This window comes from Xyrauchen texanus, chromosome 30 (assembly GCF_025860055.1).
Source record: "Xyrauchen texanus isolate HMW12.3.18 chromosome 30, RBS_HiC_50CHRs, whole genome shotgun sequence".
In the NCBI taxonomy this organism is placed as follows: Eukaryota; Metazoa; Chordata; class Actinopteri; order Cypriniformes; family Catostomidae; genus Xyrauchen; species Xyrauchen texanus.
In genome coordinates, this window is record NC_068305.1 from 16978645 (window position 1) to 17122823 (window position 144179).

General features: G+C 39.4%; 1 protein-coding gene and 1 long non-coding RNA gene across 2 annotated transcripts; one reads left to right on the forward strand and one right to left on the reverse strand.

Annotated features, from left to right (window-relative positions):
• The first annotated feature begins 43173 nt into the window (after positions 1 to 43173).
• On the forward strand, positions 43174 to 108088 carry LOC127624382 (cadherin-2-like). Its single transcript, XM_052099183.1, has 16 exons — positions 43174 to 43412; positions 46636 to 46744; positions 72350 to 72558; positions 77812 to 77952; positions 78038 to 78193; positions 81231 to 81375; positions 81872 to 82044; positions 82515 to 82652; positions 82749 to 82934; positions 84190 to 84443; positions 85093 to 85235; positions 87325 to 87558; positions 87892 to 88125; positions 88621 to 88760; positions 93037 to 93201; positions 106099 to 108088. The coding sequence occupies exons 1-16, from the start codon at positions 43365 to 43367 to the stop codon at positions 106303 to 106305; spliced, it is 2682 nt and encodes an 893-aa protein (XP_051955143.1). The 5' UTR covers positions 43174 to 43364; the 3' UTR covers positions 106306 to 108088.
• On the reverse strand, positions 82506 to 84168 carry LOC127624389 (uncharacterized). Its single transcript, XR_007968149.1, has 3 exons — positions 83058 to 84168; positions 82802 to 82899; positions 82506 to 82650 (listed from the first exon to the last, which is right to left on the reverse strand). It is a non-coding gene; the product is annotated as an uncharacterized LOC127624389 (long non-coding RNA).
• Positions 108089 to 144179: the final 36091 nt, after the last annotated feature.

A 144179-nucleotide genomic window follows, 5' to 3' on the forward strand; every position in this document is an offset into this window, starting at 1 on the left:
CATTCTCTCGTGAGAAAAGAAAGCCGCGACCGCAATGTTGCCATGGCTATGTTCTCGCACTGAGAACATGAACCATTCATAAAATGCTGCCTGCGTGTGATCGCAGCCCATGCTCGTGAGGCAGCTTTTATGCTCGTTAGAAGTGGAGAGAAATCAACCGCATCCAGGAACTACACAGAGGCGGAAAGACATCTTTAAAAAGACGCGTCCTGAAAAGGACGTTCAATGCCCGCTGTGTATTGCTCTTTTAGAGGAAATAAACTCTTTTTAGGAGGAGAAACACTCTTTCAGGCAATGAAAACACTGTCGAAGTGCCCAGGTGCGTGGACTGCACAGCGTGCAGAGAGAGAGAATGCCAGCTGGAAACATGCCGTAGATCCAACAGCAGTGCTTATTGCTGTAGAGGTGAGTGGAACAGTGGTGAACTCAGCTTGCTGTTGCACAACCGTTCGGCTCCGAAGAAAAATTCTGACTGGCACTCGCTGCCCCGCTTCCCTTTATACCCTTATGTCCGGGGCGGGGCATGCAAATTCTGTATGCCAACTTGACATTGACCTTTTCTCAGGTTCAGAGGTACGTTTGGCATCCCAGGAAGACCCCTTGTGTCACTTCATTCGACACAACGTTGAGTGAGTGACAGAAGGGGAACACTTTTAGTTACAATGCTAACTTCATAAAATATAGAAATGTCTAATGGGATGTAGCTAAAAGACTAAAAGCTGTACTAAATGTTTTAAAGAGCCCATATTATGCTCATTTACAGCTTCATAATTTTATTTTGGGGGTCTACAAGAATAGGTTTACATGCTTTAATTTTCAAAAACACATTATTTTTGTCATAATGTACATTGCTGCAGCACCTCTTTTCATCTCTGTCTGAAATGCTCTGTTGTAGCTCCTGTTTCTTTAAATCCCCCCTCTCCAAAAAGCCCAATCAGCTCTGATTTGTCAGCTGGCCCAGTCTGTTGTGATTGGTCAACCGCATAGAGCGTGTGTTGGAAATGTAACGATCCTTACCATAACCAAGTTTCAGCTCCAGAGTGTTACTAAGCAGTGTATTCCTGAGGCGGGAATTATGCAACTGTTATTCATAGTGACGTAGCTATGTCATGGATATAATGCCTGGACTGCAAACAAGGCATTTCAGGCAGTTCAGGAGCAGCGTTTTCTGTGGGAGAGTGTAACTCCTTTTGGCGTGGACTTGGTGCTTTGTAACTTTGCAGATGGTATACAACAGGGGTGTCAAACTCAGTTCCTGGAGGGCCACAGCCCTGCAGAGTTTAGTTCCAGCCCTGCTCCAAAATGCCTCCTTGTGATCTTCAAGCACTCCTGAAGACCTTGATTAGCTGGTTCAGGTGTGTTTAATTAGGGTTGAAGCTAAACTCTGCTGGACTGTGGCCCTCCAGGAACTGAGTTTGACACCCATGGTGTACAAGCACAAACAGCTATATTACACACTAAAGGAAAGGTAAAATCCCAAAAAGTATAACAGGGCCCCTTTAAGGGGATAATTCCCCTAATGGTGCAGTAATGACTGAAGAGGTTGGCATATTGTGAATGTTACACCCCCATATAATAGCATAAGTTGTATTTAAATGCTTAAATATTTTCACTTTTAGCAGTTATGTAAATATAAAGTGCAAATTATGGTGACTCCAGCACTTCTGGCGCATCAACAATTATGCTAGAAATGTCCCACCCCTTGTAAAATATAATTGGTTAGTAAATATCCAATTGTGGCTAAAACAAATGTTCTTATGGGTTGTGTCTTGTCCATGCCTCTAGTTCAGCACTCCCGCCTCCAGCTGCTTTAAAATAAAAATCACAATTAATTAAACGGTGCTGCAGCATCCCCTCAGTAGACTGAAAAAGTTATGGGTCAAAAGTCTATTCATTGTTCTGACAGATATTCGTATTTTTTTAGATGAGCATATGCAAAATCCTTTGAAAGACAGGTGGGCATACTGCAAAAGCTTGCATATACGCTAGACTACACTACTGAGTTCATCCAAAAAATGAAAATACTCTCATCATTTACTCACCCTCATGCCATCCCAGATGTCAGATTTTTTTTTTCTGTAAAACACGAACAAAGATTTTTAGAAGAACAGCTCTGTAGGTCCTCACAAGGCAAGTGAATGGTTACCAGAACTTTGAAGGTCCAAATGCACAAAAAGGCAGCATAAAAGTAATCTATATGACTTCAGTGATTAAATCCATGTCTTCTGAAGCGATATGAGTTGTGTGGGTGAGAAACAGGTCAATATTACATCCTTTATAAAAAATGAAAACATATATATTGTAGCATCACAGTTTAACTGTTGCTAGTTCTGATTGGCTGCTCTTGTTGCAATGCATTATGGGTACTTTTTATTTTCTCTCACCCTCAGTTGATTAGCACCATTAGTTAGGTGCTTGGGTGAGGTGTGTGTTTCCAAGCTTGTTCTGTGTTATTTGCAGACTCATTTGGGATCTGGGAGGCCTTGTTGAGGAGCTATAACGTGACATCAGACAATGAGAATCAGCCACTACTTCCATCTTTAGGGTAAAAACAACAGATGAAGAAGACATCAGCACGCAGAGCCAGAGGTAAGTGGCTGGTGCCAGCGCAAGGTGCATCCACTTTCCAGAGGATGACACCCGCCACACCAGCTCGACCGCCTCTTTTGAGGTGGCTGCCTCTATTGAGGTGGGAGTTCAGGACTCACATGGGTGAAAACCAGACCAGGAGGAGGATCTCTTGTCAAGATCTACCCACACTGGCATTTTGTTGCAATGGGAAACCTCATCAGCAGATATCCTAAAGGCTGTCCACAAACTGTGGCAGCACAGCAGGGGAGGACTCACCACTAATCAAGGTCAGCAGGTCTGGGAACTGCTAGACAAAAACCAGGACATCTTCGCATGCAAGATGAGGAGTGTTGGCGGACGGGGCTGGTAAACCACGAAATTGACACTGGCACTGTTCAACCAATACACCTGTGGCCCCACCATCTGGCTCTGACCAACCAGTCGGCGGTGGAGCAGAAGATCCTGGAGATGGTAAAGGTGGGAGTCATTGAGCCGTCAAACAGTCTGTGGGCAGCTCTCACTTTGCTTGTAAGGAAAAAGGACCCTTCCTGGCCATTCTGTGTTGACTACAAAATCCTCAATGCAGTCACAAGGAATAACTTGTGTCTGCTGCCCCACATTGACGACACCCTGGATTACATTGCCGGGTCTAGTTTGTTCAGATCATTTGACCTCTGAAGAGAGTTTTGGCAGGTGGAACTGGCCCTGGAAGCAAAGTCCAAAACTGCTTTTACCATTGGTCAAGGGTTTTGTCAGTTCCAGGTGATGCCATTTGGAATTTGCTACGGCACTATTGAGCAATTGATAGAGCGGGTGGTGAAGGGTGTCTCTCGTCACTGTTGTGTGGTATACTTGGATGGTCTGCTAGTACATGCCCCAGACATTGGAAGGGATCTTCAACACCTCCTGGAAGTTTTTCATCGGGACCGACCCACCCCGTACCAAACCTTGGCAGTGGAACATTCAGGTGAGAGCAGGGTGGGTTACTCTCAACGGGTAATTGGGGAAGCCGGGGATACCTCAAGACTACCAGTAACCTTCCTGCCTGCCACTCAACAGCCTGATGCCCATGAGGGACATCCTCAGTAGAGGCGTCCAGAGGCCCTCCAGGACTATGTTTGTGATACCATTGGTATTGAATTGATAACCTCAGTTTGAAACTGTTTAATGTATGTTATTCTGTATGCAATAGGGTTTGTAGAAGCCGGACTGCTGTCTGTTAGGAGGGAACAGTCTAGATTTACAGTCTAACTATTGCTAGTTCTGATTAGGCTGCTCATGTTGCAGTGCATTATGGCTACTTGTCAGTTTCTCTCAACCTCTGGCAGAAGTGTAGGACCATTAGTTTGGTGGGTGAGCTGTGTGTTTCGAAGCTTATTCTGTTTTGTGAGCTGGAATAAAAGCTCTTGTGTGTGATTAAACCATCACACTTGTCTTAACTGAGACATTTCAATATTTTAAGAGTTTCTGTTTCAGCCAACTACTGGTTGGAAATTTCCAAAGATGGAGATTGATAGTAAAAAAAAACAACTGAAATATTGATCTGTTTCTCACCCACAATCATCATATTGCTTAATTTCTGGTTGAACTATCCTTTAAGACTTAATGTAGTATTCCTCTGTAGTGATATCAGATTAATTAACCAATATCCATTGTATTGTTTTCATTTTATTCCCTTGAATCAAATTGAATGTACTGTGCTTGTTGATATACCTTTAAATACTCATCTGTAGCAAACTGATCTCAAACTGTGATGGATACAATGTTATTGTTTATTTTATGTGTTCTATTTCTTGGCTTGCTAGGTCATAGTGTAGTGCATAGCTAGCATGAATTCTTAACTACCTATCCAATTGTGTTGTGTATGCTTTCATTTAAGGGTAGCTTTGGAAGGAAAGTGTTTGCTAAAAACATAAACGTACATGATATAGGATTACTTCACCCAAAAATGAATTTCATAATTCAAAAATGAAACAATTCCCAATGCACTCCAAGTCCTCGTGGTGGCATAATGACTCGCCTCAATCCGGGTGGCAGAGGACAAATCTCAGTTACCACTAGAGTATGTGCGTGGAGCGGAGTGGGAGCGGAGCGAGGAGTGGAGTGGCACGATTTTGCCTGGAGCAAGGAGTGTGTTTTGAAAAAAATCGGAACATAGTTGTTTTCTCTCCCTCCAAGAGCACTCCACTAATGCTCCATCAAGGGCAAAACACCTGTTAACAGACCTTAATGCAATTAATTAATGCCACATGTTAAGCAGTGTTAAACACTATTGGAATGAAGGAAAGATAGATTTTTTTATAAAACTAGAAAGAATATACTAATTTAAAATCTAGCAGCACTTGGTAATGTTGGATCTCCAGTGCGAAGGTTACTTTCACTTTCTGTTTTCACGCTTCCTATTATTGAGATAAGCTTGCGGTAAAGCTTGACTTAACTACATGCTTGTCTTCCATCTCTTTATTCTTAAGTCAACTGGCATACAGTGAAAATTAATGACAGGACGGCGAAGGAAAATACGAGTAGGGAGGTGATTGCCAAGATCAAATGTTTGTTGTGAAATCCTAAAAGACGTGTCCAAAAAACATGATTATAATCCTTTCACATGTGGAGAGAAAAGAACTGCAATAATAGAAAATAATAGGCAATAATACATAGGCCTAATAATGTTTTTTTTTTTTTTTGGTAATTTATAAATTGTATTTAATTTAATGTTTTGTTTTTGTTCTGGTAATTTATTATTATTTTTCGTTTTGTAAGTTATATTTTTAATTTAATGGGTTTTTTGGGGGGTGGGGGGGAGGGGTTATTTATTAATTTGATGTAATTTAAGGTTTTGTTTTTGTTCTGGTAATTTATACACATTTTTAGTTTGGTAATTAAAATTTTAAATTGAATGTTTTTTTGTTTTTTTTTTGTTTGTTTGTTTGTTTGCGTCTACCAATTTATTTAATTGATCAAACCCAGAGAATGCTGCCGATGTGTTTCAAAATTAAGCTATAAAAATTATATAATTTAGCTTTGGGCTAATGTTAGTGTTCTAATAATCTTTTTTTATTTAATACACCTTTTTCATGGAAGGTTGTGATATTAAAAAGCATACTGATATGACTTTACAGTGGAGAGATAGTGAGGCGCTATTTTTGCCATGGAGCGAACACAGAGCGGGGTTTCTCTAATCCAGGAGTGCGGAGTGAGTGAGGAGCGGGAAATGGAGCTGGAGCGGAGTGATTAAAGAATGCTTTGAGTGCGGAGGGGAAATTGTTGCCGCTCCACTCCACTCACATACCCTGGTTGCCACCGTGTCTGAGTCAATCCGCGCATCTTATCACATGGCTTGTTGAGCGCAATACCGTGGAGACCTAGCGTGTGTGGAGGTGTGTCATGTGATTCACATCCACACACAACTCACCACACGCCCCACGGAGAGTGAGAACCACAATATAGCTACCACAAGGAGGTTAATCCAACTTGACAGTACTCACCCTAGCAATCGGGACAATTGGTTGCTTAGGAAGCCTGACTAGATTCACACAGAACGCCCTTGATTCGAACTTCATTCCATCAGAATTACATATACTTTCAAAAATGTTATTCAAAAACGTTATTCAAAAACATTATTCAAAATGTTTGAGCTCTCATGAGCTCTCATGAGAGTTATAGTAGATGACAAGATTTTCAGTGTAATGACACTTTTTTTTCTGTTTCTCACAAATCACAAGTCATTTGTGCCACTTATATGACACATTTTGGAGCACTTTACTTTCATTATATGGCAAAGCGTGACCAGGACATTCTATAATAAATAAATAAATAATTGTGTTTATTTAAGAGTTACATTACATAAAAGTTACATTAAGCATGTGTTAAATGCATAGAATCTTTGAGTGTACATAGGGTGTTGTGAGTAATATAAGCATGTATTAAGTACAGTATGTGTTGAGGCATGTGAGTAGGCTAATGCCCTGTTTGTGTTTTAATGTAACATTAGCCTCTACCATATTTAGTTGCACCTATATATATATATATATATATATATATATATATATATATATATTTATTTCATAGACATTATTTCATTGTGCCATATTTCTTTTTTCTGAGTTTCATATTGCTTAAATTCACTGAATCATTTTTGTAATTTCAGAATTTTCTTAACAATTTTTTTATCATTTGGAACATTGTTCTTTTTGAGTCACATTTACAAATTGTCAGAAAACTCCTGGAGTTTAATCAAATTTGTCATTAATAAAATAAGTACAAAATCACAGTTTATGAATTTTTATAAACAAAATGTCAATACCGCTGTCCTTTTTATGAGACAGCAGTCAGAATAAAACCCCAAAAGATATTTTAGTATCCATGTTTTTTCTTTGCATCCTACTGGCTACATAAAATAATAAGAAAATGCTTTATTTATAGTTTAAAAACACATAATATTCCTAATAATGTTGCTTATAATAATATTGAAGATTGCTGAGCCTTTGATGGTATCCTGCGAACTAAGGTGAGAACATCAGTGCGGTACCATAGTAATACTTTTATGACTTTTAATTTCATGGGAACTGATTATAAACAAAATTATCAATACTAGCTAAAATGCTTTAAAAGTCCTCCTTGACTATTTTTACATTATTGCTTAGACCCCTTTGTGTAAAACATGAATAAATGCAATTAATTTTCACAAGCCATAATTCTCTGACTGGCACTCACACTGTGCAAGTCCATATATTATTTGTTTGTTTTTTTTTTTGTTTTCAATTATATACAGTATGCTTTTGCTGAGGCTGAATTGATAGCAATCACATTTCTGGAAAAGTCCATTCCTACTTTATAGTAAAACAGAGCACTACGGCTTCAATAGTATCGCTCCTCTGGGTTTTAATTAAGTCTGAAGAAAGTATTAAAGGGGTCATATCATGAAAAATCAAATTTTCCTTGAACTTTTGAGATAAAAAGAGCTTGATGAATATGTCACTTTCAAAATTCAAAACTTACTCAACAGTCCAAAAATACTATTTATTGATTGTTCTGAAATCCTTAAAGGTTTCATATTATACAAGGAATCAAATTCTCATTGATCATTTGCGATAAAGGCCTCAATGTATTACAAAAACATACTGTAACTTTCAGATAACTTTCAGAACAAAGCTGCAAAAATGACTTGTTCCATACTTACAAGACTTTCTAACATCTGACGTCTCCGACTTTCTAACACATGAATATCTATGTTTATGCATCAATAATACCAACTGGGAGATCAGAAACTTGATTTATCCTGTCATGTTGTTGTATTAAGAATCAGATTAGATGATTGTAACAGTACACGGACGGGCAAGGAGGAGGCTGGATCCGGCTGAACAGTCAGCGTAAAGTTTAATGATGTAAATGAACTTAAAACCAACATAAACAAAAATGCAAAGCGGCTGTGTGCATATCTCACTCTCTCTCAAACCGGCGTCTCCAGCCACCCCTTATCTCGCTCTCCCGCTAATCACCCGCTAATAAGCCGATTTAGTGCCAGCCATACTCCGTCACGGCACGGCCATGCCCTCCTCCTCGTCGCAACGCTATTATTCTTAATCATCAGAAGAAATAGATTAAGAGTTTACAAACTGTGTGCTTATAATGGTTTTGTGTAGCACCTGCAACTCTGCATATTCTTCTGAAGGATCCCAACTATAGGAAATAGTGTCTGAAGTTTATTTTAACCTGCTGAAGCACATGATCATTTAATTGGACTTGAACCATTTGTGCAGCACATTTCAGCACTGTTTGTTTTATTAATCATGTCATTTTATTAAATGTCATTTAAGTCCCCATTACAAGTGTGTGTGGTATTCATATTGTTTAATTTCATCCAATTACAATTTTGATAGGCTTGTTAAAAAGAACAAAGACTTTTTATAATGTTTTAATAATTTAATAATTCTTTGGGCTCAAAATTTAATTTTTATATAATTGGAATAATTTTCTTTTGCAATGTATCACTTCCTCAAGTCCCAAAAACTGCACGTCAAACATCTTTGACTAAAATAAATGCTTAATCGTTGGATTACTGTTTTTCCTCCACATACGTACAGTTAAGAGTTTAGTGTTACATTCTCTCACTAACATGTATTCATTTGTGGTAAATCCAGAATTTTAACACTGATAGTGGAGGTTTTTTGTGTATCCCTTGATTTATTGTGCACACTTTTGTGGCATGATACCATGACCTTTCATTGAATATATATGTTAGAAAATAACATCACAATTGCTGGAGTTGGACATCAGCCATTCTGCAAAATTACTTTAAGATATTTGAAGGTATTGTTTTATTTATGTTTTTACAAATATGTTTCCTAGATATCAACCACAGACCATGGAGTGGCTCATTTATCCTCTGAATGTCCATCCTGGTATTGTCCACCCTGATTCTACCCATTTAACTGGATGGACATTTTCTTGTGATTTAGCATGACCAGTAAGACTAATACAATCTTTAATATGTCCCTGTAATGATGAAACATGAAGAAACTTTTAAAAGTATGTTTTATTTTTCAAAAGTTTCAAAGACGTAAGTTCACCGAATTGTAGGAATGACCCATTTGCGATATGTACAGAGTTGCAGTTTCACAGCTCTCTATACGCAGATTATGCAGTCTACAGTAACAGACACCCAAGGTCAGATGGACAGGGACTGAGCAATAGTAAACCCCTTTTTTAGTAGGACTACACCGCTGGTATGAATGTGCACAAACCCAAAACATCCCTGGAAATACATACGGTATAAAAACAGCTACAAACACAGTGTTCTTCTGACTGTTGGCAAGGTCAGCAGCATCTGGTCCAGAGTGAAGACAGAAGAGATAAATCACCACTGCCAGATTAAAGCCACTAAAATGGAGAGAGAAAGAGAGAGAATAGAGAAAAGGTGGGGGGCCTTCAAAGAAATATAGCAAATGGTCTACAGCAGAGAAAAGGGCATGCAGGAAACAAATGGTGAGCTAAGGGTTAGTGTTGCAGGATATAAAGACTAATGGGAGTCTGGTAAGGTTGTTAGGGCTTCAAGGTTGTTGTAAAGAGAATGGAAGCTACAATCATGACTCACAAATGAGAGCGTACAAGTTCATCTGGACAGTGCAGTAGACAATCGAAACTTCTTGTGAACTACCTAACTAGACAGCACTTAGGGGCTCCCCAGAGGTGAAGCCTGTCCCACAGGGTAAGCAGAAAATGTTGCTATTTAAAGTCCAAAGGGTACTCCTGTTTTTACGTGAAAGCTATGGCCATGGCACATGACGTAAATTATGTCATCAGTAGGGTACATGAGCACTGTACATGTGCAGTACAACTTTTCTAACATGGTGTCCTCTGTATGCATAGTCACTGAGACACAGGCCTTATCCAGCTGGAACAAACATGACAATAGAACAATAGGTCCAAACGCAACAGAGCAAAGTTAGTCAGAAATATACTTTTAGTGATGAATGAAAGAATGTGTTTGTGTCAGTAATGAATGACCTAAAACTTAAACACAAAAAAACTCTTACTTTGATCAATTATCAATGAAATAGTTACAACATATTAGCTCCAGTGAGAAAACAGTGAGAAAGCACTGTTTCTGCATTCCTAATAGAAATCAGACCCTCAGTTACACCTCAGAGGACAAATACACAAATTACCTGTAACATTCATTATTAAAACATGTATAAATGCACATTTTAATTATCTTTTGATTATAACTATTGCTAGTGAATGTATTCAACTCATCAATTGGACGAAAAGGCAGGGGTGAACAAGTCCATTCAATGGCATTTATAAATATGCATGCCATACAATACCAAAAAAGTGATAATAGTTAAAAGACTGAAAATAGTAAAAAAAAAGGCTTTTTTCACACAAAATTTGTCTAAGTTGTATAAAGTATCCAGTTGTCATACTTAAGTAAAAGTAAAGATACCTTCATAGAAAATTGAGTTAGCTCATGGGAAAAATACTTAATGAACTGTATTAAAGTAACTGATATAAAATTTACTTAAGTATCAAAATTACAAATAAATCACATAAATGATGGAATAGCTAATTAAACCCATGTCAACATATTTGATTGGCAGTGACATACTGGAGTTTTCTGTATGTTAGGAGGAGTTAACTCAAAAATCGCTCTACAATCAGACAGTGAGTAAATACACTTATCTGGTGCAAAATAACAAAGTAAACAACATGAACAACATGCAATAATCAAGCAAATTGGCAACTATACAGTTTAGATATAATGTATTTCATGCTATTAATGAAAAATAAAGCTTGCCAGAAAATAAAAGTAATTTAGCTAGTGTATATGAGGTGTCAGGCTTGTGCAACAAAATAACATTTCCCATCAGTACAGTATATGGCCATTGACGTTATCGACAACTGTCGACAAATATTTTCATTGGTGAATAGTCATACGAATAGTGGCAGGATGTTCCGGTTCTGTGTAGACTATCGTAAAGTGAATGCGGTGTCCAAATTTGACGCGTACCCGATGCCTCAAAATGAGGTTGGGCGTGACCCAATTTTATTCAACACTAGACTTAAAATAGGGTTATTGGCAGATCGCTTTAAATCCAATCTCCTGAGAAAAAACTGCTTTTTCCACACCATTCCACAAACACCAATTTTTGACCCATCCATTCGGTTTGTTCGGTGCCCCCGCCACGTTCTAGGGTCTCATGAACAAAGTTCTCAGACCACATACAGCGTACGCCACCATGTATTTCGATTATATTATTAGTTATACCTTGAAAGTACGAACTTCACAGAAGGACTTAAAAGCAGTTTAAACCACAACATAACTGAAACCTTATATTGGCTTTGTGTTAAACATATGTGGATAAGCGATATGATTGAAAAAAGTTATTTTTATATGATTTTCATATGAACTCCTGGAAAGGTAGGAGAATGATAGCACATTATTTCACAGCTTTCATAATTTTTTAGACTAAATGTGTCAAAATTATTCTTCAAAAAACAGATTTAATCTTACATGAGCAGTTTCTTGTCTTCCCCAGTGGATACAGATGGAGCACGTTGTCCAGCACGTGCTTCCTTTTGTGATTTTGATTCAGATTCATGATTTAAGAAATGAATCATTCAGACTGCTCTTTTAAATCGTTTTGATCAGTTCAGTTGAATCATATTTAAAAGATTCAACTCAAATTATACTTTCATGGATCAGACATCACTAATGCATGCAATTTACAAGTACATCTAAGTTATTTTGTTTTGCGGTGTTTAGTCGCAAACGTAATGAAAGGGTCTGGATACATTGATTTGAGTAAAAGTAACAATTTTCTCCTCAAAATGTAGTGAAGTAAAAGTCTAAAGAAATATGTATACTCAAGTAAAGTACACATATTAAAAAAATGCACTTAAGTACAGTAGTGCTGTCAATAGGGCTTAGACACTAAATTCAAATTTTTCACTTAAATATTTCCATTATTCAAAGTATAATCGAATTTAAAAGACATTATTCCAGGTAGGGGTAAAAATCCACAAGAGAGCACAACAAATCAATATAAACCACTCAGCACCGAAATAGCAATTGTGTATTGCAAAGAACATATTTGGCTGTATATAATTATAAAGTTAAAAGATTTAGCCAGTTTCTATTCTCAAATCAAATGTAAAACAAGAAAAGAAACGTGTCAAAAGACGCTTCTATGTTAGTGTTGCGCGCGGTATACTATACCATTGCCAAAGTACTACCACAGAATCAAGCTTAATGAAACTTGCGGTACCACAGTATTTTTCATTAAATACAGTTGAATGTATGAACAGTGACACATTCTCATGGCCAGCAAAGCCTTCTCTGCTGGCCTATCATGTCAAATAAATAAATGTTTTTCTCAATCACCATTTTGCCTTTGTATTTTTAATCGCTTTCCACTCTTAATTAATCTACAAACAAATAGAGAAAGAAAGTTTATCCAGTCAGAATTTATTCCTTTATTCTTACAATCAAAGTGTGACAACTGTTTCACAAATCGCATGCCCGAAGCAGCACTTGAATCTGAGCTCCACCCCTTCAGGCCTTCAGAATTTCTACAGAATCCCTCAACAGTGCAATGAATGAGCAACTAAAGTCAGAGTGTTAGATTCATCAGCCAATCAGATCGATTTATTTGTTCTTTTTGGTTGTGATCTTTAGGATATGTCACGGTGGAGGCCTTCTAGCTGGCCTTGAGTGACACAATCATGCTTTAAGTGATGTACGTAATTTAAAAGCGAAGAGTGGGAGATCGTCATCACTGCCGCTATCGCCATTGAGGAAGAGATTCTTATGGATTTAAAAACACGAGATGTTCTACATGACCGTGTGATTGCTTAATTTATTAAAAAGGAAGACTGATTTTCACCTCAAGTAAATTGGTAAGTGCTTTTTTAAAATTTGGCTGCTTGAGCATTCAGTGTCGGATCAAGTTTTGAAAAGTAGTGCTGCGTTCAACTGTACTTGGAAAGTCGGATTTTACAACTTCCTACTAGGAAAACTGCAATGGAATGCATGTTGAATTCAGAATTACAACTTGTAGGCTCCTGCAGAAATTCTTGACTCTGATTTCGCTGAGATGCAGGGGTATGATGTCACACAAACATGTCCACACTCAGGGAGATCTACAAAGTAAGTGATAAACATTCACTTTATTAAGGAATATCGATAAATGAGTTTCTTTCCACATTACATGATATTAAAGCTTGTTCATAAAACTTTATAATCTCTTTTGATAATTGTACACCTGAAGCACAAATGCTGGCACTGCAGCATTGTTTATCAGTTGGGATTATCATTGCTAGGAGACATCTCTAATGAGAGTCAAACCCCTGCTAAGATATCGGTAGTGTTGTAGTTCCACATATCGGGGAATTGAATGCTTTTATGGTCGGAGATATCAAGTAGGATTATACCACATACAACTTGAATGGAACGCAGCATAACCGTGTACTCTGATGAAACTAAATTTATTGCAAGCAACATTTTTAAAACAATGTATTTTCTTAATGGCGTGAATCGCACTAAATGCCTAGATTTAAAATGCACAGCCCGCAGCTGGTACATAATGCTTATGCAGTGAGACGCTGATGAGAGACCAAGGCATAATCAACACACAATCGTCAAAGACCTCCATCTCAGAAGACGTCTGTTTTTTCTTTGTAAGAAGCATGCGGTAGATGTATGTCTTTGACAGTTGCACCGTGTCTCACTGTTTTTTTAGCATCTCATGAAGAAACGATGCATTTTTTCAGACACTCAATTTAAAATGAAATTCAGCATTTAAAGTCATTGTCAGTGCTTGGCACACATCCAGTATTCAAATGTTAATTTTCGCATTCGAATGTGCATTTTTATCTTAAATTCGACGAGTATTTGAATTCGAATTTTTATTTGACAGCCCTAAAGTACAGTAATGAAGTATATGTACATTGTTACTATACACCTCTGATGCTTACTAAAGTATCTCATGCTATCTTAGCAACATGATAATGTCAGACTCTGGTGGAGTCAATTATGAAGTTTCATTCTGGTTAGGATGATGCCTTAAAAGCAAATGCATTTGTTAGTTCATTTTGTAAGAAGTAAGAATACATAAATGTGAATGGCAACTTAATAATTGACCAAAATCTCAGAAATAAAACTGATATATAATATATTCTATGTTAAACAATCAATTAGAGAACAAAAATAAACATTCAAGATTTAAGATCTACATTTTTTCTTTAAAATAGTTAAGCTAGCATTTGTGTTCACCACCATGGGATCAGTGTAGGATCCACTCTTCTACAGTTTGCGCTTCACAAAATATTAATCTCCATTCATCACTCATTAAATGCCTCCAGATGCATTTTTAGAAATAAACAGAGGACAAAGGCTTCTTGTGGTGTTGTCAGATTGTTAAAGGATGCACCCATCTCCTAGCAACTGTTTAGTAGCCCACTCTGATAACGCACTGCTGAGATGAAAGTCAAACAAAGCTACATCTGATTAAGCTGCCAAAATGAGAATAGTGCTGTCTTTGGAAATATCAGGCAAACATCAGCTTACAATACTGTTTATTTCATAAACATGCTATACTGTAACTGGAAAAAATTGTAGAAGCTGCACGTGGGATGTGAGGTTGTAGGTGGGAGCCTGGGAGGGACAGAGTGATGTTTGTATTTATCTAGTTTTTTCATAAACACATTGTGGCATTGTTGTATTATGCTGCATGGTTTTGAAGGTTTTGAGGTCTGACATGTTGTAACTGTATTTCAACAAGTTTTACCAAAAATAGTAAAAAATACTGTCTGTAACCCCTATTTATTGTTGTTTTATGTTAAAATATGTTTGATTACACAATGAACACAGCTTAAATAAAATATTTTAGTTTTAAAGTATATATATATATATACTTAACAAAAGTAATTAAAATATTTCACATACAACTGAAAATCAATTAATTAATCATTATTGTGCATGAATAGGCACACAGCTGGGAAAGGAAAAAGTGTGCTTTGTTTGCGTAGGGGAGGAGAAACAAACTACAGCAATTAATAATGCAATTATGTAGTGACTTTTCACACTTTATTTTGCTATGGGGCCATGCACCAAAATATAAAAAAGGGTTCTGAAAATCCTATAGTATTTGCAGTATATGTGACTTTTATATATATAAATATATATATATATATATATATATATATATATATATATATATATATATATATATATATATATATAGATAAACGTCACTTATAATTATCAGATAAGGAAACCTATGTGTGTGGAGGCAGTGAAAGAAGATCAGGATGAGTATTGATGTCATTATCGTATTGAATGCATCTCTGCTCAAGGTTGCCCAGCTTAGAAGCTACACACATACACACAGGTGTAAACGATGAACAAAAGCTGATGATCTTACTGAGAAGAGGTCAAAGACCTGTTGTCTTGTCCATGTCAAATTGTCCATTGTGTCTCATGCAAGTGATCAACTCAGTCTAGTTCAGCTCATGCCTAATTTGCATCTTATAACTGCATGTTAATCAGAATGAGGTAGCAATGTGAAAATGTCTACATTTGGTAATTTGGGTCTCCAAGTCAATACTTTAAAGGAGTTTATTGTCAGAGACAAGCTGCACAGATGTGATTGACAGGTTGGGAGTCAGTGAGGTACGAGGCAGGTCACAATATTTCTGCTGGCTGTCAAATATTAGCACTAACTTCCTGCCACAAAGACAGTCTGGGTCAGGAGTACTAGTCACACAATCACACACACACACACACACACATACACACACACACACAAAGATAGATTCCTCAGAGTGACACTTGGGGTACTCAATGTGTCGCCATGGCAACAGGGGTCAGAGGTGAAAGGAGTAAGGAGATGATGATGAGGCTGTACAGAAAGATGAGAGTGAGAAAGTCAGTGTATCACTAAAACAGGAATAAAATGGGCAAGATAAATTTTGACTCTGTTCCGAAACCTAGTGAGCTGCCTTGCCTACATAGGCAGCACTGACGTGCGGTCTGGGTAGGCAAACTAGGCACTGCCTACCCTGCCAAAATTCAAAAATAAAATGTTTATTAAATAATAAACTTGTATTTATATTTTTACTTTTTATTCTTGTGATTTTTATATATGCAATATGTGTGTTATTCCAATTGTTTAGACGTTATGATGACAAATGTAGCAGTTACGCATAATCAACTAAAAACAAATGGTAGAATAAGCAGTGCTTTTACGGTCCATTCATTGCAGACGACAAGAGGAAAACCCATGTTGCGCATGCGCACTTCGATCCTGTATTCTTTAACATGTACGGCAAAAAGCACAAATCTGCTGTGCCTTTTGAAGTAAATATGTTCATTACGTATCTCCATCATCTCCATTACGTATCAGACATGGACCAATTAAAATCGAGATATTCCTGGACATTTGCGTAGCTAACGTCATTACGCCACAGCTAGCGTACATGCCTAATCCCCGCCAAATTAAAAATCAAAATGACAGCACCGGCCGTAATCATGGAATTAAGAAATTTTTCCAAGCTCGATTTTAATTCCAAATATGAGTTAATTGCAAGAGGGAGGTCTACGCCAGCCTTAGATTGACTAGTACAGCAAAAGGGCACAAAAGTTATCCGATCATTTCAAACTGATTGGTATGTAAGAAAAGATTGGCTATGTGGCTGTGCTAACAATCAGCGGCTGTACTGCTATCCCTGCCTGCTTTTTTCAACCAGTCAGACTGTTTGGAGTTCAGCAGGATATTGTGATTTGAACAACCTGCCAGCAGCTTTAACCAAGCATGAAAAGTCGTCAGCTCACATCCAGTGTCAAATTACACTGAAAACCTTTGGAAAATCTCGGATCGACCTTGCACTTGACGAGCAAAGAAGCTGAATATAACCTGCACCACCACGCAATGACTGTTTTTAAGGTGACAATCTGTTACACATTTGAAGATTTACTGTATATTGAAGATTGTTGTATTGTATCTTCTGTTATAAAGATGAAGATTGCACATACAAAAATAAGCACATAATGTTATATAAAATAAACAACTTATGTTCTATGTTCTGTGTTTTGACTACTGAATTTTGTATAATAATATCTAATGAAGATATATTAACAAAATCGTATATATTATATAAAACATATATAAAATACATATACATTTCTTGATATGCCGCGCTTGTGCGTAACGTTCACTGTTTACGCGCTTGTGTGTGTGTGTGTGTGTGCGTGAGAGAGAGAGAGAGAGAGTACACGATATACATCCTGATTTGTACATTTCTTGATATGTCGTGCTTGTGCGTAACATTCACTGTTATTACGTATTATTAGCTTAAACAATAAATCAGCTAATCTGGCTTTCATAACTCAGTGCCTAGCCTCTTTAAGACATCACCGCACGTCACTGATAGGCAGCTGCCTTCAAATGCATCATCCTTACAGAAAATGGTTAATGACTGATTTGGAACATTTTTCATAGATGGCAAATGTGTGTCATCTAAAAACTCGAATCACCTTTGACTTCAATATAGACTGGCATTAGCATGTTGCTAAGCTAACAATACAGGACACTAATACGCTTTTAAATCAAAGCACACAAATATTGGGGGAAATATAACATTTTTAGTTAGACTACTTTTACAACATTGAATGAAAAATATTTATAATTGACATTTCTCTTGCTTTGTCCAACACATTGGAATTTTTCCTTGAGCTCATCGCAATGTCTTAATTTCCAACTGCCTGCTAGGAAAAGTGCAATGTAATGCCGTAAGATAAACTTCCAGTTTGGAAATTCATGTGGAAAAACAGTGAGATGCAGATACCTGAGGTCACGCAAACATTTGGCTCCCAGGGAGTCAATGATACATTTTCACTTTTTAAAAATAATATCCATCAATAAGTCAAAGTTCCAGTGTAAACAGCAAGACTTGAATAGTCACAATATAAAATTAATTCTATAAAAACGAATTCAAAATTTCGCAATTCCACTTAAAAGTGGCGTAAACAGTTACATTTCAACAGGCCCAAGTTCAACAATAATGAAACAGTTATTAACAATTTTGTTGTCAATATCAAAATGCCATTGTGACATACTGACAACCAGTAAAAACCATGAAAGCATCACACACACTGCAGAGATACATTCAAAAACAAGGAAAATATATTCATAACAAGCTCTAAAACTGCTCCAGTGAGAAATCATTAATATATATGGTCTGTATATTGTCTTTGAGTTTTGCTGTAACACAAATCACTAATTATTAGGCAAATGCATGAAGAAGCGGTGTCGTTATTGAAGGTTATATTTATTAGTGGTATTGTGACCAACATTAATCTGATTTAAATTGGGATGAGTGACTAATGATGAGATATTGAGAGCATCTGAAGGGTGCAGGTCTTTTATTGACACAGAGAGCGCTCATGTTAAGCTCAAAGCTAAAAGCGCTCATGATTGCTCAAACAGTCTCTATCACTCAACACAACGTTTGATTGTCACAATTCACATCATGTATCATGTATTTGCATGTTTATTTGTTGTTTAATTTATTTGTAAACCTGTTAGCAGCCTCTATTTCCTCTTCCTGTTCACTGAGCAACGAGTCAGAATAACTACCATAACGACTCTACAAAATGGGCAAATTATTATTCATACACATGTAATTCTTACACAGAATTGGCGTATTCATCTGAATTACATCATGTCTGAAAGTTTAAATTCGTAAATGCTTAGAATTGCCAACAACTCACCCTCCATAGGCCATTCTGTCATGCTTCAAGGGCTGAGAAAGCACTCATTCATTAGAGGAGCAGTGTATGTGTGATTGCCTGCATGCTGCAAAAAAGATTGGCCCTAAATCTAGGTACGATCGGCCGATCACAGATTTAAGATGAATAACGTCCTGTTTTGATCGGCGGAGTTCAAAAAAGTACGTTTTCTCAACATAAAATAATGGTTTTCTCGATCATGATATAATTGGTGTCATTGTTCTCGGCATGAACCACAGAATATATAAGGACCAGTCTCATGACAGTAGGCAAAAGGAGTCAATAGCTATTAAAATTTTTAGAAATAGCATTATAACTTTTGACCAGATGGCACTGTCCCGAAACTTTTTTTAGCCCCTTCAGAGCATGGTGCCAAACAAACATACTGTGTTTCATAATGATACACCAAGTAATTTGTGTATCATTGTGTATCATCAAAATGGCAGAAATCCAAAATGGCCGACGTCGTTGAACTCGCTATACCCCACTGAATTTAATGAGACCAATTTGATGAGTTTATGACAAACTGTTCAGAAGTTATAAGCAAAAATGAGCTTTTTTCATATCCCATGACCACTAGGTGGCACTGTTCCAAAACTATATATAAGACATACCCTCACGTCCATTTTGGCATGCTCTTCATCAAATTAATTAAAGCGTCATTCGATAATGGTATGGTTTATCAAATTTCTGTCAATACCTTTTTGTCGTGACTGCCTCTAGATGATGTAGGCCAATTTTCATGCAAATCAGACAAATGGCCTAGGACGAGTTATAAAAAAGTAGGTTTTTCCAAAAATTCTAAATGGCTGACGTCCAAAATGGATAATAATCATACCATTGGACTCGATACACCCCACTGAATCTAATGAGACCATTCGATTATTAGATATATAGAGACCATGATGATTTTATGACAAACTGTTCAGAAGTTTTAAGCAAAAATTTGCTTTTTTCATATCTTGTGAACAATAGGAGACAGTGGACCAAAATGCTGCCTCAGGGCCTAATGATGATGACACATACCAAGTTTTGTCCCAGTCGCTCAAAGCATTGCCTAGATACCGCCTTGAGTTCAATTTTACGTGTTCTTCATCAAATTTGTTGAAGCGCCTTTCGAATATGGTATGGTTTATCAAAATTCTGTGAATAACTTTTTGTTGTGAGTGCCTCTAGGTCAGTGTTCCCCAAACTTTTTTCTTCCACGGCATACTTTTTACAACTAAAAATCCTACGGCACACCACTTTCCCTCATAGGCTAACCATCGTCAATATTTTTCCTTTTCAAGAACTTGTCCATGTTTTCTGTCCGCCTTAGTAGCGTGTTTACTATTTTACTTACGAAATTCGGCTATGCAAAAAAAACAAGTCATACAGTGCTTGGGTTAGACTTTCTCATCGTCCATCATTTTGACTGACAGAGTCGTAAAAATTCTGTCATAATCTATTATTATTCGTCATTTAAATTTTGTTTTATTATTTTAATGATAATAAGACATTTAATAGCTTTTATTTTCATTCACATTTTCATTTTTAATCCTGAAATTATAAGATGAGCATATAACAAACTATGCACTTATTTATTTTTGAAGAGAACAGATGAACAACAGAGACACCACACAAAGCAGATAAATGTTTTTTTCCCCCACCAGTGACAGCGGAGGCAACTAAAACACAACATATGAACAACACAATATTACAAAAAACAAATACGATTAAAATATGAACAAAACACATAAAAATAACTGAACAGAACTCAATCGATAACTCAAACCTTCCTCCTGGTCCGCATCAATGTTAACTGGGTCCTTGTCTGTGCGTAATCAAATGCATCAAGGGAGACTGATGCCGAGATAATTGTCATTAAATTTTGCGTCTTTGCCTCTGACAGATGACTTCACATGGCAGTTTTAATTTGGTCCTGGTGGCTGAACCCAGCGTCAAGTGCCGCATTGCTCTCCATATGACAAAAGTTGCAGAAAGTATCACAGAGGGGCGATTTTATGTGGTGTGCACAATAAACATTGAAAACCTGTATTTAGAAGAGAGAAAAAAGCTTGCAGTTGCTTTGATAGCAGAAAGTAATAAAAGGTTTATGTTTATGTGAATTTAAATTAGTTCAGTAACTGGTGTCTCTGATATTTGTAAACGATAAGGTAATATTTAATTAAAAGTAATTATGAGACATTTAATGTCTCTTCACAAATGTGGACAGTTTTTACATATTTCTTGTTGCTTAGTACTTTCAAAGACATTGCTTATGAAGAAAAAATGTGTGTGTGTGTGTGTGAAAAACACTTTGGTGCAGAGTGCCGTCACTTCATAGACTTCAATGTATTCTGCAGCGCTGACGCGAGACATGTGAAAGACCCTTAACGTGTATAAATATCACTCACTTTTTTTTTTCATTTTTACTTCCGTGTAGTAAACAACTCGTAGAATATCATTTCAGATTATATACTTTGAAATTGCATACACTAGATGACCGAGTCCATAATGTGTAGTGTACAGTATAAAGTTTGTCATTTGAGACACAACAATGGACTAAATGTCCAAATGTGTAAAAATATGTGGCAGTGGGGGCGTGGTCGAGCGTCCATCTGGAGAGAGAGAAAGCTGTAAGGGTGCTTACACCTGAGGTAGATTATGTCTAACACATGTCTCTAATTCCAGTGAGCATGGGCAGAGCGGCATATAAACGTCCATGCCACCAACAGAGAGCCAGAGAGAGTCTGGCACAAGGGAGCCTACAGTGCTTGTGGAAGCTGATGTGTTTATGTTTGTGAAGCTAATTTGTTTACATTCGTGAAGCTAATGAGTTTGAGTGCCAACGTGCCTCTGAGACTATAAAGTTTGTGAAGCTGTAAAGCATTGAAGCGCCCGATAAAATGCCTCCCCCTGTGTGTTCCCCGCTCTGCACCGCCGTCTGCATCTACAGTGCCCCACGCTCTCCCCCTCAGGTGGAAGTGTCTGCTGATGCTGTGGCACCTGGGCCAGTCTGTTGAAGTTGCGGGGATCCGGGACACTTCCGGGATCAATGCCCTGTGATAGAGCTGGGGACGGTAGTCTGGATCCCTGACACTTCTCAGGCTTCCCCCAACTGGGCCGGAGCATACCAGATTCCGGTAAGAATCAAGGGGGGTACTCCCCAAGCATTGGTTTACACGGATTGTAATAAAACCACTATCCACCAAGGCTTGGTTCAACACGAGGCTTTGGGCACAGCTAAAACGGTGAGGTTGAATTGTGCATGGGGATATTCACAACTACCCTGTGATGACCCTTCCGGGGATTTCCGGGGAACAAAACATAGAGTGTAGGCCATGGTTTATTCCCGCCTCACCCATCCACTGATTTTGGGGACTAATTGGCCTGAATTTAGAAATTTATTAAAGGGAATATGCGCGGATTGGTCCTGCACAAAAGCAACGAGATGTGAAATATGCGATACTCTGACATTGCAGGTGGAGCCTTCGTCAGCTCCACGTCAGGATGACGTGAGGGGGGAGAGGTTGCGGCCCCTCTCTTCAGGGGATTTTCCAAAGGGGATTTCCCTTTGGAGCAGTCGTGAGACGAAACCCTCTGGCTGGGTGTCACACTTTCATATCCCTATTTCAGTTATAAACGAGCCTTTTTATATAGTGATGCAGGACGTTCAAACAAAGGAAGATACAACCCAGATCTTAATATAATGGCGACAAATCCAGGCTGATTTTGTTCGCAGGTGGTGTGTGGCATGACACGAATTTCAGCTGGTGAAACCACACACCAAAAGCACCATTGCGCCCCCTTCCACTGATTGAGTTTCCTTTCAAGAGAATTCAGCATAGACCTCATCAGGCCATTAGAGGGGTCAGCATGCGGACATCGCTTTGTGTTAGTCCTAATGGACTATGCAACGCAATATCCAGAAGCAGTGCCTCTATACAGCATCTTGGCATGTAGTATTGCGGAGGCACTCTTCAAAATAATCTCCCGGGTGGGGATTCCAAAAGAAATCCTCACCGATCAGGGCACAACCTTTATGTCATGGACACTACGTGATTATTGGGCATTAAGTCAATTCGCACCAGCATTTGCTGCCGACAAACAGATGGCCTGGTGGAGCGATTGAATAAAACCCTTAAGAACATGATTCGTAATTTCAGGCATGAGGATGCTAGAAATTGGGACAAATGGCTCGATCCTCTGTTATTCGCAGTATGAGAGATCCCGCAAGCCTACACTTGGATTTCCCGTTCTAACTGCAGTATTGGCGGCGCCCGCGAGGCATGATTGATGTCATTCATGAAGCTTGGGAGGAGGGACCTTCAGCCGGTAAGAATGAAATTCAATACATTATTGATCTTAGAGCAAAACTCCACACCTTGGGGCAACAAACACAGGAGAATTTGCTCCAAGCTCAAGAATGACAGAGCTGGCTGTATAACAGGGGAACTCTGCTGCAGGGATTTGCACCGGGAGATAAGGTACTCGTATTACTCCCCACATTGAGCTCTGAATTACTCGCCAAGTGGCAAGGACCCTTTGAGGTCATACAATGAGTGGGGAATCTTGAATATGAGGTAAAGCAAACCGATAGAGGGGGCACACGTCAAATATATCACCTCAACCTCCTGAAATTGTGGAGGGAGGCGGTCCCTGTGATGTTTGCTACAGTAGTTCTGGAGAAGGTAGGAGCTTGGGCCGGAGGTGAATATAAAACCTAATCATTTCATCCCGGTCACTTGCGGAGACCACCTCTCACCGTATTAAGTTGCAGAGGTTTCCAAGTAGCAACAGGAATTTGCAGACGTGTTTTCTCCTCTTCCTGGTCATACAAACCACATCCAGCACTACATCGAGACTGATATGTAGCCATCCCTACCGTTTTCCCGAGTACAAAAAGAAAATAGCTGGGGAAGAATTGGATGCAATGATAGATATGGGGGTAATAGGGAATCCCACAGTGATTGGTCCAGCCTGGTTGTTCAAGTTCCTAAGAGCGATGGGTCTGTGTTGATTATGGAAAAGTAATTTGTCTAAATTTGACGCAAATCAATGGCGATCGGTTAGGCGCTGCTCGATTTTATTCGACATTGGATTTGACAAAGAGTTATTGGCAGATCCCCTTGAAACCAATTTCCCATGAAACAGCCTTCTCCACACGGTTTAGATTACACCAATTTGTGACGCTTCCGTTCTGCTTGTTTGGGGCTCTTGCCACGTTTCAGCGCCTCATGGACCGAATCCTCAGACAGCATTCGGCTTGCGTCGCTCACATGCAGCATCTGAGGGTGGTTCTGAGGTTGTTGCGATGGGCGGGGCTCAAAGTAAACCCCAAGAAGTGCACATTTGGGCCGGGGTGGTACAGTATCTGTGGTTCCACTTGGACCACAGCCAGGTGCATACCCAAATTGGCAAGACTTTTGCGACCTCCCCGAGACCCAAGACCAAAAAGGGGATGAGACATTTCCTGGTGCTGGCTGGCTATTACAGAAGGTTTGTGCCTAATTATTTGGACGTCACCAACCCACTGACTGATCTCACCAAAAAGGGGGCTCCAGACCCGGTCCAGTGGATGGAGCAGTGCCAAAAGGCATTAATGCAGATTAAAGCCTCACTTACATTTACATTTACATTTATGCATTTGGCAGACGCTTTTATCCAAAGTGACTTACAGTGCACTTATTAAAGGGACAATCCCCCCGGAACAACCTGGAGTTAAGTGCCTTGCTCAAGGGCACAATGGTGGTGGCCGTGGGGTTTGAACCACCGACCTTCTGATTAACAGCCCTGTGCATTAGCCACTACGCCACCACCCTCCACTTAGTGGATGCTTCAGACAGAGGGCTGGTGGCCATACTCTCGCAGGGGGAGGAGCGCCCAGTGCTGTACATCAGCCGCAAGCTCTCCTTGAAGGAAACAAAGTAGAGCACCGTGGAAAAGTCTGGCCATCAAGTGGGCGGTCCTCACTCTCCGTTACTACCTGCTGAGGCGGACCTTCGCCCTCTGCTTGGCTCACGCCCTGTTCCAATGGCTCCACCGCATGAAGGTATCAATGCGTGGATCATCCAGTGGCATCTGGCTCTCCAGACCTTTAAATTCAAGGTTGTCTACAGACCGGGAGCACAGAAGGCTGTCGCCGACTCCTTTCCAGAATTGGGTTTGGGGGTGGTGGGGTTGGTAGACAGGCCGGATGTTTCCCTGGCCTGAGTGGGCGGTGGGGATATGTGGCAGCGGGGGCATGGTCGAGTGTCCGCCAAGAGACAGAGAAAGCAGTAAGGGCGCTTATACCTGAGCTAGATTATGTCTAACACCTGTTTCTAGTTCCAGTGAGCATGGGGAGTGCGGCATATAAAATAGCTACACCACCAGCAGAGTGGCAGAGAGAGTCTGGCACAAGGCAGCCTACAGTGCTCCTGGAAACTGATGTGTTTATGTTTGTGATGTGAATGTGTTTATGTTCATAAAGCTAATGAGATTGAGTGCCTACATGCCTCTGAGATGGTTGAGTTTGTGAAGCTGTAAATCATTGAAGTGGCAATTAAAAACCTTACCTGAGTCTGGAAAAACACACTTTCCTGTGTCCTCCTTCCTTTCTGTTTGTGGAGTCCTTTACAAAGGCTTATTTTGATTTCATGTAAAATGCATTTTCAGTTCATCCGAAATAATAGCTATACATCACATCTTTGAGGAGATTTGTATAGACCACATTCTGAGGATCTGACAACAGTATGAACTTGGTCTTGAACTAGGCATAACAAAAAATACAATTGCTCCGCTCTGTTGATTTGATGGGCAAGTGAAATTTATTAATATCAAAGGGAATATATATATATATATATACACGTTTAGTCTGACCTATATTTTCCTTAAGAGAGAATTCTGCATTACTTAGATTAAACTGGTTCTGGGAAATATGCTCTTAAATAGAAAGGAAGGCAAACCAAACATTCTAATAAGAGTAGAGCACTAACCATTTCAAGTTAAATTTTAAAGCATGTTGAAAATATATTTAAGATTTTGGAAAAAGCTCAAACATATCTCAGCAATCTATTTAAGTGTAACAGAAACAGAAGAGGATGTAAATGCTTTTCCCACAGCACAATAATATAAAATTGCATACAGGTATAGGAGTGCAGATATAATTTTTTTTTTACTTGTCATTTCTCTCCATCTCTTTAATTGAAGTGGTACCCTGGTAAATTATCCCTCATAGCTGTACCTCTTTTCCCCTGCTCCCAAAAAGCCTCAGCTGGTTAACAACCAACACGACTGATATGTGTTTAAAAAACATCAAAGTACATTATTTAACAAACATGCTGGAGAGGCAGACTGAGCAAGCAAGAGAGATGGAGAGTCAGTTTATATTCTGAAATTGCAACAGAACACTGAAAATTCAAAAGAACCTTTTTTTGAAGCAAGAATAAATATTTCACTGCACAAAAACTTTTAAAACTTAATCTGGAGTGTATTTTTCATTTATTTATTACTTCTCACACAGGCTCAATAATACAACAGGTTTTGTTGTCTGTTGAGTTCACTGAATCAGTATGAAGTTAGACCAGAAAGAAGAAGAAAAAACCTTATGCAAACGCAGTACGTAAATACAGATGTGAATTCTTGGCCAGTGCATTGCAAATGTGCAGTCCCGATGTACATACAGTATCTTTTTATATTAAGAATATTAAATACATTTAAGGACTTAAAGCTGAAGTGTGTAATTTCTGCACCACTTGTGCCACCGAATGGAATAAAAAAATTAAATGTTGTTTTCAAACAGCCGAGATCGAACAAAAGGTAGTCCCGCCCCAACATCCACCACTGGTTATTAGGCCTTTATCACAGTCTGCATGTCGTCACATCCGACTCTGAATAGTAGTGTAATCTGCGGAGGTTGAATGGGCCTTTTGGGTCTTCCTTGAGACTTGTCACAAGTTCCCGGCCACACCCGCATCCCCGGTCAGTTGGTTGTGACGAGCCTTGATAACGGCTCAAAAGGCCTTTCTCTTCAGTCTCTGACCCACCCTATGCAGGGTACGTGGAGGGAGGTAAGTGCTTCAAGGTTCCCCTCAGCGGAGGCACCTCAGGACAAAGTGAGGCTCCTCGACATGGCGTTTCCTGCCCCCCATCACGAGGCCCCAACCCCAGGTACATCAGATGTGATTGTTCCCTTAGTGCCCCTCGCCAGGAGCTTGGACGCATGGTTATTGCTTTTCAACTCTTTGAGGTAGCTGGCCAGGACCATCCGACTCGGATAAGCGATTCAGTTTGCCAGGCGCCCGCCCCAGTTCAGCAGCATCCGCTTCACCTAGGTGTATGGCGAGAACGCCACCACCCTGCGTGCGGAGATCGCAACCCTTCTGCACAAGGGCACGATAGAGTCTGTCCCTAAAGCCGAGATGAGGAAAGAGTTCTACAACAAGAAAGGTGGTGGATTGCGGCCAATCTTGGACGTGCACGTTCTGTACAGGGCCTCACACAGACTCCCGTTCACTGAATGATGCGTACTTTCACATCTCTGTTTTACCTCAACACAGAACCTTCATACGGTTTAATTCGATGGCTGGGCATATCAGTACAAGGTCCCTGTCCCCTCACATCTTCACAAAGGTCGCAGAGGCAGCTATTGCCCTGTTAAGGGAAGTGGGCATCCGCATACTCAACTACCTCAACGACTGGCTAATTCTAGCATGCACTTGAGAGTTGCTGTGTGCACACAGGGACCTGGTGCTCACGCACCTCAGCCGTCTAGGGCTTCAGGTCAACTGGGAAAAGAGCAAGCTCTCCCTGTTTCAGAGCATCTCATTTCTTGGCATGGAGTTAGACTCGATTTCGATGATAGAGTGTCTCACAAGCGAGCGCACACAGTCTGTGCTGGACTACCTGACAGGTTATGACATGGTTACTCCGGTAACGCCTTCTGATGTATTTTCTATGGTACGGTCTCTCTGTTGGCAGACCCGTATCTCCGGTACGGTCACTGTGTATGTAGAGCTCCTCCCCTTCGAGGCAAGACCTACCACCGCGCCTCTTCCATGTGCGGCTGGTGAGCCCAAGTGACGTATTGCAACATGTTACCTCCCCTTCGGGTAGGATGTGGTCTTTACGGGGTCTTTTCCCCCTGAAAGAATAGGAAAGGAAAATAAAACCTTTCACGCAATGAATAATAGCGTTAGATGGTCCCAGCTGAATCTAATACAATGTGGAGAGAAAACATAGAAAGAAAAGGCCACAGCTGGCGTTCCCTGCTCCCATGCTAGTAATTTTTTTTTATTTTGTTCTTTTCACTATTGTAAATATAGTACAGTTGTAGACACTGGGACATTTTCATCTTTATGTTTAATTTACTTTGCATTCAGTCGTGAGTCGCGAGTGTACGCTTCCCCGATCATCATAACTCAAACCATGAGGATAAAACTCCACGTTTACAAGGATTAAACCAGTTATTTTCTGTAATCAGACTCTGGGATGAAATGGTATATTTTTTTTAACATTTTTAAATGGATCTTATGTCATACATGGAGATTATAATAAGTATGTACATGAAAGCAATGTGATCATTATCATCGCAAATATTCTGTATAATCTTTACACAGAATATTATTTTGTATTTTTGTGACTTAATGTATACCCCTGTCTTGTTCTAATTCTCTTTAATGTGTAAAGGTACTCTTTTTTTGTTTATATTCTTGCATTCATCTAATAAAAAAACATACTTATACTTTGTGAAGTGTTCCCTGCTCACATACATCATGTATAAAATAATAAAACATCATGACACCATTTTTCTTTACTTCATAGATTATTGATTGTATGGTGAGGTAGGTCTGTTTAGATTAAGTATTTGAGATGAATTATACATAAAATAGTCCATAATAATTCCATGCTTTAGGCGCTGTCGTTGAAACAGCCTGCAGCGGAAGTTGTTTTACTCTACTAAGCGAAGCGGAAGTGTGATAAAGGCATATGTTGTTGTGTCAGGCTGGACAGGTCACTCAAAACAAACAGAGGAATTTTTATAGTGACACAGACACAATTGGCAATTTTTTAGAAGATTATCCTACCAATAGCTTAGTTACAATTGTCTGTGCATATTAAGCTTGGATAGGAGTAGGGCTGGGTATCGTTCAAAAAATTCCTATACTGATACCTTGACTTCTATACCGGATCCTAAACGATATTTTTTTCTGTACCAATTTTAAGATTACAAACATTACACATTACATCAAAAAAACTTTATTATTTATAAACTTAATTTTTCCAGTTTGCTGAAATTTTTTACAGACTCAAAGACTCATCTCCTGAGCCTTCTTGTCTCCTCAAGCCTTTGTAAGGCAGAGGCTATAACATTAATGTGAAGAGGGAAAAAAAAAACAAGAAAGCTAAACTGTTAATTCAGCCAAACCTAAGGATAAGTACGGTTTAACAAGATAACTTGTTTAATGTAAGTTAAACTTGATCAGTTACTGTCAAAATTAAAGCATTTTAGCATCGATTTAGCTAGCTATCTATAGCCATACATCCAAACAATATTAAACGTTACGTAGGTCCCAGTTTATAGGACTATGTCACCGCACACAGAAACGTTAATTTAACATGTACACAAGCATGTACCACTACAAGTTAGACGATTTTGTTTGTTTGTTTGCTAAAAGTTAACCTTACCTGTAGTTGTCCCAGTCATAGCGCCACTGCATTCATCATTTTGGAGGAAGCTCTGTGGCAGGAGGACGCTGAGAGGATGACTGTACAGGGTTGGTCTTCTTGCAATCGAAGATGGAGCAACTTTATTCTCTTAAGTTTATTCTGTGCACTGTCAAGTGTTTCATCAGATTTGTCGTGTTGCCGGTCTTGGCAGCAATTATCTTGTCAAAAATATTGCATCCCATGCTGTTGGCATCGAGCCTGGTGAAATGTAGCCACACTTTTGATCTTTTCCATATATCTTTTACATCTATGGGGCTTGAGACGCATACTGGGCATAACCGGCATAAACTAGTGTTTTTCCTTGATGCCTAAACACAGCCAATCACTGGCACTTTTAGATTTGGGCACATCTAGCGTGCTACATGCTTATCACTGACGTTGACGAGATTAACCACTTAGGTATCGAAATTTGGTACCGAACTACAAGACAATTTTCAATACTCGATTGTTTAGAGGCAATTCGGTCTGTGCCAAAAATTTATCTAACTCAATACCCAGCTCTAAATTTTGGTCTGTTTCTCACCCAAATCAATCGTATTGCTTCAGAAGACATGGATTTTAGAACGACTGGTGACAGGGCGTCTGATAAGGCTGATAACAATAGTGCATTATTGATATTATGGTTATTACTAGTGGGGTATTAGTGGTGGTAGTATTGATATTTATATTACCACTGAACAACTTGTCCTCCTTCCTTCTCCCCTCCCTTATAAAATTCCAAATACATTATGGTGACAGGGCGGAGGGCGGTGGCCAGGTAAATAATAGTTTTAATGATTTTTTTATTTATTAATTTATTTGTCAGGGACAATGCAGCGCACATTATTACATACATAATTATCATAGGCAAAGCCATAACAAAATGTGTAAATGTGTTGCATAAAAGGTTTCTAGCCAATAGGCTAATTTGCAACCCCAGTCCCTGGTCAGGCCTTTCTAAAAAACATATACCTAAACATGGCGTAGATTACACAATCATGCATCAAATACATTATAAACACTAACATTGACATTTTACACAATTCCAACCACATTACACAAAACAACACATCACATCCAGCACAGACAAAAATGACTCAATGTCCACATGATAAACTTAAACAAAAGACACAAACACACACGACGGTCAGCTACCCGTAAACGATCTCTCTCTCGTCGCACCACCATACGCAGTTGGCCTTTATCCCTCTCGGAGGCTTAATTAGCCTGATAAGGGACTGGGTGTGTATAATCACGACCCGGCCCGCCTTCCGCCCTGTCACAATTATAAATAAACACTTATAATTGATATACTTTATTAACTGTCGGGATCTGGCAGCTGTTCTAGTGCTGTCGGTGGATGCGATTGGCACATCTTGTCGGCATGGACATTACCGGTTTGGTTTTTGGTTTGCTTGGCCCCTCCCTATGCCAGCAGTCCCTTCTCTCATTTAAACGAGACTGTCAAAGTGCTATCATGGTTTAATGTGGTGACTCTGGCTGGGGAGCTAACTGGTTCACACCACAGCTCCAGCCACAGATTGCAATATAAAAAGAACAATCAAACAATGATTTTTGGTCATCTGTTCAGGTCACAACAGCAGTAGTGGAGCGGCTCCCAGACCTAGAGAATTGTGTATATCTGCAATCATATAATTTACTGGTCTAAAATCTTATAAAACTTTAAAACTAAAAAAGGGGCGGCTGTGGCTTAGATGGTAGAGCGGGTCGGCTACCAATCGCAGGGTTGATGGTTCGAATTCTGGCCCACACGGCTCCACATGCCGAAGTGTCCTTGGGCAAGACACTGAACCCCGAGTTGCTCCCAATGGCAGGCTAGTGCCTTGCATGGCAGCTCTGCCGCCATTGGTGTGTGAATGTGAGTGTGGATGGGTGATTGGGACACAGTGTAAAGCGCTTTGGTAACCTCTAAGGTTAATAAAAAAGCGCTATATAAGTGCAGACCATGCAGACCAAAACTGAGATGATATTATTATTATTATTATCTACTACTACTAGTTTCATAGCTTAGCTCACCGAAGCTTCCTGAGATAATTTCCAAAGCTCTCAAATCACAGAGAAACCTTTCACATGAACAATATCAACCTTAAATAAATACACATACATGTTGTTGAGTCTTTCACAGGTTGTCTTTTCTCTGTTTAGAGTTGTTTCATATCTCAGAGGTTGACAGACAGAATAAAAAGCTTAGAAAGGGAGAATCCTTCATCTAACCTGAGAGCAGTGCTAATAATTAGCCAGAAGAGTGTGTAAAGTAAAGAGAAGAACAAGAGGGATTTATTCCTTTTCTTCTCAGCCCCTTTCTTTCCTGCTCCGAATGTAATTATCTGCACAAAACCCCATGCACCAACCTAAACCTTGTGTGAGATGAAGAGAGTATGTGTGTGTGCCTCACACACTTCGGTGTGAGTGCTCACCAATTTCCAATACCAAAAACAAGTCACCTCAATACAGTGAGCTGAACCCCCTTGCACAAGGGTAATTAGGCTCATCGAGAGAGAGTAAAGAGAAAGATGTGGGCGGGTGTAGAACGAATGGGATGCCTGAAGACATTAGAGGGGACAGCAGAGGAGGAAGTGTGTATTATGGCCAATATTCTAGGGTTAAGAATAACATGATGCTTGTATGAATATGACACGATTTGAATAGCAATGTCCCATACATTTATAATTCATTCCAGAATTGAGTTAAGGTATTTGGAAATAGAAACAGAACCTTAAAAAGTGCTTTGCACACATTCAGCAGGCTTGAAAGTACAACATGTATTTGCTAAATAGTTCTAAACTGAAACTGAAAAATAATGTAAAATATCTGAAGGTTCTTCAATGCAGTGGTTCCCAGATATTCTGATATGGTGGACACCTGGTTTGCTAAATGTAAAAATTAAAATGTAACTAACCATATGTTTGTGCATAGGTAGGATAGAACCAACCTGATTTTAAGAAAATTGCATGGCTGTGACAACATTTTTGTCAAATGAAATATTTTGGTTCATTACACAGATTGCAGCAGTTCCAAGGCGAGTTGTCCACTAAAAGTTAGTTAACTGTTCTCCCAAACAGATTATCTTAATAAACATTTTAATCAAATGTATGCATGTATTTATTTATTTATTTGAGTTTTTTTTTATGTAAATGCTCTAAAAGGGGTGTGCAGCAAAGCCATTATCTTATTTGTATCTGTTACTATGACAACATTATCTGTATCTGTTTTTATATTCAGATAGAACTGGATGTGGGTGTGGCTTAAGCCGGAAGTGTCTCAAAACTAATTTTAAAATGTAACTCTCTTACATTTATAGTTTCTGTATATAAAATATGCCTCGGATAGGCCTATTTAATTATTATTATTGTGATTATTATTATTTAATTATATTATTGATATATTCTTTATTTTTTCTCACCAAATGAAGCTGGATATATAGGCTACATAAACTGTGGAATATGTTGTTAACTGTGGTTTCTCCTGGTATTTTTGACAACAGAATTTTGTTTTATGTCTGCAATGTGCAAGTAGCCTATATGTTTTATGTTTATGTGCAGTTTGCAGGGGCGTAGCACCAAATTTTGGGCCCTGGGTACAAACCATCTTGCTGGGCCCCCGTACCAAATATGTATGTATAGAAAACTGACTTCTAAGGGGCCCCCCCCTGCCTCGGGCCCTGGGTACTCGGTACCCTTTACCCCCCCAGTCCGACGCCCCTGGCAGTTTGCAAGTGTAACAATGTTATTCTGGAGGCATGAGGTGTCAAGCAATTGTTAAAATGTCAAGCACACATTATGCAGTGAATATTAATTACAAATACAAACATAAAAAAGAGAGAAAATAATTAAGCCTAAAAATAAGTGAAAGCACTGTAAATTTATATCAGAAACTTTTATGATAGGCTACGCTTGAGGCTTATTTTGTGAGCACATATTTTAACATAATGTGTAGGACATAATTATTTAGTTAAATTACATGTGCAGAATTAGCTAAATACTGTGGAATAAACAGCAAGTGCGAGCCTCTATACATTTCTAGAAGAGAAAAGCGTTTTATTTGCAGGTTTTGTTTTCTCTGCAATCCTCTGTGCATGTGCAGGAATATTCTGAATAGATTTATAAGTATTTAAACCTCTATGGATCATTCAATCTGTATAGGGAATAAAGGCTAAACCATGCAATGACCTTAATTGGTGATGTGGATATAAATGTGGTCAGCTTTAAGAGATGGACAGATAAGCTCCGTTATAAAATCATGAAGTCAGGATTTCAACATTGTGCTCAGGTTGGTTTATGGATCCTTACATGTGAATTGTGTGCAACAGCTGGTGTTAATGTGTTAACATACATTTAAGAACTGAAAATGTGTATGATATAGTATCTATTGAATCCTGAGGCGTGCACAATTAACGGAGACTGAAACGGAGTCAAGAACATGGCCATCAAATGAACTTGAAATGATGCGCATTTTCATTCATAAAGTTTACACTGTTGTAATATTGACTTCTCAGACTCATCATTGCTTTGTAATTTTGTAAATGTTTATTTAAAATATCGCTTAAAACCTGTGCTCATTGGATGATCAGTCTTATATTTTTGGTATTATTCTGAGTAATTCGTTTTTTGTTTTGAAGTTATTATTCCTGCCTTTCCGAATAAGGTATTCGGCTTCGGGCACATCCCTATGCTCTAATGATCTTGTTTTAAATCAACAAAACCCACCTCCCTACCTTAAACCTAAACCTAACCGATACTGCCATAAAAAGTAATGTGAGGTGTAAAATGCAATTGCTGAAGCACATGTCATTTTGTGGTGCCTCTATGACTCTTTTGACTCACGTGTCGATTCGCGGGCTCTATTGGAAATGTTACGGGGTCCTCTGAGTTGCATGCGCATCTTTTGAGCCACCACACAATTTGATCATACTAGAATAAGATTAAATGCAGTTGATTATGTAATGCAAATGTTAGCATGTATTGCCTTTTAAGTCACACACTGTATTAAAAATGTTTTAATGTCAATCTTTAGCATTGTGTGTGGAACAGAGCGAAAAGTAAATGTTCTTTAATTGATAATCAGCCATTTTACTCTGGATTTGTTTAAAAGTGATTAAAATTGACTGTTGTTTTTGAGCTTCTAGTATTGTAATACAACAGGAAACTGACGTGTTATGTACAACAAGCCACGTTAAAATAATTTCACAAAAATGTAGGTAATGTGGTTCTATGAAACCAGTTTGCATAGCACGATTAATAGGCTTATCCGATTTAAAAGGGATGGAGAAAATACTTAACGATTGTTATACCCATATATTATGTTGTTGAGATCAGAAATGCTGCATCCAATCAAATGATATTTCGCAGCAAATTCATCTGTTCCTTGGTAGAAGCTTGCCAAATTAGGTATACAGTGTGTCAACATGGACTCCCCTCATCCTTGAAAACCATGAACAAGTTAAAATAAACTTACAAACCAGAATCCATTAAATATAGGTTCACTTGGTAAACATGGTTTGTGCTGACCACAGTTTATTTTGTGTGGTGAGTTACTGGCTGCAGAGAATTTGAAACCATCAAAATTCTATTTAATGCTAATAACTTTGCATATTGTTTATACAGCTTATGGTAATATTAATACATTTCAATGTTTGATATTATGGGCATTTTTGTTTAATTTTGTTCAATATGCATGTTTGCGGTTACTGTGTTGGGTTGCCATTTTAAAGGGTTAGTTCACCCAAAAATGAAAATCATCCCATAATTTACTCACCCTCAAGCCATCCTAGTTGAATATGACTTTCTTCTTTTAGCCAAACTCAATCAGACTTATATAAAAAAAATATCCTGGCTCTTCCAAGCTTTATAATTGGACTGAATGGTACCTTAGATTTTGAAGCCCAAAAAAGCACATCCATCCATCCATCCATCATAAACGGCTCCAGGGGGTTAATAAAGGACATCTAAAGTGAAGCATTTTTGTAAGAAAAATATTCATATTTATAACTTTATAATCACTGGCTTCCGGTAAAGGCCGTCTGCATGTTCACTGGCTTCCTCTATCCTCTGCGCTTCCGCTTTCGTCAATTCTTACGAGCTTACACTATGCCAACGTCATATGCCAAATATATGGCAAATATGCACTCTAAAAAATGCTGGGCTATTTTTTCAACCCAAACACTGGGTTAAGCCGTTTGGGTCATTTAATTGGGTTATTTTCTCAGTGTTGGGTAGTTTTATGTGAAACCCAGTCGTTGGGTCATTTTCACTGACAGTTGAAACAGTGCACCCCTCCCCCACCCCGACGTATCAGCCCAACTCCTGTCTCAAATCAACTCAGTGCTTTAGTTATCTGACACGTGGGCTTTTGAATCGCCTCAGGAGGGAGCGGTTTTCAGCGAGAACAGTTTGTTGATTTATTTGGAGAAACAAGGTTTGTATTGATGATTTGTATCTATAAAACTATTACTTTACACTAGCAAATGAAAAAGTATGCAAAATAGGACAGTTCACATGACATTAACTGCTATTAAATGTAATGCTTGCTTCATCAGCTGTGGTTTGCTGTAATACTCACTGGATCGTTATTACGTTTGTTATTCTGTTTTTTCTTCTTTTTGAATGATTCAAAAGTCTCATTTGGTCATATTTCGACGTTTTAGTGTGAAATATGTGACTTCTGTAACGGAGTCATTAAGCTCAAAGCCGATTAATACCTGACGCTAGCGTCGTGTCAAAAGTATATATATATACGCTCCTGCTCTTCATGATTGTTCGTACCGCTGTCAGTCCCAGTATCCAACCGCCGCTCGACTTCCATAGGAATAAATTGAAAACACCCGCTCACCTCCGTTAAAAACGCACCAGTGGAAGAGTAGTTTTTTAATGTCGGCGCTACGGATGCTTCTATCAGTAAAGATGTCTGCCGCCACTGGAAGCATCCATAGCGCCAACATTAAAAAACTACTCTTCCACTGGTGCGTTTTTAACAGAGGTGAGCGGGTGTTTTCAATTAATTCCTATGGAAGTCGAGCGGTACGAACAATCATGAAGAGCAGGAGCGTTGCGAGCAACGATGAGCGGATTTCTTCCGCTACAGTGGAAATGTACAATAAGCCCCGTTCACATTGTCAGATATTTGTCGCTTTGTTTGAACCCTTTAAAATAAAGATCTGTAAAATGATTTGGATTTTTACAAAATTATGTTTAAAATACAGTGCCCTGAAAAAGGGAGTGGCTTTTTACTGCATGTTAGGTGGAAGTGGCAGGATCTGAAATGACAGAGGGAGTTAATAGCATGAAGAGACTGGGTATATGGAATGATGGACAAGGTGATGGAAAAAAGACTGTTTATGCAAATTAAAGTAGAAGGTAATTTGAGTCAGCTGATGATTGATTTTGTATAATAATGCTGCATCAATCATGTATAGTGTGTAGTATGTTCTCATGCATTCTACGTTTTTATTCTGTTTTTAACAGGTTGGAACCAACATGGTTGAATACTTGGGGGAGGCTGAGATTGCTAAACCCTTCCCCTTTGTCCTTGGCCTCGGAGACAACAGTCAGTGCCATCAAGCCTTTGTTGTTGTTGGCAGACAGGCACTACAGCAAAACACTCTCCTTGGTGCTGTGAACATATGCTTTAAACTTTTTTATGTTTTGGACATTCATTTCCCAAAGCAGTGTGCACCAGTGTGGGAGTTTCTGCATGCCGTTGTCTACAAACTCCCAGGAACAGAATCACCTTCAATAAGACTGCTGCGTGGTTATTTGTCTTGCTAAGCAGTACCACAACATTTGTTAGCTGATAATGCGTTTCTTATGCTTGTTCCACTGTGTTCTTGTGCCACTCTTGTTAACCTTATTGTTGTAATGTTTATGTACTTTTGAAATAAAACCATTTATGACATTTTAAGGATTTGTGTACAGAAATTGGATGAATTGAAATTGTTTATATGCTGTTTTATTGTTCATTGAGAATGAAAATATACTTATGCTTTCTCTATGAAGTATGCTTTCTATTTTTTGTCTGTATTTAGTTACAATAAGTGAAGGTAGTGAAATATAAAACTATGACATACTCTCTGCAGAAATGCAATGTACACCCGAGTTATAAATTCACAAAAACTGCAGAAAATACTGATATGGTCCTTTTCATAAACAGATTGAAACACATTACCTACACATTGGGTTGTTGTAACACGGAAAAAAATTATCACTACCCATAAGATGGGTTAGACAATCAACCCATAGAGTTGGGTTGGTTGTACAACCCAACATCCATCCATCCATCGTCAACCGCTTATCCTGTGTACAGGGTCGCGGGGGGCTGGAGCCTATCCCAGCTAACATTGGGCGAAAGGCGGGGGACACCCTGGACAGGTCGCCAGTCCATCGCAGACAACCCAACATGTTAGGTTAAAATAATCACGGTTGGGTTTGTCCATATTTGACCCAGCCATGGGTTGCAAAACAACACAAACTGAGTTATTTTCAACCCAACATTTTTTAGTGTGTAGACTCTTTCATGAAAACGTGGACAGCCATTACCAGAAGCCAGTGATTATAGTTTATAAAGTTATAAATATGGATATTTTTCTTTAAAAAATGCATAGCTTCACATCAGAAAGCCTTTATTAACCCCCTGGAGCCATATGGATTACTTTTTCCATGCATGTATGCGCTTTTTCGGGGTTCAAAATCTAAGGTACCATTCACTCCCATTATAAAGCTTGGAAGAGCCAGGATATTTTTTTATATAACTCAGATTTTGTTTGGCTGAAAGAAGAAAGTCATACACACCTAGGATGGCTTGAGGATGAGATTTTTCATTTTTGGGTGAAATAACCCTTTAAGTACAATGTAAAATCTGTGTCCTCATGCAAAATCAGTTGAGAACCACTGCTTAGGTTTAGCAAGAACCCTGTTCTTACCATTTTTGTTGTATTATGTTCTTGAGTTGGCTGAACAGTCCTTTACTTGAAATGACATTATAGGTTATTCAGATATACTGTACACATCTTAAGTGTATGTGTTGTAGTTATCATCTGTTAACAGAGGAAAAGTACAGCTGGGTTCTTTGAAGTACCAATAGATTGATGGTTTTCTAAAGATCCATATCAAAATAATATGTTTCTCAAATAGTGTCTGTAAAACAGTATTTGGAACTTTTTTTTTTCTAAAGAGAGTGAGGGTGTTGTTGTTACTGTCTTAAAGATGATATTTCTAGTCACTGTTATGTGAGATTCCCTTTTACAACATGGATGTGGCAGGCCAATATTGCAACAACAAAATGTGTCAGTGATGATAAGCAAATTCCACTTTGTTTTTAAAATATAAAGACAATATGCTTCAAGGCATTAAACGATTTGCAGGATGATGTTTTACAAATGGTAATGAAGATTGGCATGTTGAATGAGTTTTAGCATTGTAAGCACATTTATGCTGCTCACACATACTGTACATATAAAGCCTGCTGAAACAGTTGACATATAGATCAGAGCTGTTTGCAGTGCTCTGCTGTTGTATTTTTAGTGTATATGGTTTGATACTTTGTTTTGACTATGACTTTTAGAAGATTGTCATAAAGCCTTTCAAAGTGGATTGTCTTTTCCTGTTTTCTTAGTGCTTCAAGGCCTTGGGTGAAACTCAGAAGAAAACTGAAGGAAAGCAGAACAGCAAGAGAAAGAGATCATTTAATGGAACAAAATTTAAGAAATGGACTGAGACTATTAGACACATTGTAGTTAGGTGTGCGAGAATGTGACCCCTCTTAACTCGGTATACACCCACACACACAGCATGAAGAACATCTCAAAACTCACTATAAAACACACAGTGGCATGATAATGAGATAAGTAGGAGATAGAATCTGGGCTTATACTCAAATATAAGTCCCTCGGGGAACAATCACTACAGAAAGAGAAAGAGAGAGAGAAAGATAATAGAGAGAAATAAGAACAAACCTGTTGTCGTAGATTAACCAAACTTGACCTGTGTCACTGCCCTTTGGACCTAAATATGTGAAATATACATTTTATACAAGCTCTTATACTGATAACATTTTCTGCAGCAATGGGTGCTTGATGCATAAAGCCAGAGCTGGGTAGAGTAGCCAAAAACTATACTCAAGTAAGAGTACAATTACTTAAAAATATTATTACTCAAGTAAAAGTACTAACATAAATAATTTCTTGATTAAGAGTAAGAAAGTCTCCAATTAAAGGTGTACTCACGTAGTAACTCGTTACTTTCACAAATGACATAATAGATGTCAACTCCCCTATATTCATTACATAATACACATTTAACATGTATTATTATTAATGGAAATTCTGTTATCATTCACCATCATGTTGTTCCAAACCTGTATGACTATCTTCCATGCAACACAACAAGGAGATTTTATACAGAATGTTGGTCACCATTTACTTTCTGTGAATGTGTTTTATATATATACAGTGCATCCGTAAAGTTTGTTTGTAGAATTTTGAGGAAAATAATAAATGTAATCCATTTTGAAATATGGCACATTAGCGTATTAGGGAAATTATGCCAGAATATTAAATTATGGCTGAGCTATCACTTTAAAGGGATAGTTCACCCAAAACTTTATATTTTCTCATCAATTACTCACCCTCATGCCATTCCAGATGTGGATGACTTCCACAAATTATGATTTTTAGAAGAATATTTCAGCTCTCTAGGTCAGTAAAATACTATTAGGAAACATAAAAGTTATACATACGACTCCATATATTCAGAAGTGATATGATAGGTGTGGGTGAGACACAAATCAATATTTAATAATTTTTTTGCTAGAAATTCTCAGGAGGCAATATGCAGAGAAGAATGTGAATCACCAAAAACAAAAGAAGAAGAATGTGAAGGTAATCTTTTTATTGCAAAGACACATGGCGAGCTTCTTTACTTTTTGTGTTCAGCATAATATAGAAAATGTATGTGTTTGGAGGGTAAGTCCATTATGAATTGTCATTTTTGAATTGAATTTTTTAAACTAGTCCTTTAATCACCTTTTTGCCTTCACCAGTTAATTTTTGTGTAGTTTTAAAAGTACAAATAAATCATGTCGTCTCTCAATTAGCATGAGAACATAAAAGCTTCATGCAAAGTAACGATCAATAAATAAACAAAATGCTGCTTTAGATGGAGCATAGCATGTCAAACCACAGGACATATCAACTTCCCAAAGGTATTTCATGTCAACTACCCATTTATATGCATGCATACACCAAAAACAAACATTCTTGGTGTAACCCTTAACCCCAGTAACGGTTAAAGTACTCTAATACAACCATATATATTGTTCTCTCAGCAGACCGATGAGATTCCTTTCACCTTTTTAAAGCCAATCACCATAAAGTAAATTAATAATGAGCCACAGTTTCTTCCATGCTCATTAGGTTGCTATTATTCATGTGTGTGATAATAAATATTTCTGCCTTATATGAAGACCACCTAATAAATCTAAATATTTCCTTGTGGGACAGTTACATTTGCAAAGGGTAGCCAGGGCATTATTAACATAGTCCAGGGCATGGAAAATGTAGTCTGCAAGAAAACAAATTATTCTGTCCATAGGAAGTTTAAAGTGAAAGAAGGGCCTCCCATGAGGAGAGATGTCTAGTTAGCTGGCCATAATGTTCTGTTCTGACCATAATGCTTTTAGCATTGTAGGAGTAGTGGACTGTGCCTACTTATAGATTTTCAGCAGATCTGAGAGGACCTCTCTGGTCATTTCCTCCCAAATTATTCATTAAGCAGCTAAATATGTGTGACTATTGAGTAGTTGCCAGAATTAGTTATATATAATGGACCAATCACAATTTCAACCTCAATGAATTGGTGTTGTTGTGAAGATAAAGCAAGGCACAAGGTAGCACTTCTTAAAGGAATATTTCACCTAAAAATGAAATCTCTCTCATAATTTACACATCCACATGCAATACCAGATATGTATGACTTTCAACAAAGATTTTTAGAAGAATATCTATGTTTGTCCATTCAATGCAAGTGAATGGTGACCAGAAATTTGAAGCTCCAAAAAGCACATAAATGTAATCCACAAGACGCCAGTGCTTAAATCCATATCTTCTGAATCGGTATTGCAGTCTCTAGGCACTCACGCTCAATTACACAGCCCAGTGACATCTAGCACTCTGCGCATGTGTCAAGCACTAGGAAGTGTAATTAAGCTTGAAATCATGATCATCAAGGAGACTGCAGAAGCAAAGCTTTATAGTGTAAAAGGAGTTATATTTGGTCTGTCTTCACCCAAACCCATTGGATCACTTCAGAAGAAATGGATTAACCCACTAGAGTCATATTGATTTATTTTATACTGCCTTTGTGAGCTTATTGGAGCTTCAAATTTCAGGTCACCATACATCCATTGTATGGACCTACAGAGCTGAGATATTCTTCAAAAAAATCAATGTTTGTGATCATCAGAATAAAGACATACACCTCTGGGATGGCATGAGGGGCGTAAATGATGAGAGAATTGTCATGTATTTTTAGGTGAACTATCCCTTTAATGATTTTGGTAATGAGCTGATACAATATTATAGGGGTGTAATGAAATATCTCACCATAAAGCTTCAGTTTCAGTACTTAAGACAGATGGATGATAATATTAAGGTTCATTTTCAGTTTGATGTCAAGTTTGGCAACTATGAAAACCTTGAAAGAAGCAGTTGCATTTGGCTGCCATTTTAAACACAATGTTGTGGATACACTTTCTACCATTAAGTACCATTAGGACTATCAATGGTATGTTAAGGTAGATTATGTCTTTTTTCCTCTTTTCCCCTCTCTTTATCTTTTATATCTCTGTCTCTCAAGGCCAACCTCTGACGTCACTTAGACAGACCGGCGGCTCCATGGTTTGTGTGTGTTTGTGTGTTCCGGCCGGCCGGTAATGATGAGCAGATGGTGGTGCGCGCTGATGACTGGAGACTCTCTCAGAGCGCGCAGGGCATCTGCTCCGTAGACATTCGCTGCTGTCACAGGAACTCCAAGTGCCAGTTTCCCTGTCCCTCCCTGCCATGACTAGAGACACAGTCGTGCCCACAAGTCAACAGTGGAATAAGACATCACCCGAGCAAATTCCCTAATCACGTTTCAGCACTGTCATAAAAATCAATTTACATTGTGATTTCACACTATTTAAGATTCACTGCATATGAGGGGCATCTTTTCCCTCCCACCTGATGTACTCATGAGATTTTGTAATAAATAAAGCCAAATTGGACTTTTATTGAATTGGCTTATTTGGATTTAATCAACATGGAGCCTTCACAATACTTGCAGAAGCTAATAACTCCATTAGATTTCCAAAGTAGCCCACCTAGATGAGAGATGCACTTTAAATCCAGGAATTCTCAGTCCCTCCTGCCGATTAGTGGGCATTAAGGGGTTGGGGTGGGGTTAAAGAAAGAAGATTTTCCTTTTGTTGTACTGAAGCAGGCGGGGTCTTGTCTTCTTCACTGTGACTTCCGGAGGCTGAATGGGGTGACATAAGGAAAGGAGCCCCTCTCAGGCGCAGTACTGATAGCTGAGACTAGAGGGCGCCACTGAGGCGACGTTCTGCTGTTGAACTGAGAGAGTGAGCTGAGCGTCAGTTACCAGAGTGTGAGCAGCACGGATCAGTGCCAGAGAGAGAGAGAGACAGAGAGACAGAGCGAGGAACGAATCTATTGCTACATGCCGCCGTCCCTGCTGCTGCTACCTTACGGAAAATTATAACGCATCGGTCCTCAAGGAAAACGGTCAATTCTATCGGAGTCTTCATAAAGGACGGGATTTAAACGATGTACCGTTCGGGAGGCGTGATGCTGGCGCTTCTCGCGGCTGTGCAGGTAAAATACATGTCCGAAGGCGATGTGCGCGCAAGCACGGGCTCGAGGATTGCTGTAGCGATGCTACTTTACGTTTACCGGGGTTTGGCATGTTTGCAATTGTTATTATTTATATTTCGGGTTTTTGTCAGCTACAGAACAGTTCGACGCAATAATGCGTGTGCCTTATTTTCTGTGAAAATACAAATAAGAGCTTTAGTGTAATGCTATTCAAATAGGGCGATAGGTGGCTCGTAGCCATTGAATTTAGTCATATCCATGTTGGTTTCTTATGGTTAAATATTTTATATAGCATTTAGTTGGCTTCTAATGCAATTCCAGACTACGCGTTTAGGTGTGCGATGTTTCTGGAATTTTATATGGTCTGAGCAACATTGTATCAGCAGCCCGTTCAGACCGTCCCGTGCTGAACCGGAGCCAGTCGCAGACGAAATGCGGGTCGCTCTCGCTTCTTTTGGCACGAGAGTGAAAAGTTGCCCTCATGGATGTGATTAGGTCACAATGGATCTGTTCTGACTGATGAAACAAATGTAACAATAATCAGTTAATGAACAGCTCATCGAAGTGGACGCGAGGCGACTGTCTTTTTCCGTTGACTCAATCTCTTATAGTTGTGGAAATGTGAAATGTCACTGCGAACAACGGGGCTACGCGTCACCCAAATATGAACAAATCACTCTGACCTGAATCAGCGAGTGGAGAAACGAGGCGTGTTGTCAGGTTGTTGGGTCTGCTGCCCTCTAAATCGCTGAAAATGCCTAGTCTAGCAGTATTATTTGAATGCGGAGAGCAGCCAATTTGATGTTCTGTTTTCATCCACCTCGACTGAGAAATTGATGATGTAATCATGGAACCTAACGTTCGAAATTTACATAACAATAAAGTTAACATTTGGCCATCAGCCATTTGGTCCTGGTTTTAATGTTGTATTTGCGGTCAAAAGTAGCATCTCGTAAATGTCTTCCGGGGCAAGTTTTTAAGTGTAACATAAATGTCGCGTTTTACTGCCGTTAATGTTGTTTGTGCTCGTGCTGTAACGGTTCCACATGTTTAAATACCTCTGCTAGTCGGGGGGAGCGCATTCTTTCTGAGCGAGGGCTTACATTGCAGTGAATTCTTTCAGAGTGAGGCTTACATTTAAAATTCAAATTCGAATTTTTGAACCAGTAAAGGTCGGCGGCTCGCCAATCGTATTCTAATTAATCACAGACACTATAAAGCGAGAGCACAGTGTGACAGTGTCTTTATTCGATCTCCGTTGGCTTTATAGCGTCTCCTGCCTCTTTCCTCGTTTGTTTCTCAACGATTCTTCATGTCAGCAGGGCTGCTGGTGCTGCTCCATCTAGAATCATTCCCTCTGTAAGGATGTGCAGAGGCAGCATATTGCTAAGCAATTGCTGACAGGACAGTTTAAAGTCAGATTTTTAAATGCACCCCTGAAGTGCCGGATTTATATATGGGTTCTGGGGGTTATATTATCAGCAGCAAGGCAGCTTAATTGGTTGAGATAAAAAAATAATAATAATTAAAAAAAAATTATGAAGAAAGCAGTCAATTTTCCGGGTTCAATGCAAGTTAATCTCAATCGACAGCATTTGTGGCATAATTCATTATTATTATTATTAACACAAAATTAATTTCTACTTGTCTGCCCTTTTCATAAAAATAAAAAAAAGGAAAACAATCAAATCTGGGGTTTTAAAAATTAAACATTTCATCCAACTTCACTGCCTTGACAACATAATCTGCAATGTCCATAAAATGACAATTTAAGCAACTTTACAGCTCAAATAATACACAAGTATTAACAGAGTAATTCATGTAAATGCTTTCATAACATACGATTCACAGTTTTGCCTTTAAATACTCCAGCATTGGCCCCATTCCCTTCCATTTTAAGTGCCTCACTGTAACCTCGATTTTTGCCTCTTTGTTGAAGAAAAGGAGGGGACAAGTTAAAATGATTATTATTCTAATTGTATTTATATATTTATTTTTGGTAATCAACATTTTGCCACAAATGCTGTCGATTGAGATTTACTTTAACTATAACTATTAAACCTGGAATATTCCTTTAAGCAAACCTTTGGCTCTGGCAGTGACTGTTCTGCCATGGTTGATGAGGATCTTAGACTACAGCACATATTTGATCAGTTGTGTGCAGGAGGGAAATAATTCAGCATCCTTTGAGCTAACAAGTAATTAACATGTTTGATAAATTGACTATGGTCTTATTAACAAGCACAGCCAGCCGCCATCCTCTTGCGTTTGATCTTATTCCAAAATAGATAGGCCTGCTTTGGCGGACATCAGGACCACCACTCAATCCTCCTTTGATCTCTTTAACTAGAATCCACTAAAATCCAGATTTACCTTTGATTATGCTAAGATAAAGACCTTGTGTCTTATCAGATTCGCTCATGCCTTTATATAGCTACATTTATATGGAATGCCTCCATGTTCATTGTTTATTTTTCTGATGGGACTGAAGTTGAGAATGAAAGAGGCTTTGTGCTGATCGGTAGCTGTTAAACACCACTACGCTAGGTGTTCTTGCCTGTTTTAAGAGTAAGCCATAAAGGGGGTTTGTGACTGGTGTCGCTGAAGTGCTTGTGCCAGCTGTGTGTGTGTTTGTGTTTTTATTTAAGTGCTGCACCAGACCACAGTGTTCAAGGCAGACTGCGTGTAGCCTGGTCAGCTCTGCTTTTCTAACGACTCGTCCTCCTGACCTCATCAGTCTAATTACACCCACCTCAAAATAACAGATGCCCTAGTGCCACTGGAGGGCGGACAGCGGGGGGAGGGGAAATAGAAAGCACTCACTATGCTTTGGGGAAAGCAGAATCAAGAAACATTGAATAATTTAGAAGTGCACAGAATATTGTAATGGATATTGCTACAATAAACCTTATTCAATTAAGCCGATCGGCTGTAAATTAGTGGGTTATCGGTGCGAAATACAATAGTATTGCAAATTCAAAGAGTTCATTTTGAGCTTGATCAATGGACTCGACGACTCTTGAAGTCTCATCGCAGAGCTTTTCTTGAGCAGAGTTCTGCCTCATTTCCTCTGTTTATGGTGAAAGAGCACGATCATTATGTCCATCGATTCCTCCTGGGATTCTGGATATTTGGCTCTTGGCGTGGTGTATGTTGGCCCATGCTGAGGGGTGATGTGTATTAATCAGGGGATTAATTTGTCTGGTGCTCTGTCTTTCGGCAGGTGGCGGTCCAGGGCACAGAGGCGATGCCGTGTCAGCCTGGCTTCTTGGAGACACAGTACGACATCATGACCGGTGATGTCATCACTGAGGGACAAGTTCTACTCAAAGGTAAACAAGGATGTTTTCTTGAATTTGGTCTCTTAACAAATGCTGAATGCTAAAAGAAACGTGTAGCTAAGTGGTCTCATTCCACAGTGTGGTATCAACTCTGATTCTTTACAAGCCACCATTGGAAGGAGAGTGCCCTTCGGATGGGGGAAGGGTGGGGTTTTTATGTGTGTTTGTGAAATGAGGGGGGGAGGTTGAGTGTTATGGTTGCTTATAGCAGGGGGTGTTTATAGAGAGGGAGACTCAGTGTTTTGGAGGAATGTGTTTTGAAGGGTCTCAGTTTGAAATATTTGGGGGGCTGAATCGGCAAATCCTCCCATGGTTTCAAACACAGATGAATGTCCCCTGTGGTCGATGGCATTGATCGAAACAGCCCCTATCCATACAGTCAATCGATGGCACAGATATCTCCATACATTTAGTCAGTCACAGCCAAGCTGTCTATTTGCACTGGCAGGGCCGCATTTCTGCCGCGATTGTAAACCAGTTATAGCCATGGCTTATAATTCAGTCAAAATATGCAAAATATTTTTGTCTTAAAGCCCTGAAAGAGAAAAGTGCCAAATGGATAAGGGACGTGTGCCTTTTCTGGTTTGAAACATTGTGAAGTTTAACCGTGCGTTCAGACCAGAGGCGGCGAGAGCGTCAAATCGACCGGAAGTCATTCATTTACTATGACAAGAAGCGGTGCGGCGAGTCTTGGGCGGTGTGGGTGTCAGAGTAAAGTTCAAGTGCAGCCAACATTATGGAAATGTGCTTTGACGTGGTTCGGCGGCAACCTACTGGAATATAGAAGTGCTCCGCTCTAGCGAAGTCTAGTGAACACAACCGTGTAAACTTTGGTTCCCACCAAACATTCGTTTCCGAAGACAAAATGGATGAGAAACTGATTATTGCCGTGGCGGGTTTTCCCGTAATATTTGATTTGTCCCTGTTTGCTTACAGGGATATAAATAAAATAAAAAAACGATGCATGGACAAAGGTGTCTGAAATTGTTGGTGTGCCGGGTGAGTTGATGAAGTGGATATTATGGTTTATATAATATTATATAAAAAATATTTCATGAGGATATACGCTACTTGTGATATGTCGTCAAAAAGATATCACAAGTAGCAAGGTCGACATGTCTGGATGTTTTGTGGCCTCTTTAAATATAGTCCACAAAACCAAGCATTCTCAACGAACATTGCCGCCTATTTCAAATACGTCAGAGCGTCCACAAATTTTCGAAAGCATTGTTGGCAGGGCAGCCAGTGCGAATTTTGACGCTCTCACCGCCTCTGGTCTGAAGGCACGGTAACAACCAACATGTTCTTTTTATATTTCAATATTGTTGACTTATTTATTGGTGTTATGGAAGAGTGTGTCCAGAAATATGAACAGACATGGTAACGCTTTATAATAAGGTTCTATTTTTTAACATATCAGTATTAGCATTAACATGAGCTAACAATGAAAAATGCTTTTACAGCATTTAATAATTTTGGTTAAGGTGTATTTGTTAACATTAGTTAATGCACAATGAACTAACAATGAACAATTCTATTTTTATTAACTAACATTAACACATATTAATAAATGCAGTGAATAATATATTGTTCATTGTTTGTTCATGATACCTAATGCATCAAATAATGTTAACATATGGAACACTGTAAAGTGCTACCCTGTTGCTACCCATGAAGATACAGTTGTACATTGTTAGTTCACGTTAGGTCATAATGCTAACATATGGAACTTTTGATATACAAATTTATTAGTATATGTTGAAATGAACATTAACCAAGACTGGTAAGTGCTGTAAAATTATTGTACGTTGTTAGTTCATACTGTATTAGGTCTGCAACTAGTGTTGTCACGGTACCGAAATTTCAGTAGTCAGTACCGATACCTTTGAAATTTCACGGTTATCGATACCAGTTTCTATACCACAGCAAAAATATGCTAATATGGTAATGTGCTATTGAACACACCAGTTAAGTTATTTGTAATTATTTAATAATTATTTTGATAATTATTATTTTATTTTCCAGAAATTTTCAGAACAGTTTGTAAAGTTTAATTGAATTTCATCATCAAAATGGTGTCTAATCAATGAATTGAAAATATAACTTAAACATGTCATTGAATTTTTTTTGCCAAACATATATTCAACAGCAGTCTAGCTTGTGATAGTTTGATTAATTATTATTATTATTTCAGTGAATATGACATTTTACAAGTACATAAAACAGCATAAGCTCTCTGTCAACGCACCTGAAGCAGCAACCGCTCCACATTAAACGGTATGCTTACTATGTTCTTCTTTGACATGTTTATAAAGTGTTCTTGTGCGCTGGACAACTTAGGGAGAGTTTCTGCTTCAGCTTGTCTCCGTTGTTTTTCAAATGAGTTCTTATGCAACACATTTTTCACGGGGCTGTTAAGTGACGTCACTGATAGAGCTTCTCCGTGCTTGCCGCATATATCTAATCTAAACTAATCGATAATGCAATTCGTTGTCGATGATTTCTATTATCGATAATTATCGATTTTATTGATTAGTTATTGCAGCCCTAGTTCATATTAACTAATGGTAGTGTATACAGGGATGCTCACACACTCACAAATATACTGTACATGCACACAGAATTGTGACAATTACAATAAAACAGGCTTTAAATTTCACACTGAGATTTCACATATCACACCCTGAGTGGAATTTCCCAAGTGTGTGTGTGAGCCTGTATGTGTCAGGAACTGCTGAAGGCCCAGTTCTACCTTGATTTGATCTTCACTTCCTATGTCCTTCTTAGTGGAAAGGTGAGCTATCACATTGCCCACACAAACACAATGGAAGCTCTTATTTCATTACCATTACAGGCCTGTGCTCAGAAAAGCCTGTCCGGTTAGTTAGTCGATGTGAACTTGTTACGCACAGTGGCTTTTGCCAATGAATGCAAGAATTTTAATCTTTATGCACTGTTTCATTTCCCTCTCTGTATCCTCTCCACCTCCCCCCTAACTGAGCACTGGGGGAGTCTCTTGTTAAACATGAGGTAGATGTTTTGTGTCCCTGACACTCATTCATCACATCCTTTTTAGGCAAATGACTTAGGGATGAAGACTTTCTATTCTCCCCTGCAGCCTTTCTTTCACTCTTTCTCCCCCGAGTCCCTTCTTTTCTTTTTAAGTGGGACACAGGAATGTACAGTTAGTGCTGTCTCACTGACCCGACTTTGTGATTCTTACAGAAAGAATGCGCTTATGCAGTTTTTGCTGTTCTTTGGAATTTTAATTCCGCTCCAGCAATAACCCTTTATTTGTCTTTCTACAGTATTTAGTCTCCTTAGCCTCACTGATCTCCTGTTCTGTTTCTCTTTCATTTTACCTCATATCTTTTCCTGCTCACTTATAAAACAAGATACAGCTTTGAACTTTTTAAGACAAACTTGTTTTACTAGAGCAGTAATTTTGTAAAAAAAAAAAAATTTTTACCATTCCTTGATAAACCTTACTCAAGCCCTCTACCACTGAGTACAAATTTCTCTCTCTCTATGTGGCCTGCTTGTTTTCAAAGGAACTTGTTTTTCCCTCTTTATATTTTTTTAAGCAGGAGAGAGCAAATGATCAGAGGAAGATACGGTGGGTGAAAGGTGATTACTGTATCGGCGCACACACTATGTTGTATGTATACGATGTTTGTTTTTGATTACTTCCGATCAGAACAGAACTTTCAGGGCTGACTGTTTTCCTGAACAAGTAAAAGAAAAACAATGATGAGTCAACACAGAGAAGGGGAGAGAGTGACAGATAGAGTGTCTTCTTTGTCTGGGCTATGTGGGGGCTGTTGGTCATCGAGATTGGCCAATCAGGGCGTAACAGTTAGTTCATCAGCATGCGGTTCATTTCCCTTCAATGGGCTGACTGAGGTGGAATTAAAGAATGGTTATTGGAACACAGACCGTATTAGAATTGCTATGGGAGTGAGTAAGAAACGGACAGAGAGAAAGGTAGAAATCGGGGGGGTGGGCACTCCTGGTGCTTTTGTCCTTTTAGTGATTTTAAATTAAATTTGAAGTCCTTAATGAGCTGTCTAAAGATTACCAAGTGTGCTATTGTCTTATTTGTTCAGCCATCTAAATTCTTTATTGCATGTGTGTGCACACATGTGATAATGAGCTGACGTAATTAAAGAAGAATGCTATAAACTCAAGAGCAAGTTTTGCTGAAGTGGTTTGATAGCTCTCTACGTAGTTTTTCACCAAAATCTGAGTCTATATAAAGTCAGCATGGCATTTAAATAGACTATTTACTTCCTTAAGGTACTTTCTTAAAGGCATAGTTTACCCAAAAATGTAAATTCATATAATTTACTCGCCCATGTGGATCCAAACCTGTATGACTCCTGTAAGACACATTCCTGTTTCAGTGCATACTATTTTCATTGAGAAAAAAATGCTTTTTAATCTTCCAAAAACTTGATAACTTGTTCTTCCTTTGACAAGACTTTCCATTTCAGCTGATTACACTAAGGCTGTGCTGGCTCTTTGATAATGTAAACCAATAGCCTGGCTCATTATGGAATGCAATACCCACTTTTACAATACAGTCAATTTCCGGTGGCTAAAAACAACTCCCGTCATACACTGGAAAAAGGCTAACTTAAAAATGTCAATTTTTCAAGATGTCAAAAATATTAGATAATCTGAATCATTCTGACCACATTACGCCAAAAAAAAAAAATATTTTAAGGGTTAGATTAGGTAGGAATAGGTTCTTAAGGTAACAATGCAAGTTACCACTTTTTTTCAGAGCACATTTTTTCTGGTTGATTGTTTCACTCGTTAAAGTACATCACAATACAAAAGAAAAATGCCTTGCAAACGGCAATTCACATTTACCTTAAAGATCACATTGCCAGCAACTTTTCTGGATCTCCATGCTTGATGACTGGACAAATATGCACAAATGCATTCCTCATAACTGTTTATATGCAACACAAGGAGGATGCATGCTTAATTCATGACTGTTTGGAGAGGTATTGGATGTTAAAGAGGCAGAATACCACAAAAGAGAGAAAAATCTGACCTCTCTTAAGCGCAAACGGTCAAACCACTGTTGCTTCACAATCTCTCTCTCTCTCTTTCTGTAGAAATATGCAGGAACTCGACTCTCTCTCGTGAACGTGCAGACGGCCGTTAACGAAAGCCAGTGATTATAGTTTATAAAGTTATAAATATGGATATTTTTCTTTAAACAATGCATCACTTTGCTTCAGAAGGACTTTATTAACCCTCTGGGGCTGTATGGATGACTTTTTTGATGGATGAAAGGATGGATGGATGCGCTTTTTTGGGCTTCAAAATCTAAGGTACCATTCATTCCCATTATAAAGCTTGGAAGAGCCAGGATATATTTTAATATAACTCAGATTGTGTTTGGCTGAAAGAAGAAAGTAATATACAACTAGGATGGCTTGAGGGTGAGTCAATTATGGGATATTTTAAATTTTTGGGTGAACTAACCCTTTAAGTCATTGTTTAAAGTTTGGAAACAAAATATTTTGAATGAATTACTAAATATTCGGATATTTGCAAATATATAAGTAGTTTAAAACTCGATTGCGTCATTCACAGTACGCCATGCGAGTGGGTGGTTGCTACAATGCTTGTTTGGTGCTCTTTTTTCACTGTAATTTTCTGATTGGTCAATTGTTTCCCTTAAGTATAATGGGTAGTGTTAACTGGAATTCTGCTTTTTTTTAATGAAGATGACAACACAGACCGATGACTTCAACAGAACCATATATTATCAATTAACAACCTCAGAGCTCACGGTAGGGATGTCCTTTAAAGGTTTTGAAGTTATCATTAAAAATCAGTTCACTTATGGAAAAAATGCATGGGACTTTTACTTCCGGAACCAAGCTGTTGTGCTCTATTGTAGTTTTAGCAAAGCTTGCAAGATTCAGATTGCTTGAGGGTGTTTGAACGCAATGCAAATACAACCCTAAGTCTAAAGACTTTCCGTCATTCTCAATCTCATGTGCATGTGTAAGCCCCTTTTGACTGTCGGGGGATTATTATAGGGTTCTTTGGTGTCATGGCAACTGTCTGATTCTATTCTCTCAGGCTTTTTGTTGTTAGAGGTCAGATGACCCAAAAACTCTGTTGTCTCTCTGATTTTGTGCATGACTTTCTTACTCATTCTCATGCAAACACGCTCGCACACATGCTTTCAAACACACTATACAAGTTCGTACAGGATGCCCTATTTCCGTAGTAATGATGTATTCCTTCCTACTGTGCTGACCATATTGCTTGAAAGGGAGGGGTGAAGCGAGAAAGAGAGAGATGGATGAGAAAAGAGAAAATATATGGGTGTGGTTGGTGTTTTTCATACTCAGAGTATTATTGATTGTTAAATAGTTTCCTTTAGGCATAATTTACACAGTAATATTGTTTAACCACAGCAAACAGGTTATTATGTGGTATGTAAGATAATCACAGTGTGGTTACGTGGTAAGATCTAAAGATTTGATTGTGAATGAGTGTATGTAATGTGTGTTTATGTAGAAATGGTTGTAAAAGTCAGATTTTGTGTTTTTGGCCCTCACTATGTCACATACACAGTGGTCAGCTCTGCCTGACCTCTGCATGCTTGGAGATTGCGGTTGGGTGCATGCCTGGGTGACTGCGTGCTGGATCGCTATAAGAAATTGCGGGGGTGGCTGAACTACATAAGTCTGGTTTCAATCACCAGACGGAGTCAGGGGGTTTTAGTGGGGGAGGATGATGGAGAGATATGAAGGTACATTTTTGAGTGGAATGGAGATGGGTAGGACAATGATGTCAATCTGAGATTAGAACATGTTAAAAGAAGGAAAAGGCAGGCCTGAGAGCATAAGAAAAGAGTGGGGGAGAAAGAAAGGATGGAAACAAAAGAAAAAATCGGAAAGGTTATTTTATGTTTTTCTTGAGCTTATTAGAGGGTGGATGTGAATTTTCTAATCATTCTTGTATGCTTTTAGTGTGTAACATGGAAAGGCCCTTTATAATGTCAGCAATACCGTAACAATGATTCACCGTATGCATAAACAAAACACCACCATATTAAACCGGCCTAGTGAATGAATGATCCTTTTTTCTCTCTCTCTCTCGCTCTCTCTCTCTCTCTCTCTCTCTCTCTGCATAGTGTGTGTAGATGTGCTCCTATGGCTGTGGTCTCGTTCATGCTCTGCCAAATCTTTCCTTCTTCCTTCCTGCAGTAGGAAGATATGGGACACACATTGATTAATTGCGTACAGTTGTGTGTGCTGGATTTAAGTGTGTATGGTTTTGAATGACTGGCAGAAGCTTTATTAATGCTTTATTAATGTTTACATTGCCTTGACTTGTGGCATGTATGGCTACTGCATAGTTGAAGAATGTGATTTAACAAATTACTGGAATTCCAATACAACCCAGACGTTACCCCCCTTTTATCACCCCCTGTTCTCTTGCGTCGCCCTGTCTAGCCACCTATTCCAAACACCCTCCTCTTCCCCTTTTAATCTGGCTGGTATTTGTGTTATTCTAATCTTTATCCATAAAGGGTTACAGTTGTAGACGTAAGTGTGTGTGTGTGTGTGTGTGTGTGTGTGTGTGTGAGTGTGAGTTACTGTAATCTAAATGCTGTTTATATGATAATGGTGCGCTTCCTGTTTGCACATATGTATCTATATACGTATGAATATATAATGCCATCAAAATCCACTGGTTGACAGCTGTAAGTATCTTCTACCCTTCAACCCCCTAACAATCAGGATAAGCCAAGATCGGCATGTCTCAGACAAATGCGTCATGTTTTCCGCTCTCTGTAAGTCTGTGTGTGTGTACTTATTTAGTAGGGCTGCAGGATTTGGACAAAAAGTCATTATTTTTATTTATTTTCCAAATGATGTGATTGCGAATGGAACTGCAATATGAAAAACAAAACAATAGGAAGTGATTCCTTTTTAGTAAAATTGGTAATTTTTTGCCCATTTTCTACTTGGGCTACTCTTTGAGGGTTTACACTTGAGTCCTCTTAAAAAGAAAACTCAATATCCTATTTTCTCAATTTCCAAACATAAAAAACAGTTTCCCATAATATCTGAACTCTGTATGTCCATACAATGGAAGTGAATGGGTGCCAAAATCTTGAAGCTCCAAATCATGCAAATCAGCATAGAAGTAATCTATAAGGCTCCAGAAGTTAAATCAATATCTTCAGAAGCTATATGATAGTCATGGCTGAGAAACAGATCAATATTTAAGTCTATTTTACTATAAATTCTCCTCCATGCTCAGTCAGTAAATGATGAGAGAATTTTAATTTTTGGGTGAACTATCCCATTAATGCTTACAAATTACGTTTACAAATAGAGCCTCATTGTAAAGTGTTACCCCTTTATATATATATATATATATATATATATATATATATATATATATATATATATACCCCATATATATATATATATGGGGTTATTCTGTAGTAATTATAATAAAACACTAAATTCAAGGAAAATAATAACACCAAAAAATACGTTAACCTAAAAATATGCTTATGCGTTCAGAAATATTTTTCAACATCAACTTGATGACAAATATTAAGGGTTAGATCAAGTAAAAATTGCACAATTGCACATTTCTAATTTTTGCGGTGTATATAAAAAAATACAATAAACAATAGAAGTCTGCGGAATGTCCCCATTAAGCAGTTACAGCAGTTACAGTAGGATTGTCTACATCAGAGAGAAAGGACAGCTGGACTTGCATGTGTCCAGCTCTGGTCTGGATCAGGTTTCTGCCGTATTTGAATGAACACTCTGGTCCCGTCATTATTACACCCTTCCATTCCTTCTCCTTCCCTTCCCTTCACACCTCTGCTTCTGTTATCAACTCGCTCGCCTATTTAGGTGTGTCAGCAGCTAAGCGAGGAGAGAGTGTGAAGTGGAATTTTTGCATTTCCCACAAGATGGAGGGATATATTTGGATCCTAGGGTAAAGCTAGCTTGATCATAATACAGGACAATGGATTGCAGCTGTGCCCGATTTGGGTCCACTTCTTTAAGGCACACACACAACAGGAGAGAAGGGGATGGCGATAAAAAATTATTTCTCTAGAGTTTAATGAGAAAAGACATTTGCTGGCACAGGAGTTGGCACAGGTGAAGGAGGTGATAATTGGAATGACTCATGCGACTTCTGTCATAGGGACAGTTCACCCAAAAAGGACTATTCTATTATTATTTATTCACCTTCATGTTTTTCTTACCATTATGACTTTCTTTCTTCCATGGAACACAAAAGGAAATGTTTGGAGGTATGTTAGTCTCAGTCACCATTTACTTCATTGCATCTTTTTTCCATACTATGAAAGTGAATGGTGACTGTGGCCAACATTCTTCCTAACATCTCCCTTTGTCAGTCCAAACCTGTATGACTTTCCTTCTTCCATGAACCGCAAAAGGAGATGTTTTGCAGTATATTCTCAGTCACAAGTCACATTCATTGCATTTGTTTTGCCAATGGTGGTGACTGAGGCCAACATTCTACATAACCCTTAGTTGGTATATCCCTGGATGACTTCTGTTTTCTGTGAAACATTAACTGAGATGCTTATAGACAGGATGTTAGCCTCAGTCACCATTCACTTTCATTGCATTCCATTTCCATACAATGGAAGTGAATAGTGAATAAGGCTAACATTCTGCCTAACATCTTTTGAGTTTCACAGAAAATAGAAAGTCCTAGGGGCTTGGAGCAACATTAGGGCACATAAATACTAAATAATAATGATAATTTGAATGTTTGGGTGAACTAGCCCATTAAAACCATCAATAAAGTGGATCTGTTTGTACAACATTCCTCTGAGGGTCCATCTAAAAAACGTACATCTCTGACATCATCTCAGACTCGTCTTGATATCTGTTTCTCTCTCCCTGCCTGCCTCCCTGATATTCCTGTCTTTGTGTTGTATTGTCTCACCCTTTCCTTTGAAGCATCGTTTAATAGTGTACGCTCTCGTGTTTTTTTCACTCAGCCGTTCCTCAAAGGAGAGGCGCTTTTGTTGTGTTCTCCGTCTCCCTTTTTCTGAGCCTCACTTTTATTCCATTATCACCTTTCCCTCTTTTATTTTCAGGATACTCTATCACCTGTGTGAATGCCTCGGTTAATGTGGCTGCCACTCATGTAATGCAATGTTCTTTAAATGTTAGTGGAGCATTACGGCTGTGTTATTACAATGTTTCCCATATGGCCAGAGAGGTGAGAGTGTGGGCTTCCCTCGAGCAAGATTTATTAGCCCCATATTGATGTCCTTGGGCGTTGACGATTGATTTGACATGGCCGACATTGTTTTGTGAGCCTGGGGGAGGTGTTTTGTGTGAGCATGCATCCGAATGAAACTCTATTCCTCCCCCTTTTTTTCAAAAAACCATTCGCTTTTGCTCCCGAGCTACAGGCCTTAGGGTTGTCAGGGGCGACCAGCATGGCGCTAGGCAACCTGGCCTAATTCGTCCCATTTGGCTGAGCGCAGTTGCGCAGGGAGTATTGTTCCTGAGTCAACAGAAAACTAGCCCCGCAAACGTGACCGTTCAGCTGGATCTTTAACTTCTAGTACAAATCAGAAGCGTATGTTTGTCTAGAATAGATGTCTGATATTTCCGTCCGTGTCTTACATCTGTTCATAGTTATGTAATTTGAGAATTTTGAAATACATCTCTTGCTTATTTTCATTCTGCTCAGTTGGCGATAATCCTGACACACACACACACATCCCCCCTGGCACTAACACACATATCAAAGTACTAAGTCCGCCCTTGTCCGCAATACTGTATCCCACTGTCTCCCCAGCTGTCACCATTCAAACACACACACAGAAGCTGACATACTTATGCTAGCAGACATAAATTACAACATGCACAAAATGTGTTCATTCTTTCTCTGACAGACATTTAAAGATGCGTGAATATCCTCTCAACCACGAACACGTGTAACTTTATTCCCTAGATTTGCCTTTCTGTTCTCGCAAAGACAAATCACTGTCGCACACACACATTCACAACCTCCACTGCGGCTTGGTTATCTGGGTCAGTGCCTGTACAAATCTCATTACACTCCAGTCTGCCATCCTGATGCATTATGGGTAACGTAGTACAGACCAAGTATTTCAAACAGCACCTCAGACATCAGGTTTACTTGCACTTTCCAAAATCCTGTTTGCATGAAATTAATTTAGCAGAAGTTCACTTAAGCATTTTTAGTAGGTATACTCTTTCTCTGGCTGTCTCTCTGTGCCTTTTGCAAAATGGTGTCATATTGAGCAGCTCACAAAGGAGCGTTGATAGTGAAAGCCGATTCCGTCGCTCATTTTGCACTGTGTGTATTTGAGTACCCTCTCTAGAGTCATGTTTCACGTGGTTTCATTGTCACACCTCAGGACAGGTAATTCTTCATTCACCCTACTCACAAACACATTCTGTATCTCTATTTTCTGGGTCCACAATTAGTCTGTTTCTCCCTGAACTGCAGGATCTAATGGGCATCTGCTACAAACAGGAGGTTATGGATTTCTGCTAGCGAAAAAATCTAAACAATTATGCATCCTCATTACGTTTGAGTGTGCGTGTAATAGAAAATGTGGTTTGTTGACAATTCATTTTCATTGTATTGTTTCCTTTCAAAGTTATCAGAGTCTCAATGCTGATTTTTGTCCTACGTCTAGGATATGTTACAAAATGTTTTCCCTCAGGGTCACATAGGCATCACATAAGTGATCCTGCCAAACAATGTTCTCGGTTTTGTGTTACTGTTTCTCTGTGAATTTGAGTGTGGGTTTGTGGCTTCTTTTTTTATTTCATTTGTCTCTGGAAACACACCTTTATTGGCGCAGCTCTGTCAAACGCTGTTTTGTCACCCGGTGTGTCAGATGAAGAGATCAAAGAGAAAGAACCGCTCTTAAACAAATTACGTCTTGATACAACACATGCACACACACTAAATTCTATCGGGGCTTGTGCCCAAATCACTATTATTTTCTGGGAACTCAAGTCTAATCCTGGTTATCTCTTCTTTTGTTTTGCAGTTTGCTTTTTCAATCTATTGTTTTTAAGTACATTTTCACAATTGCGTGCATCAACACGCTGGGATATATAGTACAGAAAGGCTGGGATGTTGTTTTTTCTTTTCTTTTTTCTGGACCGGAAGAGCAGCTCTGTTTAAAAATTAGAATGATGAACGCTGTACATTAGCTTGGTTGGTTTTGGATTAGATCTTCATTTATCTGTTTCTTTTCTCACAACGGTGTGTTTGTGTGCTCATCCTGGTTGTCTCAACCGAGACAAGAAAATGAGTCTCATTCATGAAACTTTCTTAAATATATGAGTACATTTGGAGTAATTTGCGTGTAAAATTTACCTTCCCGAAAAATTTCTGCCAGATTCACAAAAGCTTCGTACTCATCAGATTTGTTAGTAAAACATGTGCATGTTAATGAGTTCCAAACATTCAGAAATAGGAAATAAGAAAAATTAGACCGTGTAGGTATTCATTTTATCTATACCAAGTCTATCTAGAAATTATCTAGAAATCAATATCTATAAATTATCAAGTTTATCATGAAAGTACTGATCATGTATATCAAACAATTTGTGTGTATATTCATAAACCCTTGCAGATAGAGATGCAACCTCCAGCGGTTCACACTGAGCAGCGCAACAATATGAAATCATTTATCATTACAATCCAACTCGCAAAGTTTGTCAAAATGAACGCTTGCCAAGTGTTGCTATAGATGCAGTACACTAGAAACACGTCACAGAACAAAGCAATAATTTGTGATCTATCTGAATCATCATGGTAAAAGGAGCGGTGGATGTTTGATTCCCCATATATAGCCTCTACATATGATTTGAAATGAAGCGCCCGTAACGGTCACGTAACTAACACTTTTTTATGGGTAAAAAGAAAAGAAAGGAGACTGTTCATCAACATGCGCATGCCGAGGACAGTTATGGTCTAAAGCCGATGTTTACATTGCATGATGGATGAAGTTGAGCTACAATCACACACTTTACAATCGTACTGGAATATTACCGCTGTCTTGTATATCAGTCTCCGTGTTTTTAACCTGTCATGTTCAGTTGGAGCACGCCACACACGTGCAACTGATCAGATCAGGAGCGGCATTGAAGCACTATGAATTATTTTTCTCTTCCTTATTCAGCCTTTGGTGGATTTACAACTTATCTAACTGTAGCGTTTGCCGTATTCTTTGCCAAATCTCGATTTCTCGATTAAAAAAAATTAAATAATTGTCAAAATGTAAATTCGAATTAATCGTAAAATTTGCCCAGCCCTATGTTTATCTGTCCTGAATGTGTCCCGACAGCAGCGAAATATCACCCCTCAACTGTTAATCAACCGCTGCGCTAAAACAAGGATTTAAACATTGAAGGTAACGAGTGTTATCACAGATAAGGAGCACAAACAACTGCAACTCAGGTTAATAAAGGTAATCCACTTAAATAATAGATAAATCTGCTCTAAATGTCCTGTTAGTGCTTAGATTTAATTACAGATGCATCTGGGAGAAACAGTGCAGCATTTATTACAAGCTTACATTGTCTTTTCTGACTTTGTTGTTCTTAATTTCATGCAGACACAATTACATTGATTATTGTGTGTCATCATGAAATCAGAGACCCACCCCTCAAAATCTGAACACAAGTTGTCACAGGAGATGTGTCTCACATGACCACATGTGATCAGATCACCCAAAGCGCATCTTAATACCTGTTGTAAACGGGGTCTTAGTCCTTGGTGTATGTTGCATTACAGACATTTGTTTGGTACAAAAAACCTTTCAACACTCATGCTTGAGTAGTTTGAACATTTCTAAATAGAGAACGGGTAGTTGAGCAATGTTGGTAAATTACAGTGTGATATGCATTCAGCTGTGTGAGAGGCTGTGCAGATGTTTGTAATTGTTTGCTGTTTGTAATTTCCCGTCATTCTTTCTGATACACAATGAAGAGCGATTACAATGGTCAGTATGATTGACCTAAGGGAGTCTTCAATCACTCACTCAATATACACACATGCACATAATCTGAAGCCTTTATAATCCCCTTCTCCCTCCGTCTACCTCCAATTAATGATTTCTGTGGTTTACCATCCATTTGGCTTCAAATACCAAACACTTGTGCAGGCAAGTGTGTGTGTGTGTGTGTGTGTGTGTGTGTGTGTGTGTGTGTGTGTGTGTGTGTGTGTGAGCCTGTATTTATCACTTTGTGGGGACCAAATGTCCCCATAAGGATAGTAAAACCCGAAATGTTTGACCTTGTGGGGACATTTTGTCGGTCCCCATGAGGAAAACAGCTTATAAATCATACTAAATTATGTTTTTTGAAAATGTAAAAATGCAGAAAGTTTTCTGTGAGGGTTAGGTTTAGGGGTAGGGTTAGGTTTAGGGGATAGAATATAAAGTTTGTACAGTATAAAAACCATTATGTCTATGGAAAGTCCCCATAAAACATGGAAACACAACATGTGTGTGTGTGTGTGTTTGTGTGTGTGTGTGTGTGTGTGTGTGTGTTTGTTTGTATATTGATTGTGTGATTTGAGTGAATCATTCTTAGAGTCAGTTCTTTTTAATTAGTCAAACTTCATTTTTGTTCTGATTGATAATACAACATGTAGCAATACAGACATACTTTTGTGATAATATGAAATCAAAATGTACCCTATTTATTTTCTTAAAAATAGTTCCTGGTTTTATTGTTTAATATTCATAAGTGCACATTATTCTAAAAAATGTCTATATTAAATCTGATGAAAAAAAAAATGTAACTTCAGAAGTCCCAGCCTACATTATTTTTCAGTGAATACTGAAAAATAGTCACTCTGTTTCACTCTGAAATACAGCTCATTACAACAATGAAATGCTTTGTGGATGCTGTTTTATGCTGTCCTTAAATACACTTCTATAAATCTAGTAACATTAATAATTAAATAATTTCTTTATATTTTAAGGCTTTATTAAATTCTAGTACTTTAGACAGGAGTTTTAGACTTGATAGTATGGAGAGTAGGCAGGGGGAGAAGATTCCTACTGTAATAAATGTCCATTGATGCAGCAAATTTTGTGACCTAGTCAGTATCTCCAAAGGCAATGCTGTCACAAAAGCAATCGTCTGGGTTTTCTAACCTAAATAATAGTAATTGTCATGGACATTTGGTCACATATTATAATAGACTCCTTGTTATAGTGCAATTACATGAGGAAATACAGAGTAATAGCTATAAACATGCAATATAGTCATGTAATCAAATTACACATTGTTATTATGATTTTAATATATAACTTTATTGTGTTATGCAGTATGTTTAACATGGAATCTGTACATTTCCCAAATGTTTTATATAAATAAGCCCAGAAAAGGGCAAACGCACACAAGGTTTATGGCTTTGATTACGGAGCCATTTACTGTTTCATGGTCTGATGTGTTTTAAACCATTTCTAGTTAAAAAAGGATTTATATTAAAAACAATATTCTATCATGTACTGAATAGGGATGCACCTGGATCGGTATCAGCTCCGATACTGAAGCTTGTAGACGAATCAGGTATCGGTCAGACGAGCCCGATTCAAATCCGATACTGTGTGTTAGTCATGTTCAGTACTGTAAAGCTAAAAAAAAATACATAAAAGAACAATAAAAACACAATTAAAGTAGTTCATATGACTCATGCATTTTATTAAAAGCCACTTGAAGACATGTGATGGTGCTGCTCTGTTTACACACACACTCGCGGCTATATTTAGCCTTCACACGGTGGGCAATATTTGACTGCTACTCACGAACAACATCTCAAAAAGTTTGGTTCACTTATAATATGTATTTAGAATGGCACAGGAGGTGTTTTTTTTTGTTGTCGTTTTTTCTTGATTTTGGGTGAACCATCCATTTAAGGGTGGGAGGTGAATTTAAATAAATGCCTATGGTATTACATTTTATATTACAGGTATTAATTTGGCAGACACTTTTATCCATAGCAACTTACACTATAGTGCATTCAAGGTATACATTTTATCTGTTTGTGTATCCCCTGTGAATAAACTCATGACCTTGGCGTTGCTAGTGCCATGCTATGGAAGTGTAGCTACAGGAACACGATACAGCCTTCAGACATTGCATGCCTAATGTACTAGGACTATTGTGATTTACTGCTGGATCGTTCATAAAAGATCAAGAAATGCTTGGCAAAAATCGTAAGTGCAAGAAGTTTTTCCTTTAAAACGCATCCGTTTGTGTTTAAATTATTCAATTTTTTTTTTAAGACAACAGTGAAAACAGTTTGGTGTGTGTGTAGAGAAAGCAGTGGAATGCACTACCTGCTTTAGGGTTTTCTTAGGAGCGAAGTGGCGTGGCGCCCCTGCCATATGCTGTGTGTGTGTTTGTGTGAGTGTGGGTCTGTGCATGGTTATAAATCCTAAATCCACACAGCATCAATCTAGCAGGGTCAGGGGTTAAAATGACTTTGCACGCATGTGTGTATGTACAAACATACACACAAAGCTGGACCACTGAACTGAAAAAAATACGATTGGAAAAAAACCCTAAAAGCCCTTAGTGCTATTACAATGCAACGTGAATAATTGAGTTTGTCTATGACAGAGATTATTCAGTGAATACCAGAAAAGAAAGTGTTTGTTTTTTGTTTGCTTTTTAAGATTCAGTATTTTTTATGTGTCTATTTTGTAGATGTATGGGCATTAATGGATAGAAGCTGAAAAAAGCTCAGGGAGTGAATTGCGGTTTATAATTGTATTAAATATAATTGTTTGTACTTTAATATGATATTTAGCATCCATGATATGTAAGAAACTTCATTATTCTCTGATTTTGAAGTATTTGCATGTAAATTATCTTTTAAGTCCAAAACATTAAAATGCTAACTGTTGTCACTTGCTGTGGGAAGCAACCTAGTTACCCTTTGAAAAGAGTACTGTGGAAGTACCATGGTGCATTGATGGTATCAGATGGTCATACCTTGGTACTCGCACAGAGATATGAGGCTACAGTTTCCTGTTCTTAGGTTTGCCCATTCTGATGGTTGATGTGAACATTAACTGAAGCTCCTGACCCATATCTGTATGATTTTAAACATTACACTGCTGCCACACGATTGGCTGATTAGATGTACAGGTGTACCTCCTGTAATAAAGTGGGCGGTGAGTAGGGCTGGGTATCGTTCCAAAAATGTAGATACCGATATCTTGACTTCAATACGGTTTGTTTGCTAAAAGTTAACCTTACCTGTAGTTGTCCCAGTCATAGCCCAGTCACTGCATTCATCAGTAGTTTTGGAGGAAGCTCTGTGGCAGGAGGATGCTGAGAGGATGACTGTACAGGCTCGGTCAATCAAAGATGGAGCAACTTTATGCTCTTAAGTTTATTCTGTGCACTGTCAAGTGCTTCATCAGATTTGTCGTGTTGCCGGTCTTGGCAGCAATTATCTTGTCGCAAATATTGCATTGCGCGCTGTTGGCATCGAGCCTGGTGAAATGTAGCCACACTTTTGATCTTTTCCATATATCTTTTACATCTATGGGGCTTGAGACGCATACACACTAGAGCAGGGGTGCCAATACGTTGATCGCGATCTATCAGTCGATCGCAAAGGCAATGCTGGTAGATCGCACAAAATTTAAATGTGCTTTTGTTACATTTTAATAAAAAAAAAATTTGACCAGGCGAGATTTTTGTTTATTCAGTTGCCATGACAACTAGTTTCGGGCCTTCCAAGGGCTTCTGAGAATAGAGCGCGAAATTGCGAAGCTAGCAGTGTTTGAGACAGGCTACCAGCAGCTACTTCAGAATAAGGTAAATGCCCTGGCTATTGTAATCTATTGTGCTGTATGTGGTTTGGGTTTAGTGTTAAAACTGAATGATATCAACATTGAACATTACATATATTTTTTTTTTTATTAATTACAAGATTAATTCCATAAAGGCATACATACAGTGGTCCCAACAAGCATTTAAAAAGAAAATGAAACTGTGTTTTTTTTAGTTGGTAGATCTTATTGAGTTGGCCATTTAAAAAGTAGATCATCATGCAAAAAAGTGTGGGCACCCCTGCACTACAGCCTCATGTGTGAGCCCCGTCTCTGGGCATAACCGGCATAAACTAGTGTTTTTCCTTAATGCCTAAACACAGCCAATCACCGGCACTTTTAGATTTGGGCACATCTAGCATGCTAGATGCTTATCACTGACGTTGACGAGATTAACCCCTTAGGTATCAAAATTTGGCACCGAATGACGTTTACCTTAAAGCACTATGGGGAAAGTCAAACACGTCAAATTACCATTGTGTCAAGGTTGATTACCACTTTTTGAATACCACAAATGTTTTTAATTGTAATTTTGTTTTTACTGTGACAATGTTTGTCAAGTTCCAAATAAAGAGAAAATTATACAAGAGGAAGTAGTTTTCATTTATAAAGTATTTAAATTCAATGACTGGATTAAAAAAAATGGCATTACAATATGGTTATTTAATATATAAACCAATATTTTTTATACATCGTTATCATGATAAAACATTTTTGATATCGTGATATAACATTTTTGGTCATATCACCTACCACTATTTCAAAGAATGCCATGGTATTACCATGGTACATGCCCAAAAACAAACTGTATTATCATGGTTCTTAAATTGTCATACTAATTAGATTACCTTGTGGTATTTACATGGTTCTGAAAGGTACTTTAAATAATACCAGATAATTGCCTCAGCACTTAATTGATACTCATTAGATTATTTTATGATTTTTAGTAAGATGGTGCTGAAATTTCTTTTAAGAATTGTATAGATACTTTAATGCTACTTAGTAGATTTTGCATGATAATTAGATATATCGATATTCACATGGTGCTGAAAGGTGCTTAAAAATACCATTGTATTATAGTGGTACATTTTATTAGTGGATATTTATTTACAGATTACCCATTCCTGTGATGGTTCACATGGAGTGAACAAATTAAATACAGCTTCTGTTCTCTGAAAGCATAATGTATTGATGTGCTAATGTGTAATATTATGGTTCTCTGTACATGTGTGTGCAAGCATGCATGCATTTGCATGTGATCAAGTCATTTAACAGGATGAAATTGAACTTAATCAGGCGTGATATTCGTTATGTTCGTTTGATCTAAATTAAAAATGTGAACATATGAGGGAAGACAGGAGAGGATATTTTCAGAGGGATGATGTTAGGGGAATAAACTTTTAATTTGAGAGAGACAGCATGGGGTGAGTAGATAACAACGGTATGTTGTAAGTTGTACTTTTGGATCAAAGGCTGAGGTGATTCACATTAACAGAGGAACACATAAAAGCGGCTGTTACTCTCTTTTATAACATTTTGGCAACTAATCAATAGCCATTGGCTCAATATAGGAACTACATATTGTTTTGCTTTCTGAAAGAGATAATGAATCCCTTTATGAGCTGAAAAGCTCTAACAGTTAATGTGCACTTTGATTTTAGAATTTATTTATTTCCCACTGGTGTTTTATTTCAGTCTATTTAGGTATATGTGTGAATATGTCTGTCTTTCTGTGTATTTGTGGCTGTGGAAGTGCATTTGAGTTAAACCTAAGTTCCCATGCACACTGTGGGACATGCTTGAGCAATGGGGCCATTAGAGGAAATTTACCCTAAAAGTCATGGAAACGTAGGCAATTATAGGCAGGTGGTACAAAAGGCAGCTATGCTCAATTCAAAGTGGGGTACTAAGTGACACATCCATCTGAATTCCTTCACAGAAAGCCTCAGTATTTCTCTGAGACCATGCAACTCCAAACGACTACATTAAGACAGCTATTTTATGCTCCCTCATGGGGGTGGAGGGGGTAAACAAAAGCATTTTCCCATTACCTCCCTCATTTATGTCTTGCTGCTACTAAAATCTAGCACCAGTTGTGGCCGACTTATATTAAAAAGAAGTAAGAGGCCCATTGGGAGGGAGTAGCGAGGACATTTTGAGCGGTAAAGAAGTGAAGAGGGAGTGAGTGAGATTTTCAAGAGTTGGTGTTGAATGCTAATGGCTGAAAGAGATTGCTTGCGGAGCATATCACACCTCTGCTATCTCACCAAATGAGGACTTAAGCTTGAATGTGTTTGTGTCCATGTCCTCATTTGTGCTGTCTTGAAAAAGTATTGGTATATATATCATAGAGATTGACCGATTTATCGTTTTATCAGGTGGTGCTAGGTTTGTTTGCAGTGTCTAAATCTGCCGTAATTGAAAAATATTCAGATTTTTATCCCTACTTTAATGTAAATTTTGTTATTTTGGTTAGATAATCATCAAGTGTTCTAAATTGAAGCAAAAACATGTAAAAAAAAATATGAGTATATGGAAACACAACACGTCAACTCAATTCACAACTTTATATGGTAAATAATAATAAAATACTTAATCTGGTGACTAAAAAAACGAATTTAAAAAAGTTCCCAGATTGTTTGTTGTGAAAAGTCCTGTATTATGCACCAAATCATATATTTTTTTTCTGGTTACTGTTAGGGTTGTAAATCGGACTGTTCATCACGATAAGATTTATCGATTCTCTTGGTATGCAATCCGATATTTGCCAATACTTCAAAGTCTGACACAATACGATTTCGATATTCCGATATTATATGCCTATTTTGCATAATCAATTACATTTTTGTTTGCCCTCAAATGCAACCAAAATATAATTCAAGTATTTTTTGATCTCTTTGAGAAGTGCAAATTTAGTATTCACATTGGGGCATCCACAACAAGATAAGGTACTTCAGATGTTGAAAAAATATACAGATAATAATAGAAAAAATTACTTCACACACAAGTGAATCATCAATCATTTGATTGCAGCTTATTTTTTCAGTTTAATCCAATTCAAAATACTTACATACCCATGACATGTTTCTAACTATCTGTGCTATCCGTGGTTTTCTTGGCTACAATTTCCACAGTTGTAATGAACAATTCTGTTACAGTTAACTGGGATAAATGTTAGCAAGGGTGTTGATGTGTAGACGTATCTTATAACTAATAATAGTGCTGTGCAGCAGGTGATTTCCTTCATTAGAGTTATTCAGAATGTCGGCGTTGTCAAGATGATTCACACGATGGTTGAACTGTTCCATGGTACTTTAAAATAGCAAATTCTCATGTAAAATACAAATGGGTCGCATGAGCAATGATATCGATGGAAGCCCGAATTAATCGCGCATGTGAGCCACTCTGTATATGTCACGAGAGCTTGACACGCACGCACGGATAGCAGAGTGCAGTTTGGCTTCACACATCCTTGTCCCACATGAAAGTGTATTTAGTGCTCATGATGTGAAATTAATATAACGTGAAGTTGCTTCATCGCCTGACAGAAATGCGTATGGACGTGGCTGACTTGAGAATATTTAAATAAAGGTGCATTTAAAAAAAAATCTATATCAATATTTATGAGCTGGATCGATAACATTGGATCGTTGGTTATTAATCGATGAATCGTTACACTCCTAGTCGGCATGTAGTGTATAGCTACTTCATTTAATTCTCTTTAGATTAGAAACCATTTACTCTCAAGTGTCCACTCACCTTCACTCTGTCTCTTATAGCGGTCATGCCAGATTATTATTTTTTTAATAATTTTATTATCTACTCTGAGATCCTCTAATAATGTAAGTAAAGTTTTTTTGTACCAAAACAGTAATAATTTTGTAATAGTTAATCATATTCCATCCTGTCTCTGGCCATCTGTCTGAAACACTCGGTTTTGGCTTAAAGGGCACCTATTATGCCCCTTTTCACTAGATGTTCACACACAAATACTGTTAAAACATTGGCTATGCGCTATAACGAAACAACACACACAAACAAACGTCCGTCGGCAGTGTCAGTCAAGAGTCATAGGCAGGGCTAGTACAATGTGACGTCACTTTGTACAGAATCTGCGAACGGCTTGTTCTGAGACCGTGCTTATGATTACTGGGGAAAAAAATGTATATACATTGTCAAAAGCATGGTGAAACAAGACACAGACACATAGAGTATCATGCTACATGATATCTAGCTAATGAAACGTTTCAGAATTGTAACTTGACACAGAATATTTTAAAAGTGGCGTGAGATACATGAAAATGGTAAAATACGGCAGTGTAGTGAATGTTTATATACAAAAATAATTTAAAACAGACTAGATGGGTCCCCTTTGGTGTTCAGGAATAGTTAGGACACACTAGGCCTGTTTGTCCTGCTCTCTCCGAGTATGAAAGGAGCACCAGTGAGCAGGGCCAAGGGTGCGATGATTTAAAGTAGGCATTGATGTTGTTGATGTAGAGGCGGTCATGAATTAAGGGAATGATGCGTTTTTGAAGCTTGGTTTCAATACCAAAAATTGCATTGGGGATTAAGTTTTGAGTTCTAAAATGTACAGTATTTTATTTTTTTTTATAGTAGATTGACCTCTTATGTGTCAAAACCTCAAGGAAAATTTGATTCCTCGTGACATTAGCCCTTTAATTTTTTTTGAATTTTTCACTTTTGAAAATTGAATTTTCCACTCAAAAATGTCTGTGGTCTCACACGCACACATAATGTGTATTAAGCCTCCTAAATCCCCACCTTTATATTTGGCACTTTGACAAATTATTTTCCATCTCATTGGTCAAGGTGACAGAAAATTTATATTTTTTATTAATTGCCTTTTATTAAGATTGTATTGGTTCATCGCCAGTAAATCATGAACCTGTGATTGACCCTTGTAGCAATATTAAAAGATCAGATACTTCATGTCACAGAATTTCACATTACCAATACTTAGCAAATAAAAGCAGGCATAAATGTCAGACCCTTTGTTTGATAAGAAAAAGATTAATGAATATAGTCAGGTGTAGAATATAATGGAACCAATATTAAAACCTTCATACACCATATTTAGCTGGAGGAACTTTGTGGAAAAATCTTTTCTGTTGTCTTTATCCTAATCGTATTGTGGTTCGAGAACTCATATGTGTCTTTGTTGCCAAGGGCTTTCAGAAATCCCACAAGTTACCTCAGATGTAAATAAATTAATTATTTTAAACAAACTCTGACTTAAAATAAATCACCCTTATAATTAAATCACTTTCCACTGTTTTTGCTTTAACCGTGTTTGCCCATGAGACGTGATGAGTAATGCAGCTTTTACGCGCCGCATTAAGCCACATTGCCTGCTTGAGTTTGCTGAGACGTGTAAAGACAGTGCGATGAGAAAAAAGACTCAAAGACGCAGTTTTTTCTTTTTTCCCTGTTAGAGGAACAGAGCTCAGTAATAGAAGGAGACAGTGCTGTAGACATTTAGCGGCTCTCTGCTCTAGATCACTATCCCCCTATCCTCATGAAAACTGCACAGGAAAATGCAGCTGCAGGCTAAACTGGTGCAGGCATCTAATAAAACGTGATTTTTGCACTTTGTGAAGCCAATCCGACACACACACACCCCGAGCACTTAGCTCACACCTGCACCTGCCGAGCGGGATATCTACTGCCATCATGGCAATCACGTTAAATTAAATGCTGTACTCAATGATGGGTACCAATGTGCCAGGGGAAGGGAGTATTTTCATTTGGAAGGGTTTACGCTTTACACAAGTAACGTACAAGGACACAGAGACTACCAATATTAACGATCAGATAAACATAATAATTGCTCTCCCCCTTCAGCAAGTCTCTGTCTAATAATCAGTAATAAGGTCTCATTGGTTGCCATGTCTAATAATAGTGACTGATTATTTTAGCCTACTATATTACCCTGAGAGGTCCTCACAAAATAAATGGTGATTAACGAGAGTGAGTGTTAATTTACCTATGGATCAGTCTTATTATTAAAAGGCACATCAGCATATTACCTCACACATATGTGTGAGAATCGCACACACACATACCTGGGATGTAACAAAGAGGTAACACCAAGAGGTAACAAAAAGAGCACCAACTATGAGGGAGAACATTTTGAAGCCTGTGCTCCCTGGTGTTTTTGTGTTATTTTTCTGTGAGAAAGAGAAAGTGCTATTCAAATATATATATTATTTAATTTTTTTACAATTTTATTTTTGTCTTTTTGTAATTTTTAGCTGAGAGAGAACAGGAAATGCTAGGAAGAAGGAGGGGGAATGGAATCAGGTAGTGACACAAACTGGACTCAAACTCGAGTCCCCATATGAACATCAAGGCTCAATGTTTCACTGCAAGTGTGACTCAAATTTAAATTTAAAATATTTGTTGTTTTTAAGATAGAAATGCTCATTCAAATGCAAAAAATTTTATTCGAATACAAGATGTATACCAAGCACTGATGTTGATGCTGGTGGAGGCTTTTGGCCATTGGGTCTTGCTTTCTTAAAGTGTTTTGCATCATAAGCAATGCATTTTAAAACACTGTCAAGATGAAAGGAGTTCAATTTCATAAAACTTGTCTCAAGATCACACGTTCTGTTCCATTCTGTGGCACGCATTCTAGCATCCTTTTTGAACAGTCCCTATTGTCCCATTGGGCTCAGATACCATACCACGGTAAGGTAGAGTCTGAGCCGTAAATGGCACTTCACAACCACGTGAATACCACTGCTATATATATGGTAATATTACTACCATGCATACCACTGTAATTAGTGAAAAAACTCTGGAATTTTGAAGGTGTTAAAATTTGAAGGAACTTTTATTGTCTTTTATCATATTTGGTTGCCGCCACTTTATAAAAGCAATATGGTTATAGGGGTTTTAGGCACTTGCAGCCTCTTGTATGTTATTGCTTTAATAGACTAATTTCAATAATTGCACATCCACTGCAGCTATACCGTGTCAAGTTAACGTGCAGTGAGAATTCACGTGTACCATCCACCTGGGCAAGATAATGACTGCTTGCGTTCTGCTTGAAAGATGAAAAATGTCAAACAAATGAGCCCTGTCAATATGAGCCTTCTTCCAAACAAATGTTTCCAGATAGGAGAGTGTCTCCGTGCATCTCTCAGTACCGGGCGTGTAATTGTCTGTGTTCTCTAATTGCAGCATAATAAATAAAGCACAGTCATTTGTGTATGTCTGTATTTCTAATGTGATTCCCTTCAGCGCTGTTCTGCCGAAAGCTCTCAACTCTACTTTTCACCGTTTTCTCTCTTTTTTTCCCCCTCATCTCTCTCTCTCTTTGTCTCTTCGGCTTCCCGTTCCTCCGTTTCTTGGCATACCTTTGGGCCTGCAGGGGATGTCTCAGCATGAATAATGCAGGAAAGCTTTAGAAGTTTTACCTGCTCTCCTTTCCTCCATTCTCTTTCTTATTTTCAGTTTATTTCTCTCTCTCTCTCTCGATCCCTCTGTCAGTGTGCACTTTCCTTTTTTTGTCTCTCCTTGTCCTCACTTTTCAAGTATAACCATTATTCCCTTGAGGTGAAGCAGGAATATGATTTTGTATGTGCTTGTTTTTAAAAAAAAGTTTGTAATTTAAAAACAAAAGCACACCTGCACTCAGTCCAATCTCTCTTTCTCTCTCTCTACAGTGGATTTTGTGGACTGTGGCAGAGGTTCCGGCTTGCGCTTCGAGAGTGGAGACCCAGCAGATTTTCGGATAGAAGCCGATGGGACAGTATTTGCAGCACGAACCCTACAGCTCTCCGACAGTATGGGGCGGAGCTTGGAGATTAAGGCCAAGGACATGAAATCTCAAGAACAGTGGCTGGTACATGTAAACTTCACCCAGTCCGACAAGGTATGGAAGCCAAGCTAGAGGGCCCATTTTATCTAGTCGACTAATTGGCGGGTCAATACCTGCCAATAAATATGCAAATTAGATGAAAGTTATTCAGTAAGTCTAATAGGATACATTAGTTATAAAAGTGTGCATTTGGACAAACTTCAAGACTTTTATCAGATGACACATTTGTATATATTATGTTTTTTCATATACATGCGTTTTTACAATCTATTATTTTAGATAAAGGAACACACTTTAATCTCACTCTTGAAAGTTTATTTTTATTAAATAATTTCAAGTAACACATGGACAATAAAGCATTAGATAATTGAATTAAGAACCTCTGAAAAACAAAGTTCACATATAACTACAGCAACAAAACCCCTATGGATGGTTACAGACAGGTGCTTGGAACACAATCAAATGTATAGAATGAGAACATACGTCTCACTGTAGATTGCAACAATGATTATAAAATACAAATAGCCACTCTTCTGCAGGTATTTCACTGGTAGACCTGAAGTTGCTATATCAATAAATACAAGTAATCTTATAAGCAACCTCTATGTGCATTAAAGGATTCTCTCCGGTCTTGATATTTTAGAGACTCACACTAATTTAAAATCCTCACTGAGACATCAATAGCAAAGTTTTAGTGTTTGGTTAATTTTATGAACTTCCCTAAAAAAATCTATTCAATAAAAACTGAATAGAAGTAATTCCATATCACTGGAAAACATAATAAAAATTTTTTTTGAACTAATTATACACATCAGACTAAAATGTAATACTACATACACTAGAAAAGAAAGTGATCTGCCACTGACAATCAGGAAAAAAATATTATTAAAATCAATAGTTGATCCGTAATTGACATTGCCTTGTCCACCATGTTTTTTTTTCTCCAACTCAGAAACTCCAGTCTGCTGTGATTGGTCATGAGGATCAGCAGCAGGGACTGTTGGGTTGTAGTCCGCTGTGGAGCTCGCACTGATGTGGGCTCAACCGAAGGGTGCTTTGAGGGTGCAAACAGGGCACTAGTGAGCGCCCCTCGGAGAGCTAAAATGTCAAATCGTACACCCTACGGTCTCGTGGACTTCACAGGGCCACTCAAACAAACAGAGCAGTATTTTATAGAGACCAAGAGGCCCTGGGAAAATAAATCATGTTTGGGAATAAATTTGTTTTGTTCCCTCCTCCACGATATATATACATCGCAATATCCAATTAAATTGACAACCCCCGGGCTGAGGGATCGGTGAATATTTTTGCTTTAGTGATTTTGCATTGAAAATGTATTTATTTAAAAAAACGAAAAAAACCTATATCATATACATTTCTTAATTCAAATTGCACTCAAAATGAAATTTAAATTAATAAAGTGATAAAAAAAACAATATATAAGTAACCACCTTTCGGTTTACTGTCAGGCAAGTATCTGTCTAAACATGCAGGTGAAAAATTACTTACACAAACAAAGACATAAAAACAATTATAGTGACGGTGCCGTTTTCGCCATTGCTCAAACAACAATTGTATAAGAATGATGGTATGTCTCTTTTATAATAAGCACATATAGTTTAAAAAAAATAAAAAATAAATAAAACTGCTGCAACAGTGATTGTCAGGGACATAATTTGATGTTCCACCTTATTTTCAGAGTTTGCACATTAACTTTATTACCACCTGCTGGTGGAGTCTCCAAACTGCAAATTGAGGAACTGATTTTAGACTTTGTGCTGAAAACAGACGTGCTTCTGAAACGTCTGTGCGCAATGAGCTATTGCTAGAAAATAGCAAATTGCCCTTGGCACCACTTCATTAATATACAATACACCCACAGCTTGCACGCATACACACAAATAGCTCAAACACTCCCACCCACGGCCACTTGCACATTGTGCTGGCACGTAAATTGCTCTTAGAACTAGCGCTCTCACAATAAGACGTAGCATGCTGTCGTAGCCTGCAGATGTTGCACTGTGCTTAGTTCAGTCATGATAATAGAGCCCACAGTTTTTACAGTTTTGAAGATATCAACCTACAATGTAGATTGATCAATCGTGTTTTGTCTGTTGAGTCTGTGAAACCCCTACCCTGCACACTCACTTGTTAGTAGAAAATGTAATCTACATGACTGCGAAATCACACCAATTATAACCATGTCATCGCTAACAGCTCACACCATTTCCAAATAGCCTCACGCTACAATTACGCCATCAAACAGCCATTGTGTGAATGTGAGCTCACAAAAATGTGTCTCTTCATCCGAGGCCCTCTGTGACAAAGCCAAAGCACTAATAAAACTATATTAGAAAATTAGCAGAGCACTAACACATTGGAAGTAGGGCTGTAATTAATGTTTAACGATGCTAAAGAGACATTAAGGCTGGAGGATAGATTAGACAGAGGAGATCTGGACACTCAGCTTGGGAACACTAACCATATGTCTCTTAGCCCTGCCTTCTGCTCTTAGACAAGGGGAATTAACTCTTTATTACTGACACGCATGTACACACTCATACTGAAGCCAAGGAGAATAGGACAAGAGGAGGGGAGCGGGAGAGGAGTTGGTGGGAGAGAGAAAGGTTAAGGGAGATATAAAGAGTGAGATGGTCAAGGAGGAAAATGAGGAAAGGGTGAAGGGAAGGGCTTGGATAGGGAGAAAGAGGGCAGGGCTCAACAGTAAGGATGGTTTGTTTGAGAGAGGCCCAGTCCCAATACCCACACTTGCGGTCTTGGCCACTTGAGTGCGCGTGTATGCGACAGGAAGTAAGTGTTCAAGACTGTCCCATGTCTAAAACATGCCAAAGCTCAGGGCACTTAACCAACACTAAATCCACACTAGTGCGAATACCGCTTCAGAGCAGTGTTTCAGGCTAAGTGTATCCCAGAGTTCATTGCTATCAGGAGCCACAACCCACGTACCCGAGCGATCGGTGTATTTTCACCATGATGTCAAGGGAGGCTTTTCAACGTAAGTTAATTATTAGAATCAGATAGTGAACCTTGTGAGAAGCATATATTTATTTTAGTATAAATTAATATATTCAACATTATGTAACTTGTTTTGGAATGACTTAATAGCAGCATCATAATTACAAAATATTAAGGTGACAGGGTGGGGCCGGGTCGTGATTATACACACCCGGTCCCTTATCAGGCTAATTAAGCCTCCGAGAGGGATAAAGGCTGACTGTGGATGGTGGTGCGAGACAGAGAGATCGTTTATGGCCAGCTGATCGTCATGTGTTTATGTTTGTGTCTTTTGGTTCAGTTTTACATTAAAATATTATTTATATTGTCAAGCCGGTTCTCGCCTCCTCCCTTCCATTAACACTTATTTATGTATATATTTATATACCTTTGTTATCCTTCTCACCCAGTAATCACATTTTGTTTGTTTTTGCCTAATACTGCTGGTGATTTTGGTAATGTATCAGTGAGTGTGACATACACTATGCAGTCTAGTAAATGTTGTTTTAAAATAAAAACAATAGTAATTACTACCACGGTTTCTCATCTTTATGTATTTGCAATATATGCTGTAATGTTTTTTATTTGGTCGTCTTATATAAATGACAAGCCAAAGCATATCATTTAAAAGGTTTTTATTAGTAGCTATTAATGGATCACACAGGTTTATAGATTAATTATAATTTTTTTTATTAGGTTTTATGCAGTGTATTGAGAAACAATGTAGAAAGAAATTGCTTATATTTTATATTTTACAGCAATTATTGACAATGCAATTTTACTGTTTTTAATGTGCAAAGTATTGAAAATCAAAACGAGTAAAAATAATTAACTTTTACAATTATTTTCACACAATAAAACATTAAAAAACATTTACTTACATATTTTGTACAGTACAATTTGATATGTTGATATATTTTACATTTATTTTTTTATTGTTTAAAGATTTTGTGATCATAAATATAATTTAAATCTTTTTTAAGTCACAAAATTATATTTTTTGTTTATTCTAACCAAATTATCTGTGTATTAAACATTAGTATCTTTTATCTGTTACCGTTGTTTTATAATATATTGCTATCAATAATTTTTTTTTTTTTAAATCATGGAATTTAATTGGTTAAAATTTGTGGGTTTTTCTTTGATGTTATGAATATTGTTGTTGCAAATTTAGCTTGTCAAGAAGGCAATGTTATCTGGCTGGTTGTATAGATGCGTTTTTGACAAAGTTGTGAGAATGACTTGTGATAGTATTGAAAGGATCAGTAAGAATTGTTTGGGGAAAAAATCAGAAACATATTATTTATTAAAGACCCTGTGCATTTTTTGTAAACAACTCAATTCATAATAATTCATTCAATAATATGTATTATTATATTTTTTTTTTCCTGGCACACATGGCTATTTATTTATTTTGTTGGTGGGGCTAGTGAAAATGTTGGCATGGCAAGTAAAAATCTGATCTACTGGCCAGCAATCTTACTGTAGAGCCCTGGAGGGTATGAGAAAATACTTAATAATAGAGAGAGAAATTGGAAACATGAGAGTCAGTGTGAAAGAAACAAGGCAAAATATGTTTTTGAATCTGTGCAATCTATGTTTATGTTGTCACTGAGTTTGTTTGGAGAGCACTGCGACTGAGGAGCTTCGACTGTAATGAGTTGGCTCGTCACCTGAGTCATAGCAGACAAAGAGATGCAGAGAGAGAAAACTAGAAAACCTACCACCCCACCCCACCCCCTCGCTGTCATTAACATCAATATTTCACCACAAGAGAGGGAGAGAAGATAGGTCAAGAGGGAGGGAGGCTTAGCTCATATCAATTGAAAAGAAATGTTAAGACGCCGTACAAGCAAATACACACAGAGATTGTAACCACATAAAGGATACTGTCTTCATGTCACCTTTTTCAGTGAAATTAACTTTTAAAGTGCACACTTTGAGGTGTTTTGTTCAGTTTTCTGCATAACACTATGAGTAGGGCAGATTTATGATCAAACAGGCTGCCTCTGGCTCTGAATAAAAGTGCTGAAGGAGCAAGCAGATTGAATGAGAATTCTACACACACACATTCACTGAGAGATGTTTTTCCATCTGAGGGATTTAATGATGGAGCAGCAATGATATTTATGACCCTTTTAAAGAGGGGTAAAGTTAATTTTGTAATTATTTGGGGCCGGGGCAGCCATGTTGAAAGTACTACAGTGTGTGTGTGTGTGGGGGGAGTAAATATTTATTGGCAGGGTGGGTGTTTGTGAAAGTAACCGTTGTTCTTTTTGTTTTTTCTATCAGGTGCCAGAGATATGGTTTCCACAGCACAGTATGGTTGTCATGGGTGACGGCAGTGTGAATCGTGTGAAAAGAGACTGGGTCATTCCACCTGTCAACGTGCTCGAAAACTCCAGAAAACAATTCCCTGAAGAGCTTGTCAAAGTGAGTGTTAATGCACAAGAACATTTTTTTATTTAATAATTCAGTTGTGCATTTATTCTGCAAAATGTGTGCCTTTGTATTTCAGATCCAGTCTGACAAGGATAAGAGTAACTCACTACGCTACAGTGTGACCGGGCCAGGCGCTGACCAAAACCCCACCGGCCTGTTTATTATTGACCCCATTTCAGGAATCCTGTCTGTCACCAAACCACTTGACAGAGAACATATCCCCAACTTCCATGTAAGTGTGTGCGTGCGCGCGTGTGTGTGGGCGGGCAGATATGAGTGGTTTACGAGGAAAAATGTTTAGGTTACAAACTGGCAATTTCAAGGTTATTATGCTATAAATATGGTTTATGAGAACATTTCTAGTGTCCCCATAATTCAAATCACTTAAAAAATACATACTAAATGATGTTTTATTAAAAATGCAGAACGTTTTTTGTGAGGTTTAGGGTTAGGGGTTAACATCTATATTTCATACAATATAAAAATAATTGTATCTATGGAGAGTCCTCATAATGATAAACGTACCAACATTTATGCGTGTGTGTGCGTGCATGTCTCCATATCCCTGGTTTGAGATCCATGCATCCCATCTTGGAAAGAGAGAAACACTCAAACTCACAATAAATTGCATATGTCAGGGTTACCATGGCAGCCGGTCTGAGAATGTGACCTCTAACATCCCTCTAATCCACTGTACCGTGAAGAGAGCAGGCAAAATTAAAGTCACAGGAGTTTATCCTCACTCTAAATCACACACACATTCATTCATTGTGCTGGTAGGGGGGCCTTCCCTAAATCAGGATTTTCCTAAGAACAATCCTCAATCTCCCCTGAAAGTAGTTAGAACCTTTTCCTGTGTTGTTTTAATATCCTTTCAATTTACAACTGGACCTGAGTGTCTGTTAACCTCCCTCAGTGATCACCTAATCCACATTCAAATTCAAATAACTATGTAGAGATTGCATTGATATGTAATGGTTTGCCTCCTAATGGTGTCAAAGGTGGAGCATCAGGCTTACTTTGATAAGCTCATGAATATATGCAGCAGACCAGTGTCAGAAATAAATGGGAAATATTTGTCCTATTGAATTGCTTTACAGGGGTATTTTTGGCCTTAATAAGGATATAGTTTTCTAACCATATAAAAATAGACTGTGCCATCCGTATATCAATCACTTCAATTTAATCAAATCATTCAAATAAATTCAGAATGTGAATAAATACATACATAAGATGTAACCATCAAATGTAAATTGACATACGTTGACCAATATGTCAAAATACATGACAAGCTAAACTCCATCTGAAAGTATTTTATACAGTAAATTGATAATTAATTTATAACTGTTATGCATGCACTTTCATGACCACATATTAATTGCAAGACTACATTTATTATTTGTACTTTTTGCTTATTCAATTGTCACTGGGCCATTTAAATGAACTAGTGAAGGCAAAAGGGCTATCAAAAATTTAAAAGACTGAAAGGAAAGTTAAAAGAAATGGTTCCCCTTCTGTCACTCATGAATGTAGTGACACAAGGGGTCTTTGTTGAGAGCCTCGTGTACCTCTGAACTTGAGAAAAGGCCAATGAGAAATTGGCAGTCAGAATTTGCATGTCTCGCCCCTGGACATACGGGTATAAAGGGAAGCGTGCGTGCGTCTGTCAGTCAGATTTTTCCTTCAGAGCCGAGCAGTTGTGCAGTAGCAAGCTGAGTCTCACTACTGTTCCACTCACCTCTATCAGAGCATTGCTGTTGGATCTACCGCGCGTTACCAGCGGCTTTCTCCCTCTCTGCACGCTGTGCAGTCCACGCCCCTGAGCGCTTCGACAGCGCTTCTATAAAAGACTGTATACCTCTAAAAGAGAAGTATCTTTCCCCTCTAAAAGAGAGTATTTTCATTCACAAAATAGCAATACACAGCAGGCGTCTTTCTGCCTCTGTGTAGTTCCTGGATGCGGCTGTTTTCTCTCCGCTCCTGATGGTCATAAGTGCTGCCTCACGTGTCTGGGCTGCGATCGCACGTATGCAGCATTTATGAATGGTTTATTTTCTCATTGCGAGATCATAGCCATGGCAATGTTGCGATCGCGGCTTTCTCCCTTCCGAAGGAAATCCTCTTCAGCCGCGCCTTCTTCCTACGGGATTAAGGAAAAATCCCCATGATCCACCCGCCCCCCCAGCATGCTCATTTGCTTCTGTCCGGGTCCGATGCAAGACCGGCTCGCCTCATGGCCAGACCGTTGTCTCATTCAGACCCCGCGAGCTGGATGATGATTGCGCCGCAGCATCGGAGAGCGTCACAGCGGCTTCTGGTGCTAATGACTCGTCTGGGCTGCCACCTTCGTGTCTGCTCGCCCAGTCTGAGGCTGACGCGTGGATGTCCCCTATGCTTTCCCAGGCTGCCGTGAATGCGAGGCTGGACTGGAAACTTCTGCCACTCATAGCCACCTCCGACTTCCTCTCACTACTCTTGAGAGTGGGGCTGCCCATGGGTACACTGAGGTCCCCCTGGTGGATAGGGCGGTTGCATTCCACCTGTGCCCCGAGAACGCCGCCACCTGGTGGGAATGTCTGGTACTCCCCTCCAAGGCCTGTAGGATGGCGTTGTCACTGACTTCGAAAGCCTACAGTGCCACTGAACAGGCCGCCTCCGTCCAGCATGCCATGGCTCTCCTGCAAGTCCACCAAGCTGCCCCCTACATGCTGCAGGAACTGCATTCTGCCACGACCTCGCTCTCAGAGCCACGAAGGTCACAGCACAGGCACTTAGGCAGGCGATGGCCACCCTCGTGGTCAAGGAACGTCACCTATGGCTGAACATGGTCGAGATGCGCAACGTTGACAAGGCTCACTTTCTCAATGCCCCCGTCTCCCAGCTTGGCCTCTTCAGCGACACCGTCAACAACTTCGCCCAGCAGTCTTCGGCGGTAAGGAGGCAGATGGAAGCGATCTTGCACATCTTGCTGCGTCGCCACCCCAGCAATTTTGTCACTTTTGGTGACACTTTTGTCCTGAACCCCATTTAATTTCTGACCCTTTTGCAGAACTAGGAGCCCAATATCTGCTCTTGCACACAAACTGCAAGCAGGTCAACTGTAGCAGCTGCTATAACCAAACATATGTCGTAAATAATTGGGGTTGTTGTTTAGATAGCTGCTCAGATGTAGACATGGGTGTTTGTTTTTTCAGCTTTTGTTGTCATGAAGGCTTTTCAGGCGGGTTAATGCAAATGGTAAATGTGTAAGTGTGTGTTTGTATCTTCAGCTACGTGCTCATGCCGTGGACATTAACGGGAACCAGATGGAGAACCCCATCGACATCATCATCAATGTCATTGACATGAACGACAACAGGCCCGAGTTCACACACCAGATCTGGAACGGGACAGTGGATGAGGGTGCTAAACCAGGTACACATGCTCATTCTTTAACAAAGGGTTCCCGCAGTCATGGAATTTTAAAATGGTGTTTTGTGTTTTCCAGGACTTGAAAAGTCATATAGAAATAAAGGAAAAAGTCAGGACATTATTGTCTGCACTTAAACATTTAATCAGCTCAGTACTGTTCTTGTGTAGATTAAAAAAATTTTGCAAACTGCAATCGTGATATCTAATCATTTGTGTGAATCATTTGTGTGGGATGATTCTATTCAATGAATCGGTCAAACCAGTTAACAAATTAGTGTAAATGATTCATTAGCAAATCATTCTGAAGTAAAATGATTTTTTTTTTTTTACACAAATCACAAATGACTGGAAAGTTAATGGAAAAGTCATGGAAATGTATTATTGGTCAAAATGTTGGGAAACCTGTTGTTAACAGTTTGATAAACGTCATGATCAATGAAGTGAAAATTAGTTTTTGTTTTTTGTAAGACAAAAGTTGACATTTATTTCTTGGCTTTAGGTACATTCGTGATGACAGTGACCTCCCAGGATAAGGATGACCCAAATACAGCCAATGGGATGCTCAGATACAAGATCCTCTCCCAGACCCCAGAGAGCCCCTCCTCCAATATGTTCACTATCAACAACAAGACGGGCAAAATCATCACTGTAGCTGCAGGCCTGGACCGAGAGGTACGGTGAAGTGTGTGCAAGTGTAATGCCAACAATACACAAAAATACTGGGTACGTTCACAGAGCAGCAGAACACAGTTGTCAGTCCTGTTTTGGTCTATTACTAAATACGGTTACATGAACACAATTTTCAGTTATGAACAAGAGTGACAACTGCAGTCTATAAGTGACTCCTCTACATTTTCAGAGGTCACAACTGAATTTTGAGAGTGAGTTCAGCTAGCCTGTGCAGTTTGAATGAATCAGAGTGGTCAAATAGCTGTCTGTCACATCATTCAATGTGATAGCCACTCTGTGCTGTTGGTCAACCAGAGGTTTAAGATCCAGTCACTGTCTTCCACCGCAGCTGATCCCATCATTTTTGTGGTCTGACTGTTTGAACTGTAAAGCCTATGAATTATTATTTTTTAATTCTCTGGTGATCCGTCCTGTTTTCAAATCTAACTTGTTTTGTTTTCTGTGCCGAGCAGAAGGTGCCTCAGTACACCCTGATCATCCAGGCCACCGATATGGAGGGAAACCCCATGTATGGTCTGTCCAACACCGCCACTGCTGTCATACGCCTGCTGGATGTCAATGACAATGCTCCAGAGTTCACCCGAGAAACTGTGAGTGACACAAACAGACACTTAAACACAAGTCTTGCAAAAGCCATCTTAGCTGAAAATCGATCTCTCTCTCTCTCTCTCTCTCTCTCACTGTAGTTTCATGGTGATGTCCCTGAGAACCGTGTGAATGTGATAGTGGCAAATCTTACTGTGACAGACAAAGACGAACCGGGAACTCCTTCCTGGAATGCGGTTTACCGGATCATATCTGGGGATCAATCCGGACGCTTCTCAATCCCTACTGACCCTGTTACCAATGAAGGACTTGTTACTGTGGTCAAGGTAATGCACATACACTGCAAGACATTGTAATACAGTGGCCACAGAACGTGTTTGGCCACTTAAGCAACACAAAACACAACACAAAATGAGGCTTTATGAATTGTGCTTCTCTCTATTACTCACCACTGTTGTGAGCCTGGCTGAAGGACACCCCTCAAAAGGTGCGGGATGATGATAATTCAAGGGAGGGACGTGTCATTCAACCACATCCACCCCAACTCCCCAGGGTCATCCTGGCGGCACCTTCTTCCTCGCCCCTATCTGTCTTTGTACTCCAGAGCTAGAGATGCTCCTTCTTCAGCCGTCAACACAAGAATGCTACTTCCACAACTAGGCCCTATGTTTGGAGTGGATGTGTAGGGGATACCTTTCCGGGTGCGCTCTCACACGCATTTGGGTGGGGACAGAGAAAAAAGGGTTATACATGACAACCTCAATCAGATGCAGAGTGAATGCTTATTAAATGCCACTTACCCTTCTTGGCAGTTGGGAGGCCGTCCCCATGTATTCTCCATCACAATCCAGGTTTTTCAGCTGTCTGGAAAAAGAAAGGGCAAGTTGCATTACCATTGTTTGACCTTCTGTGCTCTCTCCACTCAACCTTTACCCGCATTCTCCACCACAGTGGCGGGTCTGGCGGTGCATCTAATTCGGTACGCCTCATCATCCGCTGCCAAACAAGGATTTTAAATTGTGTCTCTCCTGCCCACTCCCGTTGTGAGCCTGACTGAAGGATGGCCTTCAGAAGAGGTGGGGCAATGATAATCCAAAGGAGGGGCGTGTTGTTCCACCACAGTCATTACAAAAATGGTTCAGAAAAGTAACATTAGATCTGATTAGCTCTGGCATCATTTGTTTGCAGATGCCACTTTATTTAGTTATCCATGAAATGAAATTCCTACATTTTAAGCATGACTTTAGTGTCCAAATACTTTTGAGCCCACTGCTATTTGCTAGAAGCTCGTATGCATGGGTTCAGATACGGAACAAAATACTTTCTCCACGGAAACAGCTTCAACCTGCTGTTCAGCTGAGTTAGTGGTTTATATGTCTCTTAATGAGTCATTCATAAATAATTATTCAAAAATGTCTGTATATTTAATTGCATCAAGATCCATTTATTGTGTATTTTGATTCCCCTAAAAGATTACAAAGCTACATTAACTTGATTGTGTGTGTGTGTGTGTGTGTGTGTGTGTGTGTGTGTGTGTGTGTGTGTGTGTGTGTGTGTGCGTTTGCGTGTGCTTGTTTACAGCCAATTGATTTTGAGATGAATCGATCATTCATGCTGACTGTTATTGCTGAAAATGAGGTGCCACTGGCGAGCGGGATCCATCGCACCCGCCAGTCTACATCCACCGTGTCCATACGCGTCATCGACGTGAATGAAAGCCCAAACTTTGACCCCAACCCCAAACAGATCAAACTGGAGGAGGGTCTGCCAGCATGGTCGATGCTAACGACTTTTACAGCACATGATCCAGATAGATACATGCAGCAAAGTATTAGGTAACTTCTAAATATATTTTGAATAAAATGTTATAAATAGGGGACATATCCAGCCCATTTATGGAGCTGCAAAAAACAATGAGCAGGTATGACTACCTAAGAGGCAGTGGTGGCTCAGCGGTTGAGGCTCTGGGTTACTGACCAGAAGGTCGGGGGGTTCAAGCCCCAGCACTGCCAAGATGCCACTGTTGGGCCCTTGAGCAAGCCCCTATGGCTGACCCTGCACTCTGACCCCACTCTGATATGTGAAAACAAATACATTTCACTGTGTATATATACAAAAATGTATATATACACAGTGTGACTGAAATAAAGGCTCCTACCTAATTTATATTTCAACACCTATTTGGTACTCATTTAACATGCAGAGGTTAGCCAGTTAAAGCAAATGTAATTTACATATATAAGTGTTAAAGGTACAGTAGCAAAAAAAACAACCAAGAGAGAGTGTAGAAAATGGTTTTGTAAAACTAAGTTACTGTTTTGTGTTGCTAAAAACATGGTGGGGGGAGTAAATTCGTAATATGGCCCCTTTAATTTGTTGTCATTGTATTTCATTATGTTATTTTTTTCCCCACTTCAATGGTTATTCTGTTAAAAAGTAAATGTAAACACCCTCTTTTTTTGTGCATTTGTGTGTGTTTTAAAGGTACTCTAAGCTGTTTGACCCTGCCAAATGGCTCGAGATTGACCCTAGCAATGGCCGAATTTCCACTATTGCTGTATTGGACCGCGAGTCTCCCTATGTCAAAAATAACCTCTACAATGCCACATTCATGGCCTCCGACAACGGTACGTAGATAGGAACGGGTTTGTTTGTTAAAGTAAATGTACATACGCAGAAGCTGTGGCTCAGTTGAAATTCATTACAGGTTCAGTGTGGATGAGTGATTTCATTGATCTGAGCTCTAAAGAAAAGCTTTCAACCGTAAGACTGTGGAGATAAATACACACCCAAACATCACCAAAAATGTATGCAAACTCATTCTGAATGCCTATATGCTCACGTTCTCTTTAGAATGGGTTGTGATGGTCCACTAGTCATCAAACAATTTGTGTGGTCGACTAGATTATCAATAAAAAAAAATGTGTGTGTGTGTGTGTGTGTGTGTGTGTGTGTGTGTGTGTGTATATATATATATATATATATATATATATATATATATATATATATATATATAGCCTATATATTTGTAGTTTTTATATATTTTTTCATTCCCTTTAATTAATTTCCCCACTGCTACATATTCAGTTTGACTTTTTTGACTTGTGTCGGATCTTGAACTGTTTGACCGTGCTGTCACAAGTGTTTTAAAATTGCGTATTAAGTTAAAAATAGGCCAACTTTTAAATAATGTGTCTTGTTCTGTTCCATTCAGATGCGCTCCATCTAGCTCAGGTGTTTTTATACTTTTTGATGCCAGTGACCCCCAAATACGATGATCCCTTCTGAGGGAACCCATTGTACTAAAGCAAAACATGTTATTTACATTTTACTTGGAATATAATTACTTTTTATTAATTTGACAGTGATTAAAACTAATTATACAGCGCTTTCTTAAGACCAATTAGTCGAATAGTCATTTTTTTAAAAGATGTAGTTTTGGACATCCCTAGTTTCTCCTGGTTTTTCTTTAAAGCTGTCTCTCCCTCTAACACACATGCACATACACTAGCCACTGTGTGAATGATTGTACAGAAGTCTGCTAGGCCCTATTCTGCAATCGTGTTTAACATTCCCCCTGCATCAGAGCTGTGAAACAAACTCCCTCTCACACACACACACACGCTATAAACTTAAAAGCTTGGCCCCAGAAACACTCAGTTAAAGTGAATCTTTATGTGTTAGTTGCAGTATGGTGCTGATTGGCTCCCTTACCCACTATGAGGCCTTTTCACATTTAGCCCAATGCAAACACCTGATTCAATAAATTAAAGGACAGTTAGTTGTACTTGATTTAGTTGCTCTCAGGGCTGGATAATGCCAGCAGGATGAGAATAAAAAGTCACTCTGGATGTCTTTTAGCAGCTGTTTGTTTAATGATCAATTCTTTGAAAAGTCGAATTATTGCTCAAACAGAAACTGGGGCTGGGCAATATTTTTCAGCCTTTTGATGGTTTTCAGTATATATTTCAATAATTATGGATTTATTCTGAAATAACAGGTGTTTTTTTTATTATTTATTTATTTTAATCAGAGTAAACATTATTTCAAGCCAAAAGCCACTGTTGCAACGTAGTCATTTTCAAAATGTTAAAAGAAATAAAACAGTACAAATATTGTTTGATTTTGTTTAAATGGACACAAAAAACGAACAAAATTTTTTTTTTACATGTGAAAATTCTATATATCACCCAACCCTTTATTTTCTCACAGCTTCAGTGTTGATGGTTCAGTCTGTGATGGTTACCAAAGCTCCTGTTTGTAGATAGTTAATTAATCTGCATGTGGGCAGGTAGACTGAGATATGATTGGATGTGCTACATGCTGCTATACATTTTCCAGAAGTCTGAGAACATAAGTTTTATCATTCTGCTGGGAAGCAAAGTCATGTTCACAGGTTATCAGACTGCTCCAAATGAGTGCTATTGAGGAAAAACAAGTTGCTTATTTTGCCAGGTTGTTGTCATAGAATGTTGCAAAGAGTGTTGTTTGAGGCCATTAGTAGTAAATACATGAGATATCCTCGCACGCACACGCCTGTTTTCTGCTGTATTCTCAGAGTTAGCTTCAGTTGCAGATATACCTGCCCCCAAACGTCACAAAATTAACTTTAGATGGACATTTTACTTACAAGTTAGATGGCTCCTTCCTGTCTAAAACCTTTTGCCCACTAAGTTTGTATTGATTTTCTCTCTCTTTGTTTGTGCCACTCGACAGGTGTTCCTCCTGCGAGCGGGACAGGAACTCTGCAGATCTACTTGCTGGACATAAACGATAACGCTCCTCAAGTCTACCCTCAGGAAACAGAAGTGTGTGAGCGCCCCGAGCCCAATGCCATCAATATTACAGCAGTAGACGGAGATCTCAACCCCAATGCTGGGCCTTATGCCTTCGAACTGCCCAACCGACCCTCAGATATCCGCAGGAACTGGACAATGACTCGAATCAGTGGTACGCCACAGACCCAAAGTCTTTGCAAGTTATTTACTGGGATTAAAGCAGAAGTGTATTGATAGATTGTAAGGCTGTCACATAGATAGTTAGATAAACCGTCAGGGAGATAGATCAACTGTTAGATAGATAAAGAAAGAGAGCAGCTTAAAGTAGATTAAAGGTCTTTTGTCGGTTTGTTTACGTTTGAATTTTTTTTTTAATAAAGGTGGTAAAATAACAGTATTTTGGCTTTGTCAAGCAAATGTCATTCCATTTTATCATCTGTTCTGTTGTCTCTTGCCAGACTTAACTGACCCTTGTATTTTTTATATATTTGTGGTTGGCTTGTAGGCGATCATGCTCAGTTGAGTCTGAAGATCAGTTATCTGGAGAGCGGGATTTATGAGGTGCCCATCAGCATTACAGACTCTGGCAACCTACCCATGTCCAACACCACCTTCCTGCGCATCAAAGTGTGCCAGTGCGATCACCACGGTGACTGCGTGGACATGGAACGCATAATGGCTGCCGGGCTGGGCACCGGAGCCATCATTGCCATTCTCATCTGCATCATCATTCTGCTGGGTAAAACGTGCACTTGTTTGTTTAGCCATCTACATGTTGACATAACCTATACTACCATATACAGTACATCTGTCATTATAAAGCAAACTAAAGCTATCACATATTGTTGTTAAATTAAATAACGCTTATTATAATTACTATGTCCTAACCAAACCATAAATGAAAACGTGTATTTTTAAAATGTATATATATATATATATATATATATATAAATACTGTATATATATTCTTCCAGACAGTGAAGTTCTTATCAGTTAGTAACATTGCTATTAGGCATACTGTATATTATGTTAGCTTTGATAGTTAAAGGTAAAGCATTTCTGCCCCTCTGCCATTGGGTGAGCCAGTGCTGTTTTCTGCCCAGACAAACAAATTGCAATTCAAACTGGTGCAGCTAGTGGTGCAGAAATTACACACAGCAGCTTTAACTGTGTGAATTCAAGTCATTTTGCTTGTTTTATATTGATCTCTCTCTATGCGTGTCCCTCTCTGCAGTGCTGGTGTTGATGTTTGTGATGTGGATGAAGAGACGGGATAAAGAGAGACAGGCCAAGCAACTGCTGATCGATCCAGAGGATGATGTGCGAGACAACATTCTCAAATACGACGAGGAGGGTGGTGGAGAGGAGGACCAGGTAAAACACACTTCCTCCCTCTGTTGATGTCAGCCTGACCAACTAGCTTCATGATCTAGATCATTTGCTTGTTTAAAAAAAAAAAGAAAAGAAAGAAAAAAGGAGGCGTGTTAAAGTCTCATTGATACAGTAGGTTATCTGTATCTATAAAACTTGTGTACTAAATTAAGTTTTAGCAGATATACACATTTAAAATGGAAGTTGTTCTCCTCTGGAAAAACAGATATAAAAATATTTGTGTCCTATAAAATGCTCTCTAAATACTAACTAGCAATTAGTAAATAATGGGTCATGCAGCTAATTGTTTTTTGGATAAAAAACTAATAATAAAGAACAAAGAACTAGCCCAAATTCAAGACTATTTTCATTTTAGCTCTGTGGTGCGGTATGGTATCTTGATGACAAATTTTCAGCATTAATTTTGCAACCAATGCTGATGAAGTCTTAGCAAGCTAGTGACTTATTTTAAATTGATGAAAGAGTTTCTGTTTTTACTGGTGGTGTCAGCATGTATGAATAAGGCTCTAGAGAAAGTTCCTCAGTGCTGACACATTCTCACACACACACACACAACACCCTTCCCCCACACACACACACATATGTTTTTGTTGGGACTTTCCATTGACTTCTCTTATTTTAGACAGAGCTAATGATATTTCAGGGTTCCCACGCATCCAGGAAAACCTGGAATTTTGCAATGCTGTTTTCCAGTCATGGAAAATTTGAAAAATACCAAAATGTCCTTGAAAAAATAATGATTTGTCCTGGAAAATATTAATATAACCATTTGACTGTGTTGCTGGCAAGGTGTCCGTTACAAGCACAAAAACATGGTAATGATCTGACTCGGAATAGGAGTCAAATACACAAATTTTATTGTTTTTTCACTGCTGGCGGCTGCGCATTGTGAAACAACAACAAGGCAGTTAAGGGCCCTTACACCCTCGTGATTGATTACAGCTGCAGCCAATCGTGAGCTTGGCAATCGTGGTCCAACCGAGGCAGATCTCTTGATTGGTTACAGCTACAACCAATCGCGTGCTTTGCTTCAGCGGCGTATGCAAAATAAGAAGCGGTATTCGTGAAACTTCTCATTCATAAACAAACTGAATGACCTGGTACTTGTAACGACCGACTGAATGAGAGGGGCATGTTGTTCGTTTACTTCAGCATCGGCATGTGAGTCTACCTTGTTCATCATGGAGAAAAGGGCAGAAGAGCAATTAATGTGTAAAAGTGACTGATGTTTCTACACGTTGAGGGGATGTCACATGACTTGTGTCATTGCAGCCGAATACATTGAAGTCTATGAAGTGACGTGTCAGCACAACCTCTGCTCCATCTTCACACACGTTTTGCCTCACAAATGATGTTTTAGAGTACAAAGCTATATTAAATATTTTTAAATGGTTGAAATTTATAGAGATGTTGAACGTCTTGTAATTTCCCTCTTCGTCCCTCCGACGTACCATCCCCTTTGAAATCAATGCATTCGCAGCATTCTCTGATGTAGCATAAACTGTAGTCAGTGTTTAGGCACCCTAATGTGGAGGACAAAGCACCACTCGATGCTGGTGTTTAGCGGAGCTTTGACTCCTCATCTCAACTTGTGAAATGCACTTTACAATGACGAAGGGACATCATTGAAACTCAAAAATTTATTATGCTATTATTGTTATTTTTCCTTTCTTTTTCTATTTTTGTTCCTGTTTAGTAAGTGTTATTTCCTAATAGTTTATGCCTTAAAAGTATAGAAAATAGCTATTATTCCCCACAAACTTTGCTTTTGTGACCAGGACAGTGATATTTTGAATTGTACCTATTTCCAATGAGAAAACGGGCAGATCTTAAAATTTGTGTCTTTTCGTTTACAGACAGTCAGAAAAAAAAAACATATGAATCCAAATTAACATGTATTTATATTAAAGTAATACAAAAGTGACCAAAGATATAGAAGTGAGTAGTTTTTCGAGATTTACGATTATACTGTAAATCACTTTCACGAGTCAGCCCCCAAATGTAATCTCCCATCATGTTCTCATTATACTGTCCTTGGTAGCGGCGTTCAAAATTCAGTATATTCTAATGGAAGCGCTCACCTTGCTCCTCCGAGTACGCTCCCATGTTCTCCTTGAATTTATCAAGATGAGCATCAAGGATATGGACTTTGTGGGACATCCTACAGCCAATTGTGCCGTAGTTCTTCACCAGCGTCTCAACCAGCTCCACAGTGTTTTCGGCCTTGTGATTGACCAGGACGCCCCGAATCACTGTGACAAAGCTGTTCCAAGCCACTTTCTTCTTACTAGTGATCTTCTTGGGGAATTCATTGCACTACACGATCTTCTTTATCTGAGGTCCAATGAAGACACCGGCTTTGACCTTTGCCTCATAAAGCTAAGGGTAGAAGTCTTGAAGGTAATGGAATGCTGCTGACTCCTTATCTCGAGCTCTGACAAATTGTTTCATAAGGCCCAGTTTGATGTGCAGTCGTGGCATCGGCACCTTCCGGGGGTCCAACAGTGGCTCCCAATTGACAGTGTTCCTCCCCACAGAGAACTCGGTCCGTTGTGGCGAGTCCCATCTGTGGTAGTGCGCCTTGGTGTCCCTGCTGTCCCAAAGGCAAAGATAGCAGGGAAACTTGGTAAAACCGCCTTGGAGATCCATCAGGAATGTCACCATTTTGAACTCTCCTATGACCTCCCAGCCATACTCCTCATACTTCAAGGCATCTAGCAAGGTCTTGATATGTATCCACTTGGATCGCAGCTGGAACTAAACTGGTGGGCTTAAGGCCCCTGTATTTATACTACTATGTATATTACTAGAAAGTTCTATAAGTTACTCCAAGTTTACTCTGCACTGAATCTATCTGGAATGTTCTCAAAGTCTTGGTCACAAAAGTAAAGCTTGTGGGGAATAATATCCATTTTATAAACTTTTGAGGCATAAGCAAATATGAAATAACACTTACTACACAGGAACCAAAAAAAAAAAAAAAAACAGAAAAAACAAACAATTGTGCAGATAATTTTCTATACTTGAATCAATCAAATAGCTTAAGTTGGTGCTTTTAGCTTGTTCTTTAAAAACAAAAAACCCCATGACATGTCTGTGGATTAGTGATTGTCTCAACATTTTGGACCCTCATAAGTTTGCATCCCTGTGAGTTATAAACTTTAGACAATGATGACAGTCGGACCACTGATTTAAAAAAATACAATAATTCACACTGGGTTCGTAGCATGATGATTCGGCCTTAACATCTCGGAATGTGAATTTATTTTCAGTAATTCAACAATCTGAGTCAGCTTATTCCGCCGTGTAGTATGCAGAAAACATGGAATATAGTCATAAGAATGGCATTAGCAATAAACTGCAGAATGTCATGGAATATGACATACTATATTTGAAAGAAAATTTTGAATGTACATTTAAAATTGTGAAATGTCCTAGTGTGATACTTATACAAAAAAAAAGAGTCTGATTTAATTGAATAAATAAATAATCTGCAAGTGATGCATGCTTCAAAATGAATGTATAGAGCTGGCCGCTCATACACTGAAAACACCTCATCATGATCATCATGTGTATGCTTGTGTGTGTGTGTGTGTGTGTGTGTGTGTGTGTGTGTGTGTGTGTGTGTGTGTGTGTGTGTGAGATGACAGAGACAGAATGTACTCTGAAGTGCACAGCACATACAGACTATGTATTTATTTAATTAAATTACTGCTTTATGGGGATTAATAAACACACTATGCCATGGAGCATACTGCTTACCTGGAGGTGAGAAACTTCTGTCAAATACACACAGAAACGGCAAAATAAAAGTTTGATTTAACTGGACGTGCTTTTGCTTAAATATTACACTTGTTGGGCACATAAAATGTCCTGGGAAATTTTGGGTTCAAAAGAGTGGGAACCCTGTATTTTCTACCACCTAAGCATAACCTTCACAGGCACAGTTTTGCACATTTACATTTGTATTATTTGGGATGTTTATTAAACAATTATCTTCGTTTATTACAGTCAAACCTCCCCAAACATACACGTGTTTACTATATAAATGATGTCATATATAGTTCTATTATTTTGTATTATGCTCATTATATACTTACTAACTCTAGTAAACCTTATTTTTACTCTGCTATTAAAATAAAGTAACAAGGTCAGCAATTAAGTTCCCTTTTTTCCATGCAGATCTTCCAAAATACAGTATCCATGGGTTTTCAAGGGACCGTTAACCCTGTTTGTATTGCTATCTGTGTTTCTGTAGGACTATGATCTGAGTCAGCTGCAGCAGCCCGATACTCTGGAGCCAGACATGATTAAGCCAGTTGGTATCCGCCGTCTGGATGAGCGGCCCATGCATTCGGAGCCCAACTATCCTCTCCGCTCAGCCGCGCCCCACCCTGGAGACATAGGAGAGTTCATCCACGAGGTATGCCATGTCTGTGTGTCCTCTCTCTGAAGTCTTGCCATCTAAAATGGCTTGATGGCACCAGTGATAAGACGTAATGGTGATTGATTAGCTAATTGGACCGAGGGCCTTTTAGTTTCATTGATCATTAGCCCGGCTTAGGGATTCATGCACACACACACACACACACATATGCACACATGCAGACCTCACAGGCTTTAAGCAGTGCGACTGCGCTCAAAGCAGTGTGAGATTAGTGAGCAACTGCTTAAATAAGGTAATGAATTAAACATTATGGCTAAATGTAAGCAGCCTCACTTAAAAGACAGACGGGCTTTGTAGTTGCCAATCTGTCAGACTGAAATGTATTTGAAGGAAAAACAGCAGTAAAGACTCTCTAGAACATTGCATTGCAATGTGAGCAAAGTTTGTCACATGTAAGTTATGTGAAGCAATATTAGCTTTTACTTAATTAAATTGGAAAGCTGAGTTTTGTTTAAAGTCATTTTTAGTCTGTAGAAAGGTTTGTTAATACAAGCGAATTTCAGATTCTGTGTACAGATTGTGTCAACTGAACATCTATACAATGTTTAGTCTATGTCGGTGTTCTGCCTGGACCATGTTATGCCAAGAATAGAACTTTATTTGTACAATGTGGTTGTGTTTCAAAATCTAGTGAGCCTCTTACCTAGACTGCAATTTTGAGCATCTTAGGAGGTATTAAATGGTCACGATTAAATAAGCTAATTCCCTTTACACTTGGCATTATCAATGTTTCTCCACTAAATGGATATAAAACTGATCTTCAATTTCTGCACTATATGTATACAAACGAAGTTCACTTCGGTGATTATGCTAATGAATAATTGCAAATTGAAAGGTGTGATTTATTATTTGATTCCAAGTGACTCTGGACTATGTACGGCTATCCCCGTACAAAAATTCAGCATTTACTGCAAACTTGCCACAAATTGCCCATTGTTACCAAAAGTTTGACCGAGGTTCACCACTACCGTTGAAGAGCTGCAAACTTCTGGCAAACTTTTGCGGCGAATCACAAGCTCATTTGCATGTGAAAATAACGAGCTGCAATTTTTTATGCAAGTTTGTGGATAATTTAAATTTTTTGTAAGGGTGTGTGTGTGTGCATGCACACTGTATTTTTGCCCTTGTAGCTTGTCGTATGTAATATATGTCTAAGTGCATCTGCTGCGCTCATCGTCAGTGATTAGTTTCAGTTTTACAACATGCAACCATTTCTTAATTTGTTATTATTTGTTGCACGATGCGAGCCCTATGTAAATAATTGGTACCAGCTGTTGTTTCACTTTTTCGAATGTAGTTTCGAATGGAATGTCACAACCCCCCTCCAAAAGGGGTTTGAGGGATTGAATCCCTCTTGGAGGAAATTGACTAGGGCTGGGGGAAAATTGATTCTGTTACAAATTGCGATTCTTGTTTTTATTTAATAATAAAAAAAAATAAACATGTTTGTCTTAATGCTACAATGATTAATAGATAAATATAGGAAGCTTTATTTGTGTAGACTTCCACACTAACAGGTTTTCTCTCTGAGAAGTTTTCTTTACGTGTAGTCCTTTAACGCACCTCTGCTAGATCCACCAAAGCGTCGATTGTTCACTGTCGAACATCAAAGTCCTCTGCTGTGATCAGTGTTCCTAATATTATGCATAATATTTACATTTATTTAAGAGGTGTTGTGGAGAGTATATGTCAGAAGTCATTCTGCAGATTCTATCTGACACTGCTTTAATAAATAGTTTAGCTGTAAAATTAACTGATAAATGCCGTAAACTACATGTCATGCCCCTGTTGTATTTATAATCTAACAGCTAGGTTATTCATGCCCAGTGGCGGGTAATTTTGCACATTAGCCTGCCACTGTCGACAAGAAATGTCACTAGACAAAGACGCATGCTTGAGAAAACACACCTGATTATATTTTAAAGAACAGACGAAAGACATGCCGGCGATGCATTTGTCTGATTTGCATTTTTGTTCTGTTGCACTTTGGTGCCAACGCACGCAGCACCATCGTGTCTCACGGAACATGTGCAAATTGTGAGTTCTCACTTTTTTTTCCCCTCTGTCAGTCATCTGGGAGCAGTTTGTAAGAATAGTGTTGTCTACTAGAATGCCCCATATGATCTCAGACTATCTCAGGATGCATGTGAAATGGCATGTGTGTCATATTTTAGTACAGCCCCAGAAATGTTCCTTGAACAAGTTTACTCTTTAGCCTGCATTTATGTTACAAAATTACAATTGGGATAATAGTAATAGCCTATGGTAATATGTTATATATTGTTTATTCTAAAATAACAAAATTAAATTGATAAGTTAAAATGATATATAGTATATATTTATTTTTTAATACAAATGGAACTAATGCAGTCTTTTGGATTCCTTTGCACTAACTAGTCAACTAATAGCTAGTTGATAATGCACTGGGTGGTCTAAATTGGTAGTTTTGCACATTCATGCATTTTACCAGCAAATTATATATTACACAGTGAAAACTATTTTCATTTTAGACACAACTGTTCTTCAATCAACATTTCTTTCTGAGAAAAAGGAGTTAACAACGTTTTTTTATTTTTTATTACGTATAATAATATTTTATATGAAACCATCAAATTGCAATACATACAGAATCGCAATATTGCAATACATATCGAATTGTTTAGGAAATATTGTTGTAATATTGAATCGGGAATTCTGTAGCAATTCCCAGCCCTAGAATTTACACTTGGTCTTTTTATGATTGCATACCTATCATATCAGTAAAAAAGTCACGAAGTGACCAACTAAGGGATAGTCCTTGTCTATGTGTGCGTTAAACTATTTTAATACACGATGTGGGGGCAAAGAACAAAGCTTAATGTTAAAACATATTTTCCTTACCATCCTTGTAGGTGTTTAAGGGGAAAATATAGATGCATTCCTAATTATTTCTAAATTAGACTCAGTATAAAGGGCTCATAAACACTGGAGTCTCATCTTTTCCTTTAACGCTTCACAGTTGATTTAAAAACGGCATGTGATGTGACGATCAACCCCAGCTTTAAGGCTCATCAGACTTGCAGCACATTATTCACGTCTGAAGGTAGATTGAACAGAGGCATAAAACTCAAGCAATGTCTCATTACAGAGGACAACAGAGTAGGCGCATTAATATAGAATGGTGATTAAAACTGACTAGAACTTGCTAGCCAATTTGAATCGATTATTCTAATAGAGCATGGTTTAAGTGTGCAGTTGAAGTCAGAAGATTATATACACCTTAGCCAAATACATTTAAACTCAGTTTTTACAATTCCTGACATTTAATCATAGAAAACATTCCCTGTCTTTGGTCAGTTTGGATCACTACTTTATTTTAAGATTATGAAATGTCAGAATAATTTTATTTATTTATTACCTTTATTTTACCAGGAAGTCTCATTGAGATGAAAATCTATTTTACAAGAGAGACCTGGCCAAGGTAGCAGCCATACATAAACACAACATAGTAAAAAAAACTAGATAGGTACATTTCCTGAAGAAAATGTGAGTGGTGCATGCCGTGGCAAAACTCGTCAAATAGCATGTTATAACTTGAAAAGAACAAAAATTATGGTCATAAATAAATCAACCCAGAAGTCTGTACTATTTTCTGGTGCAGAGTTAAGTGATTTGTTACTCGGTTGCTAGGGTAACCCCATCTGGTTGCTAGGCAGTTACCATAGTGATACTAATCAAGTCTACTTGCCATCCTGATTGAAATCAACCCAGAAGTCTCTTCGATTTTGTGGTGCAGAGATATGTGATTTGTTACTCGGTTGCTAGGGTAACCCCATGTGGTTGCTAGGCAGTTACCATAGTGATACTTATCAAGTGTTCTTGCCATCCTGATTGAAATAAACCAACCCAGAAGTCTCTACGTTTTTCTGATGCAGAGATATGTGATTTGTTACTCGGTTGCTAGGGTAACCCCATCTGGTTGCTAGGCAGTTACCATAGTGATACATATCAAGTCTCCTTGCCATCCAGATTGAAATAAATCAACCCAGAAGTCTGTACGATTTTCTGGTGCATAGATATGCGATTTGTTACTCGGTTGCTAGGGTAACCCCATGTGGTTGCTAGGCAGTTACCATAGTGATACTTATCAAGTCACCTTGCCATCCTGATTGAAATAAATCAACCCAGAAGTCTCTCTGATTTTCTGGTGCAGAGATATAGTTATTGCTAAACGGTTGCTAGGGTACTCTGTTTAGTTGCAAGGATGTGGCTTGGCAGCTGCCAATCATGAAACTCCAAAGGCTGCTTGTCAGTATGAATGATATAAACCAACTCCCATGCCTCTGTGACATTCAGAATGTAAGATATCCCTCTATGGATTTTGGTTGCTAAGGTGCTCGACAATGGTTGTTAGGGATGGGCTAGGAAGTGTTGAGGTGATTCATGATTGGCTGTTTGCTCTCCGGAGTCAAACGAGACCACCCTTGTGTTTCTATGACACTTCTATCTGGAGATATCCCTTTGATCTGTTTCAATAGAAGTCTATGGGACTTGTTGCTAAGGTGCTCTAAATGGTTGCTAGGGCGTGGCTTGATAGCTTCACAATGCTCCTGAGAGACTGATTGGTCATCTGAGTAAATGAGCCCGCCCCCTCGTCTCTATGACACTGTGATCCAGAGCTATGTTCAATACAAAATCCCTATGCCATTTCATTTCATGGGCTGTCCTACACCATTATAAGTCAATTGGGGCATTTTTGGGCAGCTCCTGCCCCCCAGGGGTGCAACTTTTACCCCATATTGAGGTATGCTCTTACAGAGCCTGCCAGCCTCTTCAAATGTGGCAAATCACACGTTTCTGTGAAATCCTCGATCGGAGCTGACGCGTCAAAGTTTGTCGCAATGTTAAGTCTATGGGATTTTTTGGCCGCTTTTTTGCTCCTGGGGCAAATACCGTACCCCCGATCACTTATAAAAGTCATAGCACACGTGTCATCAATAGGCCGTTTGATTTGACACCTCATTCGTGGGTCTACGCCAAACGGTGCGGGACGAGTTAGGTGCCGAAGTTTTGTACGGAGATATAAAAATAAAAACTAGATAGGTACATTTCCTGAAGAAAATGTGAGTGGTGCTTGCCGTGGCAAAACTCGTCAAATAGCATGCTTGAAAAGAACAAAAATTATGGTCATAAATAAATCACCCCAGAAGTCTGTACGATTTTCTGGTGCAGAGATATGTGATTTGTTACTCGGTTGCTAGGGTAAGCCCATGTGGTTGCTATGCAGTTACTGAGGTAATAAAATACATGGCTCCTTTCCATCCTGAGTGAAATAAGTCAACCCGGAAGTCTCTACTATTTTCTTGTGCAGAGATATGTGATTTGTTACTCGGTTGCTAGGGTAACCCCATCTGGTTGCTAGGCAGTTACCATAGTGATACTAATGAAGTCTCCTTGCCATCCTGATTGAAATAAGTCAACCCGGATAGTCTGTACTATTTTCTGGTGCAGAGATATGTGATTTGTTACTCGGTTGCTAGGGTAACCCCATCTTGTTGCTAGGCAGTTACCATAGTGATAGTAATCAAGTGTCCTTGCCATCCTGACTGAAATAAATCAACCCAGAATCTGTACTATTTTCTGGTGCAGAGATATGTGATTTGTTACTCGGTTGCTAGGGTAACCCCATCTGGTTGCTAGGCAGTTACCATAGTGATACTTATCAAGTCTCCTTGCCATCCTGATTGAAATAAATCAACCCAGAAATCTGTACTATTTTCTGGTGCAGAGATATGTGATTTGTTACTCGGTTGCTAGGGTAACCCCATCTGGTTACTAGGCAGTTACCATAGTGATACTTATGAAGTCTCCTTGCCATCCGGATTGAAATGAATCAACCCAGAAGTCTGTATGATTTTCTGGTGCAGAGATATGTGATTTGTTACTCGGTTGCTAGGGTAACCCCATGTGGTTTCTAGGCAGTTACCATAGTGATACTTATCAAGTGTCCTTGCCATCCTGATTGAAATAAACCAACCCAGAAGTCTCTACGTTTTTCTGATACAGAGATATGTGATTTGTTACACGGTTGCTAGGGTTACCCCATGTGGTTGCTAGGCAGTTACCATAGTGATACTTATCAAGTGTCCTTGCCATCCTGATTGAAATAAATCAACCCAGAAGTCTCTATGTTTTTCTGATGCAGAGATATGTGATTTGTTACTCGATTGTTAGGGTAACCCCATGTGGTTGCTAGGCAGTTACCATAGTGATACTTATCAAGTCTCCTTGCCATCCTGATTGAAATAAACCAATCCAGAAGTCTGTAAGTTTTTCTGATGCAGAAATATGTGATTTGTTACTCGGTTGCTAGGGTAAGCCCATGTGGTTGCTATGCAGTTACCAAGGTAATACAATACATGGCTTCTTTCCATCCTGAGTGAAATAAGTCAACCCGGAAATCTCTATGTTTTTGTGATGCAGAGATATGCGATTTGTTAGTCGGTTGCTAGGGTAACCCCATCTGGTTGCTAGGCAGTTACCATAGTGATACTTATCAAGTCTCCTTGCCATCCTGATTGAAATAAATCAACCCAGAAGTCTCTATGTTTTTCTGATGCAGAGATATTTGATTTGTTACTCGATTGCTAGGGTAACCCCATGTGGTTGCTAGGCAGTTACCATAGTGATACTTATCAAGTCTCCTTGCCATCCTGATTGAAATAAACCAATCCAGAAGTCTGTAAGTTTTTCTGATGCAGAAATATGTGATTTGTTACTGGGTTGCTAGGGTAAGCCCATGTGGTTGCTAGGCAGTTACCAAGGTAATACAATACATGGCTTCTTTCCATCCTGAGTGAAATAAGTCAACCCGGAAATCTCTATGTTTTTGTGATGCAGAGATATGCGATTTGTTAGTCGGTTGCTAGGGTAACCCCATCTGGTTGCTAGGCAGTTACCATAGTGATACTAATTAAGTCTCCTCGCCATCCTGATTGAAATAAGTCAACTCGGAAGTTTCTACGTTTTTGTGATGCAGAGATATGTGATTTGTTACTCGGTTGCTAGGGTAACCCCATCTGGTTGCTAGGCAGTTACCATAGTGATACTAATCAAGTCTCCTTGCCATCCTGATTGAAATAAGTCAACCCGGAAGTCTCTACGTTTTTGTGATGCAGAGATATGTGATTTGTTACTCGGTTGCTAGGGTAACCCCATCTGGTTGCTAGGCAGTTACCATAGTGATATTAATGAAGTGTCCTTGCCATCCTGATTGAAATAAGTCAACCCAGAAGTCTCTACGTTTTTGTGATGCAGAGATATGTGATTTGTTACTCGGTTGCTAGGGTAACCCCATCTGGTTGCTAGGCAGTTACCATAGTGATACTAAACAAGTCTCCTTGCCATCCTGATTGAAATAAGTCAACCCAGAAGTCTCTACGTTTTTGTGATGCAGAGATATGTGATTTGTTAGTCGGTTGCTAGGGTAACCCCATCTGGTTGCTAGGCAGTTACCATAGTGATACTAATCAAGTCTCCTTGCCATCCTGATTGAAATAAGTCAACCCGGAAGTCTCTACGTTTTTGTGATGCAGACATATGTGATTTGTTACTCGGTTGCTAGGGTAACCCCATCTGGTTGCTAGGCAGTTACCATAGTGATACTAATGAAGTCTCCTTGCCATCCTGATTGAAATAAGTCAACCCGGAAGTCTCTAAGTTTTTGTGATGCAGAGATATGTGATTTGTTACTCGGTTGCTAGGGTAACCCCATGTGGCTGCTAGGCAGATACCATAGTGATACTTATCAAGTGTCCTTGCCATCCTGATTGAAATAAACCAACCCAGAAGTCTCTACGTTTTTGTGATGCAGAGATATGTGATTTGTTACTCGGTTGCTAGGGTTACCCCATCTGGTTGCTAGGCAGTTACCATAGTGATACTTATCAAGTGTCCTTGCCATCCTGATTGAAATAAATCAACCCGGAAGTCTGTACGTTTTTCTGATGCAGAGATATGTGATTTGCTATTCGGTTGCTAGGGTAACCCCATGTGGTTGCTAGGTAGTTACCATAGTGATACTAATCAAGTGTCCTTGCCATCCTGATTGAAATACTCCAACCCAGAAGTCTCTACGTTTTTCTGATGCAGAGATATGTGATTTGTTACTCGGTTGCTAGGGTAACCCCATCTGGTTGCTATGAAGTTACCAAGGTAATACAATACATGGCTGCTTTCCATCCTGAGTGAAATAAGTCAACCCGGAAGTCTGTACTATTTTCTGTTGCAGAGTTAAGTGATTTGTTACTCGGTTGCTAGGGTAACCCCATGTGGTTGCTAGGCAGTTACCATAGTGATACTTATCAAGTGTCCTTGCCATCCTGATTGAAATGAATCAACCCAGAAGTCTGTATGATTTTCTGGTGCAGAGATATGTGATTTGTTACTCGGTTGCTAGGGTAACCCCATCTGGTTGCTAGGCAGTTACCATAGTGATACTAATGAAGTCTCCTTGCCATCCTGATTGAAATAAACCAACCCAGAAGTCTGTAAGTTTTTCTGATGCAGAGATATGTGATTTGTTACTCGGTTGCTAGGGTGACCCCATGTGGTTGCTAGGCAGTTACCATAGTGATACTTATCAAGTGTCCTTGCCATCCTGGTTGAAATAAATCAACCCAGAAGTCTCTCTGATTTTCTGGTGCAGAGATATAGTTATTGCTAAACGGTTGCTAGGGTACTCTGTTTAGTTGCAAGGCAGTGGCTTGGCAGCTGCCAATCATGAAACTCCAAAGGCTGCTTGTCAGTATGAATGATATAAACCAACTCCCATGCCTCTGTGACATTCAGAATGTAAGATATCCCTCTATGGATTTTGGTTGCTAAGGTGCTCGACAATGGTTGTTAGGGAGGGGCTAGGAAGTGTTGAGGTGATTCATGATTGGCTGTTTGCTGTCCCGAGTCAAACGAGACCACCCTTGTGTTTCTATGACACTTCTATCCGGAGATATCCCTTTGATCTGTTTCAATAGAAGTCTATGGGACTTGTTGCTAAGGTGCTCTAAATGGTTGCTAGGGCGTGGCTTGATAGCTTAACAATGATCTTGAGAGACTGATTGGTCGTCTGAGTAAAATGAGCCCGCCCCCTCGTCTCTATGACACTGTGATCCAGAGCTATGTTCAATACAAAATCCCTATGCCATTTCATTTCTACACCATTATAAGTCAATTGGGGCATTTTTGGGCAGCTCCTGCCCCCCGGGGGTGCAACTTTTACCCCATATTGAGGTATGCTCTTACAGAGCCTGCCAGCCTCTTCAAATGTGGCAAATCACACGTTTCTGTGAAATCCTCGATCGGAGCTGTGACGCGTCAAAGTTTGTCGGGAGTTTTCGGCCGCTTTTTTGCCCCTGGGGCAAATACCATACCCCCGATCGCTTATAAAAGTCATAGCACACGTGTCATCAATAGGCCGTTCGACACCTCATTCGTGGGTCTACGCCAAACGGTGCGGACGAGTTAGGTGCTGAGTTAAGAATGAATAATAAGTATGTGAGTTACAATAGTGATGCTTTGCAAGCACCACTAATAAGTATGTGAGATACAATAGTATGCAACACTAATAATAAGTATGTGAGATTACAATAGTGATGCTTTGCAAGCACCACTAATAATAAGTATGTGAGATTACAATAGTGATGCTTTGCAAGCACCACTAATAATAAGTATGTGAGATTACAATAGTGATGCTTTGCAAGCACCACTAATAATAAGTATGTGAGATTACAATAGTGATGCTTTGCAAGCACCACTAATAAAAAATGTTATACATACATACATACATACCTACAATCATGTAAAACAAAAAATAAGAAATCATTCAAACACAATGGCCTCTCAAGAAAAACAAGCACATGTCTCCTTTACCACATTCTTTATGATGCTCTTAAATTTATCAATTGATATACACGTTTCTAGTTTAAGATCTTTTTGCAAATTATTCCATGCCCAGGGTGCATAGTATGAAAATGCAGTTAATAATAATAATAATAGAGAGAATTATTTATTTGAGCTTTTACTTCTTTCATCACATTCCCAGTGGGTCAGAAGTTTACGTACACTTTGTTAGTATTTGGTAGCTTTGCCTTTAAATTGTTTAATTTGGGTCAAACTTTTTGGGTTGCCCTCCACAAGATTCTCACAATAAGGTGCAGGAATTGTGGCCCATTTTTCTAGACAGAACTGGTGTAACTGAGTCAGGTTTGTACAGGAGGCCTCCTTGCTCGCACATGCTTTTTCAGTTCTGCCCACAATTTTTCTTTTATCAGATTGCGGTCAGGGCTTTGTGATGGCCACTGCAATACCTTGACTTTGTTGTCCTTAAGCCATTTTGCCACAACTTTGGAGCTATGCTTGGGGTCATTGGGAAGCCATTTGGAAGACACATTTGCCTCAACCTTTTTTCTCAAACATAATGATGTTATTATGGTCAAACGGTTAAATTTATGTTTCAACAGACCAGAGGACATTTCTCCAAAAAGTAAGATCTTTGTCCCCATGTGCACTTGCAAACTGTAGTCTGGCTTTTTAATGGTGGTTTTTGAGCAGTGGCTTCTTCCTTGCTGAGCAGCCTTTCAAGTTATGTAGATATAGGACTTGTTTTACTGTGGATATAGATACTCATTTACATGTTTCCTCCAGCATCTTCACAAGGTACTTTCCTGTTGTTCTGGGATTGATTTGCACTTTTCACACCAAACTACGTTTATCTCTTGGAGACAGAATGCGTCTCCTTCCTAAACGGTATAATGGCTGGGTGGTCCTATGATGTTTATACTTGCATACTATTATTTGTACAGATGAACGTGGTACCTTCAGGCATTTGGAAATTGCTCTCAATGATGAACCAGACTTGTGGGGGTCCACAATTTCTTTCTGAGGTCTTGGATGATTTCTTTTGTTTTTCCCATAATGTCAGCAATGAGGCACTGAGTTTGAAGATAGGCCTTAAAATACAACCACTGGTACACCTCCGATTCAGTACACTTCCTATCAGAAGCTAATTGTCTAAATGCTTGACGTAATTTTATGTCATTTTCCAAGCTGCTTAAAGGCACAGTTAACTTGTAAACTTCTGACCCTCTGGAATTGTGATATAGTCAATTAAAAGTTAAACAATCTGTCAGTAAACAATTGTTGGAAAAATTACTCGTCATGCACAAAGTAGATGTTCTAAACGAATTGCCAAAACTATAGTTTGCTATTATTAAATCCGTGGAGTGGTTAAAAAATTGTTTAATGATTTCAACCTAAGTGAGTGTAAACTTCTGACTTCAACTGTAAATACCCCTTAGGCAAGTTCATATATTCAATTAGAAGATTTGGGCATGGCAGGTTCATGTGCAACTCGAACATTAGAATGTGTCTATGATGACCAACTGTTTGATGCAAATGTTTGAACACCCCATGATGATAAAAAATACTGTGCAGATGTAACTATTATACCCAAAAATGCTGTCTAGACAGGTCACAATCAAACGATCTTGAATGTGTTTATGAGGCCCAAACATTTATTTAGAATTTTTTAATTCTATAATGCAAAAAAGCTATCTTGGTAAGCAGCTCGCTATGATTTGAAACACAGCCATTGTCTATGTGGTTCTGTTTTTATAATGTTTGTAATAGTATTGCATTTTCTATCTCTATCTCTCTCTCACTTTTAACTTAAAGGGATACCTATAAATGAAGATTCTCTCATCACTTTCTCACCCTCATAACATCCCAGATGTGTATGACTTAATTTTTTCAGCAGAACACAAACAAGTAGGTCCATACAATGCAAGTGAATGGTGATCAGACCTTTGTAGCTCCATATCTTCAGAAGTGATACAATAGGTGTGGGTGAGAAACAGATAAAAATTAAAGTGATTTTTTTTTCATAAATCTCATGTAGTTTCACTTTCACACCTGAAAGTGAAAGTGGAGATTTAGAGTAAAAAAAGGACATAATATTGTTATGTGATTTTTGAATCTACAAAGCTCTGATCACTATTCACTTGCATTATATGGACCTTCAGAGCTGAGAATTTTTTTCCATAAAAATCTTTATTTGTGTTCTGCTGAAGAAAGAAAGTCATACACATTTAGGATGGCATGAGGGTGAGTAAATTATGAGAGAATTTACATTTGGGTGAACTATCCCTTTAATCGGTTTCAGTTCTTTTCATTTGTACCATGACCCCCTCCTCCTTCCTTCTTCTTCTCACTTTAAGTTGTTGCTGCACTGTGTTAAACCTCATCCAGTGCGCTGGCCGACTGTGCTTTGTTGCATTGTTTGTTTAATTTTTTAGCTGTGCTGTTTCCAGAACCGCTTATAAATAAACGCTTTAGTCTGTTTCACAACCCAGCATCTGTTTGCACGGTGACCCCAATCCTTCTCTGCTTGCCTCTCCTCCCATCTCCCCTCCTCCTCTTTTGCCCTTTCTTTTTCTCCTCCCATCCCCCTCTTCTGGTATATAGAAATGTAGCAGCAGTATGCAGTATTTGAGATGCTTGAGGTGTCAGGGAAAAAAATATATAAAATGTATTTAAATGGATGGGACACCCACAAATGAAAATTCTGTCATTATTTACTCACTCTTGTGTTGTTCCAAACCTGTATGGCTTTTGTTTGCTTTTTTCTGTGAAACACAAAAGGAGAAAGCCTCAGTCATCATTCATTGTCATTGCTTAACCTAACACCTTCTTTTGTGTTCCACGGGAAAGTTGTACAAGTTTGTATGAGGTTGAGAATATCTTTGGGTGATCTATCCCTTTAATTCAACATTGTGATGAATATTTTGCCACAGTGAAATGACTTTTAAAACCACATCCGCTGTCATGTTTCTCCCTCAGGGTCTAAAGGCAGCAGACACCGATCCCACGGCTCCTCCGTATGACTCCCTGCTGGTCTTTGACTACGAGGGCAGTGGCTCCACGGCCGGGTCACTCAGCTCCCTTCACTCCTCCAGCAGTGGAGGCGATCAGGACTATGACTACCTCAACGACTGGGGCCCTCGCTTCCGCAAACTCGCCGACATGTACGGAGGCAACGACGACTAGCTACGCCATCAACGCAGGACCACAGCAAGTAAGATATAGGAGGAGGAAGAAAATTAAAAGAAAAAACCATCAAAAAAACAGTGTGGCACTTTTTTTTTAATGCGGGATGTGGACAGTGTGCTGAATTAAAACAACGAAGAAACCAATATACCCTAGAGAGATAGCAAATGAAGACAGAGAAATGAAAACAAAGTGGAAGGAAGATCACCATGGCAACAAAACCAGGTCTCTCTGAGGCCCTCTGTTACAGATGGAGGGGGTCTAATGAAGGAAATGTGACTAGTCCCAAATTTTTTTGCCTAAGTTTGAAGGATCATCGGTACAAAATGTATGAAGGAACGCTAAAAGAACGTTTAAATGAATGCTAAGTTACACTTGAATCTCACAGTACAGAAGCACTGGGATATTATGTGCCTTTTTGTAAATCTTTTGTTGTTACATTTTTCTTCCTTATTTTGGTCTTTGTTCATTTGATCTGACAATGTTTTTTTTCTGTTCGATGGCTTTGATGGCTCAGAGTTTTGGAGTGTTTTTTTTTTTTTTACGTGAGCCTGTTTATAATGTTTATGCTTCTACACGCTTTTGTTTGCATTTCTCACCATCATACTGTTTGTTCACGTCACGTATCAAAATGAAGACTTTGGAAGATTGCGAACGGTTAGACAGAGAGAACAGCTTTGTACAGTTTGCTAGAAAATAGTTTTCAGTTTCTTGTTTTTGTTGAGTTTCCTTTTTTTATATATATATACATAATTTTCCACCAAAATGTTAACTTATGCAGCCGGTTGCTAAATGGGAAACAAGCATTATTATTTGTAGCACAACTCTTCATTTTATTCATTTATTCTCTCTCTCTCTCTCTCTCTCTCTCTCTTTACAATTTTTGAAGTGATTTAATATTTTGCAAATAATAACATGTCATAAGCCTTAGTCATACTGGTATTCTTTCATTTTTTACTCCACTGTAAATTAAATGGTGTGTACATAGTTTTTTGTTTTGTTTTTTCTCTTTTGATGTAGTCTATGAAAAAGAACAGGGCGTGAAGAACTTGTAAATGTATAATTTGGACTACAGACAAAAGAATTTTGCATGTTTTTATCTTTTCCATATAAAACAGTTTTTCTGAAATTTATTTACACACAAATAAAGAATTGCCCACATCTAATACAACAAAGAGACTGAAGCAAAATAAGTGAGACTGTAGTTTGGTCCAGATACATGTTACTTTCATCCCTCCTTTTTGTATAACGTAACATTCCTTATTCTTTTCGCATTCAATCTCTCATTTGATTGCTTGATGTCTGTCGTCAAGGATTCCATCTTGACCTTCCACATCCTTCTTTGTTCTTTTCTTCTACGTTCCTCATTTCCATTGTCTTCTCCCCTGGGCCACTCTCATGGATCAAAGAGTTCGAGTGACGTTCAAGGCTGTGGGGCCATATTTCTAAATACACCAATCCTTTGGGATCTTCATGTTTGGACTAAACTATAGTGGTGGACTGAAGCCCTCGTCATAGCTGTCTCTGCCTATTAGAGATCCGTGCTAGTGTGTGTGCGTGTGTGTATTGCTGAATGCTGTTAGAGAGGGTCTGTGGAATGCCAATTAAAAGCGCAGAATGGAAGCAAGAAGCCAGTCCACTCACAAGGCCGACAGCCATAGGATGATCAACAACTTTTTAATGAAAGTTGGCTGTGCAAAGTTATGTGGGCACTGTTTGCAATTACTTGTTGATATTTTGACCCACTGCAGCCCAAATGACCAATAAAACTCTAATTTTGGAATTGCTTATGTGTTGGTTTTCTTTGATACCTTTACTGTATATGTTGTTTATAGGACAGTTCTAGTTGCATAATCTAATCGCAATGCTTGATTGTGGTTTGGATTCATTTGGAACAATTGTCATTAGTGGAGAAAAAATAGACCAAACAACTGGCCACATTGTGTATGAAATACAAGTTACTTAATATTAAAGGGTTAGTTAAAGTTACTTAATATTAAAGGGTTAGTACTTTGGCTTCATTTGGAACTATTGTCATTAGCAGAGAAATATTTCACAAAATAACTGACCATATTGTGCAAAAAATAAATATACATCGATATTAAAGGATTAGTTTACAGAAAAATATATTTTTGTTTTCGTGTAAGTAACAACATGTGATTATTGATTGCTTTGGCTTCATTTGGAACAACTTTAATAAGCTGAGCAAAATTAGACAAAATAACTGTCCATATTGTGTATAATATAGTTTTTTGTTTCATTTTTTGTAAGTAATAACACAGTGCGGATTGTGCTTTGGCTTTGTTCTGAACTATTGTCATTATCGAAGCAAAAACAGACAACATAAGTCATATTGTTTATAAAATATTAGTTACTGAATATTAAATGGTTAGTTTATAGTAAAATATTGTATGTGTTGTTTAGTTTTTTTTTTTAGTGACAATGCAACACTTGAGTGTGCTTTGGCTTTGTTTAGAACTATTTTCATTAACGGAGCAAAAGTATACAAAATAACTGTATTGTGTAAAAAATAATAATAATACGTTTGTTGATATTAAAGAGTAAGTTAACAGAAACATATTGTTGGTGTTTTATACCTATTGGAACTATTTTCATTCAAATCAGAAATAGACATGTTTAAGTTACTCAATATTTACTGGTTAGTTTAGAGTAAGATATTGGTATTTTTTTGTGTAAGTAAAACGCACAATGTAAGGTACAAAGCAGATTTAAATAGTTCTGAAAAAGTCTGTTGTCATTTACTCACTATCATGTAATTTCAAATTCATATTTTCCAATTAAACTTTTATGGAACTTTTGAGGAGAAATTTTTTCTCCATAAAATTAAAGTGAATGGGGACTGAATCTGTGAGCCTCTAACAATCTGCCTCACTTCTCCTCTTGTGTTCCAAGAACATAATACAGGTTTGAAACAACATTAATGTTAGTTAAAGATTTCGGTCAACTATCCCTTTAACTTCTTAGTTATAAAACTGGTGTATAAAAGCAATACCACTCAAACAATAGTGCTGTTGGACTAAATATCAGCATGTCTGTGATTCATCCTTAAAGTGCCACAGGTAAATAACACTATACACATGTTCAATGGGTTACATCAAATGGAAAAGGGAAATGATGCAATACACTGACCTTAAATGTGATTACTGGTAGCTGGGTCATTATCTGGGTTGGTGTGTGCCTGCCCCCATCATTTGAGTCAGTAAGCAATCACAAGCACACAAACTTGTATTTCTCTACTCCCTCCAGGGCTATCCTTACTCTTCTTTCTCTATCTCTGTCTCTCCAGGGACTGAGATTATTGTGGCAACATCAAAGCCTGGCCTCCCCACATCCTATTGTGTGTAACAGAGAATGAAAGGACTAAAAAGTGGGAGTCTTGTTGCTTAAGGTCACATGAAAGATGGGGAATACATTGTTCCACACTCTGTGTACATATATAAGTACAGTATATATACAGTATATACTGTATATATGTACACACACACACACAATATGAAACTCCTTCCTGGTTTTTTCATTAAGCATTCTTTACTGATTTGCTTTTACACTCTGATGAATCTTTTCTCTTTGTCTCTCTTGTCCTTTGTTTCAATTTTTGTGCTCAGTTTTGTCAGTAATGGTCTGGGCAGTCCAGTGGAACACTTGATCCTTTGTTACGCCAGAAGGATGTGTGTGTGTGTGTGTGTGTGTGTGTGTGTGTGTGTGTGTGTGTGTGTGTGTGTGTGTGTGTGTGTGTGTGAAATAGACAGAAGGAAGGGCAGTGAAAGAAAGAGAATTTATGAGGAGATATAAATTGTAGGCAGATACATACATACACCAATCAACCACAACATTAAAACTACCTCCCTAATATTGTGTAGATCCCCATCATGCTGCCAAAACATACATCTCAGAATAGCATTTTGAGATGCTATTCTTCTCAATACTATTGAACAGAGCAGTTATCTCTGTTCAAGTTTCCGTATACTTTGTAAGTTCAAACCAGTCTGGCCATTCTCTGTTGACCTCTCTCGTCAAAAAGGCATTTCCGTCCACAGAACTACCACTCACTAAATGTTTTTTGTTTATGGCACCATTCTGAGTAAATTCTAGAGACTGTTGTGTGGGCAAATCCAAGGAGATCAGCAGTTACAGAAATACTCAAACCAGCCCAATCATACCGTGGTCCAAATCACTGAGATAAAAAAAGTTTTTCCACCTTCTGATAGTTAATGTGAACATTAACTGAAGGTCCTGACCCGTACCTGCATGGTTTTATGCACTGCACTTCTGCCACACGATTGGCTGATTAGATAATCGCATGAATGATTGTTGGTGCCAGACAGGCTTTTTGAGTATTTCTTGAGCTGCTGATCTGCTGGGATTTTCATGCACAGCAGTCTCTAGAATTTACTCACAATGGTGCCAAAAACCAACATTTATTGACGGTCAAACATTTATTGAAGGTCAGTTCTGTGGACAGAAATGCCTTTATAATGAGAGAGGTCAACAGAGAATGGCCAGACTGGTTCGAACTTACAAAGTCTACGGAAACTCAGATAACTGCTCTGTACAATTGTGGTGAGAAGAATAGTATCTCAGAATGTGATACTGAGATGCGGGTTGGCATTTTTTTGGTGGCATGAGCGGGTGGTTTTAATGTTGTGGCTGATCGATGTGTGTATTTCTCATATATATATCTATATACATATATATATATATATATATATATATATATATATATATTTTCATTTGCAGAAAGGCATTAGCAAATGGAAAAGGGAGGACTGTGTGTGTGTATGTAAAGGAAAGAGCATTTGTAATGGGGAGTTTGAGTTTGAGGCTCTAAAAATAGGACTTTGTGCTGGCTGGAGGATGGAGATGACATTGATCAACTGATACAGGGAGAACAACTCTCAACCCCCATCTTGCTCTCTCTCTCTCTCTCTCTCTCTCTCTCTCTCTCTCTCTCTCTCTCTCTCTCTCTTACTTTCTTATAGTCTTAACATTCCTGCTTTGCCATTGCTATCAGGGTCAAACTTACTCCCCCACAGTGTAGTCTGTGTGAGGTTTGTGAATACATTTGGGTATGAGTTTGTGTGTTTAGAGTTTATGGTATGTTGTATCCAATCCAAAAGATTTGTTTATTATCCATTGTGAATAGCAGAACTAGTAACATACACTGTATGTTACTAGTTCTGCTAGTAACATACACTGTATAGTGGCTTCCCAGATCTTTAAAGAATCTGCTACAATGCACATGGCTGGTGCTTTTTGTTATTTTGAAGCTTGACAGCATACATCCCTTTTCACTTTAATTATACAGATAAGAGCAGCTAAGATATTCTTCAAAAGTTAAACGTCCACGTGTTCTATGGAAGAAGAAAAAAGTAAAAGGGGATTGAAATGACATGGGGGTGTGTAAATGATGACACATTTTCATTTTTGGGTGTACTGTACTATTCGTTTAATTGTAAAGAACAGTAAAGAGGATAGCATGTCTGGTGAGAGATGTCTAGCGCCCCCACACAGCTGCTAATGGTACTAATACAATGGACTAACAGCTGAAGCATCCAGTATAGGATTGATGTGTAGAGTCATTATGTACAACTAGAAATCATTTCAACAGACATTCACATTGTATTTACCTGCAATGTTGTTGGTATACATGTCATTATTTCCACGTGCTCCACTATTCCAGATCATATGACAAAGGGAATGAGGCAAGACATTGCTTTGGCTTGTTGTCCACAGAAATGGCCTGAAGAGTCGACACAAGCTTCTCTCTGCCTGTCCAAACTGATGTGAGTGGACATGAGAAGGCCATAGCAGGCAAGCTATATCATTGTACTGACAGGGTCTGTTCCACAGCTCTGGGGAAGAGAGAGCCATTCACATAATGCATTCATTCCTATTTTGGAGGAAATGCCAAGCAAATCAGTGCACTTTGTCTTGTTGTGTTCTCACAAGGAGTGTTCTCACAAGGCTGTTTCAGAGAAATCTGCTTTGAGAATGTAGCATACTGCTTTGTTTTTATGTGGTTTAGTTGTTTCTTGATTCTTGAAGAGAATGAAAATGAAAGTTTATTAATGGTTGTTTAAAGTCTCCTGTTTCTCAGATTTTTCTCCGAAGAAAAATTTGAAAAATGTGTCTCCTCTAGAGTTTCAGATGCGCTTTTAAAACAAACTGTGCTCAGAAAGTCAATATGAACTAAAACATGTCTCATCAAATACCTCCAAGATATCATTTTAAAAATAAAAAGATAGAGGAGGCATGATTTGAAAGTTATTCAGCGGCCACACTGGTGGAACCCTCTGGAGATGCTCCAGGCACCTTTTAAATTAGCCTCAACTATCCTATTTATGTACTCAAGGAACTTCAAGATACTGTATATTTCAAGTGCCTTGAAGGCTTTATCTTATGATTGAGTTAATGAATGAACAGTTGATAGTCGTTTAGATTTCTTGCAGGGCAAAAAGTGTTTATTTCTCAAAAAGTAGAGTGACAATGTTTCGGTCATTATGGCATTCGGTGTCTGAATATTTCTATAGTTGTTTCCCGTATATTTCACTACCTGGAATAAAGTTAATATTCCAAGCTACGTGAGCCTACAAAACCTTACCAAATAAAACACACAAAAAAACATACTTGAACAATATAGCAGACATCGGGGCTAGTTGTCACATGGGAAGTTGTCACAAGGATTATACATCAATAATGATAAAATTTGTAGACAGAAGTTCAATTGTGCAAATGTGCGTTCCCCTTCTGTCACTTATTCAACTTTGTGTCGATGTAGTGACACTAGGGGTGACTCTTGAGAGCCCCGAACACCTAGCATTCTTTGAGAAAAGGCCAGTGAGAATTGCTGAGTGGAATTTGCATGCCACTCCCCCTGACATAAGGGTAAAAAATGAGCTGGAATACAAATCCATTCCGATTTGTTCTTCAGAGCCGAGTGGTTGTACTATTAGTTAGCTGAATACTACTGCTGTTCCATTCACCTCTTAAGAAGCGTATGCTGTTGGATATACAGTGCATTTCCAGCGGCTTTCTCTCCCCTGGGCAATTCGACAGTGCTAAAAGAGTGTATACTCCTGCTAAAGAGTATATTTGCTCTAATAGAGCACACATATTGACGTTGAACCTCTTTATTAAAGACGCGTCTTTATAAAGATGCCTTTCCGTCTTTGTGTGATTCTTGGATGCGGTCGTTATCTCTCCACTTCCGACGGCCACGGGTGCATGACTGGGCAGTGATCACACTGAGGCAGCGTTTGTGGATGGTTCATGTTCACATTGCGAGAATATGACCATGGCAAAATTCTGGTCACAGCTTTCCTTCTTCTGTGGGAAAGCCACTCTAGCCGCCTCACGACCAGCATGACGTCTTTTTCGTGGCCTTCGAGCAGGATGAGGCTTCGATCACTGCATCTGAAAGCGCACTGGTGATGTCGGATGTCGATGACTCGACAGGGCTGCCACCTTCGGGTCTGCCTGCCCAGTCTGAGGCTGACGCAGAGCAGACCGCCATGCTTGCCCATGCCGCGTGAGCATCGGGTTGGTCTGGAACCCTCCATTGGTTCCTCAATTCAAGGCGCCACTCACGGCCACCCATCCAAAGCTTACAGTGCTGCCTCCGCCCTGCATGCCATGGCCATCCTGCAGGTACACCAGGCCAAGGCACTAAAACAACTGCAAGTGGGTAGTCCTGATCCCAAAGTTCTGCAGGAGCTGTGCTCGGCGACCGCCCTCGCCCTCCGGGCGACGAAAGTCACAGCGCAATCATGTCCACCTTGGTGGTCCAGAAACGCCACCTGTGGCTGAATCTGGTCGAGATGAGGGACACCTAAAAAGCCTGCTTTCTCAACACGGCCATCTTCAAGATTGGAATTTTTGGCGACACCATTGAGGACTTCACCCTGCAGTTCTCGGCAGTGAAGAAGCACATCTTGCCCCAGAGCGGCTCAAGGTCCTGCACTCCGTCTGCTCGCCGAGGGCATTCTCCTGTGGAAAGCCCAGGCGGCTCCGCCTCAACCCGAGCCAGGCAGCTTTATGCCATGAAGTGGCATTTGTTTCGCGAATTGGTGTTCCTGAGCCGAAGACCCCCAAAGATGCGCAGTCGGATCAGTGCTTTCCTTCCTGCAGGAGAGGCTGGAGGGGCAGCTGTCCACCTACACCTTGAAGGTATACATAGCCACTATAGCCGCACACCACGATGCAGTGGATGGTAAGTCCCTAGAGAAACACAACCTGATCATCAGAGTCACCTGGAGGCTGAATCATGGGATCGCTCCATGGTCCTCTTGGGCCTTCGGATAGCCTCCTTTGAGCCACTAGAGTCAGTGGAGCTGAAAGCCCTCTCCTTAAAAACAGCCCTCCTGATTGCGCTCACCTCCATCAAGAGGGTGGGGGACCTGCAACTGTTCTCTGTCAGTGACTCTTGCCTGGAGTTCAGTCCGGCAGATTCTCACATGATCCTGAGACCCCGAACGGGCAATGTGCCCAAGGACCTCCTTCAGGGATCAGGTGGTGAACCTGCAAGCGCTGCCCCGGGAGGAGGCCCTTGTGACCCGGCCCGGCCCTTGTGTTGCTGTGTCCGGTGTGTGCTTTGTGCACCTACTTGGATTGCACACAGAGCTTTAGATGCTCTCAGCAGTGGAAAGGGAACACTGTCTCTAAACAGAGGCTTGCCCACTGGATCGTGGATGCCATTGTATTGGCCTACCAGACCCAGGCCGTTCCCACCCCCTTGCGTTTCGAGCACACTCTACAAGGAGTGTGGCGTCCTTGTGGGCACTGGCCAATAGAACATCTCTAGCAGACATCTGCAGAGCAGTGGGCTGGGCAACACCCAATACCTTGGTAGATTGATTTTACAATCTCTGGGTTGAGCCGGTTTCGTCCTGTGTTCTTTCAGGTATGAACAGGTAGAGTTCGGTAATACGGAACTGTAGGCTGGGTGTATCACTTGCGTATAGCGCTTTTACCCCAGTTGAGTTCCCAAAGTCGTGGACCCTGGATGTCCTTCCTCCCTAGCCCTATGGCTCCCGAACTCGGCAGAGGAGTTCACAGCCAGCCCCACTACGGGGTCTAATATGCCCTGTATTGGGAGAGGTACTCCACAGGTGCCGATTACTCCGGTAACCCCTCTGATGTATATTCCGCTGTGCGGTCTTCCTGCCGGCGGACCCGCTCTGTCTGCCCCCGGTTGCTGTGTTTGTAGAGTCCCCCCCTCCTTTCTTGGTGGGACCTAACACCTCACCTCTTCCATGTGCGGCTGCTGAGCCCATGTGTCGTATTGATACATGTTGACCTCCCCTTTTGGGCAGGATGTGGTCTCCCTGGGGTCTTTTCCCCCTGAAAGAATAGGAAAGGAAAAGAACACCTTCCCCGATGTGTATGATAGCATTAGATGGCCCCAGCCGAATCTAATACTCTGTATTATACTGAAAATATATAGAGAAAAGGCCAAGGCTGGCACAGAATGCGATTCCAAAACCTGAATGGAATCGCATTTCAGCTCCTTTTATACCCGTATGTGTGGGGGAGTGGCATGCAAATTCCACTCGAAAATTCTCATTGGCCATTTCTCAAAGAATGGGAGGTCTTCAGGGCTCTCAAGAGCGACCCCTAGTGTCACTACATCGACACAACCTCTCGTTCCCTCCATCAGGGAACGGAGGTTACGACAGTAACCAAGACATTTTCTCTAGCAGAGGTTTTGTATGTCGGTTTCAAAGTAGTTCAAATCCCTCTTAAATTGCATTTTTTTTTTTTGTGAATTCAACCTTCAAAATAATTTTTACTATGATCCTATTTTTTAAATATATCTCTTGGGTAAACAAGCAAACATAATCAAACTAAACTGGCATACATTAATCATCAATATTATGAAGGCAGATTTTTACTTAATGGTTAAATGTGTACTTAGGACCAAGGTCAGGGCATGTTGTCACATTTTTTTCAGGGCAGGTTGTCATGTGTTCCATTTTTTTGTTGTTTAATGCATTGTTTTGTGCCTCATAATTTTTTTACTTTTAAAAACACTTTTTTTATTTATTTTGCTTAATAATCTGTACAATGGTAATTAAATGCAGGCAAAGATGTAAAAAGAGATGTAGATTTAGTTTTTGGTGGTTTTGATGGTGGGGATACATTCCCCTACCATCCCCCCAATGTTCACATGAAACGTATGGCACTCATTAGCTGACAAGTTCAATTGTGACAACTTACCCCATATGGTGTGACAACATGCTCTGCTATTGGGGCAACTTATCGAAAAAGGTCAACATGTGTGTAATTAACTGTATCTTTTGTCCTGGGCAATATCAATGAACATGTTGGAAAGCTTTATTGTAAAAGCCAGGACTTTGAGGTATGTGGCTATGCAGAAATTGACTTTAATATAAAAAATATCTACTTGAAGAAATATTTACCGGAGACAAAAAGTGTGAAACTAGCCCCGGTCTCCCCTATTTTAATGCAAAAGTGCAAGTATTGTCCTGTTGAATGTAATATTTTACCATAAATTGTAAGGTAATCTTGAATACTTTTTTCCTTCCAATGTTTACAGTAATATTCAGTAAAATAGTATTATCTTGTCATGTATTGCCCTGTAAAATCTTTACTAAAAAATGTACTATATATATGATAAAGCAACTTACAGTTAGTCCATTAACATGTGGTTACTGGCATTTTAACCTAATTTATCTGTTAAAATTCAGATTTTGTTTTACAGTGTACTGAGCTAATTAAGTGCAAACTCTGAGCTACGTAAATTATGTTTATATGTGAGTGTTTTAAATGTGTGTGAACAGTTGAATAGTTTTACAGTGTGTGCATGTTACAACAAACTGCTGGGTTAAATGGGAGCATTACATTAAGCAGACCCAAACCAAGTGAAATGAGAAAAAGCAGGCCTACATCAAACTAACAGGCGGAAATAAAGCTCTTCTTGTGCCTGTGAATACTCCCAGAGGATAATATACTTTTATAAAGGGATATAGTCCGATATAAAGCATGAATACCACTGGCTTTAAAGCAAGACTCAGCTTTCGGATAAGAAAGATTCTGAGATATTTTTATTTCTGCGTAAGTGAATCTGAGAGCATGTTTGTGGTTCTACATATTTCTGAATGCATGTTTGTGTGAGTGATTGAATCATTCAGCTAGAGACAATGAATGAACTGGTGCTCACACCTCATTCCTTTTCCTCTGAGAGACAGTATTATTTCATCAGGGGTGTAAAGTAATTGAGTGTAAATCCTTAATTATTATTTTCTGGGATTTGTACTTTACTTGATAGCAATTTAAAAAGAATACTTGTACTTTGACAACTAAATTTAAAAAGAAAAAATAGTACTTTTTCCTCTAAATGGTATTTAAACTTGAAAAGTACTCACTATATTTATTCAATCATTTAAATTCATCTTACTGGAGTGAAGCTGCCTTTTTCCTGCATCCGACAAATTACAGATTGACAAACGACAGTGTCGCATGGTGGCTGTGTGGAGTTCCAACCATCTGCAGAGGCAGATTTTTGGATCTGATTTGAACTTCAGATACGTTATCTGAAATTTGTCACACAATATCAGAAATATTTGTGTGACAAGCCCGTATGTGGCAGCCTGACTGTGATTTATTTATTAAAAACTATGAGCATGAAGTGAGAAACGCTGATGTTTTTTCCCCCTTAATGCCTGCTACTTCTACAGATAGGACAGATATTAAGTTAAAAATTATTATTCAAGTTACAAATATATATACAAAAACAAAAGGCTTACGTAATTAAATGTGTTCATATAATTTATTTCTACACTTGACTTCATATTTAAACCATATCTATGAATTTGTACTTCTATTTGCTGAATTATTATTGTTGTTGTTAGGCAACTATTAATTATAATAATAACAACTATAAAACCAGCAATGAGGTTGATAATAATGATAATAAAAATAATAAAAATAATGGAATCTGAGTAAATATTAATTATGAATGTTATTAAATCCATTCACCTGCTCAACAGCAAGGTTTGATAGCAAATCTCAGAAAACAATTACAAAACCAACAAAATTACTAACTTTCTTCGAAGTTATTTAGAATTGTTTAATCTTTATCTATGTCTCAAGGGGCTGGGTGCTCTGACATCGCAATTCGTGAGTGCCTTCACCCAAGCAATGAACATTGCGTGACTGTGTCAATGTTTTTGCAAAAAATAATTATCTGGTTCTTTGCATGTCTCAGGGCAGTTCTGAAGTTAAATGTCTACTGTGTGGTGCTAAAAGTGTATGAAATATTCTCCCGAAGAGATGTGTTTTTTTAAGGAAAATTTTCTATCAAAATGTAAATAATAATAAAAAAAAGACCTCCCTACCCTAAACCTTAAACCTAACTGATAGTGTAAGAAAAAGCTAAGGTGAGATGAAAAACACAACTTCTGAAGCAACCACGTCATTTTGTGGTGCTTCTATGACACTTTTGGCTCATGTATTGACTCGTGTGCTCTTCAGGGATCATACCCCAGTCATTTACATCACAAGTGAAAAAAATCAGATGAGCAATCACACAATTTGATCACACTTAAACAAGCTTTTAAATGTAGTCTGCCAGTGGATCACCAACTTTCTGACGGACAGGCAGCAGCTAGTGAGACAGGGGAAATTCACTTCCAGCACCTGCACAATCAGCACAGGTGCCCCCCAGGGATGTGGGCTCTCCCCACTACTCTTCTCCCTTTATAAAAATTACTGCACCATCAAGGACCCCTCTGTCAAGCTCCTGAAGTTTGCAGACGACACTACTGTCATCTGCCTCATCCAAAATGACGATGAGTCTCTAAACAGAAGGGAGGTTGAACAGCTGGCTCACTGGTGTAGTCAAAACAACCTGGACCTGAACATGCTCAAAACAGTGGAGATTATTGTGGACTTTAGGAGCAACACCCCAACACTGACAGCCCCTCACCATTCTATACAGCACTGTGGCAGCAGTGTAGTCATTCAGGTTCCTGGGGACTACCATCTCAAAGGACCTGAAGTGGGAGACCCACATTGACTCAGTTTACATACAGTTTAGGAAGTTCAACCTGCCACAGATGCTGCTGTCATTAAGTCTGTCCTCTGCACTTCAGTAATTGTCTTGTTTGTTGCACCTACGAAATTGGATATCAGAAGACAGTTCAGACTGCTGAGAGTATTATTGGTTGCCCCTTGCCCTCTATTCAAGAATTGTACATTTCCAGAATGAGGAAAAAGGCTGGAAAAATCACTCTGGACCCCACCAATACTGTCCACAACCTTTCTGAACCTTCTTCTCACAAAAACTCTCCCTGTCAGAGCAAAATTATGAAATCGGAAACCGGGAGCTCTTGGCTGTCAAATTGGCCCTGGGAGAGTGGCGTCATTGGTTAGAGGGGGCCCAACACCCCTTCCTCATACAAACTGACCACCAGAACCTTGAGTACATTTGGGAGGCTAAATCCTCGCCAGGCAAGATGGGCCCTCTTCTTCACACGTTTCAGTTTCACCATCTCCTATAGCTTGGGGGACAAGAACATTCCTGACTTTACACTCCAGAGGAAAGTCCCGAGAAATCAGACACTATCCTTCCTGCTCACATAATTGTAAGCCCCAATTAATGGTCCCTGGAAGATAGAATCGTTGAAGCCATCAGCACTGAAACTGCTCTGCCGGGCTGTCCCACCAACAAGACCTTTGTACCCTCCTCTCAATGTTTATCACTCATTCCATATCACACGTCTATCCCTCTTCCGCTTATACAGGACTGGTTCTGGTGGTTCTCGCGCATTGAAAAAGATCTCAGAAGGTTTATCCAGGGATGCCCAGAATGTGCCATGTCTCAAACCCCATGACAACTACCGGCTGGCAAGGTCCTTCTGCTACCCATCCCACGCCGACCCTGGTCACACCTTAGGGGTTGACTTCATCACGGACCTGCCATCCTCTGAGTGATTCACCTGTGTTTTGGTGGTCGTTGAACTCTTCTCCAAAGCCTGCAAGTTGATACCCATCAAAGGTCTTCCCACCGCCCTAGAAACTGCTGCAGCCCTCTTCAACCATGTGTTCAGAAACTATAGGTTTCCCAAAGATATCGTCTTAGACAGAGTTCCCCAGTTCTTCTCCAGGGTCTGGAGGGCTTTCTTTTCCATCATGGGAGTGACCATAAGCCTCTATTCTGGGTACCATCCTCAGAGCAACAGGCAGACGGAGAAGAAGCTTCAGGTGATCGTTTCCTCTAAACCTTTTGTCATTGCCGGAAGGCTGGAGTCTTTCCTGTCCTGGGATGTGTATATATGTGTGTGTGTGTGTGTGTATATATATATATTGTCTTATTCTGCATTCTGTATATACTTTATTTTCTATAACATTTTTGAATCAAACTTTTATGAACTTTAAAAAAAAAATTTTTTTTTCTCTCTGTCTTGTTGCTGTATTGTATTGTTGTGCACTGGAAGCTCCTGTCACCAAGACAAATTCCTTGTATGTGTAAGCATACCTGGCAATAAAGCTGATTATGTTATGTAGTGCAAACATCATGTGCTATAGTAAAAGTGTTAATATGTCATAAGATAACTTTCTGTGAGGAACAGAGCAAAAGGTAAATGTTTTATGAGCAGATAATCTGCCGTCTTACTCGTGATTTGAGTGAAAGGGGATAAAAGTAATTGTTGTTTTTGTTCTTCTATCCTTTTCTGCATATCGCCTCCCCCTTCGGCATATCGCGTAGTCGTTTTGTGGCCCATTATGCATAATGCTGCAGCCCATTTCAGCTTATCTCGGCCCCGTTTCACGGCCGGCACTTCGGGAAATGTCCCGGTTCTCCCGATGGCCAGTATTTTTTAAACCCCTGTATTTCATAATGCTAGGTTACCCAGTTCTCTGATAACAGAAGTGAGGCATCTCACTATGGAAATGTCTTGGGCGTGGTTGATTGCGTAAGCAGTTGTACCACGTCTGTCTGAATAACAGACCAATAGCTGTCGAGATCACGGAGTCCTGCCTCCCTGGTCTATAAACTGCTGCAGCTCGCTGCTAGCCTATTCTCATCTTATCTTTTCACTGTGCCAATCTACAAGGTCAGATGCTGACACAATAGCCGAATGAGAGAGAGACAGCCAAAATACCTGAAGCCTTGGCTACTAAAAGAAACATAAAATCTTGTTGATTCTATAAATTTACTATCTCACCAAAGTGCACACAAGCACATGCATACATTATATCTATATACTGTACATGTAGACAGAGAGGTTCCTTACACAGTCCTCTGTGAGTAAGTGCTTACACTGCATCATTTACTGCCCCTATATCAAGAAGTGAATGAGCCAGCAAAAGCTCAGTCACATCCATACTGTAGTATTTTACAAATGTAAGCAGGGATGATCAGCTCACCATGAACAAATGTCTTTAAAAGAAATACCTCTGAATAAAGCCGGGGATGTAGCTATACCCATGATGGATAAGGGTGCGTCTTCTGCCGGAATCCGTTCTAAAGCATTTGCTAGCTCCGGCTGCAGTCATTTTAGACCCTGTTTACAGCTGGTATTAAAATGTGTTTCAGGTGATCTGATCACAAATGGTCAGCACTATATACTGTATAGTTTTAAACGGGGTGCACACGTTTTTTTTTTATTGGATCACAAAAAAACATATAGAAACTTTACAGAAGTCTGCGTCCTGGAGATTCACTGAGAAAAAATCAGTCTCCGGGACTAATTGAGTGAAACAGTGGTTTGACTACTGGTCGACCGACAAGACTGGGGAGTAACGGAATACATGTAGTGGGATTACGTATTTTAAATACAAAATATAAGTAGCTGGATTCCATTACAGTTACTATTTAAATAATTGGAAATTAGAATACAGTTACATTGAAGTATTTTGATTACTGAAGATTATTATGCATTTTATTGGCATTTGTTTCATTTAATATTTAATCGTTTCAGATGGAAAACATTTACACATATAAATGATGTGATCGAAAGTACATTTGAACAGCAGTGAAACACTTTCTGATGATGTATTACATTCATACGAGCAGACAGAGAAGTACATTTGGAGCAGAAGAAATAGAAATAAAACTTGTGTAAATTGTCAGCTTTACGCTAAGCTAAAATGCTATTTGTAGCCATTTTACATGCACATGTTACAAGCCACGATGATATTATTTATCAAGAAAATTCATGTTGGATCATAATTAATTTTTTTCTAGCAAGACCTTTGATATTAGAGCAAAAATCATATTCTTGATAATCATTTTTGTATTGCTTTCCTGTAAAAATATATAAAAAATCTTTAAAACAAGATCAATTTGATTTATCTTGTTTTAGAAACAACACTGCATATGATATTTAGGTTTTTCAGAGAATGCATTTTTAACATGTGTATTACTTAATGTACTGGTAGACTTTTTATAGAATATGTTACTGACCTTGAGTAATCTAACAAAATATGTTACAAATTAAATTTTATAGCATGTATTCTGTAATCTGTAGTGGAATACATTTCAAAAGTAACCCTCCCAACCTTGTCAACCGATATGGGCTTTTTAATGGCCGATGCCGATATCCAGAGAGCAGGGAGGTCGATAGGCCGATACAATGCCAATATATAACACAATTTTATAGTAAATAGCATAAACATAAAACTGCAAAAAAAATAAAATAATTTAACTCCTATTCAGCACTACATTTACTCAATTTCACACAAAACTTTATCATTGTATAAAAGAATCAAAAAAATAATATTGTATTTTAAATGGTAGATAGCAGTTTCTTCTGATTTCTGTTTAGTCATCAAATGTTTGTAATTTAATTGCACATGAAGAAATTCTTAATATATTAGGAAGAAGGAAATAACAGTACACACAGTAGTCCAGCAACCATAGATGACACGTCCATGTTAGCAATCACATTTTCTCAAAAAATACCAGATCAAATCAATTGTACACAGAGTGCATAGTGAATAAGACATTACTTATAGCACACGTGAAGAGCTTTTACCTTGAAGTTGCTCCAGCGACTATTTTGCAGAGATGGGACCCTTCTATTAAAATGAATGGGAAAAATCAGAATGCCCAACTGAAGCCAATGGTCAGCGGATGTAGATAGGAAGTCCCGTCTTACAGGTAAAAGAGCCAATCACCTTGTAGATACAGACATCGCCTGTCAATCAACTCGAGAACGTGCATGCATATTATCTATAAAAGCGGGGAAAATTGCGATTGTTTTTTGCATAATCTGAGGTAAAGATTTGGAAAAATGTTTTGGAGATTTTGGTCTTTCTCCATTCAAGTAGATAAGAGTTGCACTTTCATGACTGGACTAGTCTCCAAATATGGCCGACAGTGGACAGACTTGCTAGAAAAACTTTGGTCAGACTCACGCTGAACTTTTGATCCTGATCCTGAAGTTTTGTTTCTGGCTGATAGAATATACGCTTCAGAAGAAGATATTAGATGAGCGCTCGACGGGAATTTGCAGACGGTATATAATAGAAGTTTTATTGATATTTGCATTTTTTGCATTAGACAAGACAGGGAACTGTTGAGGAGAGCACTTTAACAGGGAGCAATTTATCATAAGCTCATACGCGGCTGCTGCGCATCTGATATGTGCACCGTTTAAATGACACTGTGTTGCACACCGGACTGTTATTGTAGTAACACGATGGCACGTAACAACAAAACGAACTGTGACTGCTCCTTTACAAGTCTCAGTCGCTTCACATGCAAGCAGATGATTTTCGGCGCTCTCAAGAAACAAATCGGCCAAAGGGGAAAATTTATCAGCAGATGCCAATAATTGAAAAAGTCAGAATATCGCCCACTGCAATATATCGGTCAACCACAATGACCATGAACACATTGAACCTGTACTTTCTGGGATGTTTGTTTTAGGGCCTGCAAATACAGAGTGGGGCGAGACCTCCCCATCTCTTCAGGATTACAAAATACTGGGAACAAAATCCCTGCTGGCTTTCCACTTGTGGTATTAACCTTAAATATTTTGTTCAAAAGATAGGATATGTCATCCTCTAATAACTAAGTTGATTCTCCCTGTGCACCTGACATAACCAATCCATTGAAACTTGTTGGTTTTGCAGCAAACTTAATCTGTAACCCTCTGTGACACTACACATGCAAGCCAGGTCTCCATCCGCACAGCGAGGGGGCTCTGACCATCCTCGCACATTAGCAGTGGCATCTAGTGGCGAAGAGGGGTGTAGCCACTTCATTAAGGGAATTTTTTGGTTGGATTGCAGTAATCCAAGTTGCCCCATTTCGACTGGGTTGTGAAATTTATGCTGGCAAGCTGGTATGCCATCTGCTCCTTGGACTGAGAGGAGAGGCACGAGTGTTTGTTACCTGCCACCGCAACCTGAAGCCTCCTTTCTTTGGTTTTGAGGGAGAAAGAGGCACATAATGGGCAGCACACTGGGTTTGACAAAGCATCGGCATGTTTCACTCCAAAACCAGATGTAGCAAGGGTGTGAATACTTTACAGATATTTATAAGCCACACGCACACATACTTGGTGAATCGTCCTGTCCCAATGTGCTCTGCGGTGTTTTAGCAGCAGCCATTGCACCACTTATTTCACCCTCTAGGTTTAGTAACTCCAACACAATGTGCAAGTTTACAACCATGGAGCAATTTCAGACAACACTCTCAGCAAATAAATTATTGCCCTTTTATTACGAACTAAATCGTAAAATTTAAAATGAACGAGTTTAGATGCATCACAGATGAGAGCGAAAAAAAGCAGAAAACCTTGCCTTGATGAGGTCGTATACACTCTCGAGAAAAAAACACCCAGCAAATAGCAAGATTACATTTATCGTGTTTGCGGTGTTACCTTGTGGCTTTGTGAGTATACAGTTAAATGATAAACTGCAATTATAAGTTTGATGAATGTAGCTTCCTCAAACTTCACAGGGAAGAGATGGAGCAGCAGCGAGCTGCAGCAGTTTATATACCAGGGAGGTGGGACTCCTTGATTGCTACAGCGATTGGTCTGTCATTCAGACAGACATGGTACAAATGGTGCTTCTGCAATCGGCCATGCCTAAGGCATAGTAAGATAGCAAACGAATGTTAGAAAGAGAACACATGACATGTCTCCTTTCTCATTTCCTATTTTCTTACTCTCTTACCCACTCCATTGTCCCCCATCGCTGATTAAAAAAACATCTTAAACAAGCCTAAGCTGTTTTCTGGGTTTCAGATGGTCTAGCTAGCTGTCTCCCAGAGGTTGCTGTTGTTTTCAGCAGGAACTGCTATTTTCCACTTTCCTACTCAGAGCCAAACAGGAACCTAAACATCCTTTCTTTACTGCTAAATGCCTATTTCGAACAGTTAATGCAAATGTGTTGCTTTATGAGAATCCTACACTGCACAATTTTCCTTTATTCTTCATCCTTCATTTCAACAATGCAGCCTAGTAAAGCCTTGCTGTAATGCCTCTCTCTCTCTCTCTCTCTCTCTCTCTCTCTCTCTCTCTCTCAGAGTATAGCCCCTGGTCATGTTATCTATAGCTTTATTCCACTGAGATATGGGGGAGGAGGTGTCTTAATGCTCCAACATTACAATCACTGGTACAGTTTCTCTTTGTCTGGATTTGTGCTTGTGTTTGTGGGTCTACACATGGTGTTTCTCGCTTTAACTACACCCTGTCTTCCATAAAAGCCTCTAGCTGAAGCACTCAAAACTACATGTTCAGGTCTGAAACACTCTCTAGACATGTAAACATTAATTTCCTCCCTACAGATTGTCGCAGTAGATGAGAGACAGAAAGAGAGAGAGAACAAAATTTAACCAAGCCAGCTACACATCAGGACATTGAATATTTAATGCTTCCACTACAGACCAGTGCAACTGTCTAGTAACTCTTTTAATTAGTGTAGGCTAATATAATTTGCTTTCTTCATATTTCACTGTCTATCGTCCTCTCAATTGTCTATTCTATTTCATTCACACTATTCATCTCTGTTCCATCATTCCCCCAGGGGGATTTTCTGACTTCTTGATTGTCGGCTTTGGAAAACTGGAGTCGAACTACATTGTGTCCCATCTTGCAGCAAATCCCAAAGGGCATTTGTTAGACAATGCATTATGGAGCATACCTTCACTTCATTGCACGGCTAGTTTTACCATCACTTGCTTGCCTGCTGTATATACACTAATACAAGTTCACAAATGACCAACCAAAATTAAATTACTGGAGACCAGGGGCGGATGCAGGATTGGAAAACTATTGATGGGCCTTTGGACAAATTAAAATTGGCTTCATGGTGATGTTTCATACTAAACAAAATTATGCAGTGATTGAATGGCCATGAATGAGACTGAATTTTCTTTGAGGCATATTGAATGATTGGGGCAGTTATTCATGGAAACGGAGGACCTGCTTTGATTATTTAATATGTTTACATAGATGCCACCAGAAAGCTGCTAAAGGCTCGACATTGTTGGATGGGTTTACAAGAGCTATGTTAGTGGCTTTCTCTTTACTCCTATATAAATCCGGCTTGTTCAGCAAGAAGCTTTCTTCACAGCAACATCATTTTTCTGCGCGGCTTGTGTAAATAACAAAATGGGATCCAAGGAAGACTTTGCTATTTTCTCAGTTAGTTTCCCTGCTTTATTTCCAGATATTCTAGAATTGTTGAATCGCAATCTGCAGTGGAATTATGCTGCAATACATCAAACTCCAGTATTTCCCCAATGTACGAGTGCATACAGTATATGCGAATATGAGGGACAAAATTTTACATTGGTGTGTATAAATCGGTATAGTTTATAGTGTATGTGATTTTCACACTTTACACTCTGAAATGTTGAATTATTTCCATTTTGTTGACATGTTGTTGGGCTCCATCCTATGATATTTTTTTACGTTGTTGATATTTGGTGTAAAAAAACATAAAAACTTTGTACCAAATAATTAAACTTGCTTAAAAAATGGGAAATTCTCAATAAAACACCCTATCAACTAGTTTGGCGTAATCTTACATTAGAACTATTTAATAATAAATAAAATTAATGGAACACCATTGTTCTGAAAATTACAAATAATTTGGGAGATCCTGTCAGTCAAGTCAATTTCCTGAAGCGTCAAATTGGTGTAACCACCATTCAAGGAGACTTTTGTTATGTTCAAAAAACTTTAGTAACTCTCTTTAAAATATTTGAGGATTTGATATGTTTAGGGTATGGTCAGGTATGCTTGTGTGAAATGTTGAATGGTATGGCCCCAGTAAAACAGTACAACATTGATCATTCATCATAATTAAAAAAATGAGTAGGCTATTTACTTAAAAATTATGTTTGAAATATTCACACCTAGGCCATGTGCTTATGTCCATAATAATGCCTGTCAAATTTGATTTTAAATTGAAATGTGAAGATGTGAAATTTGTCTGTTAGAGGCAAATTTTGAAAAATTTCAGTAGTTTATGATGCTAACAAAATATTACACAATTCTTCCTCTATCCTCTCTCTCTCTCTCTCTCTCTCTCTCTCTCTCTCTCTCTCTCACACACACACACACACACACTCTGATTTGTTGTTGTCAGATGTTTTTCCTTCATTGAAATAAAATAAACGTCATGGTTACTGTTCCCTGAGGGAGGGAACGAGACGTTGTGTCGAATGAAGTGACGCAAGGGGTCTTCCTTGGGAGCCTCGTGTACATCTGAACTTGAGAAAAGGCCAATGTGAAATTGGAAGACAGAATTTGCATGTGCCGCCCCCGGACATACGGGTATAAAGGGAAGCGGGCGTGCGTCTGTCAGTCAGGTTTTTGCACTGAGGAGCCAAGAATAAGGCACGGACATTTACAGTGGTAGGTCTAGTGCTGTGGCAGGAGGGACACAATGTCTCGTTCCCTCCCTCAGGGAATGGAGGTTATGACAGTAACCATGACGTTCCCCGTCTGTCACTCACTCGACTTTGTGTCGAATTAAGTGACACAAGGGGTCCCATTCAAAAACGCCTTGCACTAGTCTGTGTTACGTGAACTGCTGAGACAGGTGCAAGCAGGCTGCTACGTGCTAGTGGCAACTGTGCCCGGCAGCTGCGGCCTTTTCTCTCTCTATGTCTCTTGCATAGGTTGTGAAGTGGCTGGGGCTATCTTAGCACTATGAAATGCGTCGGGGAAGGCGGTCTTTCCCAGTCCTATTCTTTCAGGGGGAAAATAACCTGTGGAGGCCACATCCTGCCCAGGCTAGTGGGAGGTAACATGTGGCAAATACATCACAAGTGTTGTGAAGCTATAAGTGGGAGCGGCGCGGTGTTAGGTCCTGCCTAATGAGGGGGGAGCTCTACAAGCACGGTGACGGGGGGTTGCTCAAGGGAGATGCGGGTCTGCATATACATCACAGGGAGTTGACTGAGGAGTTGCTCAGCTGAATTTGCAGTCCAGAAGGCTAGGGAGGAGAACATCCAAGAAGCGACACTTAGTGGCTAACCTGGGAGAGAAGGTGCACTGGATCAAATTGGTGAAAGGCGCTGTGTGCAAGCGGAACACCCGGTCGGTTGTGCCGTGTTACCGGCTTGGACCTGACAAAACATGGGACGAGACCGACTCAACCCTGAGATTGTAAAATGTTGCAAAGGTATTGGTGTTTCCCAGCCCACTGCTCTAGAGATGTCTGCTAGGGAGGTGCCATTGGCCAGTGGTCACAAAAATGCCACACTTCTTGTTGAGTGTGCTCGGACCCGCAAGGGGGCGGGCACGGCCTGGGTCTGGTAGGCCAGTGAGATGGTGTCAACGACCCAGTGAGATGGTGTCAACGACCCTGTTTGGAGGTGCCGTTCCCTTTCTGCCATCCGCAAAGCAGACAAAGAGCTGCTCAGACCATCTAAAGCTCTGCGTGCGGTCCAAATAGATATGCAAAGCACGTACCAGACACAGCAACAAAAGAACATGTAGCCCGGTCGCGGCCTCATGATAACGTGAGTATGTGCCGGACCGAAATTCAGGCAGGTGTCGCTGACTGAGAACGCTTGCAGGTCCCCAACCCTCTTGATGGAGGCTAACATGATCAGGAGGGCCATCTTCAGGGAGAGGGCCTTGAGCTGAACTGAATCAAGCGGCTCGAAGGGGGTCTCTTAAGGCCTGTGAGGAGCACTGAGAGATCCCAGGAGGGGAATAGGCTTGGCCCGGGGAGGGTTCAGTCTCTGGTCACCTCTAAGGAACCTGATAATCAAGTCATGCTTAACCAAGGACTTGCCATCTACTGCATCATGGTGGGCCGCGATATAAGTGCGTCAGCTCATCATGCATTTCCGGGAAAAATGGTACTGGGGGGGGCGTGGCTGGTTTGCGCCGCCCGGAGTCGAGGTACCAGTCGTCAAGTCGCGAAGGCTGTGGGGAGGATGGAGGGAACCAGTCCAAGCCCATGCTCACGGTAGCCCGGTCAAGTATGTCAGCCATCTGCACGTCAGTCTCAGACTGGGTGTGCTGACCCGAAGTCCTCCTCGTCAGACGCCTGGACGCTCTCCGATGCAGCGCTGATGTCATCATCCAATTCCTGGGGCTTGTCATCCCCAAAACTCCTTCATCGCCAGCTGGGTCGTCCTCAATCCCGTGGGAAGAAGGAGCGATGCGGGGGGCGGCTGAAGTGGCATTCACCTTGAGAAAGGAGAGCCATGACCGCAGCGCTGTCATGGTCATGTTCTCGCAGTGAGTACATGAACCATCCACGAACACCACCTCAGTGTGATCGCTGCCCAGGCACATGAGGCAGCGTCAGTGGCCTTCGGTCTTGGAGAGATATCGACCACATCCAGGAACTACACGTGGATCTTGAAAAAGAAGCATCCTGAAAAGGATGTTCAACACCTGCTGTGTATTGCTCTTTTATGAGTGGAAAACTCGAACTCTTTTAGAGAAATAAACTCTTTTAGGAGGAAAACACTCTTTAGGCAATGAAAGCACTGTCGAAGCCGCCAGGGGCATGGACTGCACAGCGTGAAGAGAGAGAGAACGCCAGCTGGAAATGCGCCGTAGATCCAAGAGCAGTGCTTCTCGCCAGTAGAGGTGCGTGGAACAGCGTTGAACTCAGCTTTGCTGATGTACAACCGCTCAGCTCCAAAGAAAAAATCAGACTGACAGACGCACACCCGCTTCTCTTTATACCCGTATGTCCAGGGGCGGGACATGCAAATTCTGTCTGCCAATTTCACATTGTCCTTTTCTAAAGTTCAGAGGTATGCGAGGCTCCCAAGGAAGACCTCTTATGTCACTTCATTCGACACAACATCGAGTGAGTGACAGAAGGGGAACACCAAGTTTACTTCACCTTGTTGACTGTCATGCTTAATTTTCAGTGTCAGTTTCTTCAACAAACAATGGCCTTTGACTGTAGAAGCAATATGGTGAGGTGGTGTAACTGGTTTGTGTCAATTGGTGTAACCAGTATTCTTAATACAAATATGTTAATATACAGGAAAATGTATGTGGAATAAAATTTATTCTATTGCAGTGTAATAATATGTTTATTTTTAATTTTTACATAATTTGTCAAAGATTATTTAGAAAAAAGAGGTGCTATCAGCATATGTCCCGCTGAATATTGCAAAAATGCATACGATTAAAATGTAGAGATTATCCTAAGAAAATCTTTTTCTTTTTTGAGTACACATACATACACTCTAGGTGGATAAAATGTGTAATATTTCTCATTCTTCTGTGGTTACACCACTTGACATTTTCAGGCACATTCAGTGATACCTTTTGTAAAACAAATGGTGCAAATGTCTTTTCAAATTACATGAAACCAACACAAATACAACATTTACATTTGAACAAACCTTATGCATGCTTTTAAAGTAAGTTTTTAGATTTTGAATTGCTCTTCTTGCCAAACCTTATTTGTCATTGACCCATAAACCACTTTCTTTTAATCCACAATGTGTGTGAAGAGCAGGGGAGAGGGAGAGAGCTGATGAAAAATCAATCTGCTAACATCAACTTCACACAAACAATAATAAAAGGAAATGGTTCCAATCTGAACAAAATAACAATGTTTCCAAACTCATGACAATCTCATTGGCTCAAGACATATACTGTACATATTGAAAGATTGATCACACTTCTCTCTGTGAGTCCCAAAACAGCACTTTCAGAGCCAATTTTAAATGGAAACATACCAAAAACCAACAAACAAAACAGAAAATTTTAACGGTGCAAAACAAAAATGCAGCATCAGAAGTTCAGCCCTTCAGCTTCAATGCAGACACATGCATTCTGGTGAGCAGTTTATTTAGCCTATAAAAGGGCAAACAATTACAATAATATTAAACCTGCTTGCATTTTTAATTCAACATTGTGTAAGACTGATGATTTCACATACGGAAGTTACAGCTATAACACGGCCGTGAATACATGGATACCTAGGTTGCAAGCAGATTGGAGGAAGCCAGCAGTCGGACAGCGAAGCTCAATGCGTGCCTTGCTCAAACACACAAAGAGAAAACTAACATTAACCCCACATACCAGAGCCAAGCAGTTCGGAGGAGGGTGTTGCCGGACCATGGTGCATGGCCGGAGCTGAATCAAATGATCAGCAGAAGAGCGAGATAAAGGCCAGTTCGTGAGAGAGAAAGACGCACATAGCCGCGTTGCATTTGCGTCTGTGTTCATTTTTTGTTTTATGTTGTTTTAAGTTCATTGATACAATTAAACTTTACGTTGACTGTTCAGCTGGTTCCCGGCTCCTCCTTGCCCATCCTGAACCTGTCACAGTGGTCCCGAAACCCAGGAGGGAGTAGGGATTTGCTGTTGCAGAGTCCTCGCCGCTGCCATCCACCTGGGGAGCAGTCGTGCCCGTCTGACAGGGACCAGAGGACTCACTGCTGTCCGCCGGGGGAGGAGTGAGCTGTCGTCCACCAGAGGGCAGAGGTTGAGGAGCGGTTGAGGAGCCAGCAAGCAAGTTCTTCTCTCTCTCCTCTTTCTCTCTCTCTCTCTCTCTCTGTGTCTCCACTCACTCTTTTCCTCTCCCCCGGGGTAGACCACCGGCTGTTACACAATGAACTGATTAGACCAAACAATATGTGATTAACATGACATAGAAAATATGTTTTAACTGCTTAAGCAACAACAGAATTGTGATTTTACCAGCCAAATGATTTGAACAAACACTGGGTCAAATATTGTATTTATTATTAGCCATATTACCAGAAGACATATGAATTTGCATGATTTTATGCCATTAGTATCACCATCCTGTAGAAATCTATTTTGCAGTTATGTATCATTCCTTCCGGATATGCTATCCTCATTCTCTGAGGATGGAAGCCGACTTGTGGTCCTCGTTGACTTCAACATCCACCTGGACAAACCTCAGGCCGCCAGCTTACATACGTTGCTTGCATCGTTTGACCATAAATGGCTCACAACTGCAGCAACTCACAAATCAGATAACCAGCTCATCTACACACATAACTGTACATGGACCATGTTCTTGTTGCTCCACTGCACACTTCCAATCATTTCTTCCTTCGCTTTCACATAAATCTGCAACCTTGCCTGCCACACACCTCTCCTCATGTCTCATTTCGGCATAACACATCTCTTCTCACTGATACCTTTCCCACTACATTTAAGCAAGCTTGAGTAACCCCACTGCTTAAGAAAACCCTCCACTGCACTAACCCTGCACTCTTTCAAAATTACAGGCTGGTCCCTCTTCTCCCCTTCATAGAAAAACACTTGAACGAGTCATGTTCAGCCAAATCTCCTCTTTTCCTGAAACAACTTGATAGACATCAACCACTCTGGCTTCAGTAGCGAACACTCATCTAAAACTGCCTTGCTGTCCGTCACTGAAGCTCTGAAGCTGACAAAAGCGGCATCCAAATAATCTGTTCTCATTCTGCTTTCTTCAAAGTAAACAACCAGATCCTCCTTTTCAATTTTTTACAATGGGTATCACAGGAACCACACTCTGATTGATCAAGTCTTACTTCACTTACCTCACCTTCAGGGTATCTTGAAGTGTAGCGTTGTCCAAGTCAGACAAACTAGCTACTGTCATATCTCAGGGTTCAGTGTTTGGACCCCTCCACTTCTCTAAATACAGTACATGACATCACTGGGAACTGCAGGGATGTGATTTTTCTGGATTAGTACAGAACCCTACCGCCCCCAACCTAAATATGTGACACGTGAATTGTGTAAATTTAGTTAAAAAAATATTTCTTGCATTCTTGATGGCAAAAATGCTGCTGCATCATGCACAAACTGAGTTGAGAATATACAAGACGGAGGCTTCTTATATTCTGTCAGGTTAGAAAAACGGCTTTGACCCATTGCCACAGTAACTGACAGGTTAAAAGTTGCTATGGTTAACCATTAGTGATCCACCGATAAGGGTTTTTTAATGACGAATGCCGATATTTTGAGAGCAGGGTGGCCGATAAGCCAATGTAATGCCAATTAATATTATATCACATCATTTAATATGATAATAAATTACATGTACAGAAAATAGCTAAAAATTTATTAACTTTTATTTATCATTGTTTTCACTCAAATTGTCTCAAAACTTCAACTTTGTAAAACTAGAAAATAAATAAATTAAATAGATGGTAGACAGAAGCTTCCCATGATTGGTCATCTATGCCTGGGCGATATGGCTAAAACATTATATTCACATTTAGCCTATTGTATACATTCACAATGTTTAATGCACGAGGTACAGATCTAGTTATAAATAATGAAGCCATGTTTTCCACAGTTTTTTACTGTATTAACATAATAGAGAATATTTAATAATAATAATTATTATTATTATAAAAATGTGTGAATGAACAGGCTGTGCTCAAATTACAACTTAACTTTTAAAAGTCAGTCGAATGTTGTTATAATACTGAATTATTATTGTGGGACCCAGTCAAGTTTATTATAATATAATACAGAATATTATATTATTATTTTGAGGATTACATTTATTTTATACAAATTTATATTTCTGTCACACTTCACTTTCACGTGGAGCTTTTATTTTGATGGAATAATTGAAAGTGCATTGTGAGTTTGACTGTTTACAGCATTGCTATTCAATTGGTGGCTCAATCATTTTTACCTGGCCCTCCATCTCATTTTGACAAACTGAGAAACATCTCAGAACATTCTCTGTGCAAAACTCAGCTGCAGTTTAAGAAAAATCAGCGGCTTGGGCATTCAGCTGTGAGTTTAATAACATTCAGCTGTCAACAGAGAATAGATTCGGACCGGAGCGTGTTGTTTACGTTTCTCTGGCCATAGTTCAGTGACACTGCTTTCCAAAACATGAACCAGCACAGGTGAGCATATTAGATTGCTTCTTATTCAATCAAATGCATTCATGCAAATGACTTACCTGCGGTGCTATACACGTAAAATATCTGATCAGAGAAGTTGTTAAAAGTTGCGTAAGCTCATATGAACAATCATATTTTACAAAAGAGGAATTGATGATGAAAGCAAACCTTTTAAAAAAAAGAAGAAATGCACAGAGACCGTTGCTTTTATTCTCTGTTGCATCATCATGTGTTAATTGGGCTTGTATCATGTTCATAGTCTGTATGGCTCGTAAAAAATTGTAATGCACCACTGAACTTGCATACATGTATAATATCCTGACTGTGTTTTTACTCTATCCTGTATGTGCATCTCCAAAAAAAATAATTTAACTTTTCATGCAAAAGAAGCCTTGACCAAGTATTGAGTGCATAAATTAACATACTTTTCAGAAGGTTGACATTTCTGTATTATAAATTCTTTACTCTAATATTTTGACATACTGGATTTTTGATTTGCATGAGCTGTAAGCCATAATCATCAAGATGAAAACCCCAAATTCAGAATCTCAGAAAATTAGAATATTACATGAAATCAATAAAAAAAAAAGATTTTAAATACAGAAATGTCGGCCCTCTGAAAAGTATAATCATGCATATGTACTCAGTACTTGGTTTGGGCCCCTTTTGTATTAATTACTGCCTCAATGCGGCGTGGCATGGATGCTATCAGCCTGTGGCACTGCTGAGGTGTTATGGAAGACCAAGATGCTTCAATAGCGGCCTTCAGCTCTTCTGCATTGTTTGGTCTCATGTCTCTCATCTTTCTCTTGGCAATGCCCTATAGATTCTCTATGGGGTTCAAGTCAGGCAAGTTTGCTGGCCAATCAAGCACAGTAATACCATGGTCATTGAACCAGATTTTGGTACTTTTGGCAGTGTGGGCAGGAGCCAAGTCCTGCTGGAAAATGAAGTCAGCATCTCCATAAAGCTTGTCTGCTGAAGGAAGCATGAAGTGCTCTAAAATGTCCCGGTAGACGACTGCGTTGACTCTGGACTTAATAAAGCACAGTGGACCAACACCAGCCGATGACATGGCTCCCCAAACCAACACAGACTGTGGAAACTTCACACTGGACTTCAAGCATCTTGGATTGTGTGCCTCTCCATTCTTCCTCCAGACTCTGGGACCTTGGTTTCCAAATGAGATGCAAAATTTGCTCTCATCAGAAAAGAGGACTTTGGACCACTGAGCAACAGACCAGTTCTTTTTGCTTTAGCCCAGGTAAGACGTTTGACATTTGAAGCCCATGTCCAGGACCCGTCTGTGTGTGGTGGCTCTTGATGCAGTAACTCCAGCCTCAGTCCACTCCTTGTGAAGCTCCCCACACATTTGAATGGCCTTTTCCTGACAATCCTCTCCAGGCTACGGTCATCCCTGCTGCTTGTGCACCTTTTTCTTCCACACTTTTCCCTTCCACTTAACTTTCTATTAATGTGCTTTGATACAGCACTTTGAGAACATCCAACTTCTTTTGCAATTACTTTTTGAGGCTTTCCCTCCTTGTGGAGAGTGTCAATGATGGTTTTCTGCACAACTGTCAGGTCAGCAGTCTTCCCCATGATTGTGAATTCAACTGAACCAGACTGAGAGACCATTTAAAGGCTCAGGAACCCTTTGCAGGTGTTTAGCTGATTAGAGTGTGACACTTTGAGCCTACAATACTGAACCTTTTCACAATATTCTAATTTTCTGAGATTCTGAATTTGGGGTTTTCATAAGCTGTAAGCCATAATCATCAAAATTATATAATATATTAGTTTCACCTTTTAAGTTGAATTACTGAAATTAATGAACTTTTGCACGATATTCCAATTTTTCGAGTTTCACCTGTATTTCACTTCATGTGTAATGAATCCAGAATATATGAAAGTTCCACTTTTTAAATTAAATTATGGGAAAAACCTTTCCACGATATACACATTTTTTTTAGATGCACATGCGTGCCAGCATTCTCAATCCCAAACATAATCAAATCAGTTTGTTCTCCATTTAATGATATCTTCACAAATATCTGTCTCCTGCACTGGCCCCTGTGAGCAAATAAACAATATCTGCAAGACAAGGTAAGGCTCATTTTCCCCTGATTGAATGGGAGGATAATCCTTATAGGCATTTTCTCTTTAAAAAAATACAAATTTATTTTTAACATGAATTTGATAAAAATGTATTTGTTAGTTAAAGGAATAGTTCACCCAAAAATGAAAATGATCTCATTATTCACTTACTCTGATGCCATTCCAGATGTATATGACTGTCTCTCTTCAGCAGAACACAAATTGCAATTTTCAGAAGCTCTGTAGGTCCTTAAAATGTAAGTAAACGGGTGCAAGCAACAAATAGGTAATTAAAACTTTATTCAATTTCAAAAAATTGCTTTCTGCCAGCAGTTGACACATCATCTGGGTAAGCGCAATGGCGCTTTTACACGAAAAGTCAGAACCACGTGTTTTATATACAACAGAAGAATGAACATCACAAGAGTGAAACAGCAATACAGAGCTGGGCGGAAGCAATGATGTAAAGTTAAAAAAGTTTGAATTATCAATTTGTTTCTTACACCAACCTATTGATTTGCATCAGAAGACTTTAATTGATTGACTGGAGTCATGTGGATAACTTTTATCCTGCCTAAATATGCCTTTTGGACCGTTAAATAGCCAGCAGCCTGATGGCACTCATTTACTTATAAGGCAAATAAATAGAAGGCTTAAAACAAATTAATTAAATTGTACTTGTCATTATTATATTTTATATATACAGTGATATATATATATATATTTTTTTTTTTTTTAAATTTTTTTTTTAGGGACACCCCAAAGTCTATTTTTGTACTTGTCATACTTTTTATTTTGAACTTACATTTTAATTTGAGTACTTTTTTTGTGGGTTAGAGTACTCGCCTACAAAATTACTCAAAAATGCCCATCACTACTGCCTGCAAGACATCTTGTATTGGAAAGAAAATATCTTCAGCACAGTCCAGCAAAAGAAAAGTTTCTCGTTGTCACACTCATGCAGGAAAACACAGAAGATGGTTTGAACCCAAACGCAGCTTTATTGGTCAGTAGGGTGAGGATAAAATAGAAAACTAAGGTAAGTATAAACACAAAGACTATAATCGGACACTTAAACATTTTGGAAAGCGATAAGGAGAACTTACACTTGTCACAGACAATTCTAGACCATGAAGGTGAAGGTTAGTATATATAGTCTTAAAGAGGTGATAGGGAACTGGTGAAACTGATTAGAGTAGATTGAGTTGGAGCAGATAATGGCTGGAGATGGGGAGACTGATGAGGGTGTAGCAGAGAGTGCAGGTGAGTAGGAACGAATGACGGCTGGAGATAAGAAGACCGATGAGGGCGTCACTTGTCGTCCCAGCGAGTCTAGCAATACAACATGACTTAACCATTCAACTGGATTCATCAATGATTACATCATCCAGGACAGCCAGAATCCTTGGGGTAATGTTCAACTATCAGTTGAACTTCACTGTCCACATTGTGAAGACAGCCCCATCTTGCAGATTTGCTCTGTGCAACATTAGGAAGATAAGATCGTTCCTGTCTGAGCATGCTACACACTGGACTACTGCAATGGTTTTTTGGCAGAACATCCTGCATGTCCTGTCAAACCTCTGCAATTGATCCAGAAATCGGGAGCGCTTGTGGTTTTCAATGAGCAATCAATCTCAAGACACTATCTACCAATGGTTGCTCATGTCAAGTTCAAGGCATTGATGCTCGCATATAAAACAGCCACTGGCTCTGCATCACCCTATCCATACTCAGTTCTACAACTCTATGTACCCTCCAGAAGCCTGTGATTGGCAAATGAGTAGCTCATTTGGTGCCATCTCATAGATCCACAAAATCAGTTTCCCAGTGTAAAGGTATTAATGGGAAGGAGGAGGCGAGATCCGGCTTGACAATATAAATTATATTTAATTAAGAACTTAAATCAAAAGACACAAACACACACATATGATGGATAGCTGCCCGTAAACACTCTCTCTCTTTCGCACCACCGGCCGCGGTCCACCTTTATCCCTCTCGGAGGCTTGATTAGCCTGTAAGGGGCCGGGTTGTTTAGAATCATGACCCGACCCCGTCCTATGCCCTGTCATACCCGGACATTCACTTCCACCATTCCTCACTGGTTGAACGACTTTCCCAAATCCACCCGAGCAGTTGATTCTCTTGCCACTTTCAAGAAACATCTAAAGATGCATCTCTTCCATGAGCAGTTGACTCAATTCTACATATGCACTAACTTTCCTCTCTTTATAAATTAAAGCTCTATCCTTTCTTTTACCACTGTCCCTCACTTTCCTACCTACTTGTAACTCTCTGAGCAAAATAGAAACTTTGCATTGCAGCACATCTCATATTGTTGCCTTCTTAGGATGATTCCCTTTTACTGTATTCCTCATTTGTAAGTCCCTTTAGATAAAAGCGTCTGCTAAAAGAATACATGTAAATGTAAATAAATGCCTATGTTAGTTTTATTATTTGCCTTTATCATAGTTTTTCCCTGCTGTGCAGTCCCCTTCAGAACAGACCTATGACCCATTGTTTTGGTTGTGACTCACCACTTGAGAACCACTTTTTAGAAACTTCAGTCTAGAAGCTACTTCATTACATATGCTTATGTATTTTTTTGTGGTAATGCAAAAAACCATTTGCTGGAGTGTGAAGGGTTGGAGCTTGGAGTGTGATTATGGGATATCTGGCTGTGGGGAGAGTACTGCAGAGGATCCCCTGCTTGGAGACAGTATGTCTGAGGAGCCCAGGGGCCAGTCATGGATGATGGGTTTAATGGTGCGCATGTGCTGTAACGTAACAATATGCTACTCAAAGTCGGTTCTGTCTAATTGCCTGATGTTTGATAATTCTAAAGTGTCCTAGTTCCTGAAAGAGGCATCGTTACTTGTTTTGTTTATCATATTTTATCACTATGGTGTGTGTGTGTGTGTGTGTGTGTGTGTGTGTGTTACCTGACCATCTGGAGAGTATCCTCCCTGACCCAGTAGCCATCTGGGTGCAGTCCAGGATCCACCTCCATTCTGCCACCATCTGATGCACCACACACACTTTCACACACCAGGGAGAAAAGTTTTAGACTAATTTTCCTGAGTTACTGGAGTAAGATAAGGACGTCAATAGGCTATATGGTTGTGTGTTTGTGGGTGATTTTGTGAGTGTACAACACTTAAAATTTGTTTTATATTAAATAATTAATCCTTTTCCAACTTAAAGGAAGGTTTTGGGTTGAACAGGGTGAATACAGGTGGAACACTTAAAATATAATCAAGATGCCTACATCAGTGTCATCCAAATACTTGTTTATGGTGAACTTAATGTTGTTGTTTTTTTTGTAAAGGAAGAATATACACATTATAGATGTGATAAGGTATATTTTCTGATAGATAAAGCCCACTTTACCTGTATTGACCCAAAAAGTTAAGCTCGGAAGAGAACAAAACAGGTTGGTTGTTTAAGCCAATGAGCCTTAAGTTTTGTCTACAGCAGGTAATTTGCCATTGTGCTTACAGTTTGCACTGCTGTAAGAAAGAAACTGCGCAGCCTGGCTCTAAAAACTTCCAGTTCTGACAAACTTGCTGCAAACTTGCCGCTAATTTCCCCACTCATTATTTAAACATGCAAATGAGCTTTTAATTTGCCACAAATGTTTGCTAGAAGTTAGCAGCTCTTTGCCAGTAGTGGTGAACCTACAGCAAACCTTTGTTGACAATGCTGATTTGCATGTGAAATTAAAAAGTGGGAAATTTGCTGCAAATTTGCAAAAACTCTTGTTCCCCATCTGTCGCTCACTTCGACGTTGTGAAGAAGACGACGAGCATGGCGCCGCTGCACGCACCGTGTGATGGTCATTCCTGCCTGCCGCCAAACATTCAAACCCTGAACAGACCTCTGCTTTCTGTGGGCAGGAGTCCCCTTGCAGAAAGTGTCCTGACGTGTCCTGGTCATGACCAAATTGGGTTGGGGCGCCCCCGTACATACGGGTATAAAGGCGGGGAAATGCGTCTCTTTCATTCTTAAATTTTCTTCGGAGCCGATGGTTGTGTATGCAGCGAGCTGCGAGTCACATACCTGTTCAGTGGCTTTCTCCTTCTCTGCACGGCAGTGCAGTTTGTCCCTGGGTGCTTTGACAGCACAAAACCTAAAAAGAGTGTTTTGTTAAAAGAGTGATTTTCTCTAAAAGGTAACTTCCTCTAAAAGAGCATCATTGAACGTCCTTTTCAGGACGCGTCTTTATAAAGATGCCTATCCGCCCTTGTGTAGTTCCTGGATGCGGTAGAGTGCTCTCAACTTCAGACGGCCACAGGGGCTGTCTTGTGTGTCTAGGCTGCGATCTGTGTCTAGGCTGTGTTCTCACTGTGAGAACATGACCATGGCAACGTTGCGGTTGCAGCTTTCCTTCAACCGAAGGAACGCCACTCCAGCCACCCCCGCCGGCGATGGAGTCGATCTGGGGATGGCAGCGGGCTCGGTTTTGCCGGGTACGCCCCCGCGAACCACCCATCCGGGCTCAAGGCAACAATGGCTCGCCTCACAGCCAGCCAGCCTGCCTATCCTTTGGAGCCCCCTGAGCTGGATGACCTCGCCGCAGCATCGGAGAGCGGTCCGGCATCTGACGCGGGTGACTCGTCTGGGCTGCTGCATTCGGGCCAGCACGCCCAGGCTGAGGCCGACGCCCAGATGTCCGACATGCTTGCCCGGGCCGTGGCCAGCGTGGGGCTCTACTGGAACCCTCCGTCCTCCCCACAGCCATCATGGCTGGATGATTGGTTCCTGGGGTCTGCGCGCTGCTCACAGCCATGGACCCCCCGGTGATGAGCTGACGACTGCAAAAATAATCATCCCGTTAGTGCCCCTAGCACAGAGCTTGGATGTGTGGCTTTCTCTTCCCAACCCGTCACGGCCAGGACCATCCTCCCCGGTTACGCAATTCAGTTTGCCAGACCCCCTTCGGGGGCATCCGCTTTACCGCAATACACGGTGAACATGCCAAATCCTTTTAATCAAATCCCTCCAACCGAGATGATGAAGGGTTTCTACAGCCCTTACTAGCGGCCTACGACCGATCTTGGACTTGTGAGTTTTTCTTGGACTTGTGAGTGCCTTGCGTACCTATTTGGACTGCACGCAGAGCTTTAGACGTTCTGAGCAGCTCTTTGTCTGCTTTGGTGGACAGCGGAAAGGGAACGCTGTCTCCAAACAGAGGCTCTCCCACTGGGTGGTGGACGCCATTTCGGGTGTGGTCTCCGCAGGGTCTTTTCCCCCTGAAAGAATAGGAAACTGGGAAAGACCCCCTTCCCCAGTGTGTGTAAGGGCCCCAGCCGTTGACTCTATGCGAGAAACATAGAGAGAAAAGAGGCCTGGCTAGGCTCGGCCCGTTCTCAGGTTGGCAAGCGTTGCCTTGTTCCCCTGTCTAGGGTAACTATAAGGATTCCGATGACTTTATGGGGCATTGGGGGAAGGGTACGTGCAGTCTGATACAGCTGGTCGTTTTGGCACGTCAAGTACCTGCCCGCTCCTGTGTCAGCAGTACACAGCTCATAGCATGGTGTGATTTAAATTGGACCCCTAGTGTCGCTTCTTTGACACAACGTTGAAGTGAGCGACAGATGGGGAAAGTCTAGGTTACAGATGTCTAGGGAACGAGACGTTGTGTCCTCCCGGCCATGTCGCTGAGCCGAGCCACTGTTGTGGCCGGACCATTTCCGGCTCCTCAGAAAAATCTTGATTGAAACAGACGCATTTCCCCGCCTTTATACCCGTATATCCGGGGGCGGGGCATGCAAATTCTGTCTGCCAACTTCTCATTGGCCATTTTTCATAGTTCATAGGTATATTTGGCACTCAAGAGAGACCCCTAGTGTCGCTGATTCGACACCACGTCTCGTTCCCTCCATCAGGGAACGGAGGTTACATCCGTAATCTAGACGATTTTTGTACTGGCAGTTCTGTGCGCTATTTTCTATACATTTAAAACATTTTGTATTTCATGTTTTGTGGATTGGCCCTGTTTACTCGCACTGCAAGTCCCTTTTTGTTAATGCTATTTTTGCTTAAAAAAATTATGGAAGAGTTTAAATATTTTTTTGTAGTAATCATCATTATGCCACAAATATTGTCAATAGAGCTTACTTAGCTTGAACCCAAAACATTCCTTTATTATACAGAGACAAAATTTTTTTTTTGTAAAAACTATGTCTCTGTGGTGCTTTCAAAATTATGATGATGTCTGTAACGCTGACTCCATGCTCCCATAATCACAAACACAAAGCAAAATGTCCAAATGCTTCAAGACCTGTGTCTATGTGCGCGTGCACGTTTGTGCGTGTATGAGTGCATGCCTGAGCTTGTGTGCCCTCTACCCAGGTCACTGTGACCATGGGCAATTTTCCCTTGTCTTGCCAACCCAGGTCAGTGTGCTGGTTCTCTTATCAGCAGAGCTAAAGATAAAAGTCTCCCCAATGGGACTACATGTATCTCATTATTAAAATAGCATTTTGAAAGTCCCTGTACTGCCCCAGAGCACAAACTGTTATTCTAATGAGATAGGTTTGACCTTTGTCACGCAGACTGCTGTCCTGAAAGCGCATGTGCTCCTGAGGCATGCAGATCTTTCCCAATGTTCTGTGGTGGCCTGAGAAAAGCTTGGTCGTTGCTGTCTTTCATCTTTTTGATTGCAAATATTTAGCTTCCAAAAGAGGATACTTTCTGGATTTTATTTAATTTAAGAAATACTCGAATCTTAAAAACACAATAGGTTTGGATTCAGCATTTGAAAGAAGCATTTAAATGCATAAACATGTTGGCATGTAGAAGGTTATGTTTTAATGATTGCTTCTTTTGGCAGCAGCATTTATAAGTTGTTCTTGCAGAAGACACTAACGTTTTCAGAGAACAAATAAGATTGCATGAGAGCAGGATGTGCTCTTGTGTGTGTGCATTTATTTAGAGACTGTGTAACCCCTTGCTATAGACAAGCAGAGTTATAAAAACAATTGAAAATGTGCATTAGGGAACGCTAACCTCAGACAAGCTCTCTTGCATTAGCTTCTCGACCACTGGAGAAAGCATTGATTGCTGCCACAAAAACTAATTAAGAAGCATTTGCTGTGCATTCCCTAATCAGGGGAAACTTTTTAAGAGAGCAGCTTTGCATGTCATTAGCTTCCATAAGAGAAACCATAGCGAGAGGCTAATTGAACACAGTTGCCTGCAGACACTGCTACAACTGCGCTAGTGTTATTGAGAAATGTTAGCATTAGCATTTATTTAGCCAGTGAAGGGGAATAAAGCTGTAGGAGACTGCAATCATCATGGGATGAGTGCTAATAACTGGGCCTTTAGCTGCATCTTGCTAATGGGCACTACGCACCAAATATATACTTATGTGAGCACAATGCCTGACTTGCGTTATCACACAATCAGTCACACACAGATGCATAAACACAATTTCATCACAAAA

Excerpts from the sequence above, each read along its gene's own strand:
- LOC127624382 (XM_052099183.1), top strand. The coding sequence starts at position 43,365 with ATGTACCGTTCGGGAGGCGTGATGCTGGCGCTTCTCGCGGCTGTGCAG. Across the intron at positions 81,376-81,871 it reads GGATGAGGGTGCTAAACCAG|GTACATTCGTGATGACAGTG; the intron begins GTACACATGCTC and ends TCTTGGCTTTAG. Across the intron at positions 93,202-106,098 it reads TAGGAGAGTTCATCCACGAG|GGTCTAAAGGCAGCAGACAC; the intron begins GTATGCCATGTC and ends TTTCTCCCTCAG.